The 144,179-nt window shown below is 41.5% G+C and overlaps 1 protein-coding gene across 2 annotated transcripts; it reads right to left on the bottom strand.

The window, feature by feature from the left end:
* Positions 1-48,041: 48,041 nt before the first annotated feature.
* On the bottom strand, positions 48,042-103,979 carry dph1 (diphthamide biosynthesis 1). 2 transcript variants are annotated; one of them, XM_070905807.1, is made up of 12 exons: positions 103,928-103,979; positions 100,785-100,934; positions 91,614-91,677; positions 69,667-69,788; positions 65,927-66,081; positions 63,695-63,816; positions 61,006-61,074; positions 60,170-60,326; positions 57,353-57,453; positions 51,672-51,750; positions 49,252-49,386; positions 48,655-48,871 (listed from the first exon to the last, which is right to left on the bottom strand). In XM_070905807.1, the coding sequence occupies exons 1-12, from the start codon at positions 103,977-103,979 to the stop codon at positions 48,791-48,793; spliced, it is 1,287 nt and encodes a 428-aa protein (XP_070761908.1). In that variant the 3' UTR covers positions 48,655-48,790. The 2 variants fall into 2 exon arrangements, with proteins under 2 accessions (XP_070761907.1, XP_070761908.1); XM_070905806.1 differs by lacking the exon at positions 51,672-51,750 and having other exon boundaries at positions 48,042-48,871.
* Between the last annotated feature and the right edge of the window lie 40,200 nt (positions 103,980-144,179).

Here is a 144,179-nt window from a genome sequence, read left to right as displayed (position 1 = left end):
GTGATGAAGCAGAAAGAGGGTGTGAGAGAGAGCAGAGTGAGCCGGGTGGGGATGAGGCGGGTGGAGGAGGAGGAGGGAGGTGGGGGGCTGTGCGAGGCCGGGAACACAGAGCAGCGGCCGGGGGGATGTTTAGATAGGTGCAGGCTGCCACTAGGAAGTCCACGCTCCAGTATAAACAGGCCGCCACACAACCCAGCACTCCCAACTGTGGGAGAAATCTGCCCTGAGACGCACGGAGTGGCGCTGGCCAACAGAGCGAAGGAGGGAGGGAACGAGGGAACGAGGGAGTGGGTGGTGGGAGGCAGGGGAGGATGGGTACACGGCCACTTTCAGATCCCTGCAGAATATATACACAGCTGAGTCTGGACCCATTTCCTCTCGCTTCCCTCGTCGAGGTCCGTGCAGGACTCCTGAGGCCATTTTTGCTTCTCTTATCTCCATGTAATCTCTACCCCCCTAATATACACACACACTTGCATGCAAGCAGGGCAGCACACATTCAGAAGTGTACACACTATTACTATGCTTGTGAGGTCCGCAAACCTCTTCACTACATGCCGAACATTAACCGCCACTGCCTAAACTGAATCTTTATTTTAAACTTAACTTTAAACCTTAAAGCAGCACTAATCATTAATTTTATGCTAACAATATATGAACTTACCGAATGTAATGTGAAAGGGCTCTCTCGTAGTGACAAACCCACAGAAAATGATGCAGAGCTTTTCAGCATCTTTCAGCTACTTGTTTGCTTTTTCCACAATTTTATTGTTTTGGTTCACTCTCACTGCTCTCATCAGCGTCGTTTCCTCCAGATAAACCTGCTGTACATTAGCTGGTGAACGTAGGAAGACAAAGCAGCTAAAGAACCAGATATTTTCCCCAGGAGTTGGTGGAGATCCAAACAGAGTTAAAAGGACAGTGAATATTGGACATCCCTAACCCTTTGTCTTTTGACATAACAACATTATAAGGTAATAATATGTCAGTGTTGGCCAAAAACATCAAGTGCTGCACCTTTTAAGGACTATTCATTGTAGTACAACTTGGGTCATAGTGCTGTAGTTTTGGCCATTGTTTCTATCAGTTACAATAACATTGATTTATTGATTGATCTTATTTACGGATTTTCAGACACAGGAAAAATTAAACGACAAATCCAAAGGATAGCATGTTAAAGTGAAAACACTTATTTCCAACATGGTCCCAATATGTTTGAAGACAAAAGAAAACGTTCAACATAAAAAACTAAACAACACAATCCTGAAATCCAGTACATTGTACTCACCCATTACTAATTATGAATAGGCAAGAAAATATGACGTTGACAAGGCAACAGTGTAGCCAGATTACCAAAACCACTTCATTTGGACGCGAAACCAAAAGTAAGCTAACATGAAATGTTGATAAGTATGGTAAATACAGTAGTTCAAAGTTGAAGCAAGAGCTCGGTCTGTACACAGTGATGAACGTTTACAACAGAACATTTTAATGCTTGCCATCATTTTCTCTTCCAAATAAATTTGGCCAACCCAGGGGGTTTGTTTAATATCTGTATGATTGTGTTTCTTGTCCCTTTGAGCGTCTCAGATGTTACTGTGTTCGGGTCTCAGAAATTAAATTGGTGAGAGCAATGTTATCATAACTGATAGAAATAGTGGCAAAAAACTATGATAATAAGGCTCACTTGATTTATCCTTTACACCCTATACTTTAACTAATTTTAATCCTAATCCCCAATTCGGTCTGGCAATAGCTTTAACCTAACAACAGGAACAGAAGAATGTCCTTACTGTGAAGGAGTTTCCTAATTTTTCTGCCCTGATGAGGACATTTGGTCCTCCAAAGTATAGAAATACAAAAACACCCCCTCATATACACTAGTGAATGACCACTTAACCATTTAAACACGCTAGCAGTGTCTCTCTCTCTCTCTCTCTCTCTCTCTCTCTCTCTCTCACACTCACTCACACGTCTTGTGGTTTTTGTGCTATGCAGAGGATTTTCAGGGGAAATTCCTTTTAACATGAAACCCAGAGAAAATATGGACGGTAAGTGAAGAGAAACATTCAGCATTCCACGAGAACCAACACAACGGCAAACGGCTCTGACTTCCAACTGACATCATGTCCTGTCAGGTATCAAGTTCCCCTCCACATCACCTGGAGGAGAGTGGGCACACGCAATCACACTCATGAACATACGCCGCACCGTTCATCTGCACCTGGCCCAGACACCTCTGGGCTTAGTGAGGAGAAAGGCCAGTCTCACCATGTTTAGTCTGTTCTTCTGGCCTTTCAAAGTGTGACAAGACCCATGAGGGGCTGAGGCGTAACTGAGGGGACTTACAGTGTCATGATAGATTCACAACTCTTGTCCTGCAGACATATATTCTGTGGAATATTTACTCAGTCTCTGTCACTGTGATATACTGTAGGTAGAATTAGGCTTGGAAAAAGACCAGGTTTGTAGTTTCACTTTTTTGGATTTTATACCTACAGTTTAATCTCATACTTCTGCAGTGACTGGTTTAACCTCGTCAATCCCACTGTCCTGCTGATGGTACAAATCCATTGTGTGCAGCCACAGAACTTTATTTCAAATTGTAGTGGAGATCCCAGACTTTCCAAATATACCAAATCTTGTATGTAAAGCTGAATTTTGGGGAAAATTATACACAAGACAAAAATATTTTCATTTGAATGTAAGATGCATCATAAAAAAGCACGTTTTAGTAACCCTAAACCATATCGTAAACTCACATTAAGCATAACATATACACTCAGTTGGCAGTTAATTAGGTAACTAATGCAGTCTAATACAACATCCCTGCAATGAATCCTCCCTTCATGACGGCTATAATGTTCAGTTTTTGTTGAAACTGATTTAGAGAGGTGTTGATTCAACTGTATGATCATTTTGACGGATGTAGTTTGTGGTGCTGTTGAAGTGTATTGCATTATACAGAGAGGTGTTCCTGTTATTTAGTCAGCCCTCACTGATATAAATTGGGTGGACAAAACAATAGAAAGACCTGTTCAACAGCACCACAGACTGCAGCCTCAAAAACGATCATACAATTGAATCAACACCTCTCTAAAACAGTTCCAACAAATCTAGCGTGTATAAATCTGCAGTATTCTTTCTAGTTTTTAGGTTTGCTTAGTGGCGAGAGCAATCCTCCTACGGGAGACTACAGTTTGAATCTTTTGCTGGCAAGCATCCACTATGCTGACGTGTCCTTGAGCAAGACATCGAATCCCTCTCAGCGTGTTTGCACACTTTTATCTTGCTGTTGTGGGTGACAAGTGAAAAGAGACTGTTTTAATAAAGGATAATTTAATCTACAACTTGGTATTGTGCTATACACACGTAGAATCTCAGAATCTGAAAAAATGATGTCTTCCAAATGGCCACTGGGACCATCCCAGGGACCATTCCCAATTTTAAACCACATTATCAGATACAGCCTTGACTGTTCTTAAGTGTGTGTCATGGCTCAGTGCCGCTGAGTAATTTTGTTGTGAATTTCAGAGGAAGACCAGAGGAGTGTGAGGGCAGCGGAGGAGGAGAGCACGAGTGGACTAACAAGAGTGGACCAACACCCAGCCGAACACATCGATGCAAAGATACACACACATAGACACACAAACTGGCTGCCAGTAAACACTAACAAGTCCAGCAGCTCTTCCTGGAACAGCACCATGAAGCAGCTGTGAGTCCCAGCAGAGCCTGACTCTCCCACTCACTGGGCCTCTCACAGGCAAACACACACCCATGCCCTCACACTGATATACATACCACACACTCTCACACAAAACCTCACACGCACTTTTTATGTTGACCATTGGGATTTCTACTGGTTCAAGTTAAGGTTAAAAAAAGTACTGCTTTTATTTTCTAAAATTGATTAGTTTCAGTCTGAGAGATTGTGTAATCACACAAAAACCTAGATTGACCAACTATAAACCAGCATTTCAGACCTGATCAAAAGGGTTTTTAAGATGAGGAATGTGCAAAACTAAGAGAAAATTAAGGTGGGTAGATGTTCAAATTCCAAATCATGACAAAGTTTCCACTTTATATTTCACAGAAGTTTGTTAACCCAACACTAACCCCAAACCCAGAAAACTGCTTAGCCAGCAGGCCATGCCCAGGGAGTCATATGATAGTTTTAACCATCTGACCCATCAACCCATTTCTAACTTTAACTTATGAAGTCTCAGAGTCTGCACATGGGTGAAGAGCGCCACTCTGACATGTGTCCTGCAGACAGTTCACGACTGCAGTCATGACAGAGTCATAAAGATATAATTGAATACACCCGAATGAGACCTGTAAACTTTTGAAAAATCGTTTATCACAGTATCACAGTCAGTCTGTTTTATTTTACTTTATTTTGTTTTTAACGGAGCCCTAAGGTAACATGAGCACCCTCTCAAATGGATTCATGCTACCCTCACAAAGTGCAGGTGCAAGTGTTGTTGGTAAAACTATGGTGAAACTGATGACTTGTTTTGTTTTCACAATTTGTAAGCTACACATCAAACGTCATACTCACTTCTTCAAAATGTCTTACAATTGCGGTGCAGCGCAGTATACAGAAGAAGCTGAATTTAAGAAGTGTGCCCACTGAAATGTGAAAACTCCTAAACCTCCCTGTTTCTCGACAACACAGATAACACACATTTGACCAGGATTTGTGGTATTCTGCCAGTTTTAATGTTGACTCACTGGGATTTGTGTCTTCCAAACACCTCATAGCTCTGTGAACTGTTCTAGCAGCTTTCTTCTCTGAGTTTTTACACCAATATACCAAAATATCCCCTCCGTCTAATTAAATATAGGATGAATACATTAACCGTATAGCTGTAAGTAAACGGTATGAACCAACCATTCCTTGACAACTCATTCAAAGGTTTTCCCTGCAGGTCTTCACTTTAACCTCTTTACTGATTTTGTTAATCCAGGGTTTATAGTTGAATTGTCTAACAAATTTTGCAATTATTCAGATGCCTTAAATTCCAGTATTCCTGCGGTTACATCCTCCTGCTTTTAATAAAAAGTCCAGAATTGCATCATCCTGCGGGCAAGTTAGGGGATTTATTTGGACAAAAACAAATAACCATTGCTGCACTGACTTACAGACAGGCATTATAATGCCTATAGCACATATTTTGTATTGTGCACAGTAATTTAAAATATATTATATCCTGGTACATGTACAGTGAATTAAAAGAAAAGTAAAGGACATGACCTGTTCAAATACAGGAATCACTCTCTCACCACATAAACTCTGTAACTTGCTGACACCATTGAATATGTATGTCCAAATGTTTTATTACAGTGCACAAACAGACTTGAAGAGGATGTAAGATGCACTGTTGCACTTTCAGTGACACAGTTTCCCAGGCTTTGCTCCGGCGTGCGTCTTGCGTCACTACTTCTGGTCTCATGTGGTTTTTCTGTGGTTGCAACTGCTGCAGTTCACAGAGCGAGCATTAAGCTTCCAAAACAGCTCTTATGATCACAGATCCATCCTCACATACTTACTCTCTGTAACACATAAGAAAAGCAGCACTGGTACAGACCAATCAGAACAAAAACAACCAAGAGAGATGATTCCAGGCCCGGCATTCCGATCTGGGAAATCTCCTCCAGATTTCCCTGAATGACTTGGGCCCAATCTGGATGACCATACCAGATGCTTCAGCAGGAATGCTGGAGTCACTGTGGTACTGTCTTGTGCTCTGACCCTCCTCCGTACTGATGTGAGCGGCAGCCATTTCATTACATTCCCCTTCTGCCCCGTGGGACGCTGACCCAAGGAGCTCAGTGAGTGTTGAAACCTGCTCCCTTCCCAGAGTCCCTGCCCTCTCGCCATACTGTGTGTGGATCCAGACCTACAGATCAAGACAATGAGCAGGCAGTGATGAAACAATCCCTTGACTCTATGGTTCAGGATGGAAGAGAAATGGCAATGCATAAGTCTGCAGGATCTTATTTTTTCCTTTTTAAGAGATGTGGAAATTGTTTCTAGATGTTTCAATCTAGAAATGAAACGGTGCCTGAAAGTGGAGGTACAGCTTTGTTCTTCTGAATTCTCAACTAGTGCTCAAATGATTAGCCCATTAATCACTTAGTCACCTGACACAAAACTAATCGACAACAATTTTTATAATCTATTGTTAATTGTTTAAGTCATTTACCAAGTAATTCGAAACATTTTCTGGTTGCAGCTTTTCAAATGTGAGGATTTGCTGCTGTCATTTGTCGTAAATAGAATATATTTTGATGTTGGACTGTTGGTTGGACAAAACTAGCAAGTTGAAGAAGCCCCATTGGGCTCTGGAAAATTGTAATTTCATTGATTAAACATTAAAACCTGCATTAGGTGATTTACTGACAACTTGGGGGCAGTGATAACAAGCTGTTGACACACAACATTGACACATTATCACTGTAATAATTTGGCTAATGTTGCTAAACAGTTGCTCATTTCCACATTGGGCAGAAATGGAGCAAGTCGAGTTTCTAGCCATCTGGCAAATGTTAAGGTAGTGTTGCATCGGCTTATCAGAGCTTTTTCGCTGAAAACAGTTGCAAACAATGCTGATGAGAGCAGCAAATGTTAAAGTTGTTAAAGCTGAATCCAAGACAGTGGAGTGGAAAGATGCTAAAAAGCAGAGAGAAACAGCACTGTGTGCTACACGGTGCTAATTCTCTTAAGGTTCGGCACTACGCGGTAAACCTTTAACATCACACATGGTCATCTGATCCATTGTTAACATTCAGGTCAAGTCAGTAAGAATCCAATGCGGGACATATTGAGAAAAAAGCTTCCCTCTTGAGGCAGGCTAAACAATTATGCTACTGTGCATGCACAGAGTCAAGCACCACCTGTGCTGACAGCAAAACTCCCAACCAGGAATAACTGTAAACTGTTCACTTGATGAGTTCTCAACCATACCTGTGTGTGCATGGACACACACTTCAGATGAACCAAGAGTAAACACAATAAAGGTGCACCTCTGTCTTTTGTAAACAGCTCCTCTAACCTGGGCGCCCATTCAGACGGGGCAGTCTGCCAGGATGAGCTATAACTCCGCCGAATGAGCCCATCCACCAACCCATGTGTCTGTCCCGAGCAGTAAAGAGAGCAGTGAGACTACCCAGTGACCGCTGGTTTATAATCAGTCAAACACCGGCGTGTCAGCCGTGCGCCCGGCGACACTGTGCTATGCACACTGCACAGAGGCGGCAGCCCAGCGAAAGCCTGCTCAGCTCTGACATTCTGCCTTGCCTTTTGCTAAATCGAGTCAATTCATTCTCATGACCCATGGCAAATCAACGTGACCCATTTACGAGGCTGTCTCGGCCGTTCCTGTCAGCGCAGCCCCTCTGGTACATCAGGCAGAGATACAGGTCCTACAAGAGATGACAGTGTGGAATTTAAACATTTCAAACTGTGGAAAGTGTAATATTCATTTTTCTCCTAACTTGGGCCATATGGGATTTGGCACATTCATCACAGGGACAGGGACTAATGTAGCTGTGGCATGGTGCTTATCACAGTTTGGATTATTATTGGATCCTGACACAAAACGCTGACTTATCTCTTATTCCTCTTGATGTTTGTAATGTAAAACTTGGATTGGATGTTGAGAATCAAATCAACAGCTATCTTCTTACAGTGTAGATCTTCTGCCTCAGACACCTGCAGGCACAGATATTAGCATGATCAGGTTACATTCTCTGCATGCTGCAAATGGTAAAACTGACCTTACTCGAGAGCTTAGGGCCAAGTTTAAACATCCAGGCATCCATCAGTGCCTACGAGAAGGGTGAGAGGTAGAGAAGGCAGAAAGTGAATGTGAAAAGGAGTGTAAAGATAAACACAGTCAATGGGATGGAGCAGAGATGCTTAAGAAGAAGGAAAGAGCAAATAAAACAAAGGATGGCCACTGAGAGAAAAAAGGTAATTTATGATGGAAAATCCCGTGTTGTCTCCCAGGTTGATTGTCTGATGGGCTGGAGGGCAGATTCGGATATATTTCTCATGTCAGAGTTAGCTGCTGCACTTGTATGTGTGTGTCTGAATCAGACGGGTTATCTGCTTGAAGAGAGGGAATTATTCAAAAGGAAAAACTATGCAAAAAAACGTAGCATGTTTAGCCTGGCTCTGATGTGCTGATAAAAACTATACACGTGTACAACTCCACATCTTGGAATAGAGTTAAGAGCCTCTCAAGAGGAAACAGTGCGCACTGTGCGCACACACACACACACACACACACACACACACACACACACACACACACACGCACACACACACACACACACACACACACAATGCATGTTGCAATGTCTGTGAGTTTTGTCTTGTGTGTCTGACTGATTGAGAGAATTGCGTTTTCGTGTGTGTACGTTGTGCATTCATGTGTGTGTGAGTATGTGTGATTGGGCTGGGGTTTGCAGGTGGCTTGCTCCGGTGTTCTGCCAAGAAAGCCGAATACCCTGGGGTGGGGTGGAATAAATGAGAGTGGGAGAGGTGAGGGAGTGGAGGAGGAGTGCAGCAGGGAAGGAAAGGAGAGTGGAGGGGATTTGATTTAGATGGTGGTTATCATAATCGATTAAAAATTGTTTTCTCTTCAGTCTCAGCGCCCTGTGTCTCTCGCCGGGGCCCGGGTGGGGCTTCCAGAGAAGGGCCAGGCCAGATGACTTCATTGCCATATGGTATCTAACCTCTCAGTCACACTCATTTACAACAATACAGTGCATACCCATTCTCCAAACACTCCCTTTGTTCTGCAGCACTCAGTAATTCTGATAAAGTCATACACACTGATCAGTCAGCCTAGGTGGAACCTACAGTAAGTGGCCTCTAACCACAGTCGGCCTCCCTGTGGTAGAACGATTACTGGTACCTCCCGTGAGTGAACTTAAGACTCATCGATCAGTTTTCTGTTGTGTTTGAGGTTGCTTAATTTCACAAGCAAAATTTGCTGATGATCTGGTATGGTATAGATGTTATCTTCTAACTCTAAGTTCCTAAAATATTGAACTATTTTGGGGGGATTCTGATGTTGTGGGGCCTCAGAGAAGTTGCCTGCTTTGCCTGGTTAGTAGTCCAACCTTGTGGAGAGTGCAGGCTGGGCTCAAAAGTCAATCCTATCCTCAGCGGATTTACTGATTTAGTGACTCAGTTTATTCCTTCAGGGCCTCTACCATCCAGCTGGCTACTGGCATCTGTTCAACAGCCGGTCCAACAGTACTATCTTCACGGTACAAGATTGTTTACACCAAAACAAATAAAACCACATAATTGTACAGCACAAAGTATACCTGAATATGACCAAACACAGGGCCACATATCTAATCCAAATTCCAGCAATGGCCTCAAACTGCAGTCACAACCCCAAACCAAAAGATCCCAGTGTGAGTGTGCAGTTAAAGTATCACATACTTCTGTAATTACTATGCGTTTTAAAGAAAATGTTACCTCTATAGAAGTCAATAGAATTAGGGTTTACAGTAGGCTGTGTGTATTGACAAGACTTTGGAGAGAGGGAAGAGAAAAAGACGCTTTGAAATGCCAGTGAACTCTTGCTGGTGACGGCACAAAATATGGAATGCATTACGGAAGTGACAGAGTTGAGGACGAAGACACAAACAAACACATAAATCCGCCATAGACAGACACATAGGCGATTGTGGAGACAGACAGGCACCCTCTGCCATTGCTATCTCTCTACATCTGCTCTGTCTCTGCCTCTATCACACCATCTTGCAACCTTAACCTTCACTTCCTTGGCGTTGCTCTCTCTCTCCACTTTGCACCCCAAATCGTCTATCTTTGGTTTCCGTCTCCAGTGCCCAGGGTGGACCGGGTCCCACTCCCCCAGTCCATCTTCCTCCTGTTGTTTTCCAGCCTGAGGCCCAGAGAGAGGCAGAGAAAGTATTTGCCCTGTCTCTCCCTCTCCCTGGCTGTGTCTTGGCTGCTCTATAAAGGTTAGTGAGAGCATGGTGTGGGTGTTGGTGTCTCAGGGTGAGTTATGGGTACTACAGCCAGGGGACCCCAGAAAGAACCGAATGAGTGTACTATTGGGAGAAGGATGAAAGAGAAAAAGGAGGGAGGGATGGAGGGAGGGCAATTTAAGGGTTCAGAATGCCAAGTGCTGATGTGTTTGTTTTCCATCACTGCTGTTCCGGGCAATGACAGAGAGAGAAAACAAACGGCAACACTGATATATTACATACAGACTTTCAACTCTATTCTCAAAGCAATAAGTCTGCGATGAAAGTGTCTTACTTATCGCCAAACCTCGGTTATCTCTTCATATCAAATCTTCACACGTGGAATCTTGGAAACAGATAAGCGACTTCAAAACGATGTTCATTAGTTTTGCTCACAGGAGGAAATAAAGAAACTTAAACAATGTATGTTCAAGCATGTAACCGCGGGTGTGTCTTCACAGCAGACTCATCATCACATAAACTCACTGTGCAGCTGCTACGATGAACATGAACAGAGTGGCGGTGTTGGTTACATTAGCCATCACTGTGACTTGACCAGAGCGCACATAGTCACGGCATTACGTCTATTCAAAACCGTGACTTTTACTGTATCGTTTCAACGGTGTCTGTCAACTTTTACACTGTGCAGTAGTGCTTTATGCTAAGTTTGAATACCTGTCTTTATAAGGTAGTGTGTTGCTCCTGTTGCATGCAGAGACAACTCCAGGCACGCTGGATTGTCTAGCCCTGGCGTTGTAAGGTAACGTATGGGACAGATCGGAGGGCGGAGGAAAAGGTGGAGGAAACAGTAGAGCGGCTTGGCTCCACCGGTCCCTGACAAGCATGTGGATGGATAGACATGAACTGTGCAGCTGGATGGAGGAAAGCATGGAGGGAAAGAGGAGAGGGATGAAGGAATAGGAAGAGGACGAAAGAAACAAGAAAGTAGAGGTATATCATGGCCAATGACCTGCTCATTGCAAACTTAAGCGGTGCAGCCAAATATTGTTAAAACACAAACAATTTTATTTAAAATTGTAGTGGAGATCCCAAAGTTTCCAAGGATACCAAATATTACAGGCTGAATTTTGTGAAAACATGCAAAAGATGATGCACAAGGTTTTAGGTCTTGAATAAACATAATATAGCTTCAATCATGAGCTGGAACAAGTCGATACAGAATATATATGATATTGTCGGACAGAGTGGAATAAGATGATTTTTCAAACCTCAAATCTACTTAATGGGAAATGAAAAGCGGATGTTAAAGGAGAAAAGAGAAGAAAGAGCAGAATAAAAAGTCAAGGAGACAGAGGAAGGGGAAGACCCCCAGCAGCCCACACAGACCCAACCTGTGTGCTGTTTGACCCGCAGCATTTCTTATGAATGGAAGGAAATTGTCTCCTGAAAAAAAAAAACTATTTAAAAAGCATGAGTAATAATAATAGACTCAAGCCTGCTTCTGAGAGCAAGACAACAATGTACGCGACACAATACAGGGGCAAGACGAAGGGAGAGAAGAAAAGGACAAGAGATAGAAAGGTGAAAATGACAACAAGAGAGGTTTATTTTATTAGCCTTTAATAAATATCTGACAGATTTCCTGAGGAAATATCGCAGATCACATGTAAAATAGTTTAAGACTGATGTCAACTGCAGCAACATATGAAATCTATTAGTGAGGAGCCACAGCAGACACAGAGTGAGAGGGAGCGAGAGAGCAACAGAGGAACAGAGAGAGAGAGAGAGAGAGAGGGAGCACTGCTGAAAGTCATGCAGGAGAAAAAATCTCACAGCCTTTCCAAATTCTTCGAGAGGTAAAAAAGTCAGCCAAGACGCAAAATCAGAAAAAGGAGAAAAAAAAAAAGAAGAACAGAAGCACATGCCCGCGCTCATGCATGCATGCACACACACACTTAACTGAATACACACATACACACACACAAACACACACACACACACACACACACACACACATTTAAGCACTGATCTCCACATCCTGCTGGGTTCAGGGCCAGCAGTGAAACGAGTGCCCAGACACCGCTGCCAGCCCCAGGGAGGGATGGAGAATGGAGACACACACACACTCACACACACAGAAAAACAGAGCGAGGACGATAAAAAAGAGAAAGAAAAAGGGTTGGCAGGAGGGGTAGTCTGCCAAGAGTGCTACCATCTGTAAAATAACATGACTTCAGGGCAACTTGTCTTCATTCTGGTTGACCTCCTCATCTACTATTGTTTACCTGAAAATTACAGCTCACTGTCAGCAAGTTTTTTCCCCCTTTTGGAACTGATGCACGCCTGTGTTTGTAACCGTGAATGAAAGTAACATTTTTTTAATTAAAGCGCAGAATCCACGACAAGTAAAAACGCACTGTACAAGACCGAGGAGATGTCTGTGAGATTCTACATGCAAAACACATGTAATTATATCTGTGAGAAAGCTCATCAGTTTAAGAGACAGATACTGCAAGCCACACAGGCAATCGCTGAATCTCATGATGGTTAACACCCCCCTGCACACACACACACACACACACACACACACACACACACACAGTGGTGGTTCCATATTTTGGAAAGAGGAACTTGTACTGGCTCAGTGGTGCCAGTATGTCTGTGGCAGTGTGGCAGCCATGGTGTTCCACCACCCTCACCCTTGCTCTCCACTAAGACCCAAACCACAAGCCAATACCCACAAGCCAGAGAGGCCTGGATGAATATACCCACTACACACACACACTTGCATACACACACACACACACACACACACACACACACCTCACACACACAGTCAACCAACCACACATACCAAGTAAAGAGGTAGAGTTCTGGAAAATGAGAATGAGTGAGGTTTCTGTCTTTCTCTGTCTTCTCTTCCCCCCTTTTAATCATCCAGGCCTGAAAGGGCACACAGAGTTCAGCAGGGACAAGGAGGCTTGTAGGCGGGGAGGTGCCGCTACAGAGATGAGCAACAGCCTTACTATATACTACACTGCCTTGCCTGGGACACAGAGCCGTTGACTGGTCTGAAATACGTCTGTCACAGGGCACAAGGGTGAGGGTGTGTGTGTGTGTGTGTGTGTGTGTGAGAGTAGAAGAAGCAATACTCCATTAGAAGTAGAAACTGATGCAGTCTGTGTTGCTTTCAGCTCAATCATCTCTGTGTCCCTGAATGTCTCCTTGGTGGGGAGAGGGGGGCGTGTCAAGCGTGCATCGCTTGTTAACGCCCCATCTTTTTTGATACAACCACAGGGGGGCGCCAAAGTCAGAAATGTTCAAATCCTACCCATAGTGGCTTTAAGTAAAAGTAGCAATACCACAAAGTTGTCCTGACATAAAAAAATAAATAAATTCAGGTAAATGTTCTGATGTATTAGCAGCAAAATGTACCTAAGTAGGTAATAGTTGGTAAAACTAAAAAAACTAAAAATTAACACTTTGACTGTTAAATTAAGTTAATGTGTATAAAGAATTTCAGTGTTGAAGTTAGTCATATCGTACATTCAATATTTTAAATCTTTACCTGCGAAGAAACTTATGGTGGACTGAAAAGCACAATATTTGATCTGATGTGGGGGAGTCGAATTGAAATACTGCAAAGTAAACTTGGTTAGTTACTTTACATCTCTGCCTCTTGTTTGAATGTGTTTATAAAAAGCAAAGCAGAATGAACCCTGCGTGGAACACAGTGTACGCTACCCAAGGTGTCTGTTTAAATCTTACACCCAGAACTCTACATCTCACCATGTAGTGTGTATGTGTGTGTGAGTGTGTATACTAAGTGTTGAAGGTTAGGGTTCCTGCATGTGTTCCCCCAGTTGTGTAATGGCCCAGTGGAGTAGAAAGTGATGAGAAGCCGGTGTTAGAGCCCAAAGCAGGCCCTTATATGGAGCGCTGGAGCTGTTTTCTCTCCTCTCTGCTGTCTTGCTTCTCTCCAAAAGTGCTACAAGGTCGGAAGAGAAGAGGACATCCTTCCAAGTCAACATATTTACATATTTGCAGCGATGTGGGGATATTCAGCCGAGTGTTGGCAGGCGCGGCAGTGGTCAGCCAGGACAGCTGAAAGTGGACATCTGGGCCTGGGCCTTGGCTGCGGCTCACTCCCTCGTACCCTTATCGCCGTATCTCTTACAGACGAAACATCATACATTTGACAGCTTTGTAGAGCTCGTTGGACAACTTAAGATTTGATCTTTTATGAAAACTTAGAATGAACTTACACATGTAGAAGTGGACGTAATATATGATTATCATCCATAACATACTGTGAAGCTATAGAGGGCATATTTTATGTATATTCCCAACTGCTGTAATGTAGCACGTTTTACAACATCATAGATTTTCTCTCATGATCAACACACCAGGTCATGTCATGCCTTGTCTTATACATCTTTTGCCGATGGCCCTGGGAAATGCCCTAGGGAACCCCTCGTCTTCTTCTCCACACACACACACACACACACACACACACACAGACACACACCTTCTTTCCTCTCTTTTATTTTGCCCCTTCCCTCCTCTTCTCTCACCCCCATAGCTCTTGCAAGGAACACAGCACCATGTTTCTCTTGGCAGAACTCTGCAGGCTGTCCCTGCGTGCCTGAAAAACCAGCGTTCTCCCCCTCGTCCCTGCAGCCAACGCGCACATTTCTCACATTTTCTGCCTGCTCTCTGTGAACAGTTCACATCAGCCTCCTCACATCATCCAGGCTCCCAGGCACTGCAGGACAGGGTGGGACAGATACGTCCTCTCACTTACATTACATCCACATCCTCCCTGCCTCTCTTCCTCTGTCTCTGAAGTCTCTCTATAATTCACTCTCACTCTATCCAAATCCCTCTCTCTGGTGGTTTCTTGCCCTTTTAGCTCTGTCTGAGTGAGCCAGCTAAACACAGGTGTGTGAGTGCATGCGTTACTGTAGTTTGATGAGGTAAAGCTGCTAATATGAAAGCGTCTGAGCTAATAGGGAGGAAACCGGGTGTCTGGCAGGCACTGTCTCACAGACCAGTGTCAGTTTGGGGGCACACAGATGTCTCAGCCAGTTAAGGAACTGACTTTCAGATTAGTACAGCTGCACAGGTGCAAGATACAAGTCAAATGCAGGAAGTGGCGTACCCAGTACAATAATGAGGGTAACCTTACAAGAGCGGAATGAAATACAGAGAGAGGCAGGGTGAATGTGTGGTCGACTGCACATATGAACACATTTGAGATGAACTGGGCTGGATTCAAACAGCTGGAATTGAATCCATTTGCCTTCCACTACAGAGGATGGACGTTTAACCTCTATCCCACACACCGGGCTGTTTGGCAGCAGATCACCATTTGTATTTATTATTTAATTTATTTCTTCTAAACTTTAATTTAAACTTTATTTCCTCTGTGAGTCTGGGGTCTGGGCATTGCTACATAAATGAACGTTCTCAGAAAACAGGGAAGGGGGGGAGGAGAAGAAGGAGGAGAGGGGAAAGAAAAAGAAAAAAAGTGCAGCCTGTCTCTTGGGTGCCCTTTTTGCCATCCCATTTCCTATGCATCTGGTCTGTGTTTGTGCGGAGAGGGAGAGGGGGAGCAAAAGGGGGACGGCCGTCTGGGGCCGATTAATAACCAGTGATTTATAGGAACTTTTATAGAATAATACAATAAAAATGTGTGCGTACGTGTGTGAGAGCGCATGTGTGTGCATGCGTTTGTGTGTGTGCTCGCCTTAGTGAGAGTGCACACAATGCTTTTCTAATTCTGGGGAATCAAAAACAAATTATCGGGAAAAAACACAGACCGTGCTCAGGATAAATTGGGCACAGATGGAGGCAGGAAATAAAAACGAGCAAGGAGAAGACACTATAGGAGAAAAGAGCACAAGAAGAGGACAGGAGGACCATGAGGGAAGAAGGGGCTACCAGAGAGAGTGACAGAGGCAGGGCAGGACAGGGTGAGGATGTGATGGAGAGAGGTAAAAAAAAAAAAAAAAAAAAAGAGGGAAGAGAGAGGGATGGAGAGAGGACAAGAGGAGAGAGGACAAGAGTAGAGAGGGTGAGCAAGAGGACAGGGATGATGTGGAGGAAGAGAGAAGAGTGGGAGGAGAGAGATCAGGGGAGTTCCCATGCCCTGTGCAAAGGAAATGGGCTTAAGAGAGGGGGTTAGCATGTGTGTGTACTGTATGTGTGTGTGTGTGTGTGTGTGAGCGGGCAATGAGATGAGCAGACCCCTCTCTGGCACAGAACCGTATTTCCTTGCCAAAGTGCAATCTGCCCCCCCCAAAATCCTTGTTCATCCCCATCCATTCTCATCACTCTGTGAGACACACACACACACACACACACACACACACACACACACACACACACACTAGACCTCAATAACTGACGTCTGGTGAAGTGATGGGTCCTCTTGTCACACCCACATGGCTTTTACATTTAGCTCATTAAACCTGATGTTGCACTGCTAACATCCGCATGCAGGTATGGAGTTTGTCTAATATACATGGGCAGTTCTACTAATAAAGTGTGGTCGATAGAAACAATTGGTCTAACAAATCTAACTTGTGGGATAATTTGAGTCCAATATACTGGGTAAATATATTGGGTATGATACTATAATTTGATTATTAGTGTAACTATTAGTGGAGAATTAGTGAACTACATAGATGATTGTGAATGATGTTGGACACAGGCATGTTGTGACATGCATCTACGTGGCCCATTTTATTGGCCAATTCAAGCTTCTGGGAGGTATATGGATGCCATCATATATGTTTGCCAATAAGTAAATACAGTTACACTACAGAAAAAGATACTATATGTTTGAGGTAATTTAGAAAAAGACTGCCAGAGAGAATTGTCTAGTTTAACTGTAAATGTCTCGCTCATCAAAAATGTGTTTAAATTATATGTTTGAGTTGAAAATCAGTTTTGCCTGATATATCATTACTTAGTTTTTTTAACATTCAAGTACTGATATTGGTATTGGCATCAAAATCCCGTTCTGGTTGAGCTCTACCCAACACGCATTGCATGGACTGTAGAAAGAGTTATTTAAAGGCTCTGCAGACTGCACATGATGCACTAAATAGAAATGGCAACATGACCTAACCAGAAATGCAGTGTTTATAGACATATGTCATATTATGTCATATTCAGCTGTTTTGTCACAGGATCATCCAAAGTTGGGTAACTGTAAGCTCTGACTCCTCTCGGGAGCGGACAGTGAGAGCCGGCAACAAGCACTTCCCAATACGAATGACTTCCTGTGCTGTGGGCCTGGACTGTGGCATCTGTCAGCCCACCACCTCTCCCCTACTGTCTCTTTACAGTCCACAAGCACTCCCTCCCTTCCCCTCTCCACCCCTTTGCCCTCTTGCCCACTCCCCCCCCTGACTGGGGCCTGAATCACACAATGTTTCACTCGATTTGCTGGTAAACCCTCCCTCTCCCCAGGCCTCCGGAGTGCCCTCCCACCTTCCTCTTCTTCCTCTCCCTTCCTTCGCCAATCCCTTGGCACTGCCACCCACACACCAGTTCCTGTTGATCCCTCTGACCCCCTTGTCGACCCTTGGGCCTAGTTGCCCCCAGGAAGGGGCTAAAGCCAGGAAAGAGAAAGGGGTTGGTGGTTGTTGGCAGTGCAGCAGAAAACTGAGAGGACCTTCACTGGAAACTCCATCAGTGGCTGAATCACTCTCAGCTGTGCTTTACGGAGAAGTAAAAAGCTGGCCATGCACTTCCAGCCCCTGTCCATTCCTGACTTTCTGTCCAGTTTTGATGTCTTTATATCTTCATCCCAGTGACCAAATATGGCATAGTGGTAAATAATTTATTCCTTGAGGAGAATGGTGCTCCTTTGGATTGTATTGTTGATCCATTTAAAGCATGAAAACATTTGGGATTCTCTCACATTGTTCATTATGAAAAGGCTATTATGTGTAACACATTATAGTGTTGTTTTGTGGTAAAATGCATTGTCGATCTCCAGAGAGTGCAAATCATAATGAATTAATCATAATTAATCAAAATAATCACCCCCCAAACAGGACATCAAACTTGTTGTTTTTAATCTCAAAAATCACAAAGGCAGGTGAACTGAAAATATCTTGTGACAAAATTACATCTTTGACTCTGAAGTCCGACGTATAACTTAGTAATAGTCAATGACGACTTAACATTTAAATAGGTAGGACGTTTTTGTTTCTTTTGACACACTTTATATTAGAAATTATAGTTGTCCAAATTCGAATCAATACTAATTACAGAACACAAGAAATAAATACCCGCATAAAACCATAGATGAAAAACAAAATTAATTTATTTTCAATAATTAAAACTGTTAAAAACTGGGATAAAATAACACTTCCCTCTCTCAACCTGTGTTGGAAATATGTTTTTGATGTCATGTCATTTACATTTTACCAAATACCTGCAAAAAAAAAGGAAAAGCATATAGTCAAAGAAAAAAAAGGCAGGTTGCCCAACAGCATATATGTGTTATTAGATCAATTGAACTTTGGTTGACACTTGACAAATGACGATCAAAACTCATAATCATTTTGCATATTGACTGGTTTCCAAGAGACACTGACAACAAACATTCATGCAAAGGTTTTCAATCAACTGTCATGTTGTATTGTAGGTTACCTTGGTATTACAGTTTCGTAATGAGGATATTTTCTCTTTCGATCTACGTGACGTGTGCAAAAACTGATGCACTCAAGATCCCCTGTTTCCCACTGTCTTTGCTCTCACACTGATACAGGCCAATGGACATCTCATGTTTCTCCCTGCAAACCACAAAGACACATGACATATGTTATCTTTCTGGGGACATGAAAGTAAAATCCGTAGCATAAAAGTGAACTTGCTTTTGTAATCACATCTACGGACAGTAAATATGCCTGTGGGTATGTGAAATTTGACACATGTGCCTTCCCATGCAAAGGTGGCTGCTATGACAGAGGGGCAAAGGACAATACGTGCGCAAATCAGGTTGAGTACGTGCTGACCTGCCCTTGAGAGTGTGCGAAAGTGTGTGCATCTGACTTTTAGCCCCAGTGTGACTGCAGAAGTGTGCGTATGTGTAACCACACTGAAGTGAACATGCCCGCCACAGATGGAGAAAATGAGAGAGAATTGGAGAACAAAAAGAGAGGCAGGCGTCAGAGGTGCAGCAGTGTGCCGTCTGTACAAATGTGGGTATGAAAAGACACACACGTATAGGCACATGTTTAGAAATACACACACACAGCAGGCTGACACAAAGCCACACACCCACAGGTTTCACTTCTGCCTGGTGTGGCAGCACTCTTGAAACACCAGTGCACCAAGGTTAAGGTTCATGTACAGGTCAGGGCACACACACACACATTACACCACACCACCACACACGCGAGTACAAAAACGTATCATGATTTTTAATCCATGTACTGCAATTATAGAGTTAGAGACTATACAAGGTAGCAAAATAACAGTGTTTATACATTACAGTAAACACATGTAGGGCACAAATACGGCACCTGCCATTCTACATGTATTATTACAAGAATTAATCCAAAATGTCTTTAAGGTATGATTGAAAAAACACAGTCAATGTCAAAAGAAGAGTGTGAGAAGGCCTGCAGGGCGCCGAGGGAGGCACACACAGGGATCCAAAAAAGGCCACACACGCCCACACACACACACACACACACACACACGAAAAGACCAACAAAGGAGTGTGTCACAGTGCCAGTGTGTGCACGTCGCTCATTATTCAGCAGGAGAGAGCAAATCTGTCAGAATCAGAGTTTGGGAAGCTGGTGAGAGTGCTATGACTTGCCCACATTGCTGCAGGGGAAATAAGCGCATGAGAAAATGTGTTTTGTGGTGACGATTCAGAGTTATACTGAGATGGGGAACTTGGACCCTGGGAAATGTGTGTTGCGTCTCATTTGCATGGTCACGCTATCAGACTATTTCTTAATCAGCCCGAGGTGCTTATCTCTGACCTTTGGCTACTGCAACAAATTCACTCAAAAAAGAAGAATACCCGCTTTTTGCTGTAGATTAGAGGAGTTTTTAAAAGTCTGATGCATGTAAGTGTGAGTGTGTGTGTGTGTGTGTGAGTGCTTCTGTTTGTGTTCAGCGCATGTGACAGCCTAAGTGTGTGCGTCGGAGCGTCGGCAGGGGTGAGAGCAGCGCTGGTTGGGGGGAGAGGTTGCGATGTTGGAGGGGTGGCCGAGTCTTTCTCATGGCCTCTGAGCCCTCTCTGGACCCTGTTCTTGTCTTGTGATTGGTTAACTCCCAGACACTGTCACTGAGAGCAGACACAGCATACACACACATATCTCAGTGAGAGAGAAGAAGAAGAAGAAGAAGAAGCAGAAGAAGAGAGGGAGAGAGGAAGAGAGACTGAGAAGAGAGATAGAAATAGACAGTTAGGCAGCCAGACAGGATGACACAAATGCGAGAAGACAGAAAGAGAGAAAGTGAGCCGTAAAGACAAAGTGGGTTTAACTGAACGTGACACAGAATGTCAAAGAGTCAGTGTGTCAATCAGTGTCACAGTTAATGCAGCAAGGCAGCCAGTACTGCAAACACCACCGGAGACAGTCTTTCTCTGTCTCTTCAAAGGAAGAGTCTGCCCTCTGCTGACTGCATTTTTTAACTACATGTGTGACACACTCTTTTATGCAGCCCGGTGTTGAACGAGAGACTAGGGGGCCTGTTCTCACGAGTGAAGTAGCTGTAAGCAGAAGTAGCAAACACAGGAAGGACTTTGTATCTCTGATATCAAACTCTTTCATAAAACCGCTGGCTTGACAAGACTGCTGGCCCACACTATTTTTAAGATCAAGTGGAGCTGTGATCATGACAAACTAACAGTTAACAATGACTGTATTCATTTTGAACACACAGTCAAATACACGTACATGTGTGGTGTGAAATTTTGCTGCTCTGGGAAGAAAAGACACATCATGTGTTTCTGACTAAGACATTTCAGGTATCGAGGAAATCTAACAACATTATTGAGCTGTGTATTAAGTCAATATTTGCTGGGCTGATCATGAAAGCAATTTAGTAGTGAGTTTTGATTCCATAGAGAATTAGTCATGATTAGACATTAGACATTTAGTTGAAAGACCCATTTTGGTAAGACGACAGCTTGACAATTGCCACATGGGAGCATTTTTCAGAACTACAAATACAACTCAAGTAACAGCACTGATACTTAAATATCTGTCAAATAAAGATTTGTGAAGATAGATGAGTTGCACTGAAAAATACTCAATTTGTAAAATCACAAATATAGGAGATTTACTCTGACTAATATTTCTTGGGAGATGCTTATATAATCACAATGAATGGGCCAATGTGGCATTCTGATTGTGACCATTTCGAAACTAATACACTCTACTGACTGACCCCTCTGTGTTAACTATCTTCAATTAAAAAAAGTCCTCCCAGAATGTCTCACAGGGGTTAAAGAAAACATAAATTGAATATTCTTGGTTTTGTGCTCCAGCAGAAGGTTACCCTGCAATTCCTGTCTTTCCAAAAGTGTTGATAACAAGGCTTAATGTAATGCAAAAATGTAAATAAAGAGAAGGTAGAGCAGTACAGGCATCACAGTGTAATATAATGCTAGTTATGTGTCAAAAATGTCCTCCTAATAACAGGACAATCTCTCAGTAGACTGGAAAACAAGTGGGGCAGCCCTCAGTGGAAATACTGCACCTTTATGTGTCAGACACAGCTAAGCCAAAGCTACGTCAGGAGACAGGAGTCTGTTTAAAGGTAGCCTCGGGCACAGAGGAACGGCCATTAGTCAAGAGCTAATGGCTGTCTTTAATATGCAGAGTCATATAGACAGACGTTAACAAAGCGCTGACCCAGAGCAGGCAGGATTAAAACAATAGTTTATACAGTAGTCTTTGTTGAGCCGCCCATAATTCACCGTCAGTATCAACACACCATAAGAGTGTTTCTATAGATTATACACACTCACTTGTGGGTGTGTATACAGACACCCTCAAGCAGGTCTGGCACTTTAGTGTTAGCACAAGTGGCGAGGTTGTTTATGCCACAGTCAGCTGGTAATCCCTCTGTTAGGTTAAGCGCTGCCCTTAGAAGTATGAGATCCACATGCGGCACGTGTGGGCACACACACACACACACACACACACACACACACACACACACACACACACACACACACACACACACATGTTTGAAATACATTGAGTGGGTGCATTATTCACTTCTAATGGCCATTATGGTTAACATGGGTCAAAGGATAAGGCTGGAATTATTCTGTAGTTTTCTTATTGTCAACAAATTCCATGAAAAGATCAAAACCATCAGTGCCTCAGTCCATCGATCTATACTTTCTGGCTTTCTCTACAATGTCTGTAGCACTCAGACCCAAGTCCATCTGTTCCTACATTAGAGCTAAATCTTTAAAAACAATATATACATTCATTTTTAACCACACACCTCTTTTAGTTGTTGAAATGTCTGTCAGTTATTGGACTGTTGGATTACCATTAAAGGTTGTACAGACTTTTATGGTCCCCAGACGATGTATCCTAATGACTTTGGTGATCCTCTGACTTTGCCTCTAGCACCACCATATCCACTAGACATGCATGTGGTTTTTTTTGATTGAAGAATGTCTCAACAACTATTGGATGGTTAATTTGCACGTTGGTACAGATATTCATGTCCGTCTCAGGATTCATTGTAATAACTTTGGTGATCCTTTAGCTTTTCAACCAGCAGATCAAAATGGTAATTTGTCCAATTCTTTGGTTTATGACCTTTCATGGACAATATTAATTCCCTAATTTCCAACAGTAACCTCAACCCTCCTGACAGACCTAACCCCAACACCTTAACTCTGACATAGACCTAATGTTATGTAACTGTAAACCTCACTCTGCAATAATGTCCTCATTAGAAAGGTGTAAAACTCAAACAAAGTTTCACAAGAATATAAGTATGAAAGAAAAACAAACACACAAAATGTACATATGTAAACATATCAGCCACTAAAGCAGGACAACAAAAGCTATACACTGACAATGTTTTAAGGGTTCTCCAGTGTCCACCCCCCTCATTTTAAGAAGCGTGCTGGCCTTGCCTTTGTAAGAGCACCGCTCCTGTGTGTGTTTGTCAGTGCTGACGAAAGGCGGTAACCCTGGCAACAGCTGCCGAGGTGCTGCTATCTCTTCTCCCTGCCCACTGATACCCATCAGTTGCTCTACCTCTCTCTACCACTCTCCCTCTCTCTCTTGTAGTGAGTCATGTACATCAACTTCCTGTGCAACAACTCACACTGATCCCCCATAGTGCACCAAGGACATGTTTTGTGTTGTACACAAGTGTGAACATGTGCTTGTACGACAAATTGAAATAATTGCAACTTTTAGTCTTTCGCTATTGTTGCTGATTTATCTGTTTTATCATGAACTAGTCTCTTGTTTCATCACTGACACTGTGTAAGTTGCAACAAATTGTTTTTTGTTTTTTTTTTACAATTTCTCAAAAACATATGAGATCATTTGGTTCTGTTAAACTGGCACAAAAAAAGTTTTTGTAAATGGAAAAAGAATTCTTCTATTTGTTAAGGCTTTACAAAAGACGACCTCAGACGTCTTCTACAACATCACTTCTTTTAATGTGATTTTCACTCCCTCTGATGCTCCTAATAGCTGACAAGTGGTCTAGAAGTGTACATCTGTGTGTTTCGGCTCCCACGCAGGCCAATTTATGGTCATCCCTGCTATGAAAATAGACAATGTCAATGCTTGATTTTACTAAAACTTACTGGTTTAAACATCACAGTTAAACCTGACCATTACACATTAAATTCATATGAGTGAGCTTTAACACATAGTACAAATATACAAACATGTGTGAACACATATTCCCACACTCTCAAGAATACCTGCACAAGTTTAATCTGTTATCTGCTTACCTTTCCAGGGTTTTTCCTCTCGTGTCTCTGTGATACATGTGTACAGGTGGAAGATTGTTATATTTTTACGAGCCAACGTTGTGATCCAGGGGCTTCCAGCATCCGATATGCAGGGAAGATAAAGTCTGTTTGAAAGGCTAGCCACTCTGCTTAGCCAAGACCCATTCATGGCCAACAACAGCTGGCTTGGCGTACACACACCTTCATCTGTCTGATCTGGCCCCAGAGTCTGACAGCAGATCATAATCACATCCATTCAAGATTCAATCACTGTTTCTGGAACAGTGAGAAGAGTGAATGGGAAGTTTGCATCTTAGCTGGAGTATATGTGTTTCACTGATGTTGAATGACTTCTTTGAGCCAAGTGTACTTTTTATTGGAGGGATGCACAGACACAAACGCAATGAAAGTCTAGATTATGGGTATAAGTGTGTGTCAGTGTACACAGGTGTGTGTGTGTGTGGCCTACTACCACGAAGTGTGAGCGCAGTTCAAAATAAGAACAAACCACAGTGAGGCAGAAACAGGTCACCAAATGCTACCAAAGATAAGCGGAAAAGAAAAGTGAGAGATGACAAAAAGCAACACAGCTTCCCTTTGAAAGAGCTGCTTGCTTTATGACTCCAAATTCACACCGTGTACTTTTCGATATTTGTCTTATAGGAATGAGAAAGTCGTATGCTTTTTGTGCACAGATGATAAACACAGGTGCTCTGCATGCTCTCAGCTCTGTCTTGATATCCTTTGATGTCTTCCTGGTGGTTAAAAAAGCACAGTCTTATTCAAATTAAAATATACATTATCTCATGACCTGCATTAGCCTGTTAGTACAGTTCTTGAGTGTGTCAAATCATGGCGAGACTAAAGGTTTCTAAGGGGGCAGTGCATGGATGTCTAAAACGCTTTGCAGAGACGGTATCAGTTGTATCCAAAGCACGATCAGGCAGACCAAAAGTGACCACACCATCAGAAGATCAACACATCAAGCTTAGTTCCCTGATAGATAAAAAAGCAACTTCATCACAGATACAGAATCTGCTAAATAAAGAACGCAAGACTCTGTCTTGTAGTGGTCTCAGAGGACGAGTAGCAGGTTCTAAACCACTTCTCAGAAGGGGAAACAAGACCAAACGCTTGAGGTGGGCTAAGAAAAACCTGCATTTTACTGTGGATGACTTGAAAAAGTCCTATTTACTGATGAATCCAAGTTTGAGATTTATGGCAGTAACAGAAGGGTGTATGTAAGGAGATGAACAGGAGAGAGAATGATACTGCAGTGTATCAAACCAACAGCGAAACATGGTGGTGGGAAGTTTGGGGGTGTTTTGCCTACTCTGGAGTTGGACACCTGCACAGAATCGACTGCACCCTGACCAAGGAGAAGTACCACTCCATTCTTCAGAGACATGCTATACCCTTTGGTTTGCATCTTTGTGGAGAGGGATTCATACTGCAGCAGGATAATGACTCGAAACACACCTCAAAGCTGTGCAAGAACTGCTTGAAGACCAAGGAGTCGTGACTGTCATGGACTTTCCTCCACAGTCACCTGACCCCAACCCCATTGAACTATTTATGGGCGCACTTGAAGACTCAGAAAGCCAATCATTCTGTGTCATCACAAGAAGCCCTTTGGAACATTGTCAAATCCTGCTGGGATAACATGGGTCATCAGGTTTTAAACAAACTTGTAGAGTTCATGCCAGCTGGAATGCATGCTGTCATTAAAACAAAAGGGGGGTATACCAAATACGAAGATTTTCTGAAATTCCTGTACATTTTTCAAAGATTTAACCTTTCACTCAAATTGTTAAGCTGATATTATCATTTGTATTGAAAAAATACTATGACATTCGAAACAAATGCCAAACAGAAGTATCTTGACTAGTGGTCTCACTTTTGGACCCCGCTGTATGTCTATTATTGACAAATAGGCTAAATCTTTTCTCAGTGGTGGAAAGTAACTGAATTTGAGTACTTCTTCGGCCGTTGTTTATTCTTTACACTTCTCATTAAATAGACACTTGGAAATTATTGTGGTAAAATTAGCACTCAGATCATCAAGCTCCATTAGCACTTTACATAAAACCACAATATATAACATGTTTTTGTAGAGAAAAATATATTTCCATGCAGCACCTGAGATGAACACATGTAACACAAATAGACTAACTTTCACGTGGACACAGGCATGAGTGTCTTGCACTTGGAGTAGGAGAAAAGAGGAGGCCTCACTGTAGGCGGAGTGTAATTTATATTCTGGTCCATGGATGATGTGTTAAATAGCCACCTAACACCAACATTAACATTATAATATACAGTGCCATTTATCTGATCAATATGCTGCAGTGAATTGAATGTAGTTGCATATCATGATTTTCTGCTACAGTACATAATCTTTATCTTTTTGGATGGAAATGTATCTTTTCTGAAATATAATCTTGTTCTAAGCAATGCAAATCATTCATTCCTGACTCAACAAAGCTCTCTTATGACCCTCATTAACGAAAAGTATATGCTAACTCAAAGAAAGAGGCCTGTACAGATTCAAAAGTCCTGACTACATCCTGTAAAAAAAAGAAATACCACAGAGCGATAGAAGTTACGAGAAGATACTGCTGCTGATTTTAGATTATCTCATTTGGCCCATGACTGCAGGTTCATTTATCTTGTGAGAGAGGATTGTGACATTTATAGCAGGAAGAACGCCTTCCAAGGGTTTGAGGGCATGGCTGAAGCGCAGAGTCAGAGACTGTAACTGAGGCCAGGACAACGCTGGAGCTGCCTGGGATTGGGACCTCTGGGAATTGGTGAAGCCCCATGGAGCCAGTGGTGGCTTAGGTTGTGTCTACCCCGACACATATACAAAAGCTACACAAACACGCAAACGTGTGTGTCTATGTTTGTGTAGCTTTCATGTGGTGTCATTGTGTACTTGCATACAAGCAACTAACATACACAGACACAAAGAAACAAAGATTAATTTCATATGCATTGCACGCATGCACACACACACACACACACACACACACACACACACACACACACACACACACACACACACACATTTCAATAATATGTCTAGTTGTGAATATGTGGATGGGTACAGTGAAGTCCCGATTTAGTTCTTCACTTCATAGAAAATGAGACCTGTCAGAAATGAGTTACACTTGTGGTGCAGTGTTCCATGGACTGTAATGATGCATAAAACATCCAACAACCACTGATTTACTTTTGCTTTTAATTATTGCTTGGCCCATACAGCGTGTGTGTGAAAGTGTGGGAGCGGGACCCACAGAGTGCACAGACAGGGCAGAGGTACTTCCACCCTCACTTGTGCATCGCAACAGCAAACCACAAAGTCACTTCTGCTACCTCTACTGGAACAAAAGGTCAAATATGATCCTGAACCTACTTTCAGTCAAGTCCAGTTCCCTTTGTCTATAGCTCTTGTCTATAAGATGTGTCATTTTTCTTTTTAGATTGATTCATTTATAAATTTGTTGCTTGCAGGTTATTTGAAAAAGTTGCTTTGAAAAGGCTGAAGCATGTGCACTGAATTTATAAACTAGAATAATGCACCTTGTGATTCTGGTGAAATTAGTCTCTTCAGTATATTCATTTTTAAGTTTTGGTTTAATATTTCAAACCCACTGGGTCATAATTTCTTAAAATGTCACTATCGAGTTATTTCACTGTATGCTTTTCTACACATTCAATAGCTGCTTTAGGACACTGATGGCGAACTTGACACTGTACTTAACTTTACGTTGCAGCCATTTCAGCTCAACACATTTCAGTAAACCTAACCCTAACCCTCTATTGTTGCAACAAGTGCTGAAGATTAAATAAACCCATACAAGATGAAGTCAGACCACACTAGCATAAAATCAATTTATAACGTTTAGAAGTATTAAATCAAGTCACATGAGCAAAATCAGCTTTCATAATAACTCCATTCTTCTCTGTTCAGGTGAAGTGAAACCACAGCGGCCAAAAGCTAAAGGTCCTGACCCCCGAGTCAGCGGAGGTACAGTGTGTGTGGGACTGAAAAAAGCAGCAGTAGAGAGAAGCTCCTGACGCTGGCCGCCTGTGTGGCTTCCCCATCGGTCGTTGCTTCCCTGTCTGCAGGGGAAGCAGGACAGTGCCAGGGTGCAATGTTTTATGAGCTGGTCTCAACCAAACTCACCGCACTCCCACAAGCATTGCACTAAAGGACGTGACTTTGGCCACGCAGCTGCTGCAGCCAGACCACAGGGAGCGTGCACTGTGCACCATAACACATACACACACATATATACTTACATATACGTGCACGTTTCAGACTTGGCCAGAAAGGTTGACTCACCCGACTTTCCATAAGAAAAACAAGAAATTGCACTACGTGTGATTTATTAATGAGGAATAATGAATCATCAGGCCTGTTAAAGCACTGGATTTAGCCAATGTACTACATGTGATAAAATTCCAATCTCAAGATTCAATAACTAGCTTATTCTGGTACTTTCAACTGTATCTCATGGCCTTCTTGAGCAAAAGGAAACTTACTCAGGTGTTATCTATTTACTTAGTACTTCATATTTCCTTTATTTTCTGCACATTAGCATACACATGCTAATTATTTTGGACCTGCCTTATGGCCCTATTTGAATTCGGATTAGTGTTATTCTCTTTTTTGTATTCAGGGCATAAAGTATGAGTCAACCCCTGCATGAAATTTTGTTTTTTGCTTCCCAGACTGTAACGACAGACTTGACTGACTCACCATTGACGTCAATAACGTTTTTGATAATGATGTTGATCATGTCAACCAAATTATTATATAAAAGTAGGGAATTATTCAATTGCTATACACAAGTATTATTATACATATTGTTAATAGATGGAGAAAAGATCAAAGTAGTTAGAAAATTGTCACTATAGATCCTGTATTATTATATTTGAGTGCTTTTGAAATGTAAAATTTCAAGGAACCTCTTGAGAATAAAAGGTGTTCATGTAGATATTTGAGTGTCAATTGTCTCTGCTAAAACTAACCCTGACTTTATCCTGAACCCAATCGTAAAGTTACCCTGTGGAGATTATGACCACTAGTAGCACTATGGAGCAATGTGCATGATACAAACAAAACACTTTTGCTTGTATCGTGTACGCTCTCAAGGACGCACATGCAAGGACCTCAAGGAGACACAAAATGTGTTTTTGTGAGAAACACTGAATGTAAATATATGCTTTCTGTGTTTACCAGAAAACTCCAGAGAGAGCGTTTAAGTAAATATCTAAATAAAGTATGATGTCTGTTTGCTTTCCCTTGTTTCTTTGACATTCTTTTGCTACCTAAACCTTGAGCTCCAGGCCTCTACTCTCTGGTTGAAAACAAGACTTAGCGGTATTAAGAAAATGTTGGCCCCTTCATCATGTGAGAATCCTCTGTACCCTAACTCTGGCCAAATAGTGTTCCCTACTAGCCTAAACTAGTCTACAAATCTATGAAGGGTGGACATGTAGAATTCCAGTGGCCTTGACAGTCACACAGTCAAGTGCCATATACTGTCATAAAACGAAGGCTTCCATGTTGTTCTCCTGCATGGTACTGAAATTCAGTGATAAATACTTGACAGTGCTGTGAAAATCATGAGCGCAAATCACCATAATCCCCCCCCCCCACACCTCCTGACTCAGACTGTAGCGGATTTTGAAAAGGAAGGCATTCAGTGGGTTTCAAGTGTGTGTTGGCATATCCTGTGTGAGGTTGACCAGATATAGATTACACACCCAGAGTGTGTGGTGACCTGTGCTGCAGCCAACCAGCAGTGGTTGAGATTGTAACACTAAATCATTTCATATCACAGCCGTATCTGCTCTTCCCATGGCAGTTAGGAGCCGCAATCTCCCGCACAGTCACAACAGGAATGTACAATGAAACAAACTCAGTTTTCAACAAGTTAGCAAATTTAAACAATTCACATAAAAGAGTTAGTGTATGGTACCTCCAAATAGGAGCTCGGCCCACAGCTGACACAATGACATGCTGTAGCAACATACACCTGCAATGTGTATTATTAAATATAGATTGACATGAAAGCTTTCCACTGCTGGTGCTGAGAGTATAGAGGTTTTGCAAGATGCATCCATACATCAGGTTGCAGATGTTCATAGAGGAACATACAGTATTACTGAATAATAGATGTGAATCGGCAGAGGCCAGGTTGTTTGGAACAGATGAAAGCAGAAAGTCAATAGCCTCCATTTATTAAATCTTTATCTCCAAGCAGAGCAAAAAGAGCAAATTAAGCTTTGTAAGTCATGGAGAAGAAGCAAGACTCATGGCCTGGGTCTCCTGAAGAGAGGGCTGAGAAGCTGAATAACTCATCTAAATAGGTTTATGTGTTCTCTGTGTGCTTATTGCAACATTTGTTCGACAGGGATGTATTAAAACATACATAACGTGGAGCTGCCAGTAAAGTTTTGTCGGACCAACACTGACATCTATTGGTGGCTTGATCTCTAAACATGGAGAAATAAAGAGGTTACATCAATGGCTCTTCATAAGCAACCAGTCATAAAGTTAGTTTAGTGCAGTTTCAGTGTAAAACACAAAAGCTACGTCATTATTACAAGAAAATGCCTCATTCAAAGAATTTAGTATCCTGAGAGTTTTGAAGACATTCCACAGTAAACTGGAGATATAAGTAGATCACTCAGTGTACTAAATTGCTTGTTTTCTGAAATGAAGAACAATTCTGAATAAACTAAATGCCATGTAAAATATGCAAACTAGCAGAGATAACCTTTGTCTGCTGGCAATATAAATGACAAGAAATCAAGCATTACAGTAACATTCACTACATGGAAAATATGTTTCAGTTTTTGAGACACGTAGTTCAAAAGTACTCAGATTTTATTTGTGGTGAGCACTGAATATTGGCCACAGACGCCCAAAGGGACCACGCTTAAAGTCAATGAAACAGTAACCACTCGGAACAATTGACACCTGGTAATGACATTTAATAGCACCTTATTCTACTCTGCTAGAATGATTGCTGGTTTGCGCACTGCTATTAAAGGTCTGAATCATCTCACAAAAAGGTTAGATTTTTGAGGACAGAATAGTCTGTGTTGCTGAAATCATTTGGCATTTGTCCTCCTCAATATATATGTAGGACGTTGCAATGGAAGCGTAGTCATGCGTCAATGGACAAAAAAAACACTTTCTATGTGAACATATTGGTTCAGTAAAAGGATTCACACTGTGTCATGTTAGCTGTTGGTCACAAAGTATATTTGACAACACAAGATATTTTTAAAGGGGTGATGTTTGCGGATACATTTATAAAAATGCTAATATTTTTGGGCCTGGTCCATGGGGAACTTATGTAAAACACGGAGGTGGTATGAAGCAGCAGATCTCCAGCTACGTCTTACAATGCCAGCACCTTTCTGTGTTTCTCTGTCAAGGTTAGCCAGGGGAGATAATACAAAGATGTGTGAGCGTGTGGGGGAGGGGGGTGAGGTGGGGGTGAGTCATCTGGATGAGTCATGTGCGGTGTGTGTGGACAGCTCAGGGAAGGATGGATAGGGAGAGGAAGACTGGGGTGTGGAGGCCAGAGTGGAATAGCTAAGGTGTCACGGTGCTCCATGTGAGTAAATTGAACAGTTAAAGAGAAAAGATGTGTTAAGTTACCGTCTGACACCAGGACAAACACCGGGATCAGGATTAACAAGCATACTGTATGTGTTAAACCTGCTGCTATTGTACGCTCCGTCTGATACATTTTTAATGTATTCCTGAGAGACAGAATGACGAATGCAGTTTAATATCATTCATATGAGCTCCAGCATGCAATATGTGTTTATAACCAGCAGGGGGCCCGTACATATCCATATTCAAGGCAACATCTCAGTGGGAGCTATACAGAAGAGGAACAGAAAGAGTCTGGGGACTGTGAGAAAGTTTCATAAGAAAAGGCAGACAGATATAAGAAATAAAGTATGTTGATTTTTCAAGACAAGCTACTAAAGAGAATTTGGGTGCCTGGAAATTTTCATGGCAGTTATTTCATTGGGACCCATCATGCAGGGTTTCTGGGTTTTATTCAGAGCTCACCCTCGCTTTCTCCTCGCTTCTTCTTCTTCTTCTTCTTCTTCTTCTTCTTCTTCTTCTTCTTCTCTGTCCCTTAGAGAATAGGTTCACATCAACGACTGCTGTATTTCCCTGATGCCCCAGTTCTCACTTCCCATCACATCCTTGTAACCTACAGTGTGCATTCACACAACATACCGCAGACAATCTAAAATATTTACATGAATGAAAAATGAGAGTTTCTAATGAATGGTAGGTATGAAAGTAAGGACAACAGCTGTAGGCTACTGAAATTTGCTACTGAGTGTGCTGCCGTGCAAGTAACTCTTTGGCTGAAAGAATCGTGATCAGCTGAGTCAGACTGACGACTTTGTGAGTCAGTGGAAGACTCCAGGTCTATAACCCAACCAAATGGCCCTCTGCCTTAAAACGATCGGTGATGAACATATGGATCCATGCGCACAAGGCAGAACAGCATCAACTTTACACGCTGCATCTGCCTTAAAAGAAAAATGAGTGAACATCAGGCATTTCATGATGCACTAGCTGAGAGGACGGCACATTTGGATGAGCTACAAAGACATTTTTTTTTCTCTCTTCTACAGAGCACACACCTGTACCGGTGAATGAACAGTCACGTCTGGTGGAATCAAACTGCCTTCGGGTGATCCTGTTTAATTAATTCTCACCCACTAACACTGGCTTTCCAAGGGGAGGTGGTGAGGGAGAGCTGAGGAGGAGGAGGAGGAGGAGGAGGAGGAGGAGGAGGAGGAGGAGGGGTGTGTGTGATGAAAGATTCATGAGCAGTGGTGATGTTAGAATGAAGTGAGGGGTTCTATGTCAATGTAAGTGAAAGGGATGCTGTAACCAAATGAGCCCCCAAATAAATATGCATGACAGCCAAATACATATGCATCGCAATACGTATGCCATAATTCAGAGGAATGAGCATGTGAAACAGCAGATACTGGGGAGAATACCCTCATTGCTTTGCTTTATTGTCGCACTGGGCAAGGGGTAATTCTCTATTTTGACAATGCTGCTGTAGCACCACTGTTAAAATGGCTCCAGGCCCTCAGTTCTAACAAGCTGCAGATTGGAAACCAGGCTGAATCATTGTCAATGTTGCGCCTCAGTGCATGTAAAACTATGCAGCTGTGGTAGAATGAGGGACGTAGAGGAGGAAAGGAGGAGAGAGAGTGAGAGTGGGAAGGAAAGAGGAAGAAAAAAAGGGGGGGGGGGCAGGAAGAGGAAGAGTGGTAAAGCAGAATACTGATTAGTGGTGTGTGTGAGAGAGAGAGAGAGAGAGGGAGAGAGAGGGGAGAGGAGGGGAGGTGGGGCAGGAGCTGCACTCTGCAGGTGAATGCTGAGCCCGGTTGGGTCTTTCTCCCATTCTTTCTACCAGCAAAAAATGATGCTCATGTAACCAGCACACAGAGAAACGAACAGATACAGGCCAGATGGGAAGAGATGAGGAAATAGGAAATAGCTACTGTACCATCTTTTAACAGAATTAAAAGATGGTACAGTAGTGGGGAAGGAGGGGATCACTTGCACAAGGGATCAGACAGTGTGTACAGACTTTCCCTGGACATCAATGTGACGTCCTCACAGTCCATCCCTCCTGCTTCTTTCTCCAGCTATCTGTCTCTTTGTCTTTTTCTCTCTCTGACACATGCAACTGCTGCATTGGAGAGCAGATTTTTGTCTTCTGGGGAAGAAGTTAAATCAGGGGTGTGTGTGTGTGTGTGTGTGTGTGTGTGTGTGTGTGTGTGTGTGTTGTGGGGGGGGGGGGGGGGGGGGGTAGCTGGAGATGATACTCCTGTACAATGTAAGAAAAGAGGGAATCTGAAGCGAAGACTTGTGAAATACAGCCTTGGGGTGAAAATGGGGGGCAGAGGGGGGCGAAATGAGCATAAGAACATGAGGTGCACTTGAGATTTTCACTCCCAGTGACGTATTACTTCTTCATACTTAATTCATGACACCGCTCTGAGAACATTGATGGCTGGTTCTGATATTTGTGTGAGTAAGAGTACTGACCAACGCTACCTTTGATTCTATATGACTTATTAATGTTTGGCTCATTAGCTTGTATAACTCATCACGAAGTCTCTCTTCTAGAGATGACTTTCTGGACCTCTTAAAGACTTGTGCCTCAGGATTTAATGAGTAGCCTATGTGGAGGAGATGTGTAGGTGAAGGGGTGGCTTCCACAACTAAATTATTAATATCATTAAATCATTAGTGGGATCTTCGATCGCATTCACTAAATGAGTAAGCAAGTTTTTGGTAAACTGCTTATGGGAATACAGCAATTCTTTGAAAAAGTTATTGAAAAACTGTCTAATTCTAATAGTAAATAGGTGATTTTGCGGACTATTGCATCAGTATTAGTGCCAACACTGACCTGATTAAGCAAATTAGATATTGGGCATGACATGACCACATTAAATAGCCTACATTTTCTTTGTCATTGTCATTATTGTCATATGTCATTCCGCTTTAAGGTCCGTTCAGTCAGTCATGGTGGGTCGCTAACTCAATTTTAGTGCCACAGCACTTCCTGCCCCAAAGTTTCCTTACATATAAAACATTCTAATTATGCAGTGTGGTACACAGGTTTTGAATTTGGGGAAAAGACAGCACTGGGAGCAGATTGGTACTCGGTATTGGCAGAGTTGAAGTATCAGAATTGGGAGGGGACTTGCCTTTGGGAACCAGTGAGGAGAAGCACGACAAAGTCTAGAAATTTAACTACTTGTAGTAAACTCATTAAAGTCAGCGAATTAACAGGAACACCACAGAACACAGTGTAGTACATCAACAGCTGCAAGTACTGCACAACGTTCACATGTTCACATGCGCTCATAATGTTCAATTTCAGACTATTTCAGCACAAATGTTTGTTGTGTTGTTGCTTTGGGTTTTTGCTATAGTGTAAGGGGTTCCTGTTATTTTGTCTAGCCTATGGATATCCTGAACACAAAAGAATCCGTTTAACTCAGGTGAAGAGACAGCTGCCCTGGAAACACTTCCTGTGAGTCACACACTGTAGCGTTCCCATGGCAAGCACTTTTCTGTCAACCCCACAACCGCTTGTCTCACGTAATGTCCCTCTTGGCATAATGCCTGTATATAGTGTTTGTTCATCAGCCCATCCTGTGTAACTTCTTCATCCCATAGATATTCACCTCCTCTTTGTCGCTCTCCTGCTTACACTAAACAAGTGAATCATCACTGTCGCTCCCTCCCTCTTCTGCTAACTGCAGTTTTCTCACTTGCACACACACACACACACACACACACACACACACACACACACACACACACACACACACACACACACGTAAAAGCCGCCATCAGCAGCCAATGAAAGAACACCACCTATGAAAAGGAGAGAAGTATGTGAGAGAAGCGGAGAAAAGGAAGATGTTGCAAAGATAGAAACATGTTGAGAAAATGCATTATCAGAGATCATTATATAATCATATACTGTTTACACCTTTTCAAGTTATTATTAGTGTAACGGATGCTTACCTTGTTGCTGTCATTAACTCCTGCACGCCTCCTACACACATCTACAATAAAACAAGTTTCAGGAAGTTCAGTTTATGTTTAAATGTCTGTTCTGAAAAGACATGATGCTTTTGTAGAAAACTAACACTAACTAACAACTGCTGCAACTTTAATTTTAGACACGGTTTTCAACTCAAGAGGGATGAAATGATTTGGATTATTTAAATCAGTGCTTTTCACCCTTTTTGGCTTGTGGCCTTATCAAAAGGTTATTTCCATGAACTGCGAGCACATTTTTCCTTCTCGGATTGCTTTTTTGGAAAGATTGTTAAGGGCCTGAATAGGGGAAAGTTGGGGTTACAACCAGAAAAATACATTATTTTGTGTAACAGAGGTATCTGGTGACCCCTAAATAAACCACTGATTTAAATGACTTTTTAAAAACTTTGTCACACCACATAAAGATAAACACACATTTTCTGTGTGTGCATTCTGTCTAATACTTTCACCAGAATCGTGCAGGTGAAAGAAAAGTGTAATTAATGGTTTGAGTGTTGTTTGCTGAAAGTGGCTGAAAGTTTTCCTTCATGTGTTTCTATTTGCTGAATCGTTATCCAGCATTGTCTGCTTCTGGCAGCCCTGAATTGTTTTCCATGTCATATTTTTCCATTAACTCATAAACTATTGAACTTCATGTTTCTGGTGAATTCTAAGTTCTGACTTAATCATGAGTAATCCCAAAACAGATAATCTCTTTTCTCTTGTATTTCTGCTGCTGTTCACTGGCACCTATTAAACACAGGTGTGAGTGATTACATTAATAAGGCATTGATAAGCCACTGTTGGTTTACTGGTACACATGTGAGTTACACCTGTGCTTTTCCTGCTATGACAAGCCAACATGGCTGCTGTGAGAAAGGTCTGTTGAGAACAAATTTGAAAATACCAAGAACTGTTTCGCCTAAAAATCAGTCAAACAGTTAAGAAAAGTCATCTCAAGTCAAGGTCCAAAAGTTGACAAAATAAGATCTCCACTTAGTCCATTTAACAACGTTTAGGCCCTTCTTTTCCCTGTATCACCTAAACATCCAACCAAAATGTCTCCAAAGAGCATGAGAAAATGTTTTTGACTGATGTTGAGCTGATCATCTGTTGGCCTAAAGACAAAATCAATACACATTTGATTTAGTATTTGTTCCCCACTGCTTCTCACATACATCAGAATTTTAAAGGGGCACTGGTCCAATTTTACACATGAAGATCAGTTTGCTCATCATGTCCGTAGCACACTATTACTTTTATAATGTCCTCTGTGGCTCTGGAGGAGCTTTCTAAAGTCTGAGAGAGCCAGAGGCTTCAAATCTTTAACAGAAAGCTTGTGTTACAATCTGGGTGTGTGAGGTTTCAATGAGGGTCTAATGAAAGAAGCTATCAAGAAGCTATCAAGTTACATTATGGGGAATGTATGATCCAGGGTTGTGGGGGCTTGATTTGGGGTCAAAGCCGAAAGTCAGGCTATCTCAGCCTCTGCTGCTTTGATTGTGACCATTATTTTATAAATCTGTTTTTCAAAAACTTCCACCTTTATAAAAGTGTCACACTGAATCGCTGGACCACCCCTGTAAGGGCAAGATGGAGCAGATACAGTGGAGTCTCACAGCTCCGTGGTGCCTCCCAGGGACAATCCAGGAATGACAAAGATCCGTTTGATCCTTGTAATTATTGTCTGGTGAAAAGAGGATTGCACGTATTCCAACAGGTTCGAAGAAGGAAGTGAATTACTGATCATCTACTTAGCACAAACATGCAGGCTTACACATACAAGTCAGTTCACACAAGTAGTTGAATAAGCCAACAACAGGAGGGTCCAGGTGACTAATGTTTTAAGTTAACTTTTTCTTCCTGTGTGCTCACGCCTCACTTTGACACCCAGGCTTGTACACCTCTAAAGCAATTTCCTGGGGTACAATTAATCCACTAGCCTGAAACGTGCTCAACAAATACAAGCAGGGCTATGAGGCAGCATTACTGTACCCGATAAAAAGCCAAAGATTGTCCCCACCACCCCTACACACTCCCTCCCTCACCCCCTGTCATGCTTCCTTCTCACCCCCCCACCCTCGCGGAACCCTGAGCGTCCTCCTGTTGACTAAATTTCCTCGATGACGTAAGAGTCCACGTACATCGTCCATGTAGGTGATGCTTCTGAATGAATGAGTGTCCCCTCCCATCTCCATTACTAGTACTACGGGATGTCTATAAGAGCAGATCACCGGGACAGCCCGCTGAATTTCATGAGATACCGAGGGTGCAAGAGCGCGAGGCGAGACTGAGCAATCAATCACAATTCGGGCTACTTTTTGTCGAAAATGACGCACCAGTGCTGTCGATGAGCTTAGATAGGACAAAGATAGGATCACACACGAACAAATTTGCCGCCTCCAAGTTATAATTTGACGAGGTGGGAAACGGTAAAACTATGCTTTCTTTATAGTTTGATCAAGTCGTAAACTGAAGAAATCTCAGCCACCGGTGAAGACCAAGAGGTAAGTTTTCCTTTTCATTGTTGCGATTTTTGTCTTCTACAAAATTCTGAATGATTACAATAGCTGTCCCGACCCACGTGCAGCAAAGAAATTACAACAACGACGCGCTTGTTAAAATCAGTGTAAGCTCACTCTGTCACCGTCACCCAATTTTCCTCTGCGTGCCGTTTCGTGAATGTACGGTAGATTACAGAGGCTGGAAGTTACTGCAGTGTGAGTCACTTTGGCGCACATGGGCAGTGACAACTGTGAAAAAAGGAGAGCATGTCTTGTAGGGTGTAGGCTGCGCTGACTGCATGTTAACCAGGCTGCATCCCCGCAGATAGTAAACGAATCACGACATGCGGTTGATTTCTGTTTTCTTTGTTTTTCTTCAAGGGTATCAGTCACCCTATGTGGGACGTGTCCTAACGGGCTGCTTCTTGGACTTATTGATGCCTAACACAGCCAAGACTGGTGTGTGTGTGTGTGTGTGTGCATGTGCGTGTGTACTCAAGGTGGTATAGGACAACATGTACTCATGTGTTGCTTGTTAGGGTTAAGCTGAACCATAATATAAAACACAAGCATAGCACAGAATCAAGCGTAAGGTATGAATCCATCAGTCCAACGATGTGAGTGTAACAGGCACCGCCAGTGGGGAGACCTACTTTGAATAAAGTGACCTATTATTCCTCACTTTGGCAGGCAGAGATCCTCTCCCGAGTTCGGCAGCCCCCCCCCATGTTGAAATGACATCGTGACGCGTTGTTGAGATGAAGTCAATTTTGCGTCATTCCTGCGCACATGCAGACGACTCCCAATCACCCACCAGAGGGCTTTAAAGACACAGTGCCAGTCGCTTATATACGTCTACAACCTGCATTGCGATGTATTTCTATACTAGGTGGAGAGATGAGGGAGGTGAGGGGGTGGGAAGACCTGGGGGTCTGATGAAAACCCCCCACTGTAACTCCTGGAGGGGGCTATGACCAGAATTACAATGAGCGTGGTTCAATAATAGTAAATATCTCCCACTGTCCTCTCTCCGTAATGTCCGGCCGCGCGGGGCATATGCACATAGGCTTTAAACGACTTGACAGAGCAGTGGAAACAACACCAGGCATACAAATGATCAGCGATACTCTTTCGAAGATCTTTTTCAAAGAGCTGGAATAAGCAGCTGAGGCTGCGTGGCGCTGTCCACGGTGCTGAACGGGGTCCAGGGGCTGAATTTAAACAACGTTGAGACAAACTATGAAGCTGCAGGTTCCTCATACACAAGTACTGACAAGTAGGTTTAGCTGACTTGTGTCCATAAAGTCAGTTATCCATCCGAAAATAAATTTAAAAAAAATATTACAGATGTTTCAAAATGTTATAGTACATTTGTATTAGCATGGCCCTGTAGATCCGTTACTCTGTCCTCCACGCACGATTCTGATCAGTTCGGTAGTTTAACAGCAGCAACGTTTGAAACTTTCCGACATCTGCCTAACATGTGTATGTCTCTTACAAATAGAGAGGCGCCTCTCTAGAGATATTTACGGCTCATGCAGCAGCAGTGTTTGTCTTCAGGACCATGGACAGTGACAGAGTCCTGATACTTCGTCACAGAACACATGGGTGTACTTTTAATGAATTTGAATCACAAAGATGGGATTTTTTTTTTAAACATTTCCTATGGGTTAGAGCTATACTTAGATAACTCTTACTATTGTTAGTACTAATGGAAGTAAAGGGCTATGTAACGACAAATATATGACATAGGAACAAGTCTAAGTCAGCAGTAACCTCTGGTGACACTTTAGCAGCAACTTTTGCTACTTGCCCACTCACAGTGCTCCTTCCTTTGCTTCCCCACCTTTCTAGATTCCTTCAGAAGAAAAACTGTTGACACGAAAACACACAAATCACCACCGTCAACCACTTTGCACGGCTTCAAACAGCCAGTATATAAACATCAGGTGAGTGCTTGTGATCACTCAAATTTCCTGACTGCTGACGTCAGTCCGAGAGTTGAGCTTGCATAAGCCACCAATCCACCCTGTGCTCCCGTCCATCCATATCCTGTGTCTGACTCATAGATAATCGGCATGGAAATCAATACTACAAACACAACAAGTGGGCTACATAACCACCAGTCTGGCCACACATGGCCCAAGGCCTCTAGCAGGAAAGGCTATTATGTGTGTTACTGTGAGCACTGTGTCATAGTGTATGATTTGATTTGACTAATGGCTGTGTAGTGTGCCACAGAGATGGGATTGCAGGCGACTGTAAAAAGCAGTAAAGAGCTCCTTTTCCTTTGCACTTCACACCTTGATTTGTTTATGTAATGCAATTATAGATGACATGTAATTGTTGAACAAAGGGCAGCATCATGGTGTCTCTCTCACTCTGCACTCCCCATCTTTCCCTCTGCATGCTGCTACCAGCTTGTGTGCTTTCTTTCTCTCTCTGCAGTCTGATTTTATTCTATGCTACTGCTCTGTTCTATTAGTCAGTGCTTCAATACCTTGGCTCTAGACTGCTTACTGCTAAAAAACTCCTCCAAAGTACAGTAACAGTCTACAGTCATGGCTACTGACGTCTGGCAAACCTCTGCTCTGTGTGATAAAATTCACCTTTGTGACTGTAAGAGTTAAGATGAGTGGGATGATGCTGCTGTACTGTATGAAGTTTCCTTTCGGAGCCCAGCACTACTGAAGGCTGCATCACCAACATCATCAAACCACCGAGGACGTCAGTTGTTACCACATCCAATCATATTTCTCCCGCTGTCTCCATGGTGACCGTGGCATTAGATTGTTACTGTAGCAACAGCACCACTGGTAACAGTCTACAGCCATGGTCGCTAGGGGGCAAAACACACATCCGAGCCCGAGTGGTGCAAAAAGAGCCGTTGAAAAAGACACACAAGACATTTCAGCATTAGCAAGAGAGGGAAAGTTACCAAAGGAGTTTAGTTTGAATCACAGAAAGAATGTAATTGACTAGAAGATATTTTACTTCATGTGGAGTGTATCATTTATGTCATTCAACTGATCCAGAAAAAGTAAGTAAAACAAAAGACTGACCCGAAAGCTGGTGGTAAGAGATTTATGAAGTACAATACACAACAAGTCAAACTAAATAGCCTGGCTGCATATATGCATGTACTGTATATATGTAACTGAACTCTGTGACCACAATCACGCACACAGAAGTAGAAATCCTGACATCCGTCAAAGATGTTCTCTGCTGTAGCTTTGAGAGGGAATATTGCAGTATCCCCATATCCTGAAGGAGGGAAAACTCCTTGACATGTAGATGAAAGTCTGGTTTTGAAAGCCAGTGTCAGGCAGAGGCTACCTGTCCAGTCCTGATGAAAACTGATCCACTTCTGCCAGGAAAAGAGCTCAGGGAACATCATGAACCTGCTGTGAATCCTGATATTTGCTCTTTTTAGCAATATGTTGAGTTAATCAGTTTTATTTTCTCACAAAAGTTTTTGGCTTTAATAATTCCTCAACTAATTTTCCCTTCCAGTGGTATGCATGTTTAAATTACACCAATGTAATGTATTATTTCCTATCAATAAATTAATTAATCATGAGCACACGAGACTGTGAATCTTTGTCAGTAATAATGAACTGCTTTTTAACAATGAAGTGAAAGCTGAGGGTCAGCAGTGACCTTGGACATGGCAGGGATTCAATGTCTTGCTCAAGAACACTACAGTAGCCTGGCCAACACGGACTGGTTTAAAGATTTAATTAAATTGATCAACAGACATATCGAAACCTAGGGTGCAGTTGCCATCCTCTGGGTGAGGGTCCTTCTATAGATGAGTGGCTGTTGTCTCTACACTGTGAGACTCTACCTGCTGGACCCTACAGACCAAGACTCAGATCATGAAATTGGCACTGCTGGTTATAATCAACCTGATTTTAATATTCATGGATGACTTGGTAAAGTTTTAATGTTTGTCTCTTACTTCTTCGGCAGTCTTAACACAAGATTAGAAGAGGTAAATGCCGAGGTATAAAGATACAGTGGAAGAAATAACATGTGCAGCAAAGCCCATGTCTGTGTATAGATGTTGAAAGAACACACAAAAAAAAGTGAAACAAACTTGAAAGGTTCAAGCTGTACGTTCAGTGAAAAAAAAACAAGTGGGAGAAATGATGTAAGTGAATGGCATGATATGGGACTCAATAAACACATCTTTGTTTTTGTTCTCAAGTGGCCAGGTACTTTTCAGAAAGGTAAGTGTTCCACTTATTACATGCTCCTCGAGGGGTTAATATTTTTAGCCCCAGGATTTCATAGAACAAAGAACATTCTGTAAAGATAAGGAGGTCTCAGGCTGAAGAGTTAATTTCACATCTTAAGTAAACGGCTGCGGCATTTGAGCCACCATACATCTCATCTGTCCCTGAAAACAACATAAACATGGTTCAACTGGTTCATCTTTTTTTGTGCAGAGGTTTATAATCAGACATAAGCACAGGCACAATTGTATTACTACTTCACAGTATAAACTTTTATGCCGTGGCATTTACACAAACTGACCTTATCCAGTAACACTTGAGACTCCATTTAACAATGTGTCTTCAGTTGTTGATAGGCATCCAAGTTCATCAGAATAAGAGAAAATCTTTAAGTACTGAAGTTGTGAGGTCTCTCTCCTCTTCTCGAACTGAGAAGAGAGAGAAAACAAGAATCGCATTAACTATCACATTCACCACTGGGACAGTTCAATGCTGAGTCAAAAGAGTGCTTGTTAAATCTGTTACAGCACTGTCTTTTAAAAAGAAATGTTAATGAGTCCTGAGTAAACAATGAGCTCATGGTGACTTCATAATAAACTATTAATACATCAAATCTTTGATTTACGGCTTATATCCTAATAATTCATAACAGAGTAGTGCATCAATAGTAACGACATTAAATGTTTAATTTCAATCAAGTCAAGAAAAGGTTTGCTTACGCATACATTTTGAAACATTACCTGCTGTTGAGCAGGTGATCAAATAATGGCTGTTTAATTAAACATTAGTAAATGTTCAATGAACTGTTTAATAGATTTTTGTCGTTGGTTTTGTTCTGAAATGATAAATAATATCACAATAAATGCGATTAAGGGCTACTGAAGCTTCTTGAGAGCCTACTCCTAGATACTGTGCTAAATAACCAGTACGAACCAGTAACAATTAGCTAACACAGCCACGTGAGATGGTAAGCTGAGTCCATCACTCTCAAGTGACTCATACGTCCTCTCTGCTTTTACCAAATTCATTTCTAACGGCTGGTAGTTGTTCCAGATTTTTTACAATGATACAGGGGCCGCTGCTCCCAAGAGGAAATTAGACTAAATCAATGCATCTCATCAATTACAAAGGCTCAGTATGCATTTTCACAGACATCCAGGAACTAATCATGAGATACTGGTACATTAGCGGGATGGAGATGGAAATGCTGTATCGTCCTTTACAGTATTTTGGAACTGATGTTCACTTGGTTTTGGATATAATAAAAGGAATAAACCACAGGGGTAGTTCAGCAATTCAGAGTGTGGCTGCTCCTGCTTGTTTGACAATCTCACTAGAGTTAATCAGGAACATCCTACTGATTATTGGTAGTTTGTGTAAAGGGTCAGTAAAATAACACAGATTGCACCTTTAATTTATCATGACTTGATTGCCAAGGGCTAGTGTTAGTCACAAAAAGACACTCAAGAATTTAGTAAAAGAGACTTCAACTTCTCTCAAGTTTTAAATTAATTTGAATGGCCCTCGCAGTATTATTAAAAGACATAAAAACCTTCAAGTGAAGCAACAAATGAATATCAATAACCCTTCAAGTTTTTTTTCCACTTAGTCCCTTCCCACTAGCCTGAGTATGAAAGGACTAGATTAATTAATAAGAAACGGCAGATCCCAGCATGAGAGGAAAACGCTGACAATCCACGGCAGGACAGAGTGGATTGAGGAGGAAGGTGACTTTGTGACAGCCCTGTGCTGGGGTGGCTCTTGGCCGGATGATCAGGGACAGGCTGACCTCCCACGCAGAATTAGTCATCTCTTTACACCACTTTTTTTTTTCTTTCCACTAAAGACTCTTATTCAACCTTCTAGCAACCTTCCTTCACATTGCTGTTTGTCCGCCCAGGCTTCTTCTCTCCCACACACACACACACACACACACACACACACACACACACACACACACACACACACACACACACACACACACACACACACACACACACACACACAGAGTCAGCAGCCTCTAGACATAATCATTTATTGTTCAAATTTCCACAGGGATGCAGATCAAGGGGTTGTTAAATACATAGCTGCTAATTTCCAGCGTTATAGGATTGTACTTAACCAAACTAAATCAAAGAAACACTTGTAATTAAACTAATTTTGACATGAATACAACAGGCTGTTTTTACAAAGTTAACTGTTCTATCTTCTGTTTAATTCTCCCCTTATGGGACCTGTTATATATATATACTGCATATGTAAAAGTTGAATTTACTTTTCTCCTTGTATTGCAGACCTGATGCATAGTAGCAAAATGTGGAGACAGGACAGCATATGTATAACAATATAGAGATCAGTGGTACCTGCAAGCCCAGTTTCCTCAAGAACACGCTGCTTTCGGCGGTTACACATGCTGTAAAATAGCTAAGGCAGGCTTTCTGTGCATTCCTCTTCAGAAAATAGTCACTGAAATATCTAAATCATGCAGAAACAGCTTGTAAACTGGTAACATGCAGCTCTTCTCTCTAGGCCCTTTCTCTGAAATTGAAATTGCACATGCACTGTCACATCAGACATCCATTATTATTGCCGTAACACACTCAAAGAAATCTTTCAGCCGAGCATTGATGTTTTTCCCCTTCATACTATTCCCAAACAGTTTCTCACCCACCTACAGTGTCTTGACAGATGTAAATACAGACGAGTTTAACCAAATAAGTCGTTTTTTCTTGTCGTTTCTGTTCAGTTCTAATGTAATCCAGGAGAATAGAGAAATACAGAAAGAGAGAAGCACTGAAGACACTGAAATACAGACTTCTATTCACTCAGTTTTGGATCTTATATACATGTCCTCTACTGCCACTCCTTCCCCAGCACAGCCCCAGTCACATGTGGCTTTCTGAAATCACACTCTGCCTCAAAGCAACACTGATGGGAAAAGAAGAAAAAAAAATGCAAAACCAAACTTGCGAAACAAATCTCCTCCTCTTCTGTTTATTTTTGTTGTAGTGCCGTGAGTCATAAAAGATATTTCAACACTTCTGTCTCTTTTCCGCCCATGCCTGATTTCCCTTTTGGACAAAAAAAAGTCCAGTAATAATAAGAAACATATGAGCAGCAAATGAATGCTAGACTGTGATAAAAGCTTGGGATAATGGATTTACTTAGCAAGAGGGTAAATGTAAAGTTGCCAGACATGCAGGAAGTAGGGGGTAAGTGACAATAAAAGAGAGGAGGAGACAGCGAGAGACTGCTGTGACTCAGCCTTTCCGTGGCCAGAGAAATAAACAACAAAATACATCACAGGTGATGACATGTGTTACCTGCTGGCAACCACAGAAAAAACATTAACCCAGGCAAACAGTTCATATTTTCTGGAAATGCGTTATTTTAATCAACTCCTAAGGATGTTTGATCATGTGTGGTTGCTGAGGGTGCATTAGCTGATGCCTTTTGAGTCATATCACTGCTTACTGTTGTAGGTTACGTAAACAAGTGCTGGGCACCAATGGCAACCAGCTGACCATGCAGTCAGGGTATATCGATACCACGGTGAGCAGTACGTGACCTGAGCACCTGTTGTGTTAAGCACAGGCTCAAACCTGCGGCCTTTGCATAGTCACAACATCTATAATAAACATGTCACAAATGGACAGGAAACTGGGTGCTGATGGCAGAGGGAGTGTAATGGCAAACACACTCAGAGCAGCGAGGGTGCAGGGGAGAAGGGAAGAGACTGGATGCCAAGGAGGATGAAAGGGCGTGGAGTCAAATTCCTACCACATCTGGAGAGAATTGCACACACCAGTTAGAAGTACAGAAGTACACTGGGTACTTTCTGTCAAGCACACTCACACACGTGCTGCCATGCCCAGCACAACCTTTGCACATTGAGAAGTGTGTGATTTGAATGCCTTATAGGACTGCAAATAAGCTATGCAAACAGTGCCACCTTGTGGCCACTCAGCTGTTGGCATGGCTGGTAATGATTCTGAGAAAACAGGCAGACTGACTGGGGTTTACATTAACTCACATAGCCGTCTGTCTGCCACTGGCAGAGTTTGAACAAATCTGTGGATCAGAGCCTCATCAACTTTCCTTTCTAACTCCCATATTAGTTTGCTTACATGAGCCAAATCAAGTTATCACAATATGCTTTGAAATTATTTCATCCAACTACTCAGAAATCCACTTTTATTGAGTTTAGGACTTCTGGTGCAACTCCACCATTTAGTTTTTTCTCAATTTTACACAGGCAGAGTGAGCTAGACAGGTTTTCCCACTTTAAACAGTAGCTATACTTTGTGCTCTGTAAATTACTTAACAGTTAATTATTAAAACAAGTCAAACACTGTAGCATGTTAATAGGACTGGGTCACATTACACTACATCAGCATGAGACTCTGCAATGACAAACAGGTACGTACAGAGTCATGCCTCACTGGCATACTCTGCCATAACCTCATATCTCTTGTTTAAAGAAGCAACTAAATAGGTTATTCTTGAATATAGGCCTGCAAATTACAATTAAAAATTCAAATTAAAAACTAGTAATTGACTTTCTTTGAAGTGTGGATCTTCAAATGAATCAATAGTATTATCTTTGTCATGCTTTGCTGGTAAATTATTTAATGTTCTGTATGTCATATGTTTGAGTCTGAACCACATTTTAAAAAACTGCCATTTGTTTCTTGCAATTCCTAATGATTTTATTTGTCTTTTAATTTTGTTTTGTTTGTTAAACTGCTTTTATTGTTGAGTCTGTTTCCACTTTATAAATTGCATTTTACTTGCTATTTTCATGTTGTGTATATTATGCATTTTTATTAACTGTGAAGCACTTTGGAACTGCCAGTTTGAAAAGTGCGACATAAATAAAGCTTACTTACTTAAGCACCCATTAGTTCCATCTAGAACGGTTTAAATTCGAACCCTATCACACAAAAGGTATGTCTTCCAGCAAGGAATTTTTTTTGAAACACATCCTCGTTTGATGTTCAAATCAGTAAGTAATATTTAAAGCAAAACAAATCTGGCTGTGAGATTAAAAATTGCAGACTTTAAATGGGGAGAAAAGAGGATTTATCAAACTTCTCCCCTCTTTCCCCCCTGACAGAGTGCACCAAAAATAAATCAAACATCAGCTGAGAGAGAGAGCTCTGCTGCCCAATAATTTATTCTTGACCGCCACGCATCACACATGCAAGTACTTAGCTCATCAAAATAACAGCCACCAGTGGGACACGTGAGACACATCATGAGAAAGACGGACATCTGGCGGGACGGGCTGCATCACAACTGCCTCTGTTGCCAAGGAGATACGATGGTGGAAAGCAGAGGGAGGATCTGACAAGAGAAGCCTGGTAGCTGTAGGAAAATAACAAAATTCACAGAAGATCATACCCACCTGAGACAACGTGCTGCAACCTGCAACCTGGGGAGGGTTCCCAAGTTCTCTGGATCAGCTGAAGCAATCGTGCGCTGCTGTCAATCAGTTTCTGTTGTGGCCGCTGAACAGTGTTCATTTATTTATTTATTTATTGACAGACTCCTCCATCAATAAATAATGAGGATGGAGAGCAGTCGTGACTCGCACTGTATGCTATCTAGGAGCTCACACCCCTCAGCCTTAAAAACAGACCCATCGCTTCAGCATGGCACTGCGTTTATCAAAAAACACTCACACAAGGAACAAGGTTCCATTTCTTATTTATTGTTTCAGGATTTGAGTAGAAGAGTGAGACAGAGAAACAAGGTCATGTCATTGTGCATCACATTTGTATTATCCACATTTCAGGAGAAAAGTCACATACTGTACATCGAATAAAGTGCTTCACACAATATGCCTGCGACTGTCTTCGACTCACAGCATGAAGGGTAACTGACTTGAAGTGTCCAACAACATATAGTGCTTTATGCAAGGACAAGTGGATTGTATTTGACTAAAGCCACCCACATTTACACACTTTAATTCTATTCAAAGTGCTCAAGGTCATCTTGCACTTTCTTTCTTTAACAATCACAAAAGCTGTGTCTTCATTACAGAAAGGTCCACACATCCCCCTGTACAGGAAGAATTCATTTCTTAGCACAGCAGAGAGCAGCTCTATTCATGGGAATGTGACACATGAACGTGTATGAGCTCAAACACAAGCTATTCTCTCTGTCGCATGTATTTTGAGCGGAGAACACATGCAGAGAACGTGAATAAGAGCAGTGAATTTGGTTTGATCTGCTGTGCTGTAAAATGAGGGATTATTTATGGCTGGTAATCCATTTGAGGATGGGCAGAGGGCTCCTCCTGCTTTAGCTCTGCTCGCTGATAGACTGTCCGGTCAAATACCCGCTCTCTTCCTCTGGTCTGACCTCCCTCCAGCCTTTAGCGGAGGCAGAGGCACTGGCAGGCACGAGACGAGTCAAAAACAGAGCTGGTGACCATGTGTCATTCCCCTTGACAGCCACAGGGGGCGCACTCGTTCTTCCCACACTGCTTGGTAGGAAGGGCTGGCTCCAAGCCTTGTTTCTGCAGGCAGTGTGATAGCATTAACACTTGGAATAGTGACAGTATCTACCTCAGACAGATGAGTGTTAATATGGGGCAATATGGCTACTGTAGGGCACGTTCACCCTGCAGATATTAACTGCATATCTAACTGTCTTTTTAATTATTTTTAAATGAATGAGAAAATGTATAATGCACATCAAGGTCAAGGTCACAACCACGCCTTGAAGAGAGATGTCCAGATATATGTCCTGTTGTCATTGTGCCACTGGGTGTCAGTGTGGTGTCATACTGATGAAAGTCGTCAAACACAGTGTGGTTTCACTCTTTACCAGCTATTCTTCCCCCTCCCCTCTATTTCCTCTCTGTCATTCATTCTTTTATCTCCCGCCCCAGCTCACCTGCGTCTGCCTGCGAGTGGGCCGCACCGGTTGGTTGTCAGGGTGGTTGGGTGCCCACGGCCCCAGGCTCTGATTGGAGTAGAAGTCCATGGGGTAGACTTCCTTCCAAGCAACCTCTTGCAAAGCCACAGCTGCCTGAGAGACAGTGACACAGATAATCACAGATAATGTAAAAACAAATCAGAACAAGAAGGTTGACAACCTACCAGCCCACTTGTATTAGGTATGAGGTGTTATGGTTGATTGTGTGTTTTTTCCCCCCCGTTATCCAGGACTGTATTTGCAGTTTTGGGCGAACCAGCTGCAGGAAACCACAGCGTGATGAGAAGACAAGACAGACAAGACAGGTGTCATAATATTAAGCTTCGATAACAGGCAGCGTTGTCATGTTATCCCTATGCAGCTGCACTGCATGACACAACAGCTGTTAGAGGAGAGAAACAGCACTGGTATGACAGTGCTGTGACATAAGTGCAGACTGCTCCATATGGAAGAGAGGTGCCTGTGAATATTGATTCTAAATGACTGAACAGATGAATAAACAAGTGTGCTGAATGAAAGAACAAATCATTTGATTGTTCGTTTATTAATTTATCCAACTACTCATTCATCTTTCAGCTATTTGGATGCCTAACTTCAGCTTCATACAATTTGGAATAATTTAGATAATGTGTGGAATTAGTATGAGGAAACAAGTCATATTAATATTATAGGACAAATTAAAGAATTTACTGTAGTTCAAAGGAAACATGAAAAATGCAGTTTGAAAGGGACAGAATCTCTCTTCTGGTGGGACATAATTTATCACTGTTACACAGCTTGTATGCAGCCTCTGTAGTTTATTTTGTTTGTACGGTGTGTACCAACACTGACAAGGTAGTATTCTCTTACATACTGGCTGCATCTTTAAATAGAAACAGGAAAAGAACAATCCCTTTAAACATGTTTTTTTACACCTTCATATGAACAAGAAAAGGATAAAAGCAACAGCAGTAGAGATAGAAAAATTAACTTTCTTGGTCCGAATAAGTACCAGATATTAAGCTAATACCCAGCTAATAAAAATGCAATACATGGGTTATCTAAATTCCTCCTAAACAAACAAACTGTTTACTGGGATAAATCTTTCATTGTGTTATTTTTTGCCTTTCCTCTCCCAAAACATCCTCCTGCTTGTGTCTTCTTCATTTTCTCCTCTCTTCTGCCCTTATTCCACCCGCCTCTCATTTCTTAAGCTTTTACTCGCTGCTCTCTTCCTCTCCCCTCTCACACCAACTGCCTCTCTCTGTGGAAGCTAGCTTCTCTTGCTAATCCCTGCTCTGACAGGAGAGCCAAGTGTGTCTTATTGACTATAAATATAACATGAGACGCACTGAAAATAAATGCTGCTGCCCCCCCCCACCCTGCACCCTTCTCCTTGCTCACTCCACCCTCCCATCTTGCTCCTCTTCATCTTCATTGTAAATGCCACAGTGAAAAGCACAACGCACTGAGACGTATACCACTCATAGGTGTGAGATGGGGGTGAATTAAGACTTATCGCAAACGCACACGAGCCCACATATATAGATACAAGTGCAGCTGCAAATTATTTAAATGCACAGACATTGTTCCCAAATAGCTAGAGGGAGACCAAAGCGAGCTCTAACAAAAAAGGCTTAAGAAAACAGATTGCCGCTTTCCTCATTACAGCAGGGCAAATTTCAGACTTCACATGCTCCATTATAGACCTCAGTCAAAAACAACACAACATAATCATCACTTTTCCTTTTAAGGTGAATGCTATCATTATTCTTAATGGCCTCATTCTGAAATGTATGTGCAGCACAATCAGTGCACAAAGATGGGCAGTCGGAGAGAAACAGCAACCATTTCAAATCACAAGCCAATATTCAAGACAGCAATTCCCCTCGCAGCCATTTCCCACGGATTCAAATCAGTAGCATATCTTTGAGGAAAATCTTTGAATGAATTAATAGGTGACAATCAAATGCTAACCAGCCAAGTCACATAATAGCACATAACTGCCAAACCCGTCACAAAGTTGCTACACCAGCTGCAGCGGCACACAAACAAACGCTTGCTTTGGAATGGATCTTTATGGGCTGCTGTCCGATGTATCTCTTACTCCCTTTAGAAAAACAAGACAGCTGCAAGGGTGTGGGGCTGTGTGGTTCTGTAGCCAGTAGGGGGGGCTAGTCGTCTGCTGATGCTGTTTCATGTGAGTGTGGTGAGGGAGAGGGAGAAGGAGGGAGAGGAGCAGGCGTGCATCTCCAGCACAAGCAGGCCTTGATGGGGTCCTATACAAATTCACACACAGACCTTCATTCAATCAAATGTGTGTGTGCAATGCACAAGCCTCCTCTGATAAGTGAGTGGCAGCTGTGATTTTGCTGAGAGACTATAAGGTGCATGTTTACCTCATATGGGGACAGCAGGGGTTTGGAGAAGGCTGTGCCCCAATCGATAGAAAGACGTGGACAAGCGATCTGGATCCACCTGTAGGAGAGAGAAGCATAAACAAATTTGTGCTCAAATGTGCATCCATGAGTGAGTGCAAATGTGTGTGTAAAACAGAAGCAGTCAGAGAGGGTGAGAGACCAAGATCCTATTAAGCAGGCAGGGCACATCTGTGACTGCACGCTGCATGTGGATACGTGATGCAATGGGTTGTGCAGGGAGCCTCCCTCCACCTGATCTCCAGCATCTGTTGGAGAGATCTGTCCTGATTTGCAACAGCTCTAAAGACAGCCACGACACTGACTGAATGCATAGCCAGCCAGTGAAAGAGGGCGGCTGAAAAGAGAGGGAGGAAGGTTTGTGGTGGTGGGGAAGGGGGTAGACTGGTTGCAGGAGGCATAAACAGGAAAAACAGGGAAAGAAGTGGTGAAAAAAGAAGAAATGCGGTGAAAGAAAAGAGGGAGATGTTAGGTGAGTGTGAATAAAAAAACCCGCACCAGCCCGGTCTCCACGGAGGTAGCCTACATAGCTGGCAGACAGGGTGGTGGGGGGGCTGTGTATGAGAGAGATGGGGAGGGGGGTGAGAAAAAAAAAAGAGAGAGAAGGACACAGATATACAGCGATAGGGAGAAAGAGCGATGAAGACGAAAACAGGGGGGGGGGGGGGCTGAAGAGGCACAAGCAAGAAGAGAACAGAGGCAGAAGAGAGGAGGAAGACTGGCAGCAAGAAAAGTGTTTACTCTGGAAAATGCATGAAAGAGGGATGAGGAGGGCGTGGATGTAAACAGCTGGAGGGAAAAGTGAACAATGGGAAAATGGAGACGGAGGGAAGTAGACTGGGCTACGGGGGTTAGCTTTCGCAGATCAATGCTATCCAGAGCCCCATCTCCACTGAGAGAGCGGACCCTCCCTCATCCCAAATCCCAATGATAGAGCTCCATCAGAAATATTGACAAATATGAATTGAGCTGCAGTGCATATAAAAACCCCGGAGATACCGTTGGATCTAGGTAAATGTCAATAAGAATACACCCGTTTGAGATCTAAGCAAAGGGGGGTAGGCTAGTACAGAGGCATAGGTGGAAAACACATGAAAGACATAAAAGTTTTGCCGTAATCACTTGAATACTTTCATGTCTATGCTACTGTGCCAAAATCCCCATCTGTCTATTCTTCATTTTCCAACTTTCACACAATTTCTCAACTGCAGAATTGATTGCACCGTTGACTCTCGCTCCACTCTGCTTTCTGTCACAGAAATATTCCACCCCCTCGGGGCAAACGCATGGCATTTTCTCATTTTCAAATAACACTTTTTTTTTAAATGCCTTCCCCCAAAGACTGGATTCTTATTCATCCTCCTAATTTGAGAGCCAGCTGAGTCAGAGATATTTGCACCAAGCACCAATCTCCTCAGACCTAAGTTTGCTGACTTGAGATGGAGATGTGGAAGCAGAAATGTGACCTTTAAGTCCATCAGCTGCTACTCACAACCGGAGTTGGAGCTGGAGTCAGACACTGCACGTGTATCACAATCGCCTTATCCTAAACACACAGGAAGAAGGAACTAATTACGGGGTGGGGGCATGCCTGTGCCTATGTGTAGAATGAGCTGGACTCTGGTTGATGTTTAAAAGAGGGAGGGTGATTAATAAGCAAACCAACGCTAACCCTGCACTAAATCCCTTGGGCTAGCATTGAGAGGAGGGTCTGAGAGGAAAGTAAGACAGAAAGCATGAAAGGGAAGGCAGAGAGGATCCCTCCTCAGGAGCAGATAGCTTACTGGCACATGGAGCCAGAGGGGACTTTTCTAATATTAGCACAGAGACTGACTGAATGGTGCAGTTCAGTAAAATGCAGTAAACCTGCCATGCCAGGCACTGTCCCCAGAATGCGGGCCCGAATTGTATTTCCAGCCCTTATCTGGCCTTCAATCTAGACAGCAAAGTAGAGATCCCACATCATCGGGTGCAGGGGAACAAAGAGAGAGCTGGAGGAAGGAAAAGAGAAAGAGGTGCAGAGACAGAGGAAACGTGGGCTTTTTTCTCTGAGCCCTGTTTCACAACTTATTCCCAAGCAAAGATTAACTGAAATAAAGAATGTATGAATACGATTTTGATAGAAATCTTGTCTCTTCAGTCCCTCTCTAAAGGATCTGCTTCCTTTAGTAGAAAGTAGAACCCTACAACACAGAGACATGCACGGATTAGAGCAGGATGCAGAACTGGTGGGGACTACACTGTGATATATAAAAGGTAAGGCTGCGTGACATTTAGTACTGCTATGCAATGTGAGCTCCAGCCCTGGTCTCGCTGCATTACCTGCTGTGGCCCATTACACCCTGACACTGTTAGGAGGACCTCCACCTGCATGGCTTCGCTTCAATTACACTCAGTCTTGACCCGCCAAAAGCAAGAACAATTAACCTTTCAGCAATGCAGGAAAATGAAAAATGTTCACCTTTGCCGGCAAACGTAATTGAATTAAAACAAATAATTTAATTTCAATAGAGTCGAAAAATTTAATTCAAACATAAAGATGAAAGACTGCAATGCGCTGGGTGGCATTTGCGGTCTAGTTGAGATAAGTGTGTGTGGTGAACAGATATCTGTACAATAGCTTAAAACCTGCTTGGGGACAGCCTAATTACACACTTAAGAGCATATGCTAATGGTGTCTCTCTTTATATGAGTGAGTATGTGTGTGTCTAATGACAGAGAAAGCCTGGAGGGGGCTCTGCACAGTGTGCTGTGTCCTCTACCACCTCACGGTCTATCTCTCAATCTCCCTCTCCCTCTTTCCTTCTATTCCTCCTTCAACACAGCTGGACTCAACACAGCTTCAAACACCTGGTGGTTTGAGTTCCTATTGTAGCCTCATGTAGGATGCCTGTGTACAAACTATTCTGAGCAGTGAGGGGAAAACAATAAAACAAAAACAACATGGTTGATGAATAAAGAAACAGCAAAATATCAGCAGAAGAGGTCACTCTGATAAAACACTTATGATTAATGATGTAAACAATGTTGTCACTAAGTCATATCTTCCAAAATGAACCTTCAATTTCCACTTTCATCCCAAACCTAGACTCATTAAAGAACACTGAAAACAACTGTTTTTTTACATTGACAAAAGCACCATGATGATGAACAAATGCAATGGTTTCCAATAGAGCATTTGAACTTCACTACTTTTTTTTATATCGACAGAGATGAGTCTGTAGCATCGAGTATCAAAAACTGTCAAGTACCAAAAGCTCAGATTCTTATTCTTTGATGAGACAGATTCTGATTTCTATGTTTTTAGACAAAGTTCTTGGATGACTGCTTTGTGTTTAGACTACATTCAAGAAGTTTGTTTTCTTTTGTTAAATGGGGTTCCATAAAAACATGATTATATCCCTTTATCCCTTTAGAATAAGATATTGAAAAAAAGTGTTGCTTTAGGAACAGTAAACTCAGGTATTGTGTCGGCGCTAGAATAGAATATTTTCAAACAATACCCATCCCTAGTCAACAATAAAAGAAAATTATTGTTGCATTGCATTCTGATGTATATACATCTTGTAGCCACGTTAACAAGGTACACCTAGCTAAACACTGATGCAGTCTACAACAACAGCCTTGCAATAAATGCTACCTTCATGAAAGTTTTTATTGAAACTGTTAATGAGGTGCTGATTAAACTTTATGGTCCTTTTGTAGCATGTGGTGTTATTAAACTGTAATGGATTATACTGAGAGAAGTTTCTAATATTTTGTCCAGCCCATTTGTATAAATGAAGGTAGACTAAATATTAAAAACATCTCTCACTATATATGATTTATTACTGTGCAGTTAGTTTGCTAGGTGTACCTAATACACTAGCAACTGGGTATAAAAGTATGTATTCCTATCTGATATAAATGTATACAAGGGGCCATTTTGTATTCAAGCCCTTTTGTTTTCCTTGTTGAAAAGCTTTTTGTCTATAATGAGGGTTTGTTTTGGTTGAGTGAATCGTGCCTGACTTACATAATTTCGGAGTTGCACTCATACGTCAGTCTGAAGAGGAGAGCCAAAAAACAAAGAAAAAAAATCGCTTTTACCATGATCGCTTGCTTTCCAAAACGCAGCCCCCTCAACTATCACTGCATCTCTCTGCCTCTCTCTCCAACTCACTCTCAATCTCTCTCAGACCTTCTGTCCTTCTCTCACCCACTCCTCCCTCACACATCACACCTCTCATTACTCCACAGTGAGAGGCCAATCTGAGGGAGTGCGAGGAGCCTGTGTGTGTGCCTGTGTGAGTGTGATCGGGGCTGTTGCACATCAGTGTCTCACTAACCCCTTGTCCATCTTCACCTCTGTTCCTCTGGTTGGAAGTCAGATACATCGGAGAAACTGCACCTTGAAGCCTGAGCACTTGATATATTATTGAAGAAGCTTGAGGAGTTTATCTTTTTGAAGACAGGAATGAGTTTAGTGGCAGAGCATATTTCAGCACCTGCCACTGTGATTATCAGGAACGTGTATTAATGACAACACGAGTGCAGTCACACTTTGCTAATAACTTCATAGTACGTGAGGGAATAAGTAAGTGTTTATTATGGGTGATTGGTTTCACAGTTTCCTTGGGTTCAGGTCAGGCAACATTTTTGGACTTGTGGTAAGTGATTAAAATGAAACAGAATTTGGAGGCTAAAGGTAAAAAAAAAAAAAAAAAGAAGAAGAAAAAAGCCACCCTGAGCAACAGCAAGACTAATACATTTTTCTAGTGTTTATTATACTCTGACCTTATGGCAACAGTATAGAGTGAAAAGTAAGCACAGATAATTCAAGTATAAAATTCCTCTTTCTATGCCCCGTGTGTCAAAGCTGAGGGAACTGTATCAAGCATCCAAATTATTACCCTGGACAATTTGTTTTTGCTATGAAGGCAAAATGAAGACATGAATGCCAATTTTGTTTATGATGTTTGTCAGCTCCTTGTTATAGAGTGCACTTGCAAATTATGCTGACTCCCCCGTTATGTGTGCAATGATGCTTACAGAATACACTTCATATGTTGTTGATTGCAACATTTAGGTGACTACTTGCTGTTGATCATAATAGCTCAGCCGGGGTCCATGATGTGAAAGACAAATTACCCATTCTTTATGACAAAGACACACAGAGGTGATTAAGAATTTGCAAATGAAGAAAACAATGAGCAAAAGGAAGAAGTGTTTTAGTCAAGTGTGGAAGCAATGAAAGTAATCTCGACCTTAGCATTGCAGGAAGCCATAGCATGTGGACAAGGAGAAACTATATAACCGTTTAAGAGGCTGTCAGTCTTTGCAGTAACAAAATTAAAATGGCAAGGGGGGATCTCAGCCTCGCCCTACAGTGCTTCATGCATCGTGGTATGACTCAAAAGCATCAGAGGTGTCATCAGGGGGAAACTGAATCAGTCTTAAAGCAGCTACAGCCAGAACCTAAATAAGGTGCTTGATTTGTTTTCTGCATTCATGTTCTGTTGCTGAGTCTGGACTGGATTTGGGAATTTGGGCTGGCTTCTGCAAAGCTAAGAGAATATGGGCCATAGTTTTTACTTCATCTGCCATATAGCACGTGTTCTAATTTGGTCGTGTGTTAGTGTATGTATATGTGCATCACTCACGCATCTACATCTGGCATCAGATCCAACTTGCTGGGGAAAATCTCAGAAAGCAGGACTCGAGTGAAGGACTTCCCCAAAGACTGAAGCCTCGACTCCAGGTGCTGGAAAGAAAAAGAAGTAAAATAAAAGGACCAATGGAAAGGTTTGCAATCCACACATCAACCACAATTCTCTCAAGGGCTATGAAACACCACTTTATGAAATGATAACTTACAAATCATATAACCCAGGACTTCCACCCACACGGACACAATCCTGTAAACATTCCAATCTAGGGGCGTCCAGAAGTTTTTGCTCTACTGCGAACAACCTCAGCAGGAAGACTATTTTATTCAGTTTTTTTCTGCTGCTTACCCAAATCTACAGGGTGGTGACAGTACGTTAAGCAAGGTAGCAGACAGATTCTTCTCCTCAGCCATGTCCTCCAGCACCTCCTGGCATTCTCAGGCAAGGTGGGATGTGTAATCCCTCCAGTATATTTTGGGGCTTCCTCTGGCTCTCCTTCCAGTTGGCTCTGGCCAGAACGCCTCCACAGGGAGGCGTCTGGATTAGATGCCCAAACCACCTCAACTGGCTCATTTTAGAACAAAAGAGCGGCAGTTCTACTCCAACCTCCTTAGGGATGTTCGATCTCCTCAACCTGTCCACCTGGTCAGACAGACAGTGAAGGAAACTACCCAGAGCTCAAAACTGTAGGAGAGGGCTGGAATCCAGATAGAGCTTCAGACTCCCTCTTCACGAATTTCCAGCACAATGCCGGCATTACTGCTGACATGGAACCAGTCTACCTGTCAAACTCATACTACATCTTACATTCACTAACAAACAAGACCTTGTGATACATGAACACCTTCACTTCGGGCAGCAATTAATTCCCAACCTAAAGGAAGCTATCCAGTGTTTTCAGGCAGAGTATCAAAGCCTCAGACTTGGAAGTGTTGACTCTCGCAATTACTTCACACCACTACAATGAGCACTGGAGGTCACAGTCTGACGAAGCCAACAGAACTACATCATCAGATGCAATTTTAAGTCACCAAACTGGTGTCTCTCCACTCCTTGGGTGCACCGAGAGATTCTATTCATAAAGATGACAGCATTGCTAAAAAAGGCTCCCACAGTCAGAGCCTTGCCCTCCGTGACACACTCATATAGATATTAATAGAATTTCTTTTTCTATAGGGTAAACTTCAACACAGTGGTGCTCTGCAAGGGAATTATGTGTGTCCCCACACCCATCTGGCATCTATGACTTTAGGCTCTGGAAAAGGAGAGTCTAGCCAGGAGCTTGTCTCCAGAGTTGGTGCTTTGTGTAGAGGTGAGCCCAACTACATTTTTGGAGCAAGGGTTCAGCACATCAAGGCCCCCAGCTTTGCCTTACATTTCGCAATGCACCAGACCCCTACACCACCCTGAAGGGTAGTGGGCCCACATACAGCTGGCTGCACTTTACTTCATCAAATTGAGCTGGATCGGGCCCCTTGGGTACAACCCCAGACACCAAGCCTTGTATAACATATCAATAAATGAAATGGTTTAGTCAGTTCAAGGAAATCTGCTCCCTTGCTGACTCTGCCTTTGAAGTTTTGGGCATTGGTACTTGGACTGAGGTATTACTCAGGGATGTAGAAGGCAGCCAAACCATGTGGTGAAATCCCATAAATGTTCCTTGGGTGAGATAAAGGTATGAGCTGATATTCACTGTCCTTAGGAGTATCATGAGACATTTCAACAACAGTGCTTTTATCAGAGATAGTTCTGTCCCCTTACTTGAGAGGTTATCTGACACTATACTGGGTCTTTTTATTCAAATCCCCTTTTTTAATCCATGCTCTCCTGCCACCCTAAAATGAAAGGTTTTGGTTGACATTTTTACATCAACGCTCGTGTCATCTTTCAAGACTGGATATATACAAACGGGAGAAGTGCACCAAAATAGACCTAAGAATGTATACCGACTGATGAAACCTAGGTGTGGGGTGGTTTTAAACCTTATACATATTGCATTCAAGCGGAGGTCCACACATTACCAGTACCATACTGCAATGTATACTAAATACAGACATGATGATGTGAAGAACGCAAAGCTAATAAAGTTGAACACACGACTTTACAGAAAAAACAAAAAAGTGGGCATCTAAAACAACAATATGGAACAGGCAGTGGAGGGGAAAGCAGCAGGGGAAGCAGCCATGGCATAGGAGTGAACAGAGACGGCTTTTCGGTCGATCGATTAGTACCCCCAGACAGACTCGTATGCATGCTAATGCATGCTAGCTCGTACTTGTAAAGAGTTTCTCACTTATCTGTCTGCAACTAATGGACCAGCAAGAGCTTGCACACACATAGTATCTATGAATACGTTTCCCAGGATTATCATATTTAATCTTTTGAATTCTGTTTGGGAATTTGCTCGATAACAACATGAGCATCAATTTTGAGTGGCAGATTGTCAGTGGCAGAAAGTCTTCATTTACTGGGATTGTGTTATGAAAAAAGACAATGTCAATAGTTTGGATTTTGTACAGTATTTTTAAAGCTTTTAAATATGTATTTATTATGGATTATTTCTCATTTTCACTTCCTAGCAGTAAAACTCGATTCACAGCCAACCTTGAGGCCAACAGCAGGATCAAGGACAGGACTTTCTATGGCTGTTTGGCTGCATTATCCTAAATGTGAAATAACAAGTGTGAAGACTGCTTGTCCTATCAGTACTTCATGTTACCAAATCCCTTGTCAGACAAACTCACACTGATAAATATTACAAGCCATTGCACCAAGTGGCCTCAGGACATGTAGACTGCAGACACTCACCTCCAGGACTTTAGGGCTGCCCTGCCGGCCTAGTGTGCCCAAGATCAGGCCCCATCTCTGGGCCAATCGAGCCTTGTCAATAGCCTGGAGCCTTAAGGCACGCATGGCCTCGTGGTCATAGTACTCCCTGGAGAACACCTTACTGTAGGGGTCATATCTATGCACAAACACAGACAGAAAAAGGCAAAGAAACATAGAGGTGAATGGAATGTATGCATAAACAGACAAACCATATTATACACATTACCATCTATTGTTCAGGTGTCTATCTTGAGGACAGAAATGCAAGAAAAGATGAGAAAATCCAATCATGAAAAGCCATCAAGTATGACAGGAGTTAGTGTATCTTAGGAAAAATTGAGGTATTTCTGAGCATCTAATCTCCTTTCCTCTGGTACGAGGAGTTCACTTGAGATTAGAATCTTGTTTATGAGAGAGACCTGTGATCTGTGCGGCAGTGCATATGTCTATAACAACACAATTTCACTTTGCATACAAACAAGACCTCAGATCATGACACTGCAATAAGATGAGTGATCGTGACTGCAAGGGATTCTTTAATTAGAATAGCATTATAAAATACCATTTCTATGCATAAAACTAGTAAAAAGTCTCTTAATAGGTGATCACATATGTTTTCACATATATATTTGAAAAATAGCTTACTTCTCTCCAACTTTTGCAGTGAGATTACTTAATAGCATTTCGGTTGCTTTCAAATTGTGTGAATAACATCAGAGCTGTAATGCTAATTGACTACTATAAACATTTTGCAGATGATGTCCGTATATAAATAACAGAGAAATGAAAAATGGTGCCACTTTGTTTCACAATACCTGTAGGCAGGGATATCTGGGTTTGCGATCATGATTGACTCCAGGTGAAATCTTCCATCTCCCAAATAACTATAGAAAAACACCAATCATTTCATTGTTAGATGTGAAGAAAAAAAATTGTGGAAAGGAAACCCCCTGTAGACAATCAAAATTCAATGTGCAATCAAAATAAATACTGGCCTATTGTTCTCCTATCCTCTCCACCAGCTAAATCCAATCCTCTAGCCTATTAACAGAAGACCAAAGTGTTCCCAGGCAGAGGTCCTGAAGCTTGGGTGGGGGGGTCTGCCCATCTTTGCTGTCCGGGAACATGACCCCAACGATTGGAGCATGCTGTTTACAGAGAATGCAAGCCCCTCCAATTAACCCAGGGTCTGCTGCTGGGGATTCAACAGAGCCCGAGCGGAGGGAGAGTTCACAAACCATAAGTACACAGCGGCATGTAGGTGCCTGAAAACACAAGGTCAGGCAGAACAGTCTCATGTAACCCTCCCTGTCAGGTTCAAGCTGAGAAGAATCCCGCTGTTAGTGTGAGGGGGCTCAGGTCAGTACCCCTACTCATTACAGTACAGTCTCAGTAGGCCTACTGGGACAGGACATGCAATTAAACCCACTAATTGGTCAGCTTTTAGAGCAGCTTGGAACAGGCTGTGGGTGGTTTGCCATATAGGCTACCAGGAGACACGTCTAGGCAAGACTGTATTTATAAGTGTGTGTGTGTCACAAATATCAATGAACAACAACACAAAATGAACTCGAGCAGAGCCTCAGTTGCACTGCTTCTCTTTGCTTAGCAACGTCCAAGGCCCTCATATAATTATGTTCCCAACAATAAGCCTGCTGCACTTCAGCCACAGTCCTCAGCTCTCTGTAGCTTTTAAAGGCTGGTGTCAACTTTCCATACGATCACAGCCCTTCCATTCATACCCTATTGTTCTTTGTAGGTGCTCTCCCTATAATGGTAATGCCATGCGTCTTTGCGTTATGCAACACTGTATCTTCACATTCACATCTTCATAAAGTTCTATTATGAGCAAGAGCTAGAGTAGAAAAGCTCTTTTCAGCTTATAAAAATACTTTTCTGTATTATAGAAATGAGACAGCTTCAAGACAGGCCTCAAAGACTAATACACCACTACTCATTCTCTATAATGCCCAAATGGCTCAAAGCTTAGGTAAAAAGCAATTACAACTAACACTTTTTGGAGGACCGCCACTCATTCCTAATTAAGGTAATAAGATGTGTTAAATGTTAATGTTGAATATGAATTTATTGTACTATTAAAAGGTGATGAACAAAACCATGCACTGGTAAGAGCTTGGTCTGTGCTGCTTTTTTTTTTTGGAGATAGTAGATAATCAATTGTGTCAATACCTTAATAGTAATTAATTGAGGTAAAAGGAAGCTTGTTAATAGAGGGAAATTATTACTCAGTGATTAAACTTTGGATACAGCTGTCACAGCATACTATATTGTATTAAATGTGTATGTGTGGAGAGAGAGAGAGAGAGAGAGAGAGAGAGAGAGAGAGAGAGAGCAGCCTAATAGATTCTCTCTCCCATCACACCCCTACACACCCCAACTCACACATCAAAGACAACGAACATTGGTTTAGTAGGTGAAGCACACCCTAACCCTTCCACTTCTTTCTCACACACACACACACACACACACACAGCTTTTGTCTCCCATAGGGCCTGGCTTATGCATATAGCAAAGCTTGTCATTGTATAGCCATTTTAATCTCATGCACTGGGAGGTTATAATCACGTGGACTAACACTAGATGTGTGTGGATCAGACATACTGGGTGATGCACCTAGACATAATTATACCGGGGGAATTACTTTATCTCACCGTGCACCACAAAGCATAGGATTCTCTCTACTGTAGAGCTGCACAAGGTGTATAGACACAAAGTGGCTGCGGAGGTGTTGTTTGTTGCCTGATCTGTTACTTTGCCAGTGATGCTTATCCTCCCTGCAGTACAGGGAGGATAAGCATCACTTTGACAAGTCTCACATGCACAGCGTTTATGTAAAAACACTGAAAAGCTAGTCTTTTAGGACACATGCAGCTACCTACTGGATTCATCATCTTTTTTCCCATTTGGAGGAAATGAAAGAGGTAATAAGAACTTAAAACAGGCAATCACATAAGCTGAAAATAATTTAAAGGCAAATGGTGACATGTTGCACAGTTTATCGCTTCTCACCACGAACTGGCCACAGTAGGTGTCACACTTTGTGAAAACAATTCTTTACAATGTGGAAAATTGGTGAGCATGTGGATGTGTTGTGATTGGTTTGAAACAGCCAAAGGTGGCCATGTCTGTCTGGCTTGACAATTCAATGCTTTGCACAGTGTGAAGGTATTTTTAGCCTCGCCGTTCTGGATCAGCATCTGGCTGTTTCTGGCTGGATATAATAGAAGCCTGATCAGAAGCACACAGCCATAGCTAGTTGTCACAGCTAGCTAAGTCTGGTGTGATGTCATACTGATTATTCCTCGTGTCACATGGGTGGGCATGGCAATGGCAGGGGTAATTATGGTAGCTGTGAGGGGGGTGTTGGATAAGTCAAGGCAGGATGGCTTTGATTATCTGGATATCTCTGCTAACTAACAGGAAGAAAGGACAGGATCTGGGCTGAAACTGTGAGGTGGGAGACAGGAGAGGGAGGTTTCTTACATTATGGCATTGACATGGCGGTCCAAGCGAGGGGAGGTACAGCCCAAAATTTCTCCGGGTGACAGAGGTCGACACTGTGGGACTAACACATCATACTCGGGCTTGAGCACTGCACTCACAGCCTGCAGCATAGAGGGAGGGAGAAGGAAAGATAGTTAGAGATTCACATGTTTTGACCAGCTCACCCTTAACCCTTTCCCTTGTTTTGGAGCAGCCCTAGGTTTTGAGTGGTTCTCCGAAAAGAGACTTATGAGGTAGAGTCTAACAGTAACTCTTAGATGACTTGTACACATCATTAGAAGTTGATGGCCAAACAGATCACGTCCAGTTTTAAGAGAGGTACAGAGAAGAAGTAAGGGAAATAATAGATATCCACTGGAAACAGTAGAAAAGGCTTCCAAAACAGGTCAATGATTAAATTTAAAAAAATTAAAAAGGAGGGGGGCAATCAAACGCAGGAAAATTAGAAAATGGAATATGCTAAATATGTGCACAAATACAGACACTCAATGGCATGAAGAATGAGCTTAATGAGGAATTAGACCCGTCTTGTTTAATCTAAACCACACATTTAATCTTTTTGTAATATATTTGTATATATTTTTGTATATTGTGTATTTTCACCTGGTCAGTCCGTATTACGCTCACTTGATATTCATTCAATTAAATTTTTGGATTATTCAGTGGGCTACCTCCAGATTATTATGTGTTTCAGTATGTCTTCCCCTCCAAATATTGTAAATTGTTTGTGTTCAATATGTCCTTATGTTAGAGGATCACATGTACAGTACTCTTTATGGATAGTGAAAGCATCCCATTATTGTTTTGTATTTAAGGTTTATGTTATGCTGTCACTTCCTGCTTTTTCATAAACATCTTGATGCGCCAAGCTTGAAATTAATCCAGAGTAGTTGCTGATCCAAGCCTTTTTTGTGTTTGTGTTGCCATTGAGTGCCTGTATTTGTGAGAAAAAAGAAAGAGTGAGGAGATAAATACACATATTTAGCATATAGCATATACAATTTTCTCACTACATTTGACAGCTCCCCTCCTTTTTTCTTTGTGTTAAATAATAGATAACAACAGAGACAGAAGACACAGAAAATGGATGCAATTGAAACATGATAAGGAATAAGCGCAGAAGGAAAAAAGAGGAAGTATTCGTCAAAGGATGAAGGATTGACAGAGACACAAAGAATGAGAAAGGTCAGAAAAGATTACACTGAAAATGTGCCCCTAAAGTGATGCTGAATGGGTCACGCATCACACTAATTCTCCCAGAGATTGAACTCCCAGTGTGGCCACTCATGATTAAAAAAGTGAAAGTGTGTGTCTACCATATGGCATGTCATACTAACAAATTATCACAATAAAAAGATAAAGATTAGAAGAATATCAACACATTAACAAGGGAAATGAATATTGAAAAGAGCGCTAATACTCAAGAAAAATCAACTCACCTACCTACATTCATTTAAGCAAAGTGAGAAGATGAGAGAACAAACAATTACAGCGAAAGAAAAAAAAGTTGGTGTGCTTGGAGGTGGAGGCACAAATTGAACGATTTAAGGCTAATTTAAGGCGGTCCACAGGGAATACGGGTGAACTCCCAGCTTCTCCCGCCCATACTGTGTGACCTCAACAAGCCTACACACCATAAGACATGAGTGAGATGGAGGCACACATGCATACAATACACAACTGCAAACACAGAGACATATGCACACAAACACCAACATATAATATGAGCCACAGGGGCAGAGCGTTGTTTAAAAATAACAGTGGTTACATTAGTGAAGGCCCAGAGTGGTGTTGGTTCAACACATCAAATGGAAGCAGCAGAATGCATTAAAGAACAGAGAGGCAGCGGAAAAAAGCTTAATACTATAGCTGCTGCCACTGCTTATGTAAAGAGCAGAGATGAGCACGACGCTGAACCGCGAGGCCTTCCGAGTTCATTCCACCTTTCAAATCCAAAATAACTGCTGCTGGATTTCTCAAACCCACACTTGAACTGAGCTTAAGTGTGGAGTGCGAGCTTGTTCATAAAAGCCAGGAACCAGAAAAGGTATACTGTACAAATGCACAGAAGTATGTATGTGCGTGTACTGTACATACAAAAATACTTGGGTTAAATAGAAAATACAGAATCACTCTACGTCAGCTCTCTCGGACACAAAAATGGACTCACCCACATACACACAAAATCAGACAGCCCCAGTGCTTAATCACCTGCAGTGCTGCCACAAACTGAATGGTGCTGACGATTGCCAGAGACTGTCCAGGAGAGAAGTTAAACTTGACCGTGTCCAGGAAGTGTGCATTGTCCATCTGGATATCCACAAACACATACAGCATCTTAATACCTGCTGTGGAGTCTATGGGGACTGCAGAGAGACAAAGAGAAAACGAAAGACAGATGAATAATTTACTCTGTTATGTCAGGTAAGCCTGTGGTATATACACTATTGATGGTTCCTCAAACATTAACACACAGCACATGGTCAGCGATACAGCTATATGGGAACACAGCACATGCATATATATATAGCTCGCAGTAGGCGCCCGTGTGATACAACTGAAACTCATTCAGTGTGAATCTCCAGCATATGCAGGAAATGATGCAAAGGCCTCAATTATTTAAGGAAGGAGAGGGACACATGCGATTACTATTAATGCCATTAATTTCACAGGCCATTTACTACGCACCCGGGCCTAGGAGAGGTAGCTAGAGACGTGCTGAGTTAGAAAAAGTAGGCGTGAGTCCAAGAAAATAGGGGGAAAGGACACCGGTAAGAAAGAAGAATTATCATTTGGGTTGATCCTCATAATTATTCTTCCTCTTGTGTTACATTTAATTTGCAAATCAAGAGCACGGGGACTTTTTTGTTATGGTTAAGCAAATGGCCCATTATGGTGCAAATGTTTTATGAGCAAGTGCAGCTCATTTGACGGCCTCGATTAAAGCAACACTGAGAGCAAGATAAGGGAGCAAAGCATGACAAGGGGGCATAAAACAGAGGGTGAATGGAGAAGGGTGGAGACTGGGAGAGAACGCGAAGAGCTGTGAGATACACATCTTCGCAAAGGATTACAGGCAGATGGGATGGAAACCAGGAGTGAGGAATGAGAAATTCCTATGAAAGTAGGCTGGAAAACGCTGAAATTCAATATGGGTGGTTGGGGGTAGGCGGTTTAATAATGTACTATATAAATTCCAAAAGATAGGGCATGGAAGAGATGAAGTGAAAAAGTAATAGGATACTGTGTGTGTGTGTGTGTGTGTGTGTATGGATGTGTGTTTGAGGGTTGGGGGGGGTGGGTTGTCAATTAACTGGCAACAGAAGTGATGAATGGGCTCACATCTCAGCTGAGATGGAAGGGAAGGAAGTGGATAGGGATCTAAAAAGGTGAGCTTTGCTGCAGGCCACATGTTGAGTGAGAAACCAACGAGTTAAATATATCATGACGCTAAAAGGGTTGGAGGAGTTGAGTAAAAAAAAATCCAGACTGAGACAAACAGCTGTCTGTTGCTTGTTTATAGGCACTCCCAAAACATAAAGGGCAAAGAAAAGTGACATCGATCTGTGTTCACATTAGCATGGTAGCCTGAGAGCACTTAGACGCTGCAATTAGACCCGAGTCAATGAGATGGACAGGACTCACTTGCGCCATCACTGGTTTTATTCATCTCCGTGTTAGAGCAATAAGGTCACTCAGAACAGCTGCCTATTATCGTCCATGTAAACAAATACACAGGTACATTCATAGCAAGTGGAATTAAGAAAAGGTTGGACATAATTATTTACAAATGGCTTGTTTACCAATCGATGCACAATACAGCAATCACTTGGCACCTTTAATGTATGGTCCTGAACTGATCTATGTCTAATTTTGTGGCAGTACGACTTTAGTCATATCAGATTTGAACTTTTCTGCCATTATACTGCAACATTTGCTGTCTGCGCTGGCCCTACCACTAGAGGAAAGTGGTAATGGAGGTGTTCTGTGGATGAACAACAAAACTTTAGGCCCGATAATTATTTGTAATTTTTTGTTTGTTTTGTTTGCAATTTTTCAATATAAAGGAAATTGGATGGCACACACTCTGAAGTTTACAAATAGGGCGTTGAAATGAGTGCTGCATGTCAATGTGTCCTGAAATTGTTGTTGTTGTTATTATTATCATTGCTATGATATCAGAAAGAAATTAGCAATGGTTGTTGAATTGTGACTGCACCTGAAGTTTAAAGTAGTGTGACTGGATTCTGTCTATGTCCAGGCTATTTACACTTGGGGCAAATCTATCCTCAAATGTCATTATTGTTTTCCCCAACTGAAGTAATACATACAGGTAATACATGTCTATGGATGGGAACTGGCCTGTTATTTAAACCCAACTGTCAAGCTGGTCCACGTCAATAACACTAGCTCAAACTAAAGTTGGTGCGTTGGGTAAGTTTTTCTAAAATGAGTCATGCCACCAAAATAGTGAGGACCTGCTTGTGATGTGGAAGGAGGTCCAGTAATACTAACAGCTATGGCACCTGGCCTGGTATTATCTGAGCAAGGCTGCCATGTCTTGCCAGTTTCTTTTCTTTTTTTTGGTAAATAACCACAATTAAATGTATGGAAAATAAAAATAAGTTTAATTTTGGTTTCTCTATTGTGCTTCCTCTCGCTCTTGCAGAGTGAGTGGTCCTTTTCCCTTTTCTATCTGGGTGTTTTCTGTTCAGACTAGTCAGATATTCGCTTCACAAAAATGTTGTTTAAACCTCAGTAAGGTTAACTACAATTCCCATCCCTCATATCAGCAAATATTACTTTGACTTTAAAACACACAAAAACATGGTTTCATGATGTTGCCCATATTGTCCTGCACTAGAAGGGGGTGCTTTATGATGACAAAAGATGAGATGGCATCAATATTCAGAAGCAGATACTGCAGAGGAAATGAAAGGGGAATAAAGGAGAGCAGGAGAGACAGTTTCTCTATGAGTCAGTCAGAACACAGCGGCTTTAATCTCCAACAGGTATCTGACATCTTGGGATACAGTGCAGATGATGTCCTCGTGACTGAGTGATGAAGGTCAGGAACACACACACACACACACACACACACACACACACACACACACACACACACACACACACACACACACACACACACACACACACACACACACACACCGGCATCCTTACACACGGTTCATCCAAGCTCTTTGAAAATCTCTTCCATCAATTAATATCTGATCTAACTTCCCACCACCCACAAAGAATTGATCTTTGGTGTCTTTATCTTTGCCTTTATTGGGCGCTTCTGAGCGTAAACGGAAATGTGTAATCATCTTATCTCTTATGTAAACATACACGCATGCACTCACATAATTCCTCCACAAATATCATCTCAAATAATGAATGTTCACTCACTCCACACACACAATGACAAACAAACAAAAAAACAAAAGTACAAAACAACACAACAGAGAGGGAGCTTTTCAGTGTATTAAAATTCAGTTGGTCATTTCTGGTATTTAGGAGAGGTTGTTCTGGCAGGGATATATCAAAACTATTGATTTAGCATTTCCTCCCATGTTCTGCAAGAGACAGACAGCAGGGGCGAGGGTGAAGGTCCTCAAGAACTGCATGAGGTTTTCAAAGGACGGCTCTAATGCATGTTCCCCATTGATCTTCCGGGTAAATGTGATGTCCAGGCTCCAAAGGTCTGATGTGCCTTCCATACTAGAGCTGGGCAGGCTGCACTAACTAGTTACGTTTTCCGTTGATCGATAGCTTTGTCTGTCGGTGTGCCTGTGCCTGCCTGCGTTCTGACTTCTTTTCACGCTGCACACTCTCAGTAGGCGGAAGTCCTTGATGCTTGCACACTTCATGTTCCTTCTGTGTGGTAAAATCTGCAAACAGAGTGATAGAGAGACAGACAAACATGCACACGGACCGGTAAAGAGACTCACTGAGACAACTGTGGCCATAGTGCACCATGAAATCAGCTCCCAGGGCTCGGGCGGTGAAGTCGTCCAAGCAGCAGGCCCCGTACGTCACGTCCCCCATCACAATTGTATCTGCCTCCGTGAACCTGGGATACGCGCACACAGAGACACTAATCAGCACAGTCACAGACCATATGCACATCCTGTTGTTCGTTACCATAGCGATCGATACGCATAGCATGCCGGGCACGGTGTGATTATGAGAGAGCTGAGTAAGATCAATCCCTATCCACAGATAGAGTACACTATATCTGACATCGTTGTCAGTCAATGACTGACTCACAGCATATCAGGGTGACACACTGCTATTCTTCCGATCCTCATGACCGACAGCCAAAGGCCCGAGTGCGGCACAAGCTGTCTGGTAGTTAAAGCCCTGCCAGAAGAGGGTTAATAGGTCACCAGTCAGCCTGGCCACAGAAAGTAGGATTCACAAAGGGAAGAAGAAGTAGGAGATAAGGGCTAGGACTGGTAAACATAAGCAGATTAGAGTTTGTAGGGGCCTTGGCTCGTCTACGTATGGCCTGGACTCACAGCACATCTGCCTGGGAACAGGAGAAACAGCCTCAGCAACAGTTTGTGTGTTGCAGCATGAGAATAAACTATTCAGACTAGATGCTTTATGCCACAAGTAGGTTGTGGGACCGTAGCACAGACCATGTGGGCCTAACGTTCCACTTTGCAGCTGTAATAGAAAAAAAAAATCATGGCCTTCTTGAGAGGAATACCACCAAATTACACTGGCATCTGTGGACCCAGATATGTTAGAATGAATTGCTGATCGCACTACGGAAAAACAAGCTCTTTATTTTATCGCCCTTTATGGGCAAATAAAATGCTAAGTAAACCCATAAAGGCTAAGTAAAATGAATAAAGCCTGAGAGTAACAGGGAGGAAGCACAAATGAACAGAAGCTTGAGGCATTGTAGGGGAGGAAAGATGGGTAGACGAGGGGGTGGTTGTAAACGGTGGTTGTTGCCAGGTATTTGTGGCTGTATTCTGACAGATTTAGGCTAGACAGAAGGGGTAGAATAGAGATGAGACAGGGCTTGGGGAGAAGAGGGAAGTGATAAACAGACATGGCTGCACACAGAACAGCATCTGTAGCAACCAACAGACTCTTAGTAATGTGTCTCCTGCTGCCCAATCTTTCAACCCACATCCACTCTCTCTGTTTATTCCTCGCTCTGCTCCTCGCAAGGGGTTTCAGACAAAGTTTCTATTTAGCCTTTCCTCTCTCATTTTCTCTGATGTAATCTCTGGTTTGCACTCTCTCTGGACTCCTCATCATCGCCCCCTAGTTTTCTATATTGTCTCTCTCTCTCCCTCTCTCTCCTTATTTCCCTGTCCCTTCTCCTCTAATGGTGGCTCTCAAGTGAAGGGCAGTGCAGGCCAGCTGAGCCCAGGAAAACACAGACAGAGCAACTCATCTGCTAAATAAATATTTGCCTTCGAAGATTTGTATCAATTATCCTCCCTCTTGTCAGGGTCTTGATTTTATCGACGTGTCTCTTTGTACTGGGTAAACGTGCGTATGCAGCCGACAGCAGAAAGGTAATTATGGGTTCCTAAAAATGAATAATCACACAGGTAGTTGGAGGTCTGTGGACTTGTGCACTAGTTTGTTCATTCACTGCAGACCATTGTTCTTTCATCGCAGTCCGCTGACTTTGTTTTGAGCTGCATAAATGTGCATCAACCTTTCAGCTAAAAATACACAGCCTGCCCACCAGAAAAAAAGAGAGACTATTCCCTGCAACGCACTGCAGACCATGCAGAACAATCTACAATGCAAAACACAGCACTCCAGAAGATTATTGTATCTAATCAGCCATCTATCTGCCAGAAATACCATTATCACGTTATCTCCATTGGCAGTGCAGGGCATATCTAGTTATTTCAAGAGTGAGTACACTGAAATTTCATGGTAATAAATGCTAAGAATATGATTAAGAGGCCCACAAGTGACGTGATGCTACTGGGACATGGGTAGAGTAATTACTGGGCAACATATAGTCCCATATCCCACTGGGAGATAGGAAAAGAGGGAAGATAGAGTGAAAGAATGTCAGAGAGAGAATCAGCGTTAATCAAATCCTATTTCTAACACTATCGCTACGCTATCTCACACAGGATATACTATATGACTGGTGGGTACATATAAAGCACAAATGTCCAGCAATGCCTCCTCATTTCCATTTATTCCTCTCTCCATCTCCTCAACAATCCCTCCTTCCTGCTTGCACTCGTCTCTGGTGTCAGTTGCTTTCCTGCTTCCTTCTGTATATCAGCACTGGTTTTGCTTCATCTCAGGGTACTCAGTTCAGCTATTTCAGCTGAAATGTCATTAAGATCTAATTAAGATGTCAGAGAAACTTGTGAACTCCATAACAGCCCTTGTTAATTAGCTCTTTAGCATACAGCTCAATATGTGTGAGAAATTGCCAACTGATTTGAATCTTATAAAAACCACTGCGCTGGTGTGTGCCGCAAACACAAGTCTAAGAGCACACTGCAGTATCCATACACATACGCCAGCATGAATGAGCCCACGCGCACCCACACACACACACACACACACACACACACACACACACACACACACACACACACACACACAATTGTGGATTTAGAACCAGCTGATTGTATCACTGTTTATCGACATGTTAAGTAGCTGATATGTTTTATATAAATAGAATCTCACTCAGCCCCATTGTTGTCCTAGTATGGCAGCATAGACATGAAAGCAGACTAATCCTTCTCCTCCTGTCCTCTCGAGACGATATACTTTTCTGACTTTGACAGGAATTTCTTCTGATGCTGGCATAAAAGAGGAACTTGTTGGCACCAGTGCCTTACAGCTCGGAGATGTTGCAGCAGACAAAGAGAATGAAAAACTTCTGCTGTCTCCGAACCATCGCATTAGCACTCACAAAGCCATTCTGTCGCCGATGACACTAATCAACTAACCGTTGATTTGAAGGATGAAGGTTTGCTGCGTTTTGAGATGTGGGAATTTGCAGGTAATTTTCGCTTTGACACTCAGCTTTACTCTTGGGCCTATCAGCTTGAGAAAGCATTACACGGACACCTTTATATGCACAAACTGCATGCTGTTCTTAAAATTTCAAAAAATAATATTTGGGCTGGCTAAACAATAAGGCTGGATGATACATTTTACTGTAGTTACACTTTTTTCTGGATTTTTCTGCATGCAGATTACCAGTTGTAAAATGGACACAAATCAATAATCTCATTCATGTCCCAGACATGTTTAAAGGTGTAGAAGCACTATATTTTGATACTTGGTTATTGTTTGAAACAGTAGCCATGAAGTACATTGTCATATTTGTGTGAATGTGTTAATGTACAGAATATGAATAATTGCTAGCCATGGTTTGTTTCATTCTAAACCATCAATATCATCAATATAGCTGTATAGCTAACTAATTGCAGCTTAAATTGTCAGCTATAATGACAAACCAGCCAATAAAATAGACCTTCTTAAAAATGTTCTATAAAGGTTTTGACTGGCACCAAATTAAACTGACATAAACAAAGCCACCATACCAAACTCCCCTCAAAACTCCATCAAACCTTTTCTATGTCTGGATTGTCCTCTATATAATTGTTACTGTCACTAATTTTCTTGAACAGTTAATCAGTCTACCTACTTGGCTATATTGTATGTATAATACATCTTATTCAAAACACTATAACACATCAATCACATTTACATTGAGGTACTGAGTAAACAATATTGCGATATTTGATTTTGACAGCATTGAAAAGCTCTATGGGCGTTATGCTTAGGCTTGAGTTCTAAAATGCTCATGTATCCCACATCATCTCCACTGTAACAGAAAGAGGGTTAAGTGCCTTGTTCAAAGGCAAGGCAGAATGGAGAATAAGGGGAAATGTGACTGCTTGACTTCCCAACCTTCGTGTTTTCATACTGGTCTGATAGTGTAAAGGAAGCAGTGGTAAAAACCTCTTATGACGCTTCTCTATACTGGTGTGCAGAGAGCAATCAGGCCCATCTCAGAAGAATGAGCTGTTATGAGCTGCATTAGTGCTGCTTGTCATGCATTTCCTTGGCAAATGTGTGGATGGTCAACAAGACTGTCAGACAAAAAAAGGGGAAAAAAACTGGCAACAACTTAACTTTTCACAGTCCTGCTATCATCAGGTGGGCTAATCCAATTTGCAAATTTGCATGATTTCTTATTTCCCTACCGATGTGATTTAATTTGTTCAGCAGTAACTTCGCTCGTCAGGTGCAAAATAGGTGAGAATTGTAAACCTCACAGTTTCATGGTACCCGTCATGGCAAGCAGAAAACTTGATGCTGTCTAGTGTTGATACCGAATGGTAATTTTCATGGTATCAAGTATTTACCATCTAATCAAGTCATTAAAATTATGTTATGATAGGCAGTTATGATAGGGAATACCAGCAACCAACCACATGTTACTCTGGCAGCGGTAGAGCTTGGTTGTTAGCACTGTCCTCTCACAAGAGAGAGTTCTGGTTTTAATCTTCAGCCAAAGCCATTTCTATGTTATAGTTTGCATGTTCTCCCGGTGGGTGTGGGTTTCCTCCAGGGGCTCTGAGTTTTCTCTCATACTCCAAACACATTCAAATGGATTTGGGTCTCTACATTGCCAAGCAGGATTGTGAATATGTTGACCCTGATGGATTGGAAACCTATCCAGACTATTTCACTGCCTCTCACTCATGCTGGGACTCCAGACTTTCTCAGCATCCTCTAAATTGTATTTTTACAATACACAGTGTTACCATGTGTTTTCTTGTCAGGCCAACCTATTCCGTTCTACAGTATCTACTATGTATTAATATACAATAAATTATACTTTCTTCTGGATTCAATTCAACAAAGAACTTTAGGAGAATATCCTGCAGAATACAATTCAATTCAATTCTTTTTTTATGTAGCGCCAAATCACAACAAAAGTCATCTCATGACACTTTACAAATAGAGCAGGTCTAGACTGTACTCTATAATATTGTTACAGAGACCCAACAGTTCCCACCATGAGCAAGCACTATGGCGACAGTGGCAAGGAAAAACGTCCTTTAAGAGGGAGAAACAAGCCAGAAGCATCAGGATCTTTATTGCCCATCGGCAGCTGTTAATAGGCAAGTTAACCTTGACGTGCACATATTAGCATTTACAGTTTATGAAAGCAATACTTCAGTCAGTAAAAGTAAAAAAAAAACAAGCATATATTAGATATCAAGTTAATACTAGCTGCATATAAATCACAGGTGCACATACAGTGCATCCGGAAAGTATTCACGGCGCTTCACTTTTTCCACATTTTGTTATGTTACACCCTTATTCCAAAATGGATTAAATTAATTTTTTTCCTCAAAATTCTACACACAACACCCCATAATGACAATGTGAAAAAAGTTTTTTTGAAATTTTTGCAAATTTATTAAAAATAAAAAACTAAGAAATCACATGTACATAAGTATTCACAGCCTTTGCCATGAAGCTCAAAATTGAGCTCAGGTGCATCCTGTTTCCACTGATCATCCTTGAGATGTTTCTGCAGCTTAATTGGAGTCCACCTGTGGTAAATTCAGTTGATTGGACATGATTTGGAAAGGCACACACCTGTCTATATAAGGTCCCACAGTTGACAGTGCATGTCAGAGCACAAACCAAGCATGAAGTCAAAGGAATTGTCTGTAGACCTCCGAGACAGGATTGTCTCGAGGCACAAATCTGGGGAAGGTTACAGAAAAATTTCTGCTGCTTTGAAGGTCCCAATGAGCACAGTGGCCTCCATCATCCGTAAGTGGAAGAAGTTCGGAACCACCAGGACTCTTCCTAGAGCTGGCCGGCCATCTAAACTGAGTAATCGGAGGAGAAGGGCCTTAGTCAGGGAGGTGACCAAGAACCCGATGGTCACTCTGTCAGAGCTCCAGAGTTCCTCTGTGGAGAGAGGAGAACCTTCCAGAAGGACAACCATCTCTGCAGCAATCCACCAATCAGGCCTGTATGGTAGAGTGGCCAGACGGAAGCCACTCCTTAGTAAAAGGCACATAGCAGCCCGCCTGGAGTTTGCCAAAAGGCACCTGAAGGACTCTCAGACCATGAGAAACAAAATTCTCTGGTCTGATGAGACAAAGATTGAACTCTTTGGTGTGAATGCCAGGCATCACGTTTGGAGGAAACCAGGCACCGCTCATCACCAGGCCAATACCATCCCTACAGTGAAGCATGGTGGTGGCAGCATCATGCTGTGGGGATGTTTTTCAGCGGCAGGAACTGGGAGACTAGTCAGGATAGAGGGAAAGATGAATGCAGCAAAGTACAGAGACATCCTGGATGAAAACCTGCTCCAGAGCGCTCTTGACCTCAGACTGGGGCGACGGTTTATCTTTCAGCAGGACAACGACCCTAAGCACACAGCCAAGATATCAAAGGAGTGGCTTCAGGACAACTCTGTGAATGTCCTTGAGTGGCCCAGCCAGAGCCCAGACTTGAATCCGATTGAACATCTCTGGAGAGATCTGAAAATGGCTGTGCACCGACGCTTCCCATCCAACCTGATGGAGCTTGAGAGGTGCTGCAAAGAGGAATGGGTGAAACTGCCCAAAGATAGGTGTGCCAAGCTTGTGGCATCATATTGAAAAAGACTTGAGGCTGTAATTGCTGCCAAAGGTGCATCAACAAAGTATTGAGCAAAGGCTGTGAATACTTATGTACATGTGATTTGTCAGGTTTTTTATTTTTAATAAATTTGCAAAAATCTCAAAAAAACTTTTTTCACGTTGTCATTATGGGGTGTTGTGTGTAGAATTTTGAGGAAAAAAATGAATTTAATCCATTTTGGTATAAGGCTGCAACATAACAAAATGTGGAAAAAGTGAAGCGCTGTGAATACTTTCCGGATGCACTGTATGTGACAGTATGGTATGAGCTTTCATTTTACATTAATGATATTAACCTCTCGGTTTCTTGAACAATGGTAAACATATTCTTTCCCCTGAGTTAATATTATTTCAAACATCTTCTAGCATTCATCTGTTTTTAGATTATAGCAGATGTTGCAAGGCAACAATTTAACTTTGCATGCGCCTTTATGTACTTATACAAAAATGCACAAAATCACAAAAATACTAATAGTAATTAATTATCAGCTGAGACCAATTGATGCCTTATTGACAGAAGCATCTTTATAATTATTGTGGTGGCTTCTCGTTGTGTTTTTGAGTGGTGTTCGCCCAACTTACTAAACCATTACTGATGCATCTATTTAATTTTACTGTCTATCTATTTTAGTAATAAGCCCATGGGAAGTTATTGCAGCAGAAGTTAAAGAGCAAGATTTTAAATTTTTAATGTCACTATGCATCATAATGTGCACTTCTTTTACTCCTACATTAAGCCCAATGTTTGTCATAACACAAACACGGATTGTGGTCGAATAGTCTTTTTTAGCTTCGGAAGGTTCCTAACTGAGTGAAATGACCTGGAAGTATCTAAGAGCGTATGGTGAGTATGGTGAGAGCTGGTCGAATTCTCTAAATGCTAAGGAAAGGTGCTTCAGTGCAGTTTAGCATAGGGTACACTGGACCATCCCTTACCAAAGGAAAGTAGATAATGCCATCCCACAATTCCTTGCAGCAGCAACATTTAAAGAAACCATGGCAGTCCCACGTCAATAACATCCGTAGCCTGGTGTGAGTGCAGTCGGATTCTCTTGGCGCCGCGGTTGTCTTTTCCTTATGAATTCTCCTTCACATCTTTCCTTGACCTCATGACGTTTTCCATCGAGGTTGAGGAAAAGTGTTTAGGAAAAGACATAAGGTGTAATATTTTGACTATTCGAGTGTGTCACCTCAAAATCTTAACGCAACGCAATGCAATTGAAAACTTGTATACTGTGGTGAGGGAAACATTCTGATTAGCTTCATACCGCCCTGTGTGGACCGATGCTTGTTACCTCCATCGGTCCAAGAGCACACATTGGGACGTGCGATTTTGCAGGCTGGGCCAGGCGTTGTCATTTCATGTACTTGCATGGACCATGTTTGCGGCCTTAGACAGCTTCACCTGGCATGTTAGGGAGCACTCAGTGAGCATCTCAGCTCACTTTTACTTTCTCTCTTTGCCACAGCATGGCATGAAGATGTAATCTCCCCAAGTAAAGAGAATCTGATGTGCCAAACTTGTGTGGGCGAAGTTAGATTATCCCTTTAGCTGCTCCTGCGCTTATTTATGATATAATGAGGAGTGTCGGAAGTTTCCAAAAGATCTACAGAGCTACTCTGATTCAGTTGGCTCTTCTTCAAAGAATTTTCTTTACCATTGCTTGGAGCTCATAATAAAACAGATGTCTCAATAAAATGCTTTTTAACTATGTTATTGGTAAATAGGACATGAATTATCTAAAAAACTTGAGATCTTCATGAACATATGAGGGTCTATACTGAATTCCTCTTGAAATGGTTCAAGGTCTAACTACTGTACTTACTGTGGGCCCTGAGTACAGTCTTTTAATTGACTTGTATCATGTAAAGGACTGTAAAGGTTATAGAAGAACTCCAGAATTTAACAGAAGGAGTTAACATATTTCAAACATGTTGATTTGTTGAACATGTTGACACAGGCACAGCTAGACTAACTTAAACTACCTTTGTGCATGTTTGTGTGCACACATTTGAATGAGTGAATTAATCATTGTGCAGCAAGAGGAAAATAAATGAGTGGGGGAATTAACAAGGGGAAAGTAGCAGTTCTTTCTGTTCTTGAGGATCTCATGATCGCGGGCACAACTGCACATTCAAAATTAATGTTTTAAATGAATATGGTCTGGTGTGATGTACCTTGACCCTGGTGAATATATGGACAGGAAGGATTAGACTAGACCAGAGGCACTATTCTTATTCCAAAAAGGCCAGTCTGTATCATTACCGTCTCCTGGCAGTCTGAGAGGAAAGTTGCAGTACACTCCACAGTAGGTTCTCTGTCCATATGACTGTGCTGCCAGTGAGATTTTTACATCTGAAGTCTAATAATAGCAGAGGTAGCAGACTGGTCTCATAGGAAAGGAAGTGACAAGCAGGTCAGAAAGGTGGGTACAGGTGCAGCAGCACTGCTCTTGCACAGTTGCCACTGATATACTGTGGGCAGACAGCTCAAATGAGCATATGTGGCGTGTTTGCATACCAAGTCAAACCATGCACTCTCTCACACACACACAAGCTCACCTTTCCCTGTACACAAAATACATGTGTGAATTAATTCCTACATCTGGCAAAGGCTCATCTTTTATTCCATTACATTTCAGACATCAGCCCCAATCGGCCCATTGTGTGTCTGTGAGTGTGCTTTGGCACTGGGCAGAACAGATTGGCCCAGGAAAAGAGGCTTCTACCGAAGGTGACAGGGTAGCTCAGCAGAGATGAACTGTCATTATTTCCTTCTTAAATGAGTTCAGTTTAGGTAAATGAGGAGAAAAAAAGATTAAATCAGAAAGAAAGGAGCAAAATTAAAGTCCAGTGGAAGAGATAATGTTGAGTGGGAGATGACACAGAGGGAAACCAAGAACACGTGAGCTGAAAATCAGAACGGGGGAACTCGAGAAGTGCGTTCTACAAAAGACCAAGAGAGAAAGATGAGGACAGAGAGAGCGCGAGAAACAGAGAGGGGTGATAACGACAACCAGGAGAGGACAGACCATGTAAGACAGATGAGCTGTTTGCTGCCGGGTTTGTAATATTAGCAAATCTGATATCTATAATCTGCTTTCTGAACATATAACATAGAAAATATCCTGACAAAGTGCTCCCCTCCAAAAATAAATTTGGAAAGGGGAACTGGGCAGAAGGACTAAATGATCTCCACTCCTTCTCTCGTTGTGTATATCTTCCACTCGATATCTCTCCCTGTCTATTTCACTATATTTCATTGTCATATTGACACAGGAAACCTGGGTCGCCTGTCTTCCACTGAGAAAATCCGGTGACAAGACCCCCTGTAAAATATGACAGGCTAACTGCAGCCATTGAACATCTGCCAGGAAAGAGTAAACAGAGAGACATGAGGCAGCGAGTACGGGTTGATGCTTAGACAGATGTTTTCAGTAATACCATTAGATAATCCTTTAACTCCCTGAAAAACAAGATCATTACTGCTATTTCTGTGAGTGTATCGCATCTATTTGTCATGGCATTTATTCAAAAGCCTGAGCCATGGGTCATTATAGAAAAGCCTACAGCTTTATCAAGATAGAGCCCTGAACTGCACAGCATAGCAGAGCGTGTTTAAAAGAGCTGCAATCCAATTTACTAAACAAAACAAAATGATGATATGGCAACAGCTATTACAAGTGACTGCTGTTGTGCTGATATTGCTCTAGGAGGTGAAACCTCAGAGCTAGGCCTACAACCAGGAACAGATCTAATCTCGAAGGATCTCTAAAAAAATAAAAATAATCCAGAAAAGTAAATCTAGTTTGACACAGTGGCTATCAGATCTGTGAGGGTATAAAGACAGGAATCAGGATAAGAGACCAAAGGTGACAGATAATGGAGGTATTAAGTGCTATTGTGCCTCTGCAAGAAGAGAAGACTAAAGCTTCCTTAGAGCTGCGGTTGCTGGCTGAAACAATGAATTCTTGCTTAGCGAGTTGGTTTAAAATATGAACAATTTCTCAACAGCATTAAATACTCATGACTTGAGAATAATCAAAGTTAAAGTTCTGAATAAAAAGTTATTGTTTATTAAAGCGGCTATAATTAATAGGGGTGTACCGGTACACAAAATTCACTGTTCAGTATGTATGTACAGCAGGGAAAACAAAAAAAAAAAAAACATTGAAAAATGTTTCAAAAACATTTTGAAAAATGTAAACATTCAACAGTGGCTCATTGGCCATAACTCTTACTGTAACAGTTACAGCACTCAAATACTGACATATTGTCAATAAGAACCCCCCCCACAAATATCTGTAATGTTCCATCATTAGACTCTGACCTGGATCAAGTTACTATGTGTGATGGGAAAGGGGTCGTTCGTAGTAACAACCTCACAAATAATTTTTACTGGGCATTGCACATCCGCTCACCCTTATGGAGCTTTACGGCATCTTTAGTTGTTCTGGCTTTCTGGCCCGCAACTTTACTTTTTTGGTTTTGGCTCTCATAGCGTGGTTTTAAGCTAAAAAGCTCTGAAAACACACAGTGTGCTACCTGCCCAGCACCAAACAGCAGCCAGACAAAGTTAGAGACTATAGCTGGTGAACATAGTGGAGCATTTAACAACTAAAGTGACAATATCACCCACAGGTAAAGAGATATTTTCCTCAAGGAGAGTGAATATTAGACTTATATTCATCAGATGGCCAGAAACACGACTCCAAATGAATTATAATGTTGCTCCATATCTACTGGATGTGCAAATTGTCAACTGTATGCTAACAAGTTTGCCATATTAACTTAAAAGATGATAATATGTCAGTGTTGTATTCACAGCTTGTTTCCACAACTTGTTACTTTTTCCAACTCAAACCAGTGTGAGAAGCAAGGAAAAAAAACATAAATACAGAAATCTCTCTTGAAAAATAATCAAAACTGTTCTAACTTTTGCAGAAAATTTTATATTGATGTGGGACCCCAATGCTCATAGTACCAAAGTGATTAAGAAAATAGGTTTTCAGGGCCTTCAAAATTCATCAGACCTGTACGACTCACAAATGAGTCAATTTACTACCAAGATCAAGCCCAATGAAAACATGCTGCATCTGCACATTGGAAAAAACAATATTTATCCAACACAGTACATCACTGCCTTTTTAGCCACAATCCTTATCACATAAAATTCAACTCGAAAATCCCGATTATAAAAACCTTTTCTTGTAGCGATTGATGAGGTCACATCCATCTAATCCCTCTTTCATTCATCCCTAAGGCTTCGCTCCATCGTCTGTCACTCGGCTCCCTCAGGTCATTTCACAGTCTCTCTCCTCTCCCTTCATTTTCGCAAGCTTTTTGACTCTTTTCGTCTCTCCTTATGCTCCTTGTCATAATTTCTCCGAGCTGCAGTCTATCATGACATCTCTCGCTTAATTTTTGGGAACGCCTACTCATTAAGATTTTTCTTAATGCTTGATGAATCTAGGTGGGTCTCAGTGATTGAGTTGTCCTTCATTTATCCTCTAAGGAAAAAGGACATTCTCATATTAGCTGCTGTTCTCTTTTCTTAATAGAAAGTGTAGTTGCATTAATCCTCAGTAATCCCTTTGTGCAAGTTCTCTTTTCCACTACTCCACTATGCTTACTCAGCTACTTTTATTGTGGTATATACGTGTTAACGTTTGTAGACAACTATGAACAAAATAGTGCAGAAAATATGACAAAAGTGCACATTTTCATAATAGAAAAGTTGTTGTTTCATGTTGGAGAATGAATCCTGTCTGTCTTTTGCTTGACATACATTAGGCCACGCTCACAACACTCAATGATATTTGAAGAGAGTGTGTATACACTAAATTGCAGTTCTCAATGTCCCTATGAGGCAGAACTTCAAATTATGCTTTCATACATTTCTTTTGTTGTTTTTATTCTTTTCAATTTTTGGATTGTGCAACCCCAATTTGTGTCCTTCAACTGCCATACCAATGTCAGTGGAGTTACTGTGAAAGGACATTTTAAAAGCATGTTCTTCCAATACATTCTTTCCAGGCTGTGCATAATATTACACGGCTCTCTGTGAGTGCAATTACATAGACATGTCCCTGGGACTGTGCCATCCAAAATGAGAGCGATTATGGCCGGTCTGAGTGGTTGTGTTGGAGACAGAACAGAGGGGAAAAGAGGGACTGTAACCTTCAGCACTAAGCATTGCTTATCTCTTCCACACACTCTCTCGCTGATGACTTCATAAATTAGAAGTATTCAGTCTACGATAACACTGGTGGTCTCTTCACCGGTGGAATGAGCAACAACTGCCTTCACCCAAGTGCTCTCATTGCAACACCACATTTCATTCGGAAGTCAAAGGTCAGACATTAAGAATAAACACTTACAACCTCCATCTGGCTTGCCCAGTCTTGTACAAGTTACAGCCAAAGTGACCTTTTTTTCCTTACTGTATCTCTAGAGGGAATCAATTGTATTTTCATGACAGTTCAGGCAATTTCCAAGGTGCTATCTGCCAAGATATCGCATTACACAGTGTCAGCACCTATCAGGATTTCCAGTCTGCCTGGACATGATGTCCCCCTAGATGTGATGTGATTAGCAAAGATAGAACCGGCGGGTGTCATGATGGTTCTCCAGGCCTTTGTCTGTGAGGAGCACAGGGACATCAGTGTGGCTGATTCACTTTACACTCTCCTGTACACTCCCACTACCTGGCACTACAATCAAATTCACTTGACTGCATCAGTGTCACGTCATCAGCAGGTGACCAGTACCTGCTCTGCCAAAACTACCTGGGGTTGTCGTAATGATCTTGAGTTTGCCCTCTCTTTTCTTGCTCTTGTTTATTGTTTTTAAAAGAATAAGGATGACAAGGTGAAGATTGAGTATGTAAGGCAGATAAGCTGTTTGCTGCTGGGTGCATAGGCACCTATAAGCTACAAATATAGCAGAAAATATATAGAGAAAATGCTCCACTCCAAATGTAAATTTGGCAAGGGGTACTGGGCAGGAAGCTTAACATTTCTCCTCTCATATAGTCTTCAAGCATGTCTCCATGTCTTTCTTTCCATCTCGGTAGACGATAAGAGATAACACAGAGAAACAGAAAAACCTGACTGATAGTAACGGGTTTCTACAGGGTGTGCAGGTGGTCGCTGATGATGAGATATTGTTGAAGTTTAATATACAGTATGCTTCAGGTGGGCAGTAAGGGTGTGCCTGGCAGGAGGGCTAATTAGACAGCACTTGACTCTGTGGGTGAGCATGGAGCCCATATATGAATACCTTATATATGAGGATCTCATATAGCCAAAGACCAGACAGAAGTTAGTCGGCACACACACCACCATGGTGCACATATGTACAAACACACACGCATAAGCACGTACATATATGCTGGCACAGGGACACATTCACTCACTCTCTTACTCCCAGAGCTGTTGCTACAGCTCAGCTGTGCTGTGGGCGCAGTGAAGACTGTGACGGTATGAGGGCAAGAAGGCGTTGGAGGCTCCTACTAGTCTCTTTCCTAATGGTAGAGTTGACATTTACCCTGGGTGGCTGTGGGCTGTGGCTGCTGCTCCCACAGAAATGATTCAACCTGCCATGCAGAATATAGAGGAAACTATTCTGACGGATGAAGACGGCTCCGTGAAGGACCTGAAGATGTCTGGGGGCTGTGTGTGCATACTGTACCTTAATTTATGAACACAGTGCATCTGACATGACTGTTACAAGAGCCATCTAGGGCCTATGTTGACAGTTATCTAGGATTGTACATGATGGAGTGAGACAGAAAACAGGTACAGTATGCCAGTGGGATCTCCCAGTGAGCGTCTTCCATCACATGTGTGGTTGAATCATACATACAAGCACACAGCTCGTCCAGAAGGCTCAACAATGAGCATCTCAGAACCAACTGCCTCCACACCAGCTCTCCCTACGGATCAGACCTGACTGAATCCTGCTCTTGTTCTGGCAGTCATGTTATTGCTGGTCACGCATTTTTCAGACATTTGTCTTTACACCTTTTTTTTTTTTTTTTTTTAACAATTTCAGAGTTCCATAGAGTGTTAAAACCTACATCACAAAATGTCTGCCAGTCATGATAACCTGCAAAACCCTTGATAAAGCTTGTTAAAAACGCACTAGTCATAATCAGAATCTCACAAATTTGGGAATCTGCCTATATGTTCCCTGAGGCTGTGCAGTGTCGCTTTGAACATGCTCACAATGACAATGCTAACATGCTGATGATAAACTGTTTACCATTGCTTACTATCTTTAGCTAAATTTGATGGGAATACTAGATTAATTTAAAGTCAAGTAATTACAATTCATCCTGAGGGGAACGTGTGTGCCAAATTTCATGGCAATCCATCAAACAGTTATCTGTTCTAAGTGAACAGATATTTCACCAGAAACTCATGGTGGTGCTACAGGAAAAGTCAGGGGATCTCCAAAGTCACTAGGATTCATCGTCTGGGAACCATGAATGCCTGAACCAAGTTTTGTGCTAATCCATCAAGTAGATGGTGAAATATATCACAGGATAGGTGAAAACTTGTACCTCATTAGGATTCATGCTTGGGCACCATGAATGGCTGTATCAAATTTCATGGCAATCCATCCTATAGGTGTCGAGACATTTCACTAAAAGCCGAAACTTCAACCTGCTGGTGAGTCAGAGGATCACCAAAATCTGTATGAGTCATCCTCTGGGGACCATCAATGTTTGTAATACAATTCATAGAAATCCATCTGATAGTTGTGAAGATATTTAAATCTGGACCAGAGGACAAATCTGGAAGTGGTGGACCGACCACAAAGCTGGCAATGTCATCCCTAGAGCCACTCCACTAGTGTGGCTAAAGTAAATGTAAGGCTTCTGAGCATACAAGCAACTACAAAAGGGAAGCAGACTGAAGCTGGTGTCTTGATTCAGACTTTCGAAGATGTTAATGGGTGGCTGTCATTTGTTTAAGTGAAAGTTGTTTTTTGTCACATTTCCCTATTATATGATTATGGTGATTTTGAAGTGTCAGCTCAGTGTATTTGGATGTTAGACACCATTTATGATGGCACTTTGAGATTATTACAAATTGCAAATCCCTGAGTCATCACTGTTTACACAATGCCGAGGCTGGTTGGCCATCTCTGTCAATGTGTAGGCTTAGTCACTGGCCTATCTTTATTTATAAGGCCATTTTTGGGATAGCTTCCTACACTTGTTTCTATATTAATCAGAAATGTGGGCCTCATTATAGTGAAGTCTGAAGACCGGGAATATTTTTTGCTGACTGTTATTCTGCAGAAAAACTGAAGGAATTGGTAACTGGTGAATGAGTTTAGGGCAACTGCCAGATCTAGGGAAAATTAATATTCTGTTGACTGTCAAGGCCATCGGTAAGATACTCTTACACACTCATACTCTCTGTTATGTTGTCTTCCCCTCTTTTTTCTGTTGACTACTTTTCATTGCATTTTACTTTATGTTCATTGTATTGTACCTCTGACTTTTTTGAGGTGTTAGGTTCCTATATATCATGTATCTCTTGACAAACAGATTCTGATTACAAAAGCGAAATAAATAAATACGAAGATAATGACGATAACACCTACAGTACTCAAAACCTTACTCAATCATCTTTTAACCTCACGCTCAACATCAATGTGCAACACTTGCGCCTTTTAATTTGGAATCACATTAGTTAAAGACCAAAAGGGCAAGTGACATCATGTGGTTTCAAACAGCCTATTCAATAGTTAGGGAAGCTCAATTGTGTGAACACTGACCAAAGAAAAGCAATGACCTTTCTGACACAGCACTTCATCTGTCCAACAGCAGTTAAAATATGCAAATCATGGGCTACCAAAGATGTGTCAATTATGTTTTGTACTTTGGTGTAATGGCTCTGTTCAAGGCAGCTTCCCTGCTCGATTCGGAAGCAGGGAAAATAGAGTGAATGTAGCCACATTTAACACGTTTTAACTGTTATAATCAGTATATAGAGTATATGACAATAAAATAGTTTTACATTTTAGTGTCATCCTAGAAACTGTTTGTTTTTTTAATTTCTAAAGGTGTTTCTAAAATCAATTCAATTTACTTTATTTCATTCAGTATCAATACTGCTTTACAGGGAAACAAAAAAATAGAACAATAGCACAATTAAAACATGTACATTGTCTCTTATGATCTATGACAAATAGTTAGAGGACTCCTTTTCAGTCAGAGAAAAGACTATTTCATTTTCACTATTTTATTTTGCTTCAATAACAGGAGCCCTATGGCCTTGTGTGCTCAGCAAATTTTGTCAAACGTGTCACTCAACCACCAAACATCAGAGTACAAGACCTCGGATTAGGTTACAGGCCAACATCTCCTTGTAGAGGCCCAGGATTTTTTCGTGCCAGGAGAACAGAGACAGAACATTAAATGCTAGTGCCGTCCTCAGGATTAGGACATGGCGGCAGCCCCACACACCCCACTTTCTGCTACTCTCTTTATATTTCTTCACTGTCACAAAAGCAGCAGCAGTAAATACTGAAGTAAGTTCATAAAAGTATCTTTCAAAGCTAGAACGAGACAGCTGGCATACCATCAAAGGCAATAAAACATATGGTACAGTGACAGCACACGCATCATTGCCTGCCTGCACAAGTTACCAATTCTTTCTTTTACTCTGAAAGCTTTTTCTTTTTTGTTTACTTCTGAAAGCAGAGTTCATAAGTCTTTGAATTCCTATGACAATGTCAACACTTGGAGAGTAAAGAATGAAATGAAATGACACAGAGAGAATCAGATAAAGGAGGATGACACTGTATTAAATGGACTGATGCTTTACATACGGCGAGATGGTTATTTAAACTGCAGACATTAGAGGAGTTTAGTGAACAGACCGATCTACTTTTAAGTATCAAGTGGGCTCCTATCTAAAAGTGCTCAGGTTTCTGTAGCCTGCATAGCAAGACTTGAAAACCAATATACTGTATGATCTGGATTATTATGGGTGAAAACATCTGCAGGTTAATGAAATGTCAAAATCTGGGAATATTATGAAGTTAAACTGGTCGGGTCTAGAAGGTACATCTACATGAATGTAATGCAATTAAATGAAACACCCTTGGACTAAGCCCTACCTTAATGAAGTTTATCATCTTCTATATCACCCACATTTTAGCATTTCAACATTGGAAGCTTGTATGTTCTAGAGTATATTTAGATAGTCACTTTCTCTGCATTTATATCATCTCACAAATACAGAATCATGAAATTGGTTATCAGGCTTTCCATAATAATGGTAGACAAAAACTGCTGTATTATTAATGCTTTAACCCTAATCGCCTATAGTTTCCTTGATGGAGACCTGATGAATAATTTTACATAAAAAAAAAAAAATCCACTACTACTATTAGTAACTACTATTCCCAACATCAACAATGAATCTTTAAATTAAAAATTACATTTATATAAATGTCCATCTTTACTACAAATAGCTTTGTCTTTCACTGCATTATCTTTGGTTGGTGATCAGTTCTAGTGTCTTTTAAGGGGAATTATCTGTACATAAAAACACCCCAAAATGCGAAGGAGGTGATGAGACTTTATACAAGCCTGAGTACTGTCTTAAAGCTCTCAGGTTGCTTACAGCCACAACAACCTCCACCAAAGAGGATAAGACAGCCTGTATTTTGCCAGAGAGGCAGAACCAAGGGCAAAGAAGTTCGCAAATCACTCCTTCGCTACTTCTGGCAAAGCTTGGTATTACTGAAGGCGACTCAGATGAGCAATATTAACTACTCAGAGCATCTCTCATCTGCCGGCTGGGCAGTAAGAGGACACTGTTTAAAGAGATTTAAATAATTGAACCAAACTGAAACTGTAAAAGTGGGGCAATTCTGAAAAGTGAGGGGGACAACAGAAAGACAGGGAGGAAGAGGGAGGCCAAGACAGAAATGGAAGCAGACAGATGGATAAATAGATGGACAGACAGACATACAGAGAGAGACAGAGAGACAGAGAGAGACAGAGAGAGAGAGATAATGATACTTGAAAGAGAAATGTAGTGCCCATCACATTAAGCATGGTACACAGTGACTGTAAAAGTGCATATGTAAAGGGCCCAAGTGTATTAACTGCGGCATGGCCATAATTCAGAGCAGCTTGTCCTCATTAAGACTTAGCAGTCCCTCCCACTGAAGCTCCTTACTCTGAGGCCAGCTTAGCCCTTTCATCCCCATTTTGATATGGACCTCAGCCCTGTCTCCTGTGTACGAGGGACTGTGGCAGTGATGGTGATGGCAGAGCCGCCCAACTCCTGGGACCTCTGGTAACCCTCAACATAAGCTGGGTGACACAAGGTCAGCTGCCTGCTGTGCCAACATCCAAAGGTTACTGTCATTCACTCTCTTCAAACACCACCCTCCAATCCTGTGCTAGATCCACATTCGGATGGGTATGCCAATTTGCTACATCTTCATCAAAGCAACAGCTGGCTTGGTTGTCGCCACAATTAAGTGCTCTGAAAAAGTAACTGCTGCGAAATCTGGTTTCAATATTTCTCTATCTCGGTGATCATTATTAAGTTTTACTTTACTGAGATACTTGAGTTATTTCATTTCCCATTTTTTTGGTAGATAGATCTGTTGACAAGCTTCTCAGGAGAACATCCTGGTTTCTCCCCAACAAGCAGTTTCATCTGGGGGGCAGATTAAACATCCGGAAACAGACAGCTTTCACCTGCAGGTTAAGCCTTTGAAGGGATCAGCCAAATTCTGAGCTCTTGTGTTGAGATTGTTATCAAGACTATTCTGATTTCCTCAGCACTATCTATCTGGTTATGAAGTGGAAAAAAACTTGTACCAAGACCTTGAGTTCCTTTAGGTCCTCCTTACAAATGTTGCAATTTCATCCCCACATCAGGATCAAATGGTGAGGAGCCACCAGATGGTTTTGACCTTAGATTCACTGTTTGCTCCCATAAGCCCTTAGATGTGATGCAGCTGTCAACTTAAACTGCCATTCTTGTGGCCATCACATAAGCAAGATTCTCAGTCAGCCGGGTCACGATATCTGCACGTATTAAGTCAAAGGCAACTGGACTCCTCAGGTGTACTGCAGGCCTTTGGGTTTCACCATACACTGCTGTGGTTTGTACGATATGTACACAAATTCATGGCAACCCTGTTCTAATGAGTCAACCATCGTCATGCACTGTCTCTTGTGGTCAGAAGACAGCTGAAACAAAGCCCAAGTTAAAGAATCATTCTGGTTTATTAGAACTCATTTTCATAGTTTTGGCCACCATTCTTATCAGTAACAAAACCATATACCCGCCATATAGTATCAGATCACTCTGTATCGGGGCTACCCAATATTAAAGGACTCATGACAATATTAAAGGACTGACTCCTTTAATGACTCTGACCCCCTAACCTCTCTTTTCTTGCCTTGTCTGACTTCGTTGTTGCTATTTGACCATGTTCTCAGATCTCAGAAATTGTATTGTTCAGTAAAATGTTACAACTGATTAAAAAAAAAACAATGAAAAATAACACTCAAGTTGTGATAAACTGTAAATCGTTGAGTTTGTCAAGAACTTTGTAATGTTATACGAAGACAATGGTGGTCAAACTCAGCTCAAATTACAAACTCAACCTGCCAAGATGGAAGATATTCAGTACTTCTCAGAGGCTCAGATGTTCATCCAGGATTCAAAGAGCCCATCTGTTAAATCTGGAAAGACTAGAATTGCAAAGAAAATTCTTACATATAAGAGCACCAGCACAGACAGAGGCAAAATAGCTTTAGGGAAACTATATAGTAGGACCTAATGAAGGGAAACCGTGAGAACCATCTTCTCTGCCACAGTCGTGGGGAGAAATCGTGCAGATGGTGAGGAGAGGGTGAAAAAAACAGAGAGACGAGCGATAGACTATGAGGTATGAAGACAGTGAGAAAAGCAATTAGGGTCCGCTAATTGCTCTCATTAGAAGAGATGGGGCAGATTAAGCAGACTCCATGATGGACACTGACAATTCAAACATATAAATGTGGACTGCAAGGGTGCCATGCAGCAAACGGTGGTAGCTCTCAGTCTGATAGGAGCAGGACTGATAAGACCAGACCCTATCATCAAAACTTCACTCTATCATCTTGCTTGTGATAAAAAAAAGTAGAAATGACTATACAGAGAGTGATAGAAAGATAGAGCGATGGAGGTCTGATACAGCTGGACAAAAGATGAATAAAGGAGTAAAAAGAGAAGATAGATAAAAGAGTTGAGGCAAGGGAGAAATACAACCCTCTGCCCAACACTTTTTTGAGCAAGACCAAAGTTTTATCAGTTATATGGTAAATAAATGTATCTTGGCATAGTAATAGAAAGTGCATGTAAGCATGAAGAGCACAAACTGATGTGATCCAAGTTTACTGTGTGAAATCAAATATCCATCCAGCCTGAAAAGTTTATGGCAGCTCCAGCCACTCGTCTTCATTTTGTCCATCTTGTAATCATGTTAGCATTGACTAAACACCTATGAAAGGAATCCACTCTGGGTGTTTAATGATAGCAGCCATTTTCTTTGAGAAAACACTCGGCACACAGTCCTCCTGAGAAACAGAGGCCAACTGAAGAGGAAATGTGACCACAGACGTAACAACCAGGGAGAAAAATGGAAAAGCAGAGCTGATTTTTCTTCATTGTGGCCCTCACATAAGAGTTTTTCAGAGGGTGTGTTTCTATTTACCAAGCTCTGAAGTACAAACTGTGTATAGCACAGTGCAGACCAAACCACAGTGTAGCATATAAGACTATTAAGTCTGGAGCACATTAATGCTGCAGCACTTCTTGCTGCAGGATGACAAAAACTTTGTGGTGCCTGTGTGATAGAGTGCTAGTGTGCAATAGGGCATATGCAGAGTGAAACAAGATGTAATTAACAAGAATAATATCTCTTCTCTCCTCCAACTGTGAGCTAGGAAAGCTGTGATATCTGCTCCGTCCTAAAACAGCGTAATCGTGTCTCATTTTCTGCTGAATCCTGGATTGAGTCGTGTGCGGGGAATTACGATAAAGCTCTCGCTCTCCTAATGACTATCAGTGGCTGTGGCAGTTGAAGTTCGTACGCTGCTGGCTTGACTTCTACACCTGCTGCTTACTCATAGACTATCAAATAACTTAAGCAATCAGAATAAAAAAAAACTCTTTCTTTCTCTGCCTTACCTCTCAATGATGTCAGCGATGACACAGGCAAACATCTGCAGGCCCTCTGGAAGCTGCAGAGCCACTGGAGAGAGTGGAAAAAGAAGTTACATATTTGCGTTAGATTGACGGCAACATGTTATTTAACAAAACCCGGACAGCATCGCTATACATAGCCACTGTTACTGGTTCAGAGTGCTCCACTGACAGCAAATAGTGACATTTCAGGGCAATTTCCCCTCTGCCACAGCAACACTGTTGGTTTATTTTAGCGAGTGACGAGCCGTTGGAAATATAGTCCAAACCAATCACCACAGGTCTACAGCTCATGGCTTGTACAGAGCCATTAAACTCTCTCTTTTTCCTGTCACTCTCCATGCCTGCCACTCTCTTTGCTACTGAAACACACAAAAACACCAGCTCCACACAAGTTTATGTCTCAGAGCTAGAATTTAATATGGGCAAACTGATGGGGCTGCTATAAAATTGAAATCAAGCAACCAATTAACAAGCATTTGCCCTGCTGATGGAGTTGCGTGTTGACAACAGGAGACCTACTGATCTACTGATGTGCGACGGCAACTGAGATGAACCAATGGAAAAACCTCGTTTAGGGCAGGATATACTAAGTGGTTTGTGCCTCGTTTCAGACTCACTATGCATCGACAAACAGGGCATGTTTTTTTTATCAAACAGGCAGAAGGGCCTGTCATCTCAACTGCACCCCGCCTGCAGTCAGTGAAGTGGGGCTATTTCCTTAATGCATATTCCTTTAAAGAAAACTCACGCAAATGATGTGAGGTTGCACATTCTGCTGGATTTGCTGCTAATGTAAATGGATCAGTGTTGCATGAAACATTTTCCACCTCCAGCACCAAAAGCACAGAACTCTCAATAATAAGGAAAGTGTGAGCTCACCACAAATATGTCTTTCGAAATAAATTAGATTCAGTTAAAAAAAGTATGGGTTTCTGAAAACAAGACGTAAATAGAGGCCCTCTTGTGATGGGATCACACCACAATATAGTATTTTGCGCAAACAATCATTAAAAACGACCATGAATAGTGATCCGCGCCAGGGGAGTAAAGTGGGGCACCTTCCCTACTTCCTACCCGCTTACGCTCAGTGCCCTTGCTCAGACCAAACCCATCTTTGAATTCTGCCTTCATTTTGATCTCAACTACACACCTGTAAAGTTTCGTATCGCAGTTGTGATGCTATTGCGTTGACAGAATCAGTCCACAGACAGACAGACATATAAACACCTGGCAAAGTATTCAAAACCGCTTCGGTGATAGTTTCCCAGGACCACATTTTATCATGATGACACTCACACAGACTCAAAAGGCGAAAACACCCTGTTGCGGCTGGTAGTTAAGTTTCTGGGAAAGAAAAGGATCAGTAATAATAATCAACATAATATCTGACCATTTCAAATCACCACAGAGGCAACAGAGAGTTTATGTGGTCATTGAGGTTGAACCTTAAAATAATCAGCTAGAGTAAGCCAGGGCTTCCTTTAGAATCCTTCCTTAAAACTAATTTTAATGTAAAGGCTTTTCCTAAACTCTTAATTTAATTACATTTTTTATGTGCAATAGTACAATATAAATCAAACGTACAAATACAAAGCACAATATTGCACTCTTTTGATGTTAGCTTTGGATCTGTGGTGACATTAGTCCTCATTGTGGTTGGAGTATCTGCTGGATCAGATTTATTTTCCTTTTAAGTCATTCAATTTTCAGTTATTTTCATTTCCTTAGAGAATCATCTAACTTACCTTCAACTATTTTGATTTTAGATTTCTATAAATAAAGATAATTGTATGAGTTTTACATGGCCAAATATTTTTTTCCCAGACTTCAACACCAATCAAAATGTTTTAGCTTCCTCATCTCAGGCAAACTGAACTGCAACTTTCAGCTCCTTTCAAGATAATATCATCGTGTTTTCTCAGAATTCAAAGTACATGAAAATCCGAATGTCCTTTGGGGATTTCTTACGAGATACGGCTTGTAGTTTTTGCATTAAAAGATCCTAAAGAATCCATGATTTAGTATACATTAATTCTGCCATCTCCTCATCAAATAAACATGACGACACCTTGGCATCAGAGACTACTAAGATATTGATGATGTCATGTATAACCCTGCAAGGAATAACAGAACGGGAATCAGAGCATGAAGTGGATGAGAAGGAAAAGACAAGAGTGACAGAGAGGAGATTAGTAAGGAAAGCAGATATGGACTAATGTGGCAATTTGAAAGTGAAAAGTTGTATACCTATTCAGGCTGCAACTAACATTTTTTTCTCCATCAAAAAATCGAATACATTATTTTTTCAATTAATTATTACCCATTTGATCTATAAAATGTCCGAAAATGGAGAAAAATGTTCATCTCAATTTCCCCCAGAGCCTCTTTCTCATTTCATATGACCAACAGTCCAAAACCAAAAGACACTCAATTTTCAGTAAAATATAAAACAGAGAAAAGCAGGAATTCCTCACATTTGAGAAGCAGGAACCAGGAAATGTTTGGCAATTTTGTTTTAATTGACCATTTTTGATAAATATTAGAACTTCCATTTCCGTTTTCTAGTAACACATGTCAATATCTTGGACAGAATCAAAAGATTAGGAGAAATATGAACATCATTTGACTTGCATCAAGATAATTGGTCATTTAAATCAAGATAACATGTTTATCTGTATTGGCAACAAATGGTTCCTTTCATATATTCATTTCACATGTTTTGAGAAAAGAAAAGATGTGGAAGGATTTCCTTGTTTTTAATGCAGATAAACATATTTTCTGTATAGAAGACTAAAATATGAACATTTGATTAAATTAGTTGAGAACTAATAACTAATGTTTTAAATACACGTTGCCATGCTTCTGTTCAAATGACTGTAGACATGTTTTAGGATACTTTTAGCTGATCTTTAATTGAGTGCGAGTGCATTTTTGTCTGTTTGGAATTGAGTGAAATACAGGGGTTCTGCTGTTCAGTAGTTTGCCGTTTGGGATTATATTAGACTCCACTGTTTGTGTGACAGGCCTTGCTGATACACTGTTTGTGTATCAGCAAGGCCTCCTGTCAACAGTTCTCTTTTGGCATTCACCCTTTTTAAAGCAGTAATCTATTTATGTTTCATGCAGATTGAGACGATCCCAAATAAGCATTCACAAGGCGTCGACCAGTTCAGTGTGAGGTTCCTGCAACCAAGTCAGACAGATGGATAAAGCACCTGGAGACAAAGGCTTTGTTTCAATCAACCATGACATTTTCTCCCAGTCAAACTCTGTCGCACCTTACTTCAATAAATCCATCAATGTCTCAGTGGACACTTACAATTCAAAGATACTGAATTCATCGCGCACAGACGTTTTCACATGACTAGGCCTGAAACAATTTCAAACTTCAGTGCCAGACAGCATTAAACAATAAAAGCTGGGACAGACAAAAGGCCAAGGAGGTTGAGGGAGGATGGTCATGAGATGGAGTGATAGATGGGGCAGTGCAAAGAGGAGGAGCGAGAACATTTCTTACTGATGAAAGGTTAAGGGATCACCAAGCGCTCATGCAGACAGTGAGAGACAGGTCAGTACTTAGAAAAGGGCAAGTTTATTAACAGAGAAAGGTTTCAGAGCACACCTCTGCCACAGCTGACAGAAGCAAAGAGCTTTCTCCATCTGCTGCCCCTGGTGAAAGGTGAGTCAGATGCTGGAGGTGGGATTGGCTGTGAGACTGCATGTTTGAGTTTGCACGCAAGGATGATAAACTGCTGCTTCTACCTTTGAAAGTGCACTGCTGGCCGCCCAAAAAAAACAAGAGATACAAGTTCATTTAATGGCTTCGGATGCCATGTGTTTTTACAGCTAACAACTCCAAGAAACAAGGGTGGGAGGTTTCTTATTCCTGGAGACACATCACTTAATGTGGACCACTGTTGCGTACATGTGGCTTTCTCAACATGCAGTGACAAAAAGATCACTTTTGGCTTATGTGAACCGTCAATCACCCATCATCTAATGATGTTGTTATGTGACATGTGACGCTGAATAACAAGAAAGCTACATGTGGGATTATGTTAACAATCAAAGACAGGATGTGAAATACGAAAGTGCTGGAAAGACCAATTTATCAGCCAACGGCAGACTGAACGGACAAAGCCAAGGGATTACTCAGAATTTTCAAAAGGGGGGTTATGGCTAGGAAGACTAGAATGAGACTATATACTGGGTTTATCCTGTAGTAGATTACATTTTGAGTGTGTGCGTGCATAACATTTGTGGTTAGATTTGAGGAATAGTGAAATGTCAATCAACTGCTATATGAACGAAGTGCTATGCAGATGGTAATGGAACCGCAAAAATAGTCAACATTAGAAAAAGAGGACACAATTACATAATCAAAGGAATACATTTTAATGATCTCAGTTGCCAGTTTATTAGGCTTCCTAATAAAGGAATTCCTGTAATAAATCCTCCCTTCATGACGGTTATATTGTTCAGTTTTTGTTGAATCTGTTTTAGAGACGTGTTGATTCAGCTTTGTGTCATTTAGGCGGCTGCAGTTTGCGGTGCTATTATGTTGTATTGCATCCTACACTATATATTTAGTCTTACCTTATTTATATTTCTAATACATAAATTAACCAATAAATTCTGAAATAATTAAATACATTTACTCTTTATTAGCACTTATTATTATTAATTACTATTTTGGAATTGTCCATATTTGTGGAGTCTCAGAGTGTGTTTACATACATAAGCGTGAATTCACTTGCAAATTTGGAGTGAATGGAAGTCACACAAACCGACTCTGACTTTGGACAGAATAGGCATAACTCCACTAAGGTATGTTATTGTATGTAAACATGTTAACATTAATAAGGCTCTTCAGTAAACGCATACATCCACATGTGCGTGTCCAGTCTGTAGATACTACTGACTATGATCTGCTTGAACTTTACACTGGCAGCCAGCGCTCTCACTACTGTCATGTTTTCTATAAAGGAACACGCTTTTCAGACAGAGGAAAGAAGGCCGTCTTACACTGCTAACTGGGGAGTTGTTGTGTATTTGGGGATGAAAGAAAACAGTGGTTCTGTTACTGGAGGATGCACATAGAGGCTATTTAGAAAGGGACCATTAATTGGGAAAAAAGCCATGGACTTTTAGTTGGGGTGGGCCATCTGTGGCTTGATTAGTTAACATTGACATTGAGGCAATCCTCAATTCAAACTTTCATTTAAGATTCTGAGAATTTTGTGATTACAGCATTATCATTATAACTCTTCTCTTATTTCCCCTCTCATAAAAGTAGCTGTACCATGGAAAGAAACTTGCAGAAACTAAAGGAGGAACTAAATGCTCCACATGTTGCTTATTGTCTCGAGGCTCAAGGAAGCATCTAAAGAGAAACTGTCAACTGTGCTAATCTTTTGATAGTCTGTAGTGAAGTTGTGAAAAGAACTTGGAAAACAGAACAACTCCCCAAGCATTTTACAATCCCCACAGGGAAACACTTTCATGAATTCAAGGTCCCCCAAGACAATCAAGGCCGTACTGCTTTTTGCTTCTTTGGCTTCACATCCATTTCAAGGCTGAACAACTGTTGTAAGACAAAGGCCATAATAAAATGGTAAGAATGAACGTGAATTGAGAATCAAAAACAGTCCCACTGCACATGACCTCAAATCGAAAAAAAAAAGAGGCTATACTGTAGGTATGGCCATATTCTGTGTCATCTTAATTTGGTGGTTAACCTGAACTCCAAGGGCCAAACATTATTACCTGGAAACACATTTAGTAGTTTCAGTTAGAGCCGACTGATGAATCATCAGATTCAGCACATATCTTGGATATATTTTTTTCAAACTAATTTAAGGAACAATTAAATTCTTGTTTATGTGTGTTTATGTAAAAAAAGATCTGCTAATATGTCATTATCTGATTTTTATTACTCTCAAAGACAGTATTGGTCTGACTATGTAACGATTACTTAACCAAGGCTAGAAAAAGCAAACGGAAGATGTCATTTCTTCTCTATAAACAAAACACTAGACTCAAGTCTGATAGTTATTATCACCTAATTCAATTTTTGTTCACTTGTCTTTATTTTAACTGAATGTGTGATAGCAGATAGCCGGCAGCAGTTAGACAAACTCTGAACAACTAAACTGCGCTTGTAAAGAGCTGAGATGCACAACAGATTATATCAAAACAACACACAATTAGATTAAAAGGAGAAAATTAGGCAAAACAACACAAAGCTTTTGACTATTTATAAACTCAGAAAAAAAGAGGCTGGGCAGATAAAATAAATTCAACTGGATGTTCCTCAGTCCTCTACTTTAAAAGCACAGTGCATGAGACTCAAGAGGAGTTCAAAGGCTGACAAAGAAACAGATGGACACAAAAAGGAACAGAGAGAGACAGGGGTGATAAGGTGAGGTATGCTCTCTGGGTTCAGACAGAGAGGATGAGCTCTGATAAAAAAACATCACACAACAAAAAAGCAAAGCCAGCAAGCTGCAGAAACCACACGCTCCCCACAGGGACATGTAAAAAATGATTCAGTCCTCTTGGCATGCCATCTGCATATTTCCACCCAAGGCAGGAACGACCGAACGACTACACATTCTGACATTTACATTAGTGAAGGACGATTTTTTCTGGGGCTGGAGGCCGCCATTGTAATGCTACCCCATGAACTGTTTCACATGGAACACCAAGTACGACGAAAAGTCAAAATATAGATTTAACAATGCATGAGGGAAGAAATTGAAGGACATATGCTATTAAAGGATAGATTCACATTTTTTGAAGTCTTTTCTTAAAACAATACTCACATGCCCATATGTATATTGAAATAGGTTTTGGTTGCTGTAATCATTGCTGTTGCTGCAAAGAGATCACTTCCCGAAGCAATTTCAATGTAAGTGATGGGGGACAGTCCTCGTTCTTTGTAAAAATACATTCTTAAGTTCAACCAAAGCTAATATGAGGCTTCAGCAGTCTGAGTTATAAAAATCAAGTGGAGCGCTACAAAAGTTACTGTTTAGTACCAAGTCCCCCTTTGTGTTTCCATACCTCTGCCGCGGCTCAGCAGGCAGAGGGAATTTTATACTAAAAACAACGTAGATTTGAAAGATACTCAGTTGATTTGTCAAACAGACTGCTGAATCTTATCATTAGCTTCAGTTAAACTGCATTTTTACACAGAACGAGGACTTGTGGATTTTGTCACCCATCACTTAATTTCTCTGTGTCTTTGTTTCCCTACGGTTTTTGTAATTTGGAGATATAGCTCTGCCTTTATAATGCAAAACTGATAGGAGACTGACTGCACCCTTTCAAAGCTTCTTCATAGTATTTACAATTTTTTTTTTCTGTTCTGTTTTTTTATGACCACCTAATAATGGTCGAAGGGCCAGGAAAACAATGTGATGCTACTAAAGGCAGCTCTAGGGCAACAAAAAAGGATTTGCCTGTTGCCATCGACCACAACATACTGTACATCGATGTCAGTGAAGCCTCCCACTGTGCCCACAATCAGTTAGTCCTGGGGCTACAATCCCACTGCAGGCCTTGCTACTCAATTCAGATGTTTTGCTCAGATCAGATGTTCCTGTTTGCCTATACTATTCTTTTTAAGTGACCTCCATCCTGAAATAACACTAACGAACAAAAGATATGACATCTGGACAGTCTGTCAGAGAGGCAACTGAAGTTGTTGCTCAGTTTTGGAGTTGATAAATGAATTCATCTTTTTCGTCCTTTTACTTTGAGCCTGGATTTGAAATGTTTGTTATTTATGAGGCCAAGTTCTGCTTTCAATATGGGTCACAAAAAGAAATAGAAAAATATGTTTTCTTGTATTTGTTTTTGGTTACGCTGCACACAAACATCTGTGTTGCATGGATGGTGAGATGAAAACCTGAGCCTGAGCACTATCAGCTGCAGTGTGAGTGTACCCTTCCAACTCTGTCAATAAACACATGAGCACAATTCCTGGGGGAATTGCCCCCCCCCGAAGATCAAAGAAGGTTAACACATCCTCCTCACAAATTCAGTGTTAACCGACGCCAAAACACACTGAACATGGAAGTGCTTGTGAAAAGTATCCGGCTTCACTTTGGTGTCCATATTGACCAAAAAGAGTGAACTCACCACAAGAAAAATCACATCACCACATGGGTACAAATGCATCACATCTTAAACATACCGATTTCTTTACAGCGTGTGTTGTTGATGTATACTGTTAAATATTTGTTTGGTAATGTTGGATTCTAATGTGGGATGACCTACATGGCCTTTTGACAACTGGGTCTGTTTTTGATTTGTCACAACACTGGATAAACCTGTGTGAACCTTGCGGGTTACTGATTGCACAATAAAGTCGTCAAAGTAGGTCAAATCACTGATGCACTCGTGGATGGCATTGTGAATGAATGCTTGCGCACGTTGTCTTTCGGTATGCTGTTCTTACTGCTGTGCATCCTGTGTGTTTCATACATTAATTCAGTACTGCTAATCTTCTCTAAACTCCCAAAGCCGTTGTTAATGAGGTGTGAGTAACAACACACAGGAAAGTACTTAAGTGCTGAAGTGTTTCATAAACCTTCAGCTAATATTAGTTGTGTGTTGTGGTGACATTGACATGGATGCACATAAAATAAATCTTTCTGAACCCAGATGATGTAGGGCATGGTAGCACAGTGTAATGGTTGTCAGTATCAGGTTTTGGGACAGAGATCCTGCTAGTTTATATGACTATGAACTTGGAACTATTCCTCTTATGTAAATACAGGCTGTTCTTTCAGATCCTTTACTTCCAAGCAACTTCATCCAGCCTCTGCTCCCATTCAGCTAATGTAACTTAATTCAGGAGTCAGCTGTGCAATTTAAAAGCCTCCAGCACAAGCACTTTGGATCTCTGTGCCGTTCTTAGACTGTACTTGTGAGTATTGTGACATTGTGGAATGTCTTTTTACATAATGTCCATGTTGTGTTAAACCACCCAGACCCTGTTTTACCTTTGCAATAACAGCTGCTCTTTTATCTGGCACCCCCCCCCCCCTACAGTAAATGCAGTGACTGTCTCAGTTAAAAGAGTCCATATAGATTCCCAATCGTGTGCAAAATGATTCAAATGCATTAAGAAAGAACAGTGCTCACCTCTCTTAGCATTTGCTTGTTTCACTCGCCAAACCGTCTTGTGGATCTCAAAGTTGTAATTTGCAGGCAGGGCTTTGATTGCCTCCTGTAACTCAGGGTCTTGCAGGATTTCATCTGGAATTTGATTGGCTACCCGCCGTGGTCCTCGGACTGAAGAGAAAGTTCAATGATTGAGCTGTTAGCAATGCGATGAGCACAGGTCGAAGCAAGGAGTTAAACTATCTAATGGACCTAGCTCTACAGACAAGCTGGTATACCATGAGACCATCATGCAAAAGGTCACAGCCAGATAGTAATGTATCAGTGAAGTCTGCACAGGTCACTCTGCACCAAATGAAGCTAGACTCGTGCTTTAACACAGGCCTCTGACATGTTCTACAGTTCAGACTGGCCCTCGGGGGTAATACAGTTCAGTAAAGTCGCTTTTCACATCCAAATTTTCTAAATGCGTCTCCCACCTCTACAGGGATAGGCCACCTTTTAAGAGGCATGAGAGCTGTGGAATTGGAGAGCACCACACATTTGTCCTTCTCTAAATAATTTTCTACAAGCTACTTAGTAGCTTGAAATGCCAGCTGAAATGGGAAAAAAAGCTGAGAGAGATTTGGCTCAGATTTTACTGGCAGCGTTTGAGTTTGATGTAGCCCCACTTCTCAAGTACAGGGAGATATTTTTTTTTATCACAACGTACAATCTTATTTGGGCACTGCACCGGGACGTTTTTTGTAATTTGCGTTTTGTTACACATCCATGCCATACATTGTTTTTAACAGAATAACATTTACATTTTATGTGATTACTGGTACTTTCTGATAGGCTTACACTTCCACTGATTACGGCTAAGCACTACTTTACTTTGACTTTTAATTCGACTTGACTGACTCTGTGTTGAGTTCCCTAAATAACTCAGACATCCATGATCCATCAACTATAACCGCTTACCCTTAAAGGGTTGTGGTGGGCTGGAGCTGATCCCAGCTCACATTTGGCGAGAGGCAGTGTACAGCCTGGACAAGTGGCTGGTCAATCACAGCGCTGCCACATAGAGACAGACAACCATTCACGCTCACAGTCACACCTATGAGCAATTTAGACTGCCAATTAACCTACCCAGAGAGAACCCACGCAGACATTCAAAATGATAGTGTTTCATTTGTAAGATGATTTATTTTTTGTAAATGTAAAACATGTTAAACAGTCACACACTGCTGTGCTGCCACTGAACTACTTTCTATGTAAATCTTTGCCATCAGACACAGATGACGTTGCTGTACTTTGACTGTAATGCATTGACTTGAGCTATTTTCACAACACACACAATATATATTCGAATCATAACTAAAATAAAAAAAACAAGTAAAATATCTGAAACCTAAATTAAAGAAAAACAAAACAAACAAAAAAAATGCAGTCACTCAAGTTTGCTGCTCCTTCTCCATCTGTCGTTATTCTACAAATGGGTAAACAACATTTTTAGGAGAACTCCAGCCTAGTGTCTTCTTACTTGCAGTAAACTTGATTAAAAAATGACTTTCTGGGTCCTTTCCTACTACATGGTTTGTGGGCCATAAGGATCATCGCCACCTTTCACCCCCTATCAATAGCCCTGCATCATCTCACTTTACTATAGAGGTGATTTGCAGTGTGTGAGACTTTGCTAGTAAGAGAGAAGAGGACTGAAAGGAGATTGAACCATTTTGGCCTCTTGTTTATCTTTTGAAAATATGAGCCAAAAAACTAGTCTCTGCAATGAGCTCATGTTTCGTAGTGCTGTTTCAGTGTTTCCCATATACAGAATATAGAGATATACTCTCACCCAAAACTATTTCTTTGGGTAATCTTTTGTGTTTGTATTCCTTTCAAATGACTTAAGTGGAAACATGAATTCAATGATTGCCACTGTTAGCATCGACAGTACATCAAAATCATATCATGTGAAAACTTTGTCTCTGGTCTCAACTACTCTCAACAACTTCCTTTACAATGCATGCAGCTGCCTGTTTCTCTATCAGTGGCAAATGATATATCATCCACAAGGTTTGGAAATATAAATAATATACATCCAATATAGGGAAAACAAACACTGCAATTCAATCAAATAATAAATTGCATCAACTAAGATGTTGTGTTCAACGGTATATTGTATTTCTGCCATCATGTAACAAGAGAAAATGTGACGGTTTTCAGGTGGTAATATATCATTTATACTGAATGAATTCTTCTCCAGTGTACCCTGCAAAGACATTGATCTTCTGTTGTAATAAATCAAGCTCATGCCGACAGGAATGGTGATCTTCTCTGTAACAATGAAACACACCATCTTTCATAAACAAACAAAAAAAGACTGGGTAACATTGTTGAGGTGGCAAGCAAGATCATTGTTAAGCAGCAGTCCTCCTTGTCAGACATCTTTTATCTCCAGGAAGGAGGCAGGATCGATTTTAAGGAGCCCAAACCATCCTCTCTATGAGGCACTGGATTTTCTCTGTTTAGGTCAGAGGCAGGGGTTTCCCAGGGCAAAGTGCAATAGATTTAAAATTTACTTTGTCCCTAGTGCAATAAACATCCTTAACTTGCACAAAAGGAAAGTGCACTTTTGCGCTTTTTGCTCACACTTAGCACCGTAGCACTTTATATTATCTAATCCTATGAAAATGCATTTTATTATTTTAGTTTATTTTTGTAGTGTTATGTTTGTACAATTGTGTTTATCTGTGCTCTGTTGCGAGCCGAATTTCCCCCAGTAGGACAATAAAGAACTGAACTAAACCCTGAACTGAACCTTTAATCAGTCAACTAGTCTGTTGAACATGCTCGCCATGAAGCCATCACAACAACATTGAACGCTGATCGGATGCTATCTATTAGCCAATAAAGCTAATGTTTTGTCATGTACGTTGATTACAGCCTACTGAACACCGCTGGAGAGCAACTAAACACCATAACATGGATGTATAAAGAGATGACGTTTCTCGTTTTCGTGCTTGCATCATAGTCAGACTGCTGTGTTATTTTGCTGAAAACTGCCGAGTGTCGTTATAGCAACGACTCATCGACGTAGACGCTAGGTATCTATATAAAGTACTAAATAATATGTCTCTGTCTACTTTATTAAATAATTCGTGTTTGACGTTAAAATTTACCTGTGGGCTTTTTGGTAGGCACAATCTGGACTTCACTCGAGGGTGCTGCCATGTTTTTCCTCCCAAACATGTCACACGTGAGGTAAAGAAAGGCGAAACCAATCGATTGAAGAGCTCAGTGGAGAGAAGTCGAACACCGATGCAACCGATGTCACTGAACGGGACAGGAGGACAGGACCAGACTGATAGACCACAACAGCTCGTTAAGGTATACTTAACTATGGGTTAAAGAGTCCATTGTCCACATTGCCCCCCCCCCCCCCCAAATTAAATAAAATGAATTAAAAAGTAAAAAAAAAAAAAGTAAAAAGCCCAATTTATAAGACAGTTTCAAAATGATTTACATACCAAGTAATTTAAACAAAAAGTATAATCAAACAAAATAAAATTATAAAACAGAATTAATAAAATATGTGTATCCCAATTAAACTGTGCTTTATGATGCATATATATATTTAAAATAAAATAAAAACAAAAATAAAAAGTAAATAATAACAAATAATAACAAAATAGAGTAGAATATATAGTGCTTCACAATCACTTACGATACAATTTCACATAAAAATAAAATGAATATATAATAAAAATGAATGTAAATCAATGTAATGTCCTCTGAAGTAATGGAAACACTGTGTGTGTGTGTGTGTGTGTGTGTGTGTGTGTGTGTGTGAGAGAGAGAGAGAGAGAGAGAGAGGGCGACTCAGTCTATCAAATGTATTAGTCCATTAATTATAAGATACTGATTTGTGTGGAGGCTATTTGATCAGATAATCAGTGGCTTTTATGAAAGCTGTCACTGCAGAACGAGTAGCATGACAAATCTCCCCTCGTGTTTTGTCTATTGGTCAGTCTCTTGTTGTTACATGTAAGTTGTGTCCTGTTGTGTCATATCATATTTCTCATGAAGACCTCTGGTGTCAGGGAGCAGTGTGTCTCGGGCTGGCGCAGATAGGGACAGAGGCAGGCAGAGGGATGGAGCAGGATGCTGCCCGGTGGAGGGGCTGAGGCAGTACAACATACTTTCTCCCTCCTTGAGCGCATCAGCGAGCTCTGATCCATAGGTGGAAAGCAGAGAGATCTTCGCAGACAAGATCACAGAAATGTAACAATTACGAGTGGAGAGGGAAGCAGAAAAAGGGGGATTTTAAGGAAACCGAAGGCATCAAAGTCTACATTATTAAGGAGGATTTGAGGAGTCTGCGTTTATAATCCGACATCAGAAGCGGAATGTGAATCCAAATAACTTGGCTATGTTAATTAGAGATTTGAACGAATGTGATGCGATTTGAACGGCTCTGAAGCACCGAGAGGAGAATTTTAGATTGGCCGCTTGAATTTAAATATCTGTGGTTTTTGGGGGGCTGCTCGTGTTCACCGTCGACTTGCCCCCAGAACTGATTCGCAGCCTCCACGGTCATTTGCGCCGTAAGAGGAGTTGGCTATCAGAGGTTGTATCGAACTGCTGTGCGTCTGTGCTCATCACACACACTGGAGTTACCGTTATTTCGGACTGAGGGGATGATTTTAGTGCGCCTGTTCCGCAGTGATTGTCGCCTAATTTCCCAGGTCCGATTGAGGTCTGCCAGACTTTGTGGAAGAGGAGATTATTGTTTGTTGTCAATGTTTACCACATCCACGGCAATCTGCAGTGCAACTCAACACGCTGGATCGCAAGAAAATCCTGAGGAGTGACAACTGACATTCACACGACGAGCCAAGAAAGCTTCGGATCAACTTCAAGCGCTTTAAAGTTTTAAGTCTGGAATATAAGAATAGATGATTCTCAGAGGACAGAAGACGAAATACACCTAGGCCTACAAAATGTTCAAAAGGGGTGAGTAAGTCTCAACTTTAGCACCCAAATTAGATACGCAGTTCTTTCCATTTTGCCCGTGTTATTGGTATTATGCAGCCTGTAAGGCGAATTCTGCTTTCGCGTAATGATGATCCATCTAGCGCTGGTACTTTCTACGGTTATGAAACAGATGTTTAAATATGACACATTTATAATGCACCACGCTGCCCCGCAGATGTGTTATTACAGACGATGCGCCATTTGAAGCGCATCTTTAATTTGCACAACACGCACTGAAGGTTTCTGGGGATGAAATATTCATCCGTGTAAGGAAACATGGGGACGACTATGTGATATTAATACAGCTGATGCCGCACTGCAGTTTATGAGTTGTACCCGGGTCACAAGGCTATCTCTCCGAGCATTGCACTCTGCTGGAGCATTATTATTTGCTGTGTGTCAGTACATCTAGATGTGATGGATCAAACCGCAGTTCACAAGGTTATTCTCCGCTGGCTACACGCTATATGAACACTCAAGACCTTTAGCACCTCATATAAAAGGGAAGAGCTCCTCAAACTTTTAATATCAAGATCCCCCAGAAAGATACACATCTTTTGTCCCAAGGAGCAGTTTCTTTCTTTCTAGGCTTTAATTGGCCATACAGCTGCATAACTGTCTGCACTGGATGTCTGACAACAGTAGGGAGAGTAGAACCTCTAATGAGAATAGATTACAGTAATACATGCTCCCATTGTGCTATTATCGAGGGAGTGAAATAATAGTGAAATTAAACAGTTCCTCATTTTACTGGGGCCCTTGGAGCCCCCTTCAGGGACCCCTGGAGGTCCCTAGACCCCATTTTAGGAACCACTGCATTAGACCAAGCCTTGCACACCACTTTGTCTTGAGTTAGAACTAACCTGCTCTTTTGTTGTGTTTTTCTGTACAGTTTATATGAGGCAAAAGTAGCTTAAGAGATTCTCAAACCTTTACAAAAACCTCACACACAAACAAAGATACACGTTTGGTGGGTGTCACCATACAACACTCGCTGCTTGTGTTATATTTGTATTTATTTATTCTGTCTTGTGAAAAACCATCTGCTTAGAGTGTGTGTGTGTGTGTGTTTTTGCTGTGTGCCTCAGGGGCAAAGAAAAACAACATGTTGTTCATGCTGCCATCAGATCGATTATTGCTGTTCCAGCAGTCGAGATGAAACACACCATGGTGATATTATAGCTATAACAGCTTTGAGGGAGGGCCTATTGTGACCGTGTTGGCTTCTCATAACTGATCTTCTTATCATTTATGAGAAGTGTTGTTGCTGGATTTTTCGGGGAGAACTAGCATGAGTCACGATGTGCATTCCAGTAGAGGCTCTATATTGTTTAATGTATGAGCAAACATGTCGGTCTCTGTTTTGTGTCAAACTAATGGACATGCTTGTAAATGCTATTACTCTTGATAATGTGTCATTATCATCAATAGATCTTCAAGGTGATTTCCCACAGCACACGTTCATTTTCCGTTTATGTTGAGGGTTAAATGTATAGCTGAAACCAGGGGCGATTGGCATTTGAGGATTTTGTACTCTAAACATGCTCCAGCCTTGCTCTGTTCAAGGTTTTTGTATGTGAATCAGCTGTCTTACCACTGCACAGTGCCGGACAGAAAATCACTTAATTCAAGACAAACAACTTCAAAGTACAGATTTCACCAGTCTGCCAAAAGTGTTCAGTATGCCAGCATGTCTGAGTCTACAATAGTGAGGCAGAAATGCGTCAGCGTTGGCAGGAACAGTGCAGAACTCTGTTGAATTTGAATTTTTTTGCACCTAAAATAACACATTCTGGGGAGCCTGGCTGATGCATCAGGCACAGCATTTACAGTGACAGATCCACCATTCACAAACCCATAGAAGGAAAGTGTCTTAGCTGACTCACACTGTCAGCACCTCTCAGGTTGACTTCACATTGTGGCTAGCTGTGCCTAATTACCATGGTAATGGAGTGGACATGAAGATTTTACGATGGCCTTTTGGTTCACACTTTGTCTGACAATCTCCGGCTGCTGATCTCTTCATCTGTAGGGCCATGAGTTTGTACAGGTTGAACATTGCTGCAACAAGGTATGGTCATGTCCATACCATCCTCAAATATGTCTGGCCGTGTACATTAGCTGTGGTGTGTATCCAACTGCAGGTGAGAAAACATAGCCCTCATATCTTTGTTTGAACAGTCAGATGGTGTTTGGGATTCTGTGTGTGTCTTTTCTATGGCTTATACAGTACAACTACTACATGTGTGAGTGAGTGTGTGTCTGGCTACACGCGTACATCTATGTAGCCATGCAAGCATACACGTCACTCCATCTCTGTCTTGGCTTTTCTGTCTATCTCTCTGTCTCGCTTTCACAAACTCTCTTTTTCTCAAAAACCAGTCAGCCATAGAGTGGGCACAAGGGATGATCTGTCAGAACAGCTCTGAGAGGGAAAGGACGAGATGTCCACTGAATATACCATGCTGTGACGTGCTGTAATTGCCGCTACATGTTATTCAGGATTATTAGAGGAGGTTTAGCTCAGCTTAGGCCCTTTCTGCTTTATGCCACCTTTTGGGTTGTACAGTGTTGTACAGATGACCCATGCAGACAAGCACAGACAGGTATGCAACTCACAAATATACACATGCTTGTACTTTTATCATTATGAGGATGCTCTACTGATTACATTTACTCCATATACTCTAATGATTTTGCATGTTTTAGCCCTTTTACTACAAATGTATTGCTGACCTGGATCATAGATTTTCTCACTCCCGCAGAGAGCCAATGGTTTCTCTTCATTTCACAACACCATGAAAATCAATTTCCAAAGACTTGAAACTTGATTAAGAATATCACACACAACACAAATTCACCTTTGTTTTTGTAATACCTTATGTTATTGTTGCATGGTGATGCCATTTCTGGCAGAAGCTATTTTTAAAATCCTTGTTAAGTACATGTCAAAGTGCATGTGTGATTTGAGAATTCAGAGCTTTTTAAAGGCAAAGCAAAACTGTCCCTCATCGCATCTACGTTCACACCACAGAGACAATGCAACCTGTAACAAAAATGTAGGCAACTAAATGGATTACTTGTCTCAAACAAGTTTAGAGTCTTCATACTGTGCTGGCATGAACGGAAACTGATGGCTGCATAGGACGACTGGTATGCTTTGGCTGTGATGTAACATATAAATAATTTGCACTTAACTGGCTAAAACATGCAAAACCACTGATAAGCAGCTTCAAACATCAGCACTACATGCTTTATCTCAACCCTTATACCTGAAATTTAAGAGAATCCATCATCAACCACAGATCCAAGCAGAGAGGGGTGTGCATGTACACACACACAGGCACACATGCACAATACGGTAAGGTTTGCTTTTTGTAACTGTCAGACTCAGAAGATAAGACTAACTGGGAAATGCATTTGCATTGAATTCATTTAAAGTGATGAGCATTTTTAAATGGAATTTAGCTCTGAGAGAACAAAGGGGGTTGTAAGAACACTACAGATCATGCAAGCTTTATGTTTGTGCACACTGGTGTACACATCTGTAATTGCATGAATACTAATTAATTGACATTTTGGATATCTGTCATAAACATATCATCTAAAACAAAAAAACACCACAGTTTGTTCCTTAATCTTCCATCTCCAGTGATTGACAATATGCAGAGATAATCACTTGTAGTGATTATGAAGTCCTCTAGCATTTAGTAATCATATTTTGTAAATCAACCGCAATTACGAGCATTGACTTTAAAGTGGCGCATTGCTCATGTTGTTTTCGGTACCAGCTGACAGGGTTGGAGGATTTGCCATTAATGAGTTCAGCACAATGAATGCAGCACAAAGGAAACACCTGTGGCCTCTGCTCTTCAGTTTCCCAGCTCTGCTCAGTTGAGCGGGCAGTACCTCATGGACACGTGTCGGTGGCGTCAGAGCGGCTCTTCAGCCAACACAGCTCCAATTCTGTTCTCCATAATATCTAATAACCACAGACTTCGAGGGGCTCCTCTCTTCTCTCAGGAATATGTTTTTAACCAAAGGATAATATGACTCATATCAAGTGCTATGTTGATGATCATACAGCAAAGTATTGAGTACTCAGTATAGACACAGGCAGCAACCACCATGCAAGTGATTTGATATGACAACATGAATTTGCACAAGAGCAATAAATGCCCATCTGTCACTGTAATATGTTGCAAACTTTCAGCCATCGTCAAGGCCCACAGAGAGTTCTATTTAAAGAGAATAGATTCCCTGCTCATATTATCATCTTCCTAATCCTCTCACAGTGTCGGCCTGCTGCTATCACTCCTTGTCAACCCTGCATTGTTGTACTTTTCAGCGCGGCTTGTGTTTCCATGTGGGTGAGAGGCAGCGTGGACTGATGACTGAGGGTTTGGAGGAGAGGAGGTTTGAAGAGAAGTGGAGAGGATAATGTAGAGAGGGGCAAAAAATATAAACCTCAAACTGATCCCCTAAATCTTTCTAAGCCGCCTGAAAAATAGAAAGCAAATCTGAGAAGAGGACAACATTTCTACTCCTGTCTGACACTTGTTCAGGAGTGTCAATTGTAAGACCATTTACACTTCTTCTGTTTCAAATGGTAGAATCAGCAAATCAAGACATCAAGTAGATACAGGAAAATGATATGCGCAAGCATAACCTCTGATGTAATAGGACGAGGCAACCAGAAACTTTAACAAATTGACCCATTGGTAGTCTGCCCTGCCCAGAAAACACAGCGTCAAGAGTAATTGGCAGAGGAACATTACCAATTATTGGATAGCTGAGTCACATTTATTATACTGCCACACAATGCACCTCTGGCTCTGTCTGTGCATTCCAAACATCTTATTTAGCCAAAGGAGATTGTTCAGATCCAAAAGCCATTTATTTAGTGGCCCATACTCAGGAGTATTTCCATGGAAGCCTCTGGCACTGTTTTGCCACGTGACACCTAACAGAACATGACAAATAATTAACAAGGGTGTGTGTGTGTGGAGAAGACAGCACTGACTGGTGAGCATGTCACTTTTTTTTGCCATGAACTGTTGTTTTTTTTTTTTTTTGCTGGGAGCCATTTTCACACTTCCCTGTCAACCATTTCACACTGAATTAGGGCACGAGGGCTCTGAGTTCAGAAGTGGATGCGGTGCTCTTATGCAGCTGAGGACTCTCTTATTAATGCAGTCTGAAGAGACATCTGAATGATTAAATACATGGGACATTCCGACTTGGAAGAGGAGTCGAAAGGTGAAAATTACAGAACATGCGTGGAAAAACCTGTCCAACACAGTTTGCCCTTTTGAAAAATCACCTGATTCTTGTGCAAACTCCATCTCAGCCTTTGTTGTGGAAATGAGATGCAAGGATGGTCATTAGCGGATGATAATGAGGTGAAAGAGACAAACAACCTAAGCCCTGTTGGTTTTTCTAATATTAATAATTAATTTCTGATTAAGTGGCTAATTGGAGTTTAAAGGTCAATGTCAATGAGAATGCCATGGATCTTAGGAGACAGGAGGGAGATGGCGAAGGGGCAGAGGGAGACAGTGCAGGAGACTGTTGACAGTAATCCCAGGTGCTCTCCTGTTACTCTGACAGCTCTCCCCTTTCCTGAGCCATCCTCCCCAGGCGACATTGCCTTTGTGTGCTGAGGACAGCAATTCAGCTACACCAGCACCTGGGCATCTGCCCTTTTGGCATTGAGAGTTAGCAAGTCCTCAAGATGGAGTGGCATATCATCGCAAGATAGAGCGGAGTACATTAGCCGCATGTCGTGTACATTTGTGCTCCTCATTATGAAGTTAAGAAAGGGACAGGTTTGTAATATGGTTTATTCACAAGCACACAAGCACAGGCATGCACACTCTCCTGTGTGACATTAAGTCTGAACTGATCTGACTCCCGGCATTGATTCATCTTGTTTATTATGCCTCAGATTAATCTCACACTCCATCCATGTCATAGTCAGAACTCATTTACTTCAAGATGTTTGACGTGAAAACAATGGGTAATTCACTCTCCAGAGCATGCAGGTTTAAAGATGCGTCCAAATGAAAGTTTCTGCTCTGGCTGCTGAGTGAAATTAAAACACTCAGTGGGGAATGTGATGGGGAATGTGATGAGGAAAAAGGAACAACAATCATCTTTCTGTTTTTCCAAGGCTCCTGTCTTTGGCTCTGCCGGTCCACTCACCTCCTGCTCCATAGCTCCCAGAGAGCCGGCCTCCTCGTCCCTGGCTTTAATGAGCAACTGTCACAGTCACATCGGAGCTTAGTGCTTGTAATATCTGCCGTGTCTGTGTTCTGGCAAATGTTATCTGTGCTTATACGTCTGTCACGGCTCAAACTGACTTTTAGGAACAGTCAGGGCTAAGGTAATTGCTGCAGCCTGTTAGGATTAATTCTGCCCTGCAATGTTAATGCACGCTGTGGCCTCTGATAGTGCAACTGCAGAACCACTTAAAACTCAGTCCCACTCTAACCTACTGCAGGATGATTAGGCTAATTGTGGGCTGCCATTACAATGTTGTTGGGCGTGGATACAGATCAGGAAAAACCTCTACTGAAACAAAGTTAGCTTGGACTTTTCCTTGCGTTCTTCAAAATGTTAGGATTGCTATACATTCAACTATTCCTTGAAAGCAGCATGGCTTGATTGTATTAAATATTTCAAAAGTGAATGGATGAGATACAAGCCAGCACCAGATGTTGTCTCATATAATGGCTAGAGGAGGACAAGAGGATTTACTCTAGAATTCAAAAGATAGTTGAAGAGAGGATTGGATGAGTATTATTTAAAAGGCAGGACTGAGACACAGATGGAGTTGTAGTAATTACAGAATATAGGCCAAGGTCTTTTGCACAATCACACATCTTTTATATGCAAATCCCTCACAATTGTCTTAGAATGGTCTTAAATTCTGCCATTTACAGCAGCAGAACCATGTTTTGACCTTATTAAGGCTCGTACAATGGGGATAAGAATGGATTGGAATTACCAGTTTCAATTTACCCTCTAGTTTTTTCCACATCTGCACATATCAGAGTCAAAAATGTCCTGCTATGTTCGCAGCCTACCTTCATCAAATTGAAATAATTTCTGGCGCAGAAAGGACCTCTCTCACACTCCCTCCTTATGTATTTCACTGCTGTGAATAAGAGTGAAGTCCTTGACATTTGTCTGTTTTCCTTCTCTAACAAGCATTGCTCTTCAGCATTGGCCCTCACTCCAGAAACCATTCGAGCCATTAAGACCTTGCATCATGAACACTGGGCATCAAACTCACAATAGAGGTGCAAGGTGCTGTTTTGTGTGCCAGAGATAAGCGTGTTAATTATTCCAGTAAAGAGTACTGAGCCCTTGCAGGGCACGCTGAGGTGGATTGTGACACATGGTGCATGCGGTAAGACTGTTAAAAGTATGTGGGTATTGTGCTGCATCACATTCCTGGCCTCCTTAACTGATGTTGCAGTGCTTTTTCTTTTCTTTTTTTTGGCAAGAGGTGTGGCCGGGGAGACTCCGTGTTAGGATGGAAGAGTAGAGACAGTAGTGAGGAGTAGTGAAACTGGTAGCTGGTTGTTTTAGGGGCTTTCAGTTATGAAGCGCTTTCCTTCACATGTTGCTCAGGTTAAAATCCAGGCGCCTTTCTGTTCAAGATGAAGCTACTCGGAAAGTAAACGTTTCTCAGAACTTTTTGCCATCTTGTTCTTGGCTGTCATTTTGGTCCAACAAATGGACAGATGTCATGAACAGTGTGGTCTAAAGGTGGAGTAAGTCAGATATGGATTTTCTTCCCTTGGCAGTACAGGAGTAGTTTTCTTTTTTTTTGGTTGGGATTTTAATAGAGAGCAAAAGGGGAAAGCTCAGAGCTGTTTTTATTCTGAAGAGAGGTTTCCACCCATCTGCTGTGGTTGGCAGGGGACCTTGAAGAAAGAGCTGCATCCTGCCTTTGCCTGCAGTCAAAAAAAGAGAAAAGAAGCAAGAAAAAAAAAAGTCAGGCTAATATATAGTCACTACCATGTATGCTGTGCCTCGTAACTGCTGCTCTCAGTCAAGGCCTCAATCACACACTGCTCAATTCCCATGGGAGGCAGGGGAACACAGAGATGCCACAGTCTGACAGTGAACACTGCCCCGGCTCTGCCCCAACACCCTAGTATAAGATCACTGTCTAAGCCATGTGTGCACCACTGACAGCTCCAACTCTTACAAAAACTACAAGTCTCTTTATTCCCCAGATGGCTAGGAACAGCCTACAGTTTGCCCTCAGCAATCACGCTAATATGTCCCCAGCCCCAATGCAGAGGCCTGCCTGACGTTAAAGTGTTGTTTGGAAATGGAACGTAATCTAGAGGGTAAATATAGCAGATGTCATCCGCTGCCAGCTCTCCAGTGAAACAATAAACAGAACATGCTGGTGTAATATAGACTTGTTATATAGCTGAGCTGGGGTTACATAAGATTTATGAACTGCCATGGCGGTAACAATTCTATGTAGGGGGGATTGATAGTGTTTGGTGCTAAAACTCCTCTGGCTGGGACATTAACTCAGCAGATTTGTCCCTGTCTTCACAAGCACAGCCTTGTCAATTATTTAAAAGAGCAAAACAACAGCCCAGAAAAGACAGCACTTGGTGTGTGGAGCTCATTTACACATCTCTATTCCCACAAGTGTGCTCATGCGTTTAGGCCATAATAAGAGCTGGTCTTTCATCCCTACGTGTCTGTGTGCTAATTCACACTATTGCCAACGTGAGTCCCCTCATCCCTCAAAGACGATGGCATCAAGGGAAAACAAAGAGGCACTGAGAAGAAGGTAACAAAAACAGTATTATTAAAGACTTGTTTAGTTGCTCACTTCATAGGAGCAGAAGGAGGCAGAAGACTTCATTACTGTAACGGAGAGATACAGGGCCAAAGAGAGACGGAGAGAGCGCGAGGACAGGCATTAGGCTCTGTCAGGGCTCTAATGGAAGAAGCAGGTTTTTCGTGTCACGGCTGCTCTCTCTACTGATGGATGGGGAGGTTAACAGTCGCTGTGAGTTAGGTAGCCGAGTGCACAACATCCTCTGGAGCCACTTTTCAGACAGAGCCCTCCTGTAGCTGCTGTTCAGTCAGTCAACCAATCTCGCTTTAACTTCTAACCCGGCGTCCCTACATTGTGATAACAAACTAAAGCCTGGCCGTGTTGTTCCGATAGCACGTTTTGACATGTTTCATGTGGCACGCTGCGTTGTTTACTCGCCTTACATCACTTTATATATTTGTTTCGTACTCTCTGGGGAATTTAAGACATTCTCTTTGAGAGACCACAAAGTATGCCAAAGAAGTATAAGGTAGATGCTTGCACGCATGGCAATGGTATTAAACTGGATCTCTTTCTAAACACATATACAGGTTGTGTGCAGAGGGAGAGCCTGTGCCGCACTGGTCAAAGGGAAGTTAATAGATTCAATGACATTGTCAACAGTGAAAAAAAGCAAGTACAAAGAGTTGTTGAAATGGAGAGAGGGTAAAAGGAGAGAGTGAAACAGGAGGGAGGATGGGAGGGAAAAGGAGATAAGGTGGGCTATAATGATGTCTGGGTGAATATATGTGTGCCTGAAATGGTGTCATTGACATGAAAAGCCTATTGACCCCTAAGATTGATGCCCATTTCCATGGACCAGTGCGGATGAGGCTATTCTAACAAGCAGACATTGCGTATGAGCATGTACCTATATAAATACAAGCTCTGTTGAACCAGGACATAAACACACATTCATTCTCACACAAAAACAAAACAAATGCAAACATGCTTGTTAACCGTGACACTGAGATGAAGACGACATGGTGAAACAGGAGATTGATGGAAATATGGCTGCAGGAAAGGCCTATGCTTTCCAGTCTGATATATTGTCTTGAAATTACCTTTTTTTGTGGTTATATTCTCTATTATAAGTTATATTCTCCAACTTTGTACTGACTGATTGTTTGAGAGTAAAATAATATGTGGTTAGCCACCTCAGGACACGCCATCTAATCTGTGTTTGTCTTGTAAGCACTGGACAATCAGCCCCAGTCTTAAAATCCTAGACAGATCATCTTAAAATGCTTAACAAATTGAACACCTGGGAAACAAACGCAAACCAAGCCATTTAATGGTTTCATCTAGTGGCTGAAAAGATAATTATATTTACAATATCCAAATTATTTTACAAAATGGTGCTTGAAGCACTTGTGTTGCAACTAGATTGCTTTAAAAGTATGCCGTTTACATAAGTAATATCTGTTTTTTAGGTGGGTAAAAGATAATCATTCCTCCAAGAAAGAAAAAAAAAAAGATTGGAAGAAAGAAAAGCAAAAGAAAAACAGAAGTGATCAGTTGAACCCCAGAAACCCTATCAACGCCTCCTCCCCGTCCTTAAAAAGAGAACATTTCAGCAAGCTGTGTTTTTTTGTCCAGATTTCACACCTTGTTTATGATGTAAACATCATCCTTGTCCCAAAGTCTCCACGCAGTACAAGCTACATGATGTGGCAGTGAGAAGAAGGCGCGCCCACAGCTCAATCTGTCAGGGCCCCTCACAGCAGGCCCCGCCACACACACACACACACACACTGCACTGTTTTGCTACTGTCTGTTAGAATGCATACATTTAGTCGGTTTCTCATCTCTGCATGGAGTACTTCAGCTTATGAAACCATGCGATGATGGCACTATTATCCTGCTGATCGGAATAGCTCTTGGCGCTGTGTGGGAGCAGCTGGGGCGAACTGGCTGCAGGTGTACACACACACACACACACATACACACACACACTTTCTGTCTCTCTCTCTCTGTTGGAGATTCACACCATTGTTGTTACATCTGTGTATGTATGAGCCCTCTTCAGCTCTCTGCCTCCCACCTAGCAGGTGCAAGCACTTCTATAGAACTAAAAGGCTTCAGCTTTCTCTCTGCATACACTCATCGACTCATCGTGGCCCACATGGTCCTCCTGAAGAATGTGATATTATGATCACGTATGTGAGAAACAAAACAGTTTGTACTATAAAGTTATGTTTTGTTTCTGTGGACACCAAACTGTTAAATAATGAGTTTCAACTATATAAGCACAACCTTCAGTGAAACTTTGTTCTTGTTCACATGATGACTCACATACGCCAGTTGTTGCAGACCCAACAGCTTTGCTTTAACATGTTCAAAGTTTTGATCTGTAATGTGTGTTGCACATGTTGACAATACAACACAAAGGTCTTATTTTAAGTGGAAAATGTGCTGATTAGGTAAGATGGCGAGTTGTATTAAGAAGTTCCCTTCAGCGTTCTGCCATGTCACTGCGCTTCGTGTCACACCAGACAATATGCATGTTTGCAGAAACCCTCTGTCAGAATGGATCCTCGATTATTGTGTGATCTAGCCTGGAAGGTGTAGCAGAGTTCGGTACCTCTGTCTTCACAAATACCTCAATGCCAAAATAAAACAAGTTGACACAGCAGAAAAATGAGAGACATGGCAGATGTCAAAATATATAGAAAGACAGCCCTGAAAACCAAACAAAACTAGCAAAATAGGTCTGTGTGTTAGAGATTATGTAGAGTAAGAGTTACAACATACAGAGTTGGAGATTATGTCTTGAATATATGAATATTGTAAGGGACAAATGCACAAGTAGAAGGCAGTTTTATTTCATTTAAAACAAGGAACATGAAAAATAATTTTTTTTTCCATCTTTCAAGAGGAATTTTAACTCTGATGTAAATCAGCACCAATATGTCAAATGCTTAAATTAAAAAGATGTCGGACCAAGTCTTGCTGATTATAAAAAGAACTTAAAATATAAGTAAAATCAAACCAAACAAGCCTTAATTTGTCAGACTAATTTCAACATCCGAGAAAATCTCCTTCAACAATATTCTTTAACAATGTGTGCAACTTTTGGTATTACTAAGTGATGGACTTCTTCCATCCCTATTTGTGCAAATTAATCTCCTGTCTGGAGAAGCAACAAGTATGCAACATCTGTCTGGGTTGGTGCTGATTCACAGCCAGGTCTGCTCCCTCGGCCTGCAGTCAAGCTCAGTCCTGCTGAGTGTATTCCAATTCTCTCCCTCTTCTTTGGCTTATGATTAATAAGACATGTCTAAGAAGTGTGCGTGTGTGTGTTAGCATTTGTGTTTAGACTTGCGCTGGGCTAAGAAAGCGGTGTTCCCTGAAGAGAATGTCTGAACATAAAGGCCGTGACCTCTCAGCACCAGTCCTGTGACCCCGCAGCTCGGCACGCTCAACCCCTGCAGCCCAGTAAACACTCACAGAGCTCCAGCTTTTCTCCAGTCACAACAATAAACAAGGCATTGTTGAAAGGAGATAGAAGTATCAACAATGAGCCAAGGTGTTTTCTGTCTCTGCCAGAAAATGACTGGCACTGTTTCATTGAATGCAGATTTATAAGGACAGACTAAACAGGTAACAGAGGTCACAGAAAAATATTATCCCAAGAAACACCTGGTATACAGACATAAACAGACAGGGAGCATGTTGTTTTCTACATATTGAAAATATTATGGGCCCATATGAGGTGAGACAATACACCATGGATTCGAACACGATGCCTATAGAGCATTATCCACATAAAATAATCAGACGTAAGAAAAACAGGACGACAGACATGCTAAGTGGAGGTATTTGAAACATAACAGTGCAACACAAACGATTAGATCTCACCGCAGCCCTTTCTCTCTTTCAAGCCTTTCTGGCAGGGACAACGTGCGTGCGACCTCAAAATGAATAATTAATGTAAATTGGAATTGTTAGCAATTGTGTGTGGCAAAATCACAAGGGCTCAGACTAATTGGCAAATGTTTTTTCCCCCCTGCTCACTACCTTGTTGCCAGTGGTAAGAAATTAAGAATAGTGGAACATAATGAGATGTGGTTTGGGCCAGGGTCGGGAGAAGTAGAACAACCAACTAAACTGATTCATTTGAGACAAAATTAATTAGAATTTAACTCCACGCTGAAAGCAAAGTATTGTGTGAGAATCCGTACAGGTGCCTCGACAAATTGAAAAATCGAACCACGATAATTGTATAAACTCTCATTTAGTTTGGTACTTGAAATGTGTCCTCCAGTACAGGCAGAGCACAGACTGCCACCCACAAAGACTATTTTGATTACATGTTTGCAACGTGAAATTGATAGTAAATTTTTAACTTGGCAAGTTAATTTAAGAATTCCCTCCTTCTTAAGCATATCTGCACATGAAATGAAGACATCATGGTGAGGTAGAGAATCTGTGAGCGAGCCAAGGTCATAAATAACACGTAGCACAGCGATTCTCTATGCTGAAAAGGATCTCTATAGACTGATGTATAGCGTCATAGCAGTCATTCAGACATGTCTCCAGACTGGGAAATTTTGGACTGAGAGTGTTGTTGGATTCTTTTCCTCCCTGTCATTTCCTTGGCTTCCTCGCTTGCTGCAGAATTTTTTCTCCTCTATTCATCCTGAATTATTAAAAAGTGTTGTGATTCCCAGTATGATTGTGAATCTGGGGCTGCAGCTCTCAACTGCGCAGTCACATTTGCTTGTTTTTCTCACTCCTCACAGTGTTCACCCTGTCTTTTCTTGTGCTTTCTCACTTGGTTCACAAGCCAGAGCATGATGCCGCAGTCCTCACGCCCAAAATCTCACCTTGAAGGGGCAAGAGGGGGGATTTCTGATGATGAATACTCAAAAAGTCGTGTCTGCCCTCGTCAACAGAGCGAGTATTATTCATCTGAATCTGTATTCAGGTCAGGGTGCTTTTCACAGGGGAGGGGAAAGGGAGGGAGGGATATTTTTCTTTCCCATCATGCACCAGCAGCAGTACCCAAATTGGCACAGAGGGTTGGGCAGTTTCTCCAGGGATAAGCATCCTGTCTCTTGCCTGACTCCCTCTAAGGGAAACCTGCCAGAGGCATCCATTCACCACAACACACATGCCCGTTGTGTTCTCAAACGTAACCAAAGACCCAAGAGACCAACACATTCGCTCCCCCACCACCCTTGCAGCTGACCTGCCACCATGGCCAATGACTCCACCTCTTCTGTTTTTCGCGCTCCTTCAGATTCCCATGGCTGCCAAGCTTGACGTGCCAATGACTCTCTGGCACTGCAGAAACCACAGTGGCTGCCCTGAGAAAAGGTTATGAAAACAGCTGCTCTGGGATGAAAAATTCATGCAGTGTTACCATATATTTGAGTATCCCCGCCTCATCCTCTCCCTCTCTCTCTCTCTCTCTTTCCTTCTCTCTTTCTGGATGATGCACAGATGACACACCAGTCAGTACAGCACATGGGTCTGGGGCTCTTTTGTCTCTGATCTGTGGGAGAATATCAATGTAGTGTGTGCTGTCTGAGATGGATCAAACTATTCAGTGAAAAGAGGGATCTTTATCTGAGTCCACACGCACTTGGTTGTAGGGATTTTAATGTGGCACTGGCTGGATGTACACTCTAATAGGCTAGTGCAGAAAACATGAGAGGGATCCTCAGAGAGCACGATAGAGGAAGATATGGAGTGATGGAGATAAGAGAGAGAGAGATACGGATGGCTAAAGAAGATCTTTCTATAGCCGAGAGGACTCCAAGCTATAGCTGAGCTACTGTGGTTGCAGCTGTTTTTCTTGCCGAGTTACTTCCAGTGCACATGTATCTCTTCACAAATCTTTAGTGCTGACCGTCTTGCCTCCGAACTGGTGTTTTGGGGTTTTTTTTTTGCTTTGCAGGCCGATGGCAGACTTGCAATGTACTAGATGTTCACCATTTAATGAGCTCAGTAACTTCTATCTGGGCAGAAAGTGGAAAAACATTAGCTCAAAAAAACTCTAACTGTAATACTTTGTGATAAACCATTGAAAAAACAAACTTATTTTTACTACTGATATTATTACTATTGAAATAATACTCAGCAATAATTCTATTGTATTTAAGCTTATAAAGCCAGTACTGAATTACAAAGTTCTGTATGTTGCACTGTTCCCTTAGTCTGAGATATGTTATGATACTCTTCCGATAGATGCTTGAACTTCAATCATTAAGAGCTTTATTCATGAGAGTTGTTGCCCAGTCCTTGGAAATGTGTTATTTCTTTGAAAGCACAGAAAGTTCCAGATGACAACTTGATTCCTTGAATACATTTTATTTGTATTCTGTCTCTGTGTCCTTCTTCAGGACACTCAAGGCAGAAATGAACCAGATTCACAATGGCCATGTAACCTTGATCAGACAAGCAGATTCACCTGTATGTGTGGAAGCAGTGCATAGAGATAGATATACTAGATATGTGAGCATTGTCATGTGCCAGATCTAGGCAGATGAGAGGCTTTGAATCAATGTCACTTTTTCAACGTTACATTATGCAAATTTTCCATGAAATGGCTCGACAAAACCCTGAAATATTATAGTGTGCAGTTGATTGAAAATTGGAAAGGTTTAATTTTTTTTGTGTTTCAAAAGCCTGTAGATGGTCTATTTCATTAGTATTTAATGTTAGTCAGTAATTTATGACTTTTGCTGTAGATAATGAAGGTCTGACGATCTGATTGTGAAAGTTGTTTGAGTTTTTTTAATTTTTCATTCTGTTTTTTTCGTTGTTTTAAAATGTATATATGGCCCTCTGGATCTGGCGTATATGAATTTGGTATGTCTTGTAAACTCACGTAGACTGAGCGAAGTTGTAGGCATTCTTTCTTTCATTCGTTCATGTTCATATACAATATACACCCATACATCTAAATACATGCAGATGAAGGGCACAGCTACTATTTCAAAGAGATTAACATATAAAATCCATATGTACAACCAGCTTCTAACCCAGAAGGGCAATAGTGGAAGTCTTCATTCAGGCCAAAAAGAGTTTCAGTATCTAATATGCTTCATGCTTAAGTAGGGACTTTGGTTGATTAATACTTTTTTTGTGCCCTGACAGTTCTCTGAAAAGTATTGGCACAATACATTTTACTGATGGAATCACGTTGCCGTCTGGGACTTTTTCATTTCATTTTCAACGAAATCTGTTGTAAAATGGATATTAGGCAGCAAACTATATATATAGACCTTATTCAGTGGCAGCGACATTCGTTTTAAAATGGGCTTTCAGTGCTGTATATGTTTGAAATCACATTTACTTTAAGTATTAAATTGTTCAAATGTTCTGTAATGGGAGGTATTTTACAAAAAACAAGGGGATGAATTTAGCATTACAGGCCACAGGGATTATGAATAGTAGTTTAATGAGGCAGTAGGTGGATGTTGTGGGACTGTGCAGCCCAAAGCGACTCAGAGTGGAGTCCTTTATTCCGATCAATGTATGGTAATGAGGGAGCAACAGAGGTTGTCCAAGAGAAGGATTGTCAAATGAATACAGGGTTACAGGTTGTTAAGGCAGCTACAGTAATGAATTGGCAACATAATGATAATGCTTTTGAATGAGCATTGAAAGAGTCCTTGCAGTACCAAATGTATCAACCTGTGCTATTACTCATGAGGCAGTAGTAGGGGCTTGGCAACAGTATGTGATAAAGGACAGCGTTTTGAGCTGTATCCTGTCATTAAACACTTCCATCTTGCTCTGGGGATAGCCTGTGGCTTCCCTACTCTGAATGATAATCAACAGGCATCCCAGACACGGCCGTGCGTTTACTGTAGTCTGTCAAAGCAATATTAGATAGCATCTATCCATGCTGGCTGCCAACAGCATGTTAATGTAAGTACAAGCTTGTCTGCATGCACCTAATCACACCCCGACAGGAGCAGAGAATACTGAGCTACATCATCAGAGGACCAACTAAATCAGAGCTCTGCAATGAAATCCAGAGGCCTCTCCTCCCCAGGGCATGCCTCCAGGGCTGGATGTGTCCACAGTGAGGCAGTCTGTGATCAGCCTCGGTTCAGAGAAGACTACTGTACAGAGCCTATCATATGGTGGTTGGAGTGGAGGCAATTTTCAGTGGGTGTGGTATTAAGATGGTGTAGGGTAGAAATGTAATGGCAGAAACATAGAGACTGACCCTCAGTTTTCAGTGCTATAAAGTTTCTTAATTATGCTACTCTGCCAGACAATTTAAATACTGTTAGATCTTTCTTTTATCTCTGTTTGGTTATCATTCAAGCTTCTCTCCACCTCATATATCACCACTCAACTTAGCTCCCTCTTCTCCACTTATACCCCCTCCTTTCCTCCTCCCTTGTTTGTCTCCCACACCATCGCCTACTGCGCTTTGCAGAGTGGAGAAAACACTTGTTTTGACAGCTATGATAACTGACTAAATGTCATATGTCTGGAAGAAAGGGATCTGCAGTGTAGTATTGGAATTCATTGCACTCGCTTTTTTTCTCCCTTTCCCTCCTCTCTGCTCTTGGTGTGTGCATGTGTGTGTGAGAGTGAAACAACCAGGGGTGGGCCCTGCACAGTGTGATGTGTTGGCTAGCTGAATGTGTGTGTGTGTCTTTGTCCCATAATGTTTGCTTGTGTCTGTTTCTCGGACAGAGCGAATGTATGAGCAATCATGTGCATGTTTGAATTTGCAATTGTGTGTGTACATGGAGCTCCACGACAAATGGCATCTTGTTGAGAAAGATAAATGAGGTCTCTATGCTTTGACTTCCGCCTGTGCCGTTACTTGTTTTCTCTGTTTACTCACATGCAAATGTAAGCTTCCCTACAAAATAATGAAATAATGCAATCAAAAAGCACTCCATTGTGAGTGTCATAAACCCAGGCTTAATATGAGGATAATAGCCGTTTAAAATTCACACTCTTTGATGTCTCATGAGAGACAAGCTTAATAGGAAAGGCCAACTGTAGAATACATTATTTCACTCACGTAGAATTGTGGCATGCTGGCATATAAACATGCCCTTCCTGTTATTAAAACCACCGTTTTATTCATCAGGTATTCAGGAAGCATCTGCTGACACTAATGTAGAAGAGATACGTGGCATGTATGTTGGAAATTGCCTCAGCCTTCAAATATTTAATTAAGGTGCTCCACTATTCATGATGTACCTAAATATGACGTGATTGAAGACATCTTGGAGCCAAAAGAGCCTTGGGTTATTGCACAGCATGTCTTTTCTGCGCAGGCTCACCAGGCCGGAGGACATGTGAGACATGGTGGGGAGAGAGCTGCACTACTAACTGGCATCTAAAAGACTTCCCAAATGTATACTTAATGGCATCCTGGTGGTCAGAGTTGCAGGGAAAACTCATTCAATACAGCACTAATTGCAGCGCCAAGTTTTGTTTTGACTGACGATGTGCTGATACTATTTGGTATATTATATATTTTATGGCTATTAAATCAAGACCCCTTACATTCATTACCTGGAGGCATACTCATAAACTTAACCTGAACAACTACTTAGCAAACAGATTATCTATCACAGAAAGTTGAAATAATTGGCCCCCAAATTTGAAAAACTGTGGGGGCTTTCAGATGCTGTTCGACCATCCAGCAAGTTCCCTGGGTTGAAGCATACTGACACCTTTTTACCTCTTCTGAATGGCCACACTCGAAGGTGGGGCAAATGGCCTGTCATCACTTCCTCCCTCCGATCTCTCTCAAAAGAATTCTGTATTTTTTTGCATCTTTTTAGTCTGAACACGATGAATCATACAAATGGGGAATACCTGGAAGGCACTCATGGTGTTGTACTCAGTTGTACATTCAAAAAGTGATAGCAGTAGTTATGTGATGAATGAAAAAAGAAAGCTTATGAGAGAAGTTCACATCCTGCCTACTTTTACGCCTCCGCACACCTGGCCACTCGCTACATAAAGTTTAAAGATTGTCAGATTTGGCTGAAAGGAGTTTTCATTTTGAAGTATAATGACGCCTTCACCTAAACATAATTCTCACATTAGTCTTAACCCTAATATAAATGGTTAACCTTGTGGGGCCAGCTTTTGTTCCCAAAGGAGAAGTGAGTCTATATATATATAATTTTGTGAAAAGATTTTTCCCCACACCATGTTTAATACAAGCTCACACAGAGAATGGAAGTGAGTCCCCCCAATGTGAGTGGCCCACCATGTGTGAGTCCCCACAATGACATATAAACAAATGTACACACACCCTATCCATTCCAATTGACAACTTCACATTGTCTGATCCCAGAGGAAATCTTTTAAACCAACCTTTTCCGCAGTTCACACACAAGTTTGAACAGGTGTTTGGAAGAATTCCTGTAAGGTGACATCACATTATCAGTGGGCAAAAACACTTCTATTTTTGAATCTGGCAACGGCATCTATTTTTAAAATGTGCCTCTTCACTAAACAGATAAAAAGAGAGGTGTTGCAAAACAAGATGATGGGGAGAGTTTCTCTAGAGAGGGAACCCAAGCATAACCATCGTCTTCAGTGCAGCACTGGGTAGGGATATGAAAAACATTCAGCTCTGTCAGATGAGTTAGGACTCTATTTTAACTGCTTTACAGCTCGTTGCCACAAGGAGCAAACCCTCTGCTCTTTTCATGACTCACTGGGGGTCAAAGTTGAATCAAAAGCTGATTCATCCTATGTCGTGCTCTGACAAAAATGGTTGATCACAGCTCTTTATTTTCAGCCTGAACTCAGTTTGACCTAGCTAGTCATGATGCAATGCTGAAGGACCTTGAGACATGATTGCCCAGCTGTTATCTTAACCTAGAAACGTCACCAATCACGCCGGCGTGATCAAGGGTTCAAGACGTAGCGGCGTAAAAACAGAGTCACATTGAGCATCGCAGTCGGCTTCTATTGAAAGTGCTGGCTTCAAACTCCGTTCTAGTTCTTCTTTGTTTGATGTTGATAGACCAAGTCAAAACGGAGATAGGAGAATATACATTTAATAAAAAAAATCATGCTTATGCGTATGCAAGACCAGATGGGGCAGACGTTACATTTATTTAAATATCTTTGCCGTTTTTTGTTACATGATGAAATGGAAAAAAATGACTCTGCTCTACAGGCTGAACATTTTAGGCAGGTAGGGGAGGCACCGACTCAGCGGAGAAGTGGAAGTGGGAGTGCGCTATTTGTGAACCCCACACACTCTGGGAATGAAAAGTCTCATCTGTAGCTCTCTGTGTTATTGTTCACATAAACTATTTTGAAGAGCGAATAGCTAAGAAGAAAAAAAACGCCTATGGCTACACCTGCTTTTTTTTCTAATTAGTTGTATATTGCTTGATATAATCTTGAATTTTACCTTTCACATGTTATGTTTGCAACCTGTTTTTACATGTGCAACCTTTAAAATGCATCATTGAGCATGTTTGTGGTTTTGACAGTAAGAAAACATAATTTTTCAAATACGATTTGTATGTGTTTTGTGTGTTTTTGGGTCCAACATGCTGATACAGTATGCCAAAGTGAAAAAATAATTGTCAGGTCATACAGGTGATGTTGTGCAGAAGAAGAAGGTACCAAACATTGGCATGGTAAACATTTTTTAGAGTGGTGTATAAAGGCAAGATCCAAAATATGCAAAAACAGCCAAAATAGCCCAAGACCTCTAATGTCAGATATGGCAGCAAAATGGAGAAGGCAGAAAATATGTGCTACCAAAAACTGGCCATGCAGGACGTGAGAGATTCTAATATCAAGTGGCCCCAAGTCGCAGCCTCCCCAGATGGACTGGTCAGTTGTCTCTGTCAACTGTTGTGGGACATGTGAGATCAAGTGCCCCTTCACAGCCAAAGATATGACTAGGACGATACAAGCACGAAAAGAAGCTGCTGAAGGACTGGCGGTGGCCCGTTACCATGACAACAACCATCAAGTGCAGTGTCAGTTGCATGTCTGCAAAATGAAGTACTGTGACTTCATAGTTTAGTGTCTTCAAGATGTTGTCATTGACAGCATCTAGGACAGTGAGTTTTGGGATCGTGTTTTTACCAGAGCAACACATTTTTTCCAGACTTCTGTTCTGCCAGAGCTGTTGAGGAGGTGGCTCAGGTCTTGCCATAGCAGCAACCACCTGATGATGTGACTTTACTGTCCTAAACTCTGCTTAATGTGGATGGATATTTTCTTTAAGCTAACATTTGGTGCAACATTTAACTTAAGCTTAAGCTTTTGTTAACATTAGAGGTACTGTAGTTCATTTTCTTTTGGTTGAATATGCATTTTCCTTAGACTGATAGAATATTCATTTACATTTTCTGCAATATGCAACTTAACTAGTGGCAGATAAAGAAGCTTTAATAGGATAAATATTTGGTTTCTATTGAATACTGATTTCTTTAAACAGACTAAAAAGCCCTCAAAAGCCCAGTCACTTTCCACAAAGATTTGTCTTTGGTGTCCTCTACGTCTTTGGCAGACGTTTCCCTCTTGTGAAGGCCAGTTTTTTTCTTGTAAAAGGCCAAGTGTGTCAACAAAATCAAAGCTCCCGTCTGCTCGGGCAATGTCCCCTGGCTGTAAGTTCAGCAATATATTTGTCAATAACCCTTCCTCCACATGCTTTAGTTGTGAAGGAAACAATTCCTTGAGGCGTTTCACAGATCAACAACTTAACAGTGTTGTGGTGCTCGTAATTCCACCAGGTCATAGCCTGTAAACTACATTGTCTGTTGATAAATACTTTAACAGCCACTCTAAATACGTAGCTTGTCCTGAAGCACATGGGCATTGTCTCTCTTAACTGCTGAAGTTAAAGTATGCTTTGAAGATGTCAATTCACATATTCAAATATTCTGCACACATGATAAACATACATAAATAAATAGTTAAATAATGATTATCTAATCATTACCAAATTATGTTTTGTATACATTTGTTATAGTCACTTTTAATAAAAAGTTTTTGGAGAAAGTTTATCAGAATCCAAATCAGAAAGACTTTATTGATCCCCGGGGAGAAATTACACAAGTCACAGGTGCTCCCATTCAAGAGAAGAAAAGTAGCATCAATTTAGAGATGAGAAGTATGTACAAATAAATACATGAAAAATAAAAAATAAAATATACACATTTACAATTAAAAATACGAAGTTAAGATAAAGGAATAAAGGAGAAAAGTAAGAAAAAGTTTGACCCACTCCAGTGTCTCGCTGCCACTGCGAATGTATATGAAAAAACTAGAAAAATAAAAATACTTCCCCACCAGCTGACATTGCTAGGCTCCACTGGACTACCTGGTTGACCCTGACGAGGCACTCACTCTGTAGGATGTAAGGGACCAGATGGCATATGTGGCGGCCAACTCCATGTCTGGTTATGACGCCACAGGAGGCAATGTGTCGCGGCCACAGAAAACTTAGGAGGATACCAGGAGGGACAAAAGGGTAGAGTCCAAAATTCAGGCATGTCCAGATGACACTCAAGGAGAAGGGTGGTGGGAGGTGGATATAAAACATGGCAGCTGTGACAGCTGTTAACAGACAGATAGGGATTTTCAGAAAGGAAGAGTGACAGTCACCTGAGACAGAGCAAGACAAAAAGTGTCTCCTAGTCTTTGTCATTTCTCTCTATGTTCTTACTTTTAAGTACAATCTCGGGGTCATTTTAACAAAAGGATAAAGATAGATAAGGTTACACAAACAGGCCATGGCTATGTATAGCACAACTAGAAAACCCAATGGGGGAGGTGCATATAGATTTTACTGTGGAGAAGTTAAAATGGATGCAAACAATATCATGTGAATGTATAGGCTTTGCACTTAACTGCAGTGGTGGAAAGAGTGCTTGAACAGCCTACTAATACTAATTACTGTTGTATTTGTAAGAGCATGAATTTTTGAAGAAGTCTCAGAGTGACAGTATAGTTAGAAGTAAGTGCTCTTAAAGACGGCCTTACTAGTGACAAGGAAATTTACTTAAGACACAGGTTACTTGAACACTGTGACAGAAAGCAGCTTTCCATAAGTTGCAAATGTAGCTTTATTGTCATTATCTTCTGTCATTGTCCTTGCACTTACTGCAACCCCTCTGCTGCTTGTAGGTTATACAGTATAAACAAGGAAATAGACAATCAATATTTACTGTTTTAAAGGTAAGTCTATCCACTGTCAGTTCAGACTGAACTGAGTAGAGTCAACAATTCATGAATTGTCTCGCCCCTGTCTTCATTGAAATAAATGGGGAGCTAATTGTAATTGTAACAGGGCTGTCACAGGATACTTGTAGCCACTCTATACCTCTTGTCCTCCTAAAGGTAGTTTTATTTTGGGATTCAATAAATATTTATAATTACTTGCTACCCCTGCACTGCGGACTGTGTGACAGTACAATTTGTTATTGATACTGAATGACAAAGTAATGAGGAGGAGCTGAAACACGAAGCCACAAAGTGCTGTTGTTCTCTTGTCTAATTAAGGCATGCTTGTGTACTAATACACATCAAACACTGCCTCTCACCCTTCCCTTCCATTCCCTGCATCCTCTCCTCCCATCTTGACTCACCCTCTCCTTTGCAACATGACAGCACAGAAACAAAGGGAGAGACGACCGAGTGAGCCCTGAACCTGTTTACTTCTCTGTCCTCTAGGACACTCCTGCAGAGACCATAAAGTTTCTGCTGATGTATAGTTACATCCAGGCCATTCAGTGTAGAAATATTGCCACTGCACATGAAAGAAGTGTGGGCGATAAGAGACCCACAACAGCTTGTGTGAAAAGGCCATGCCAGCGGGGGTGATACATTACAGCTCCATATCCTTCCCCTCCTGGAGTTTGTGTGTATGTCTGCGATTACGTGTTAGTCCGTGCATCTACGTGGTGTTCCTTGTAGAGGCGGAAGACTGGACATAGCAGCACAGAAGTGAAATAAACCTACTGTGGGAAAAGTGTGGCCTCTTGTGACTCTGGGCTGACTAATAGGTTTTGAAGTATAAACAGGGTAAGGTTGTGAGGCGTTATGAGTGGTGGGGCACAGACTGTGGAGAGGAAAAGAAAAGCAATCATGACTGACAATCATAGGAAACGGCAGCAGTGCAGCAACAACAAAATAAACGTTGAACTGCAGCAAACATTGTATTTTGCATGGAAGCATGAGCAGTTAAAACCCATGCTTTAAACATGCTGAGGCTCTTTTTATATTTGTACACTTTTTTTCATGTATGTTTTTCATTCTGACCAGCAGGATGTAATTTGCATCCATTTCCAAAAGCGCTCCTCGTGGCACGCTCTTTTTGGTTTCTCTTGTTTTATTTCACCTGTTTTCTGACCCTTTCACATGCTCTGTTCAAGTGTCTCAGCAACCACATATTCCATATTCCAACATATAATTCACAGCCCATTTCAGAATCAGACGACATGACACAGGCTCAGACCTCTAAAAGGGTTTGTGATGGCATGGCCTTTACACTGTAATTTCCCCGCAATCACAGGTAATCAGCCAGGTGGAGTACACATAAAAGCTTACTGTCATTGCTCTACTTGACCCAGAGCCCAGCATGACATCTGTACATATCTTTTCTTTTTTCCACATCCTTTAGGAATGTTACAGCCTGAGAAACTGTCTTGTCTGTACTGTGCTGACCTACCAGCTCGTCTGAAAACAGCCTTTCAACAACATGTACTCCAAAGGAATGCTTCAATTTTGAGGCCTCATTCCACATTTCTGGGGTAATTTCTGTTATTATCTTAGATTATTGCTATCTTTTTTCCAAAGCGTACCACACATTTTAGATTTCCTACCTTCCAAGGGGCCACTGGAATTTTGCTACATTCAAGGACACTCAATCATTAGATATTTGACAGTTCTGCTAAAGAGCAACTTTTTAAATTCAAGATTTAAAAGTTCTTATTATCCTTTCCACAACATCAATGTTTGCTTTCTTTTTGTCCTCTGGGTTTGATTTTTCACCAACATAACTCATGATTGCAATGCCTTTTGGCAGTCTCCTCTGAAATATCTAAGTGAGAGTCATTGAATGCACCACATAATAATTATACATACAGTATCTATCTATCTAGTATGTTTCTATGAAAACGAATGGAACGGAAGGAAAGCAGTCTAAAAACTTATGGTAAACTTTGGCAGTAATGTGAAGTACACATGTTTGTGGTTAATTGTCCAAAAGAAAAAGAGACTAGGTCAAAACCTAGTTTATGGCGGGACTGTGTATGGTCATTGTGCTAAACTGTGTCCAAGTTGTTGCACAGAATTGAGGACTGTAAAAGCCTCTTGAGGATGTAATTCAGGACTGTTCGCGCCCATTTATTTTGAAAGAGCAACGGCCAATGGGGAAACACTTGACCCACCAATAGTATAAATTCATCACTCACTCAGTAAGTCAGGGACAGACTTCTGCATTTACAAAAAATGTAAACCACTTTTAATGTCCTTTGAGCCCTTTTTAAGAAATCAAAACAGGTCAGTTAGATATCCCTGTTTTTCAATGGTGATCTGGTCAAAGTGTTGCGGATCTGGATGAAAACAACAATTAATACACAATGTGACAGAGACAGATGCAACAGATGGAACTAAATTCTGCAGCCATCGTGAAAGTCAAACAAATATTTGTGACACTGATTAAAGGCAGGTTTAAATTGTTGTCATGTAGCCAGTGGTTTGCCCGAGACATAAAAGCAACCAGCTACACACACCTGAGTCAAGACACTCACACAGATACACACACACACACACACACACACACTTTCTGTGTATCGCAATCACAGACTTTGAATTGGTTTACAGGATCATTTTCCTGCTATCTTATCATGACTGATATAGCATTCAGTAATGCCTCAAACTGTGCAATACTGTGATTACAATCTCAGATAGACGGCCCTTTATCCTCCAGTTGTACCTGTTTTTTCAATGGTACGCCCTTTTTGTTAGATTGGTCATTGTTCTCTTCTAGCCACGTATCCCTTGTGACACTAAGTGGAAGAAAAATGAACCCCCTGTCCTTTTCCTTGCCCCTCACACTCAAGATCCTCGTCAGCCACTTATTTGCACTTTTTTTTTTTAATGGAAAAGGAAACCAATTAATTTCAAGGCAAGAAATACAGGCTTTCACCGTTCTTGATCTGTGTCCAAGTGATTAAATGAGTCTGCTCCCCAGCTGAGCTGACCTCAAGACACAGTCTCTCCCGACTGCTCCTCCATAACTATACTCATTCCCATGCTCTTTACTCTCCAAATGGCTTCTCCATTGTAAGCAAACGCAGGCTGGGGATAAAAATACTGTGTCTGTCTCTGTGAGATAAAGGCCTAATGAAGTAAACATTCTCCACACTAGAAACAAACGCACAAAAGTGTAAAAAAAATAATATATGCGTTGGTGCCAATTAGTTCTTAGTTTAGAATATTAAGCCTGTTTTCCTCTTGAAGGGTGATAATGTAGGAATGCTTCACATTTATTCTCTCCTAATGCTCTTTATGAGTATTATATAACTGAAAAACAGACAAATCTAAGCTTGTAGCTTGAATTTTAAGCAAAAGCAATGCGAGCTGTTGCTGTCAGTGAATCACAATGTCCAGAGGGAATGCCTGGATTTTAAACCCCATTGTGCACATTGTTAAACCCACACAGGTTCGTTAAAATAGGAGTGCTACAGACTGCCTTTAGGGGTTGGGGGTGTGGGATGAGGCTCAGCTCTTTGTAATAGCGGGATCTATGGTGTGTAGCCTGTGGATGGCTGGCTGCCCTGCAACAGGCATCCATGTCTGTGCCTTAGAAATGGAGTCATGTGGTGTAAACCTTTCTTTTCTTTTCTCTCTCTCTGTTTCTTTGTCTCTCTCTTTCCCTGTCTCTTTTTTCTCTCTTTACATTGGTACGCTATTAACAGAGAATTCAGCCTCTAGAGGATGTAAAACTGGAGAGCAGGGGGGATGGAAAGAGCGACAGCATATAAGGGTGGAAGGGATGTAGATGGAGGGACCAGAGCAAAGACAGAAATGAGGGAGGGTTGATGGAGTGAGGATGGAGAAAAAGGGCAGAGAGCTGGAACGATGAGGCAATGAGGAATAGCTGAACAGCGCAGAAGACACAGAGCTGAAAAAACAATGTGGCGAAGAGGAAACAAAAGAGACATAGATAAAGTGAAGTTAAACAGTGTCTTATAGAAAAGCAGCAGCAAGAGATGGAGAGTGAGAGAAGAGTCAAGAAGTCAGCTCTAAATGCATTCTCAGAGGTGTGCTGGCAGGCAAGAAGGCAAAAACATTGAATTCAGGTGGGAGCTGAGGTCGGTATTATCAGACCAGCCAGTCTCCAGTGTCATCCTGAAACTCTAACCATCAGCTTTTAAACCCCTACAAAGTGTTGTCCTTATGGCACTATGCCGTTCACAGAGGTAGCCACCAAAGCAAGCTGTCAGACAAATTATGTTTCTGTTAAAGTGTTGCACAAGGAAATTGGTGAATATTTTGCCTAATAAAAAGCGAATTAGCGTGTACCCATCAGCTACCCCATATGCAAATGTAGTCAATAGGATGTGACAAGATTACATAATTAATCCAGACAACCCTGCTCTTTTTCATTTTCTATTTTTATGGCTTTCTGGTGGAGTGGAAACAGGTAACGCTAAGTGGCAACATGACATAAATCCTTCATTTACAACAGAAAAAGTAGAGGCAGCTATAGAAACATCAAAGTGCATTTGTTGTGTTTCATCTTATGTTTTTTGATATGCTAACTTTTCTACCACAGCCAGTTTTGCATTATTTCTTTAGTATATTTCTGGCATTTTGTCATGCTCGTTTTGAAAATGTGCATAAAGCCATGTGGATAGTAACATACCTGTTGTTGTCATGATTATCTTTTACATTTTCAGATGTGATTATACAGCCATCAGTGCTGGAGCTCCATTTTCCAAATGAACAGATTTAAACACATCAGCAGGCTTTTTTTCTAAACTCCTCCCTTGCTCAATTTCATGGCATTCGAACACTTGGGTCTGCAGGTAATTGAAAATAGCCTGTTGTTTGACAAGCTATAAAACCATTCACAGTCATTACCCAGCCAATGAAAAGCATGTTTTCCCAATTAGGCTGCTGATAATAAAGTCACCTGGCTGGAGGCTCAGATTTCTCTGTGGTACAGAGGAAGGCAGGCAGGCCACGTGTGAAGGCAGTGATTGTAGTCCGACCTTAGAGACCTTGCCTCCCTCTGGGGGCACAGCTCCCACTGAGCCTTAATTATAACCACACACAGCCCTCAAACGCAGCCATATCTGATTCTAGATTAAACCACTTTGACACACTAAATTGAAATGAGAACTTTTTGTGAAAATGAGCCTTGCGTAGGCTGACTCCAAGGAAATGTTAACGTCAGAAAATCACAATGGATGTGTGGATTGAAGTGATGATTGTAGACCTGTTAGGTAGCTGCCACAGTAGCTTAACCAATTACCTGCTAAATGCAGGGTGGTTGATAGCAGGATAACCTGCAGAGCCATGGATAGAGCATGTGGGTATACAAGAGAGGGAGGTGGAAGAGGATGTTGTCTCATTTTCTCTGTTAGAAAACCCTGACTATGTGTGGGCACATCTGTGGCCAGTTAGCAGTGTTGTTCTCATCAGACTGGGTCACCACAGGGACAATGCTCAACTTATTGCACCTCCCTGAGCCTTTTCTATCTTGCTGAGGCTCTCCTCTCAAAGTTGTCCCCCATGCAAGCCTTTCGATGGATGGCGTCCTCCATCTTCCACCCTTTATCCCACAACAGTGAGACGTGACTCAGCTGTGTCACCGCCGGATCAGTTGAAGAGATCCTGTGCTGAATAAAACAAGACAGAGAACATCCGCATGTGACGGGGTACAAATTGCTTTACTACCAAGATCTTTGCTCTGCTACAGGTGCAGTGTTAGAAACATGCATTGCACCTTGAGGTTATTGTGAGCTGTAATTCACCCCAGCACTTGATTTCCCTTGATAATAGCTGCAGCTAGTGGGTGGTTGGAATTTGTGATTTGCTCTTAAATAATGGCAGCAGCAGAGATAATATATTCCTGCTCTACAAAGTGTTTCTCTCATCTGCTGTCATGTTTTAGCTCTTTGTCTTTTAAATGACCTTGAAGGGCTTTGACCACGTGGATCCACATGGAAGCCCTTCTGCAGTGAAACATGGGCTTATTTTACATGCAATGCCTAACATATGATGTAAAAAAAATCTTTATGTAGGGACTATGAAGACCATTTCTCACAGTAAAGAAATTCAGGCACTCTCACAAACCCAGGCGACTGCAGCACCTGGGGAGATAGTTACAGTATTTGTAAGCCTAATTTAAGCCATCATGTGAAGCAATCTGGCGATGTCTTGTTGGCATGTTTGCCAACACAACAAATAAGATTAGGAATCTTAGTGGGGTCAGACTCTTCTGGCCTCCCTCAACCTGTGTTTTCTCAGTCTTTGTGTCTTTAGCTTGGTTGTCCTTCAGACTGACAATTTTTGAATTGTTACGTTTTCATATCTTGCTTAGAAAAACTCATGAAACTTTTTTCTTCAATGGCTGATTTTTTTTAAATGTAAAAGCTCAAAAGCATAATTTTTATGTTTTTAGAATTATTCTTTTTCATAATAGAAGCGTCCAGGGTCACTGTTTTGTCTTTGACTGTAGCCACATGTTCTCACATCTCACCACATTCTTCTTCAAATCATCTCATATCCATGTTCTCCTGTTTTACATGGAAAATGAAAAGTATTACAATTTGTCCAAGTAAAAATGCAGTTTCACTATGCTCCCACACCTCTGACATTTGAAGCAGTATTAAAAATCTTGAGTGCCCTTTATTAGTGAGCTGCAGTAAATTCCTAAATCGGGAGAAGGTCTCCTCTTTCAAAACTCTGGTGCGGCCTTCAACCCTTCCTTCAATACTCTCGTTCCCCTTTTTCTCATTGAGTTAAGGCTGCTTGTGAATCACTTTAACAGCTTAGGAATGAGTGAGCTAGCTAGTTAGTCAGTGAGAGATGAAATGGAAAAGGTTAAAAATGGAGGAGATGCAAGATATTCATATGCAAATGACAAACACTTTTAGCCTTGCATGCTAAAATGTCTTGCATTGCTGGTTGCTCAGTTGCAGCACTGTCCTCCACTGATCCCAGGATAAAAATGCAGAGTGAGTTGGGGAGGATACTGAACTTGAAAGTGAGTTTTGAAAGGCCAGACTGTCTGCACCTGGCAAATAAATTCTTGAGTGAGTGAAATTGATCACTGACCTCACCTTAGACATATTATGGTTATTTTGTGCTGCAGGGCAGGTAAATACTGAATAAAAGCTAAACAGATTGTGACAGGAAGTGTTGCCCAGTAAGGCAGAGAATACATTCAAGAATTTGTTTACAATGCAGAGTGTGTAGCAGTGGGTGTGTTTTGGTGTGAGCTTCCAATCTGTCTTCTCTGTGTATATGAGAAACTAATGAAATACTAAAATGAAATGGCCTGCCCTTTCTAATTTGAAAAAAAAAATGACCCAGTGGATGCTGATTCACGGAGTGAGGGAGCACAGCGCAGAGGGAGCGCAAGGAGAGTAGGAGATGATCCCTATTGAAGTTAGATTTTCGATCCATGAAACAAGTACAAACACAACAAAAGAAGACAGCAAAGCAAATGAAATAGTCACCGCTCAAGCTGATGCACGCACAGTCCGACAGTAATTAATCTCCTTTTGGGTTACAAATGGTTAGCCTGCTCCTGCATTAACCTCCGTCAGGGTTGACACTGTGCTAATCTCTTCTCCTCTCTGACATTCATGCTGCTGCTGCTGAATATAGGACACCCAGCTTGGAGTCGGGCAGAGATTGAAGAGGAGGGCCCATCCTCAGCCCTTTACTCCTTTACCCTTGTGCCATTGCCTCTTTACTGACGGAGTAATTGAATGGCTGAGACTGTCTCATCTGTACTGGGAGAGCAGGTAGAGAGGAGTTGTTGGCGGTTGGCAGACCCCCAGTGCATTGACCTAAATGCTAGGCAGCAGCATGTTAAGCAGTAAGTGTGAGCTGTGCATGTCTAAAGGTTTGTTCAGACAGAGAGCAAAGCATTTAATCCTCACCTCCTGTACTTCACACAAATTTGACTGCTGCACTGTTTGTGTTCATTCACCCCAAACCGCCAATGTACTGACTGTACAGACATTAGCTGTAGCTAGTTAGCAACGTACCCACCATCTAAGTGTGTGTTGGGTGTCTCTGTGCTGCTCTGCCTCTGGCGGATCTCAAAATCTCCAGTTCTCTAAGTTATTTCCTCTCCTTTTCTTCTTGTCTCTGTACGTGTATGCATTGGAGTTGTAACGCCTCAGGATAAGCAACTTGTGTGGACACATCTTCACCTTAATTTACACCAAAGAGCACCCATGTACACCACTTCGTATAATTGTTTTACCATTCTTTACCAACCTTTGCCTGTTGAAATCTCTGCCCAGCAATTCCCATTGCACAATTCTGCGCTAGATCAGCTCTGCATCCTGATAGCATCCCATACACAAATGAAATTATGTTTAGCCAAAAACAAGATTCACCAGAGCAAGGATTTTAAGGTATGGACACATGAAACCAATGACTTTGCTAAAGGTATCACAGAATGAAATGTTTTTATCTTTACCTTGGAAACCTTTACCTTACTTTTGCATGTAGGAGTAAATGTCTCTTTGGAGGCTGTGTTCAGCAGGATGCTTGTGGAGTGTATGGAGCTGGATTGAGAGCTAAAAGATTAACTTTGTGTGTGTGTTGAGGGGGGGTTCTTCTCTTTATACCTGCTCTTAGGAAAGATCTATCCATTCGCAAACCCCGTGGGACATTCAACATGGCAAAAGTGCTTCAGGACTCACTTCTGCAAAATCCATTTTCCTTTAAAGACGAGAGTGGTATGGCCTATGCATGTCAATACGACAATGTGTGTGGATAGAGGAGGGAAAGGGGAAAGAGCTAGGCACGTCATTGGATTATAGAGGGAGAGAAAGGTTGAAAGGGGTAACAGGGAGGGGGGGGCATCAGTGAGAGAAAGCCCTTTCATCTCTCTCTGACGTCTTCAAATACAATGAGCCTCACCCTGTGTTGACATTAACACACACACACACACTAAGCCAAATATTTAAAAGCACACACACATGGAGACCCACATGTATCTCCCCTCACATGTGAGCTACCTTACCACGTTCCCTCTGTGTGGATGAATGTCATTGAGGACACTATTGATAACCTAAAAGGTATTCACACCACTGGCCCCCCTCCCACAAGCGTATGTTTGTACACGTGCATGTGAGCAGCTGAGTGTATTTACCAGGCACCAGATTGCAGACGTACATGTCAGAGTCTCTCTTCCTGTCTCCATCACTCCATTGCCGACTTCACTGATGGCAGAGTACATCAAAAGAGGAAATATTTTGAAGCCAACACAGGATTTGGGCAGGAAGCAACACAAAATCCCGCTTCAGGATGATTTGACAGACAAAAATAATTTTATCATTGTTATATTGTCATTTTTGTTGTTTTTGTTTGCACTAAAACAACACCATATTAGGTCCTTGGCTTTGTTGACATAGACAGTTGTTCAAGCTGATGCAGTCATGCAACACACTAATTAGACACAGCCTTACAACTCAAAGTCACTGCTTGTCTGCCATAGCCAGCCGAACTGTGGTGGGCTTTGGCTTAAATGTGGGAGGAAACAATCAAACAGTAAACCAAGTTTAAAGCTGCAATAACTTACTTATTGGTGAATGCAGCTTTAAGCTTTATTCACCAATCCAGCACCTTGTGTAGGTGGTAGTGGTTGTGATTCAAACACGGCTGAGAAGCCTGTAGGCAGAGCTTTGTCCAGTGCCAAATTTCACTGCAATGCACAACCACAGTTTTAGCTAATAGTCGAGTATTTTCATCACAAAGGGACAGAATCACATCTGGCTCTGTGAGACAACCCTGCTGCAAACAGACTAATTACAGCCTGATGAAACCCAACGTATGGAAAGAAATACGTTGCATATGTATATTACAAATTGCAAAGTGCTGCTGCATCTATATAGTCAATTACTGAACTACATCTGCATTAAATAATGCATATGTATCAGTGCGGAGTGCATGTTAGAGCTCACTGGGTTTCTCTACATTAAAGTGGAATTGTTCACAGACCTTTTTTTCCGTCTAGTGGCCGCACATGTGTATGTGGCATTTTATTTTGTGTTTATCAGTGCTGGAGGCTCCTTGCAGTTAGCAGTACTCTATGCTTGTTATTGTGATCAAAACGTCTTCCAGCTATGTATCTCTCTCTCACTCTCTCACTCTCTCTCTCTCTCTCCCCCCCTCCCTCTGTCTCTCTCTCCACTGCTGTGAATCTGCAGGGCTCAGGGTTGGTATGTATTTGGGTGTCCATATGTTTGACTGTGTGTATGTACCTCTTGAGGGGGCGCTTTACTGCTTTTGACAGACAGAGAGGAAGTGGTAGTGTGATGGGCAGGGAGGAGATGAGTGGGTGACAGAACGGTTTGGATCAAAAAAATGAGCAAACACAACATTTGTTGACATCAACGACAATTTGTTTTCAAGCTTTCTTTTTTCCTGCCGTAATGATAAAGCAGATAATTACGCCACAGGCAGATGAGTGACTGTGAAGGGATTTGTGTTTGTACTCCTGATCACTGGCAAAGTATTACAACACAAACAAACAAAGGAAGTGTTTTTACTTTCATGCATATTTATACCCTTCCCCTTTTATATTCACTACCCTCTGTGTCTAAATCAATATGATTGATTTTGCTAATTTCATCTTAAATGTCACACCTCTAATATATGATTCAATTCAATGTTTCTCTATTTTGTGATAGAAATGTAAAATTACAGAATAAGTAATTAGTCAGAAAACAATATTTTAATGCATATAGTAATTTTGGCAACTAATACTGGAGTTTGACTTATGGCCAGTTAATCCTTTTTGCAGAAATTCACCCATGGCTTATATACACAAAAGACATTCATTCCATTTATAAGGGGCATAGTGAAACCAGTTTTTCCAAGCTTGAAGCTTTGAACATGCCAGCTAAAGTTGAAATATCCTTTGATTTGACATTATGATTACTGTATTTGCTGCTCTGATCATGTATTTAAGCATAATCATAGAGCAGGGGGAACAATGCAGGGTTTCTAGTAGAGCCTTTAGTAATAAATAATGTACATCACAACTCCCTTCTGTTGGTTAAAGAGGACCATCCCACATTTTCTGATTAAATACAATGGTGGGTCAAGAATTTATCACCTGTGATAAAGTGTAAGAACAGATATGCATGTAATATCACCATAATCAAGCGCAGACATCATTGCATTTGGGATCAGGAGTCATACTGAGGTGTGCGTTATTTGTGGTGCACAGTTAAAGCCTGCATTTGCATTTGAGGCAGTCATGAGTGTATTGACCAAGAGCTTTCTCAAGTGAGTTGTATAAGAGCTTCCCCAGCTGCACTGAGGTGGGCCCGGGGCTGTTGGGCACACGCCAGCTCTTAGCCCTGTCAGTTGGCTATGTGACTGGTGTGTGAGTTGGGGGTAACGAGGTGATAGCAATGGTACCTGGGTGAGCAATGAGCAGCGATGCGCATGCAGGCCATCTGTAGTGAATACTGTGTTACTGCTCAGAGGTCAAACGTGGCGAGGGATGCAAACCACAAGGCTGCTTTTATTTCTTTGGCCTAAGTGACCTGCAGTATATCCTCTCATGTAGCTCCCCATATCCCATCGAGGGCAGGACAATTTGTCCATGTGATCCTGCATCTTATCTGCATCTCTGGATCCATGGAGACTAACTAAATTCAACCTCTCAAAACGCACTCAGAGAGAGTTTAGGGTTACATAAAAGGGCCCATGGCTTATTTAGTCCATGCGGCGCTAAAAAATAAGGTAGTGTTTCCCAATGTAACCCACTCCTCCTTTCCCGGATAGAAAATAAAAGACCTAAAAGATTTGAGAGAAAACACCACTTGAAATGGACTTCAATACAAATTCAAATTCATAACAAACTAAAGTCCATGATGTTGATACGCAGACACAGACACAGACACAAGACATGATGTTGATAAATTACCGTGATAACCAAGAGCCATTAATTCTCCAATTTCACTGTCATTGTAATCAATGATGAGCAAGTTTTCTCCAGCTCTATTCCAGTGTAATAATCTCCGATATCTGTAATTGCTGATGGTAATGAACAGTGATGCTTGGGATCAGAGGGTTTGCTGTATATAGTACAAGGAATTTGATACTTAGCTGCAGTGATAAGTAACAGGGCTGCTGCTGACGGTTCAGGGAGAAAGAGATAGATGGTGATTCTCTCCTCTACAGGAATGCCACAAGGTTAGCAGGATGGGGCAGGTGCTGAAGATAGGGCGCCGCCATCAAAGCAGAGATCTGTGACTGCTGTTGTCACAAGAACCTTTCATCTGCCCATGCCCAGGCCCATGCGTGATCTCCCGCATATGCCCTGTCCTGGCTAAGTCTATTTGCTGTGCAACCCGTCCGTACCAGCCATGTCAGACAAGAGGGACTTCAAAAGGTAGAAACACACATGCAGTTTTATCTGTTTCCAAAAGCCTGACGCCGGTCCAGCATTTGTCCCTGTGATCCCAAGAGGAACAATGATGGAACACCAGGTCTTACAGCTGATATATTTGTTCAGTAAATCAGAGCAGAGCAAAAACAAATAGCATAGAACAATAGCTGCAGTGATAGCTCCAGGTCAGCTCTTGTGCCCACTTACCTGTAGCTTTGCCTCAACCACTTGCACAACAAAAGCCTTGTCTGGATCTAACGGGAAATTCAGGTTGATTGCAAATTTCAAACCTTAGTCTGCGTGCCTGATTGTGTGACATATATTTCCCATTACCACTATGAATCCTGTAATTACTTTCTGAGCCTTCAGAGAGGCTGGCACAGAAGTGTGTGCACACACCAGGCAGCCCGAGCAGCCCCACTCAAGTACACTTTCACTCTTGTCTGCCCTCTTTGGCATGCAACATTGTTCATATTCCACGGAGAAGTACAGTATCTTAGTGCTACATGATTATCTGTCTCAAGTAGCCAGAACCCTGTCTTGTAAAGGTCTGGAGAAAATCTAACAAAATGTGATAGTGGGACCTTAATCCTTAGACAGCTTTTCGATTGGCTGCAAGTTTGATATGTTAGCCTCAGGAAACGGCACCTCTCGTTGGGCACAAACAAGTTCCCTGCAGGGTAACATAATTGGTTATAACTGAAACATCCCACAATTTCTACTCTATTTTTAACCACCTTGTTGTTGAATTTCTAAAAGCCAGAAAAAACAGAGGTCTGTCTATGCAAGATTACATGCTAGTAGCCTACAATTTACGCTGCCGCTATATCCAAATCTGTTCTTTATTAACTTGACCCACTGTATAGCATGTTTATTGCATGTGCAATGTTTTACCCTCCTGTTATGATAAACACGATTGCTGCTGTATATTTCTAGAGGGCATATACAGTATTCAGCTCCTTTGAGAGCAACAGATCCCCCACCTTCTTCATTACTCTCCTAATGATATTCAGAATTAGCATCCCCAATAAACACAGGTAAGCCCTGCCCATCAGTGGTCCATTTCCAAGAGAGCCAAGGAGCGCCACTCTCCCGCCTTGGACTCCATATGGCTGGGTTTGGAATCTGGTTTGTCCTGGAGGGGGGTAAACGGAGTGGAACTGACCCCAAAATGGACTCATCAGAGGTGTGATGGCAACAGATGAGGGAGTTTAGTCCACATGGCCTCCCTTTGCTCATTAAACCGGCCCACACCTGTGTTCCTGCTGCACAGCACATCTGCCAGCCATACTCCGGCTCCTCCTTTATTTTTCTCTCTGTTGCTCTCTCATGGCGTGATGCACCGTAATTCATGAATATAGACACACATATATCTCACTTTTAATCCTTTCTATGCTGCACTGCTGCACCAACCCCATCGTCAACATCTGTTCATGTGTATAGTTCTGATTATATGATATACAATATTGTGTATAATAAGCAGTTATACCTGCTAATGGTTAGACACTGGATAAAACATGCATGTCTCTTCATCACACCCAGTAACCATGTGTATATAGTGGCATCATACACATTCACAAATATGAAGCAATATATCTGTACAGCAAAGATAGTGTTAAAGAGGGGGATTTTACTTGAATATTGGGCTTCACAGTTAATGCTATAATAATCGTGATCATGTTTTTGGATTCCACAATTACTGTAATTCTACCTGGCCAGCTGTGATATTGTCTCTTTATATATAAAGTGTCTGATCTTTTGTATAAACTCACACAGGTAAACTGTCTATGGAAGCCCTGAGAGGCAAGTGAGAAAAAAAGAAATTCTGGTCGTCTATTTTCTCAGTCTGATCTAAATAGTTTTCCCTCCTGGGTTGATGACTTAAGAAAAGGTGAAAATTTTTTTTTTATAATCTTTCTAAATTCCTTGAAAAAAAAGTAATTTGTGAAACAGGTGAGAAAACAAAACTTTTGCCAGGTGAAAAAAGAAAGTTTTTTCCAGGATCATTTTTCGAACTTTTTTTTCATTAACATGTTTTTAAGTGTTTGTTGTTGTAATACTGATTTTGGCCACAAGAGGCTGAAGTGCGCCACTACCACATGTTCTAAATTAGACTAAAAGCATTCATATTTTCTTCCAGGTGAGTTTAAATTTCTCCATGCCCTCTTAACACAAAGCACATACTGTATATTGTGTGTTAGCAAGCTATGTAACATCACTGTCATGTCTTTCTTTTGGCTGTGAAATGTTGTGTAGACTGTGTTGAAATGCTAACACACTTAGACTATCCTGGCAATTTCTTTTCACCTGTTGTCGTAAACACAGCAAAGAAAAGATTTTAGACCAGACAAAGAAAATGGATCACCAGAATTTTTTTTCTCGCTTGCCTCTCAGGGCTTCTGTAACTGTCTGACCCATCGCAGCCATTTGTTTGGAGCATGCTGTGATTAACCGGTCTGTGGTTCCCAGACACAGCTGCAGCTGCAGGCGAGAGCATTTTCACTTCACAGACAACCTGCAAGTCGTAGCCACATATTCTGTTTAGGGATGAATCCTTTTTATTTGGTTGCATGCTCTGAAAGAATTATTACTGAGACTAGTTTTAGTTATGTTTAGCTTGATTTAATGTGAAGAAATGTAAAGATTTATACAGCTGAAGAATTTTTTTAAGGGAAATGATGACAGTATTTTCTCTTTGAGGCTTTTATCATTTTAGCAGTGATCGTGCAGCCCCACTTCAACATATCCCATTTCTGTCACACATGCCAGTTCTCTACAAGGAATAATTTGAAATAGCATATAATGCTGAATAAAACAGCACTATACTGAGCATTATGTTGTTTTCTATGTTCTGTTGTATTAATGTAAGCACCAGGGACTGAGGAGATATCTAAAAATAAAATTCAATATTATTCACTCAGCCATTATTGTTTGGAAGCTCTTTGGTGTGGCCCAG

The sequence above is a fragment of the Enoplosus armatus genome, chromosome 5, assembly GCF_043641665.1.
Source record: "Enoplosus armatus isolate fEnoArm2 chromosome 5, fEnoArm2.hap1, whole genome shotgun sequence".
NCBI lineage: Eukaryota > Metazoa > Chordata > Actinopteri > Centrarchiformes > Enoplosidae > Enoplosus > Enoplosus armatus.
This window is presented reverse-complemented; position numbering and strand designations above follow the sequence as displayed.

Coding starts and splice junctions, on each gene's coding strand:
- dph1 (XM_070905806.1), bottom strand. CDS start 103,979: ATGGCAGCACCCTCGAGTGAAGTCCAGATTGTGCCTACCAAAAAGCCC. Junction 91,678..100,784: donor ACAAGCAAATGCTAAGAGAG/GTGAGCACTGTT, acceptor CACTCTCTCCAG/TGGCTCTGCAGCTTCCAGAG. Junction 69,789..91,613: donor ATCGCTGACATCATTGAGAG/GTAAGGCAGAGA, acceptor CGCGTATCCCAG/GTTCACGGAGGCAGATACAA.